Raw genomic sequence first — 144,179 nt, 5'->3', positions numbered from 1 at the left:
GTCAGCAGTTTGAATCCATCAGGCACTCCTTGGAAACCCTATGGGCAGTTGTACTCTGTCCTATAGGGTCACTATGAGTCAGAATCCACTTGATAATGGCAATGGATAAGGAAAGCACAGGTAAACTATTTAAATTGTTTCCATGACTATGATGGTAAGAAACAGTTACCCTTTGAGTCCAGGATAGACTATTTTCAGGTATGCCAAGTTCTGAAATTCCCGTTCAACAAAATAAACATTGCTTACATTCCATTCCCCTTTCCAATTTCCTGTAAGTAGATGTAGGTATAGCATGAACAGCCAGCTAGATAGCATGGGCCATCTTATTTATAAAGTGTTTTTTCTCAATAATTCTTGGGGATTTTGATTTAAAAAAATATGGTAGCAGTTTAGGGAGGGTTCAGGTAAAGAAAGTGATCCAGAATGCCTAAGTGATACAATTGACAGATAATCTGTATAATTATAAAAATGGCATGGCTTTTTCATCAGACCTCTGTAGTTTCACAACGGGGGGGAAAGAGAATCAAAATCAGCATCAGCCCAAAGATGATTCCTATGAGGTTGAGGTCAGACATACCTCCTAGCTCCAACCTTTTTTATAAACCAGTTCTGACACCAGCCGTCCATGCCACAGCACTCTCTACTTCTCTGCTGGGTTCGATAATTCCCTGCAATGGCCACACAGAACTCACAGACCATACTCACAGTTACAGGGTTTATTAAAGAAGTAACGAGTTACAGTTCAGGATCGAGAATGACCCGGAATATAGTTCTTCTATCAGGTCAGCTTCTTTTCTGCCATGCCCAAAGGCAGGCCTCTCCCTCAGCCCCCTGAAGGGTTCTGGGTTATCAGGTCAGCTTCTTTTCTGCCATGCCCAAAGGCAGGCCTCTCCCTCAGCCCCCTGAAGGGTTCTGGGTTATCAGGTCAGCTTCTTTTCTGCCATGCCCAAAGGCAGGCCTCTCCCTCAGCCCCCTGAAGACAGGGTCCTCTTGGCCTCTGCCTGGCTCGGACAAGTTTACAAAGCTCTTGAGTTCTGCTGACATGTACCTGGAGGAAACCCACCTTCCTGGAAGCGCTTGGCTGTCTTGCTCCTTGGGTCCGCATGCCCACTATAGCCACCTCACTCCGTGAGCCGGGAGGCCCACTGCCATTTCAAGCTGGTCTGGTTCTGCTGCTGCTGTTTCTCTGCCACGCTTGCTACTGCTTCTCACTGTCTCATGCCTTCTTCGGTGTTATAGCTCCTTTTGTCTCCCAGGTCTAGGAGGTTCTCACTGCAGGGACCCCAGGTTCAAAAGACGTGCTCAGCTCCCGGCTATTCTTCTTGGTGTTACTGAGATACCCACCCCCTGCCCTGTCCTGGGATTGGCTTTTTTTAAACCCAGTGGGATGGCAAACCTGACCAACCCCCTACAAGGGTATCATGCACCTCTTTTGAATAGGCAAAAACTGTCCAATCCCCTCGGTGGGCCAGAAGCACTTTCTTTCTTAGTCCCATCCAATCATATTGTGGGAGTCACAAGACCATGAATGGCTAGAAGGGCCATATTAAGTAATTCACTGTACCCCAACAATTAAAGAAATAACTCATTATTTTAAATTATTTAATTTACCTGGATATAGATAAAAATGTGGGAAAAAATTTATTAAAAATATACAATTATAGAACTTCTTTAAAACACTGAATTATGAGACAAATATAAATCATATTTTACTGTAAGAAAGCTGAGTCCTTTATCAAAGATTCTCGAAACATTTGTTGAGCCCCTTTTATATACCAGGTACTGTCACGCTTGTTTCCTATGGTTCAACCAAATCTATGCACTTTATTTTCCATACTTTTTTATTAGTAGAATATACAAATATATATCTGATTCTTCTACTTTTAGGGAGATGCCATCTTATATATACTAGGCAGAGCACAAATAACAGCAAATTAAAATGAACACATTCTCTTTTCACTTGATCTAATTTTATTTGGAAGTGTCATAACTCAGTTTCCTGAGAAAGAGACTCAGAGACTCAGAGCTTTCATGCAGGAAGTTAACTGGAGGGTTCTCTCAGGAACAACATTTGAGGGGTAAGGAGAGCAGGATTGGGCAAAGGCAGAAGTTTAACAAAGGTGCAATTGCAAAAGAGGCCTCACTGATCCTACAGAGCTTTGAAGCTTGAGTGACCCTTCAGAGTCGTCCCACGTTGAGGCAAAGTGTCTGGGCCTTTGTATCCGGCAAGAATCAGTAATTGGACGCTGGCTGTCCCCAGGGAGAGACGTAGCCTTGGGCAGGGTAGCTTCCTTCAGCTGAGAGCAATTCCTGGAGCCAATATCCAGCAGCTAGGGGAGTGAGTTCCTGGATCCAAGAAGTGAGTTCCTCGATCTGGTCAGGCATATAATATCCCCCAAATGCATATTGTGTGGGATTGTATTTTTTTGTCATAAAAGGAACAATGAAAGGATAGAAATAAACAAACAGGGGGAAATGAGAGTGAAAAAAGAAAAATAAGAAATTCATATTTTGTGGAAAGGGACAATACAGAAGAAATAGTGGGAAATAATTAAATAAAACTAGAAAATAAAATTTATGTGTGTCAGTCATTGACTATGGTTTCACAACATGGCACATTCTGGTTGCATGTAGGCATTAAAATGGCCAAGGTCACCTGGTACATCAGAGCTGAGGCTAGAAAAAATACCTGTGAATTAGGATTCAGAGGCGTGTGTCCTAACCTTCAAAGCACTTTAAAAAGATTGGAAATGCACTCTGTTAAGAAGGTACTGAACTATTTACTGGCAGAGGTCATTCGGTGGGGAGAATGTTCTCAGGGCATGAAGACATGAGTTTGATGAATATTGATCCTATGAGCCATGGAATTTCTGTTTAGCAAATTTGAGTCTTGGCTTATCTATGAATTGTCAACTTTTAAGCATCTGATGGATGATTTAAAAATTATTTATATTCAGCTTTGGAACCCATTGTAATATATATTATATTACATGGTACTAACACTGGGTTTTTAAAATATATATTGGAGCCCTGGTAGCACAGTAGTTAAGAGCTATGGCTGCTAACCAAAAGGTCAGCAGTCAGAATCCATCAGCCACTCCTTAGAAACCCTATGGGGCAGTTCTACTCTGTACTGTAGGGTCATTATGAGTTGAAATCGACTCGATGACAATGGGTTTGATTTTTTTTTTTTTTTTAATATATATATATGTTGGCAGCTCACTGACCACCCTGTTTTGGGTTCCCCCAGCAGCAGATCCTGAGGGCTAGCAGTTTATTGGGCAGTTGCAGGAAACATTGGTACGGTAGAAGGACACATGATACAGGAGTGGAAAGGCATCCAGTCAAAGGTATAATAAGAGCTTAACCCCACTGGGAAATGGCATAGAACATACACTTCAGAACTATGTCCACTGAGTGGTAACGGAGCTGGGGTATCAGTCACCAGAGTTTATTAGTTATTGGTAATGGCTGCTCTTGGGGCTGTTAATTCTCCCAAACTCAGGTCTGCCTTTTATACAGGTAGGGCAGCTTTCCTGGGCTTGTCTTGACTTAGGGACCCCCAGTTGCCATTGAGTCGATTCCAACTCATGGCAAGCGCATGTATGTCAGAGTAGAAGTGTGCTCCATAGGCTGATTTTTTGGAAATGTATTGTCGGGTCTTTCGTCCAAGGGAACTCTGAGTGCACACAAATGCCCATTCTTTCAGTGAGCAGCTAAGCACCCTAACTGTTTGCTCTCAGGGACAGAGAGGCAGATACTGACAGCTGGAAGCCAGCAGATAACCCCTGAGGGATATGAGCGGAGACCTGTTAGTGTGGCATCTGTTGTATTGGCGGTCCTAAATATATTTTGCTTGTTATGATGTTAAAATTAGTTTCCATCCCCAGAGAATACACCAAGTTGTGGCCAGCAGAAACGGCCCAGATATGTGCAGAGTTTCCTCCTGGAAACCATGCTGAGATTAAACATTTGTCTGTAGCTTAACCAGGCACTCAGTGCTAGGAAGGAGAGCCCACATGAGGTAGATTTCCCATTCATCTGTTTGGACCACAAGGCTCCTGAGCTAGAGGACAAGAGCAGAGTGGAAAGTTTTCAGGTGGCAGTTACCTTGGTACTGTGCCAGGTGCATTACTCACTGCTCACAAAGCTCTAGCTGGTATTTACCACCCAACCAAAGAGGAAAGAAAAGAGAAAAAGTTCTTGTACAAATTTTCCCTTCACATTGTACATAAGGCATGGAAGATGGGGCAATGTGATAGGGGAAAAAGAAAAATTTCCCATAGTCCTTGTTTATTTTTTATCATAAGACATCTCCTATTTCTACCACTTTAGGGAATGTAAAAATCTAAAGTGTTTTCATTCCTTAGCAAAATTTTGTTTATTAACCTCATATCTGAGGAAATAACATTTCATCGGCTCACTTCCTGCAGGACTAGTTTCATATCCTTGACTCAGATTACTGTTGGGGGGTCAAGGGATAGCTTTATGCTCTCTTCCCACAGACGGCTAAAGAGCAATTCTGTGGTTCCCAATACTTCTTGACAAAGACCAAACAAGACATATCCTGAGCCTGGACATCCTTTTATGCTTTTACTAGAAAAATCCCACTAAAACTTTAATCTGTAAAAAATCAACCAGGAACATATTTATCAAAGAGGAAGATGTTTAATTCTTTTATTTAGCGAATCTTTACGTACTTTATGTAGCGAGTGCTCAGAGGGACGCAAAGATAAATAGGCCACGGTCCTAATCCTTGTGGAATTTATCTGTATTCAGCACAGAGACGTGAAAACAATGAAACGAGTGCTCAGATATCGTGTGAGAACATTAATGGTGCTGATAGCCCTTGTCTCTGAAATCTTATAGCCCCTTATATTTCTTGCCATATTATTTAGCACTTTCTTGAGTTCTGCCCTCAATGGTTTCCTGTGGCTTTCCCAACTCAAACGATAATCTTCTTAAGGTCGGGAAGGATATCTTTAGAGTGGTGCTTCCTAAACTTTGTTGTTGTTGCTACTAGCTGCTGCAGAGTTGGTCCCATGCATGCTGAAAAAACGTTGTGCAGTCCAGCACCATCCCCATGATAAGTTCTGATTGGAGCTTTATAATCCATAGGGTTTTCATTGGCTGATTTTCGGAAGTAGATCTCCAAGCCTTTCTTCTTAATCCATCCTAGTCTGGAAGCTCCGTGGAAATCTGTTCGGCATCACAACAAAACAAGCCTCCGCTGACAGATGGATATTGGTCGTGCACAAGGACCATTGGCTGGGAATCAAACCGGGGAGGGAACTTTAAGTGCATATAAATGCCCATGACTCTGCATGTACAACAAGTTCTCAGGGGATGCCATAACTGCCGGTCTACTGACCAGCTCTTTTCCACCACCACTCGCCCCCCTCCGCCATACATGGCTTCTGCCACCCAAAACCCAACCCATTGCCATCCAATCAATTCCAACTCATAGTGATTCTATAGGACAGAGGAGAACTGGCCCCATAGGGCTTCCAAGGAGCAGCTGGTGGATTTCAACTGTTGACCTTTTGGTTAGCAGGCACTTAACCACCATACCACTAGGACTCTACTCTTGCCACAGTGGTCAGAAATACCTGAGGATTTATGATTGCAAAATTAATTTCAAAACCCTTGATAAGTTTTATTGTACCTGGACGACTAGAAAAGTTGTAGGGCAATTGAAATATGTTAAGATAATATCTCCCCAACATTTGCCAGTCCATGATGCTATTCTGTGTGCCCAGGCCTGAAGACTAAATGGAGGCACACACTCTGTGCCTTTTAAGGGGAATGAAACCTTGTCTTCATATTTTGCCTCTGGTCCATCCACAGAGTTGTTCAGATAACCTTTCCTCAGAGTTGTTATATTTGCATTGCAGATCAAGTTCTTTTGTAAGGGAGGGTGTGGAACTGATTTGAATGCCTGGGAGGGGCTTTAGAACAAGGCTCGGGCCTCAGTACTGTGTAAAAACTATAGAACAATGAGTGGTGAGAGTCTGCTGCTAATCTGGTTGGGGCCTCCCACGAATCATAGGCTCTAGCCTGTTCTGCTTGATAGTTGGCCCACTTCTACCAGCTGACTATTAAAATGAATTATTTTGGAAAGTATTTGTCACTTCAAACCACATGCCTCCATCTTTGGTATCCCAGGTCTTTCCTATTCAATGTGAGCTTCTCAAGTTCGCAAGTGCATCCCATAAGCCAAACCAAACCTGTTGCTGTCTAGTCAGTTTCGACTCAAAACGACCCTATAGGACAGAGTAGAACTGCCCTATAGGGTTTCCAAGGAGAGGCTGATAGATTCAAACTATTGACCTTTTGGTTAGCAGCCATAGCTCTTAACCGCTGGCCACTAGGGCTCCAAACCACTCTTTGCTTCGCCTTCTTTGACCAGGACTTCTCTTCCTACCAAACTTTCCTGTCCTGCCCTTTGAACCTTTTCTTCTTCTCATTGCAACTTGAGTGATATTACATAAACATAAGTCTGATCTAGTCACTCTGTCTTAAATCCTTCCAAATGACTCCCCATTGTCCTCAGAACACATTCCAACACCTTCACACAGTGGAGAAGTCCGCACATACTCATTTCTTCCTGCCCGTAGCCCTGAAATGTGTGTTCCCTTATTAATCTCCCTCCTTAGTTCCTAGAATGCTCCATGCTGTCTGCCCCTGGTTCTTTGAGTGCCATTTCCTCTGCCTGCACTCTCTCTGGTTTATTCCTCCTTGAACATTGGGTCTCACTTAGAGGTCTCTGTTTTGGGGATGCCTTCCTTGACCTGGGCCTGAAGTTACCAGGCTCTTCCTATGCTCACATCTGCACTTACATCAAAGTTCTTACACACTGTAGGGTAATTTCCTGTTTCCTGTTCCCCCTGTTAAACAGAAAGGTTCACCAACAGGCTCCATCTTGGTCTTATTCACATAATACCCTCCGGGCCTGGTGCACAGTAGACTCTCAATGGGCCTGGTTTCACAAGAACCCAGAAGGGAGCTGCATGATTGGGATTTGATGTTCTGCGGTCTCCATCTTGAAACTCCTATTATTTTTTCTTGGAATTTGTGTTTTGTAAGTGAAGTCCAATGGGACAATGGAACATACACTGGGGCTTGTAGCCTAGGCTCTCGCACAGCCCCACAGCTCCTGCGTGGGTCCTTGGCCACCAGCTCCACTGCTGCCATCAGTGACCATGGCCACCCTCAGCCCTAGTAGAGACCTGGGTGCAAGCACAGGGAGGAGTCAAGTTGTGGCACAGGGCCCTGGATGCCTGTGAGAGTCTGTATCTGCACTGTGAGTATCCCCATACCCAAGGGAGCACGACGTTGAAGAACAAATAAAAAACACCAAGACAGGTTGAGGGAGAGACCATAGAAGGAAGGAGAACACATTTTTCTTGCCTGTTAGAACAAGGACTCTGCATTTTCATTTTGCACTGGGCCTTGCAAATTAGGTAGCTAGCCCTGGCTGTCAATTAGTATTTGCTGAAGAGATGAGTCAGAGAAATTTGACTAACTAAATGCATGTTGTTGATTCAGTGAGTATTTTAGAAACATCTGCCAAGGCACCTTATGTATTCACAGATTTACTGTAGATCCACAGTAGGCCTAGCGTATAATCTATGCACCTACACAAATGCCCTATTTCAACCAGCTCATATTCAGTAGCCAGTTCTGTTTTAACCTTTTAAAAACTAGAGAAAAGCTTTTTTTTTTTTTTGGTTGCAGTCCCCAGATTTCTATAATATTCTTTGCCCTCATGGTTCTTGGTGAACCTAAATATTAGGAGAGGCTGGAAACCTATTCAGTTATACTGACCCGCAACCTGGTTGGCCATCACTTTCCCCAGGACTGGCCTCAAAGGAGCCAAGAAGTTAAGACTTGTGGGTTTTTTCCCCCATTATCAGATCAACATGGAATATGCTTACGTAAGTAATACATATTATCTATATAGACAGACATGGACAGGGTACTGGTCTTCACTATGAATGCATATCCTCTTTTACAGTGGAAACCCTGGTGGCTAAGCAGTTAAGCTCTATGGCTGCTAACCAAGAGGTCAGCAGTTCAAATGCACCAGGTGCTCCTTGGAAACCCTATGGGGCAGTTCTACTCTGTCCTATAGTGTCGCTATGAGTTGGAATCGACTGGATGGCAACGGCTTTGTTTTGGTTTTGGTTTTCTTTTACGACACTCTTTCAGTTTGGCATACCCACTTTTCTTAAAGTAACAAAAGTTCCCTACCTGAATACAACGTATTCTACATTCACGTTGTGCTTTCCAGGGGCAGGGCTTTTCCTACAATCCTGATGATGATCTAGACTTATACTCAGCTTTTTGTAGATACCAGAAAAGAAAATTCACTTGATTGGTTGATTCAAGAAATATTTACTCAGCTCCTAATCATATGTGCCAGATATGATACTGGTCCTTGGGGGCGTAGCAAAGAGTAGTCACCATCTCTGCTCTCATGGAACTTACTGTTTGGTGGGAAAGGCAGACATTAAACAAGTCATCAAACAGGCAAGGACAGTGTGTAATTATAACTAGCAAAAAGTGCTAGAAAGGAAAGTTTATAATAATGTTTCTCAAACTTGTGGGTTATAAGAATCACCTGTTGTCCTAGTTAAATTTTTGGATTCCCTATCCCCTTCCCAACCTTGCTGAATCATAATTTCCAGGGAAATCCATATATTTCCCAAGTACCCCCAAATGATACTTAAGCAAATTTGTCAAAGTCTGGTCTAAAAGAATTTAAAACAAAGAGAAAAATTCTAGCTTCCAGTCAGTAATCTTGGAGGTTTCACTCAAAAGGGTTATTTGGAAGGTCTTTGAAGATTTGTTATAGTATTAATTGGCAGAAAGCTTCCAATTCAAATTTGTGTTTGCTGATGCTGACGACCTATGGACTTAAATGCCAACTTTATGAAACCTTCACTAGGCTGCTAAGCAATGGGCTACTCTGCCAACTGTGCTTTGTTTCCTGGACAGAAGACTTGCTGAAACTCCTGTAGTTTTTCTTCTTTTTGTTAAAATATTAATATTTTTCCTTATCCGGCAAAGATGCCATTGAGAATATTTACTCTAACAACTGAACATGCTTCACCTTTTGGATCCCCACAACATGCTCAACACACCCCCTGGAGGGTTCTAGTTTAGCCCATCCCGTTTTTGACTTGGCCCCAATGAGAGAAGTAGTCCCTCTTAACAGGTTATGAATATCCTTACACTGTAGTTACACTGTTTGCTATTAATGTATTTGGCTTTCTAAAAGTGTTATTTAACTTTGCAATATTCCTATTGTAAAGCATTGTAAAAATTTCCATTAGTATTTTAGGCCATTTTCTCTTTAAAATAATGGTTATAGTTTTTTTTTTTCTCAATATAAAAGTAGTTTGTTCATTGTCTAAATTTGCAAAATGTAGAAACCTATAAAGAATAAAATTTAAAAATCATCTGTAATCCAACTCCTCAGCAATGACAATGGTTACCATTTTAATCTATTTCTTTCCAGTCAATTTATTGTTAACTGTTTTATATATTACCTCAGCCCATCATTCTTAGATAGGGATTTATGATTGGGATTATACTCTATATTCAGTTTGTATCCAGGGTATTTTTTTTTTTTTAACAAAACCTGATATCATGAGCATTTTCTATCAAAATTTAGAATGTCTTTTTAATTGTATCCTATCATTATTGAATATACTAACGTTTATTTAATCATGTTTTACTGCCCCGATTTTAGATTTCTCATTTTTCACGTTCATACATTAGTATAATTCCTTCATATATAAGTCTATGTCCCTATATGTGACATTCATCTTACAAGATAGTCCTTGTCATGAAATTGCTGGATTGAAGGACACGATCTTTTTCTGAGGCTGTTGATACATGTTGCCAAATTACATTTCAGGAAGTTTGCATCAATTTAGGCCCAAGGAATGTCTTTAGAGGAGAGGTTAGAAATTATCCCTAACTGGACGGATCCATTGGGCCAATAAGATGAAGGCAATGGATGCCATCTAAGGATGCAACAATTAGCCTTGTTAAGTTCTGTGACCCCAGACTTGTATTCCTATCTCTTATATAAATGAGTATCGCAGGTGGGATATGGAAAAAGCCACCGCCAACCGTTCCTACTGTTGCACCAAAGCCTTAAAGAACATTTATTACTGATAGAGAGCAGTTGTGCTACCTTTTATACAAAGGCCAGCATATGGCTGTCAGCTGGTCTGTATTTCTACTCATATTATAAGCACTATTGCTAATTGGGAGCCCTGGTGGCCCAGTGGTAAGAGCTATGGCTGCTAACTAAAGGGTTGGCAGTTTGAATTCACTAGCTGCTCCTTGGAAAACTCATAGGGCAGTTCTACTCTGTCCTATAGGGTCGCTATGAGTTGGAATCGACTCGATGGCAACAGGCGTTTTTTTTTTTTTTTCTGGTTTACTGCTAATTGGTGTTTAAAGGGGCGATACAGAAAGTGAGTCGTTTGTGAATGATAATAACACTATCCCCATTTTTCAGGGGATACATTCTCAGTCCTCAACGGGAACATTTCCAAATGCTAGTTTTTTTTTTTTTAGTTGTTTCAAAGAAAAAACATTAATTAATGGTATTTGTAGCTTCATACTTTTAAAGTATCTTTTTTATCATTCCCCCCTCCATCAACATTCAATGGCGCAGAATGTCTCTATGGACCTTAACTATGAAAAACAAAAGGAAAATTTAATCACATCTTAGTACTAGTTAGCCTGAAGCTACAAAGGCACACTTATTATATTCAAGTGGAGGCATCATGTGGGTCAGTGTGCCCACTGACATGTGATAAACTTGCTGTTCTTCCCACCAAATGAATCAGAGAGGAACCATACTTTATTTGAAGAGATTAGGGCTTATGTTGCTTGGGGGAAAAGAGAGACAGAAATCAAAGAGTGTACTGTTTCACACAGAGGCACAAAGCACAGGTTGTACCATACACTTGGATTCAAGCAGTGAAGATTACAGAAGCCTCCAGGAGGCCTAGAGAACATTTGAAAGTACCTCCAGGGCTGAAGTTCCAACTTGATCTGATTTCTGTCAACTCTGTTGGCAACTTATTGCAAACCTGAGTTTAGTAAAGCTGCGGAACAACAGAGGGCACTCAGACTGGCCCTGCATGGGAAGGAACCCCAAATCATAGGGAGCTGTCCCTAAGAGGGACCTGGTATAGCATGGGTGTGATACAGAAGACGTCGTAGGAGAGGTTGAAGCTGGAAGCTGTGGAGGGGATAAATCCACAGAACTGCTTCTGGAACAGGTGGAGAGAGCCTTCCCACTGAGGAGAAGTTCTAGAAACTGGGATCCCCAGGGTTCTCTATGGTTAAGTACGTACCAAAATCCAAGCCCAGACCCATTGCCGTCAAGTTGATGCTCACTCATAGCAACCCTATAGGACAGAGTAGAACTGTTCCACAGGGTTTCCAAGGCTGTAAATCTTTATGGAAGCAGACTGCCTCATCTTTCTCCCACAGAGCGGCTGATGTGTTTGAACCACTAACATAGCAGCCGAGTGCTTAACCGTTGTGCCACCGGGGCTCCTTAAAGTAGGTACAGCACACTTTATTTTGTCAAGTGTTTTCTTGTGTCTTATTTGGCCTTGGCAACATCTCTGAAATAAACAGAACAGTATTACAGGTCTGCAATCCTTTATCGAAAACCTTTGGAGTCAGATACTTTTAGATTTTAGAATACTTTAGATTTTAGATAGGTAAGAAAATGCCAATTATGTGTGCTATAGAACACCCCCAACAGGGTCTAGAACAACATCCTGTTATCAGACACATGAATGTTTCTGCAGTGAGACATATGAGTATTCACAATATGGAGATAAAGTCTATAAACAGCTTCATGTCAGTGAGGAAGTGCTCACCGGTCTACGCCAAGAAATTTGGAAGACAGCTACCTGCCAACAGACAGGAAGAGATCCGTATTTGTGCCCATTCCAAAGAAAGGTGATCCAACAGAGCGCAGAAATCATGGAACAACATCATTAATATCACATGCAAGTAAAATTTTGCTGAAGATCATTCAGCAGTACATTGACAGGGAACTGCCAGAAATTCAAGCCAGATTTAGAGGAGGATGTGGAACCAGGGACTGCCACTGCTGATATCAGCAGGACCTTGGCTGAAAGCAGAGAATACCAGAAACATGTCTACCTGTGTTTTATTGACTATGCAAAGGCATTGGACTGTGTGGGTCATAACAAATTATGAACAACATTGCGAAGAAGGGTAATTCCAGAACATTTAAGTGTGCTCGTGGAGAACCTTTACATAGACCAAGAGGCAGTCATTGGAACACAACAAGGGTATAATAATACCTGGTTTAAAATCAGGAAAGGTATGTGTCAGGGTTGTATCATTTCACCAAACTTATTTAACCCAAGAAGTGAGACTGTATAAAGAAGAATGAGGCATCAGGATTCGAGAAAGACTCATTAACAACCTGTGATATGCAGATCGTACAACCTTGCTTGCTGAAAGTGAAGAGAACGCAAAGCACTAACTGATGAAGATCGAAGACTACAGCCATCAGAATGGATTGTATCTTAACATAAAACAAAAATCCCCAGAACTAGACCAATCAGCAACATCATGAAAAATGAAGAAAATATTGAAGTTGTCAAGGATTTCATTTTACTTGGATTCACGCTCACCACCATGGAAGCGGCAGTCAAGAAATCAAATGACATTATTATTGCATTGGGCAAATCTGCTGCAAAAGGTCTCTTTAAACGGTTAAAAACAAAGATATCACTTTGAGGACTAAGGTGTGCCTAACACAAGCCATGATATTTTCAATAACCTCATATGCATGTGAAAGCTGGACAATGAGCAAGACCCAAAAGGAATTGATACCTTTGAATTATGGTGTTGGTAAAGAATATTGAATATACCCTGGACTACCAGAAGAGCAAAAATATTTGCCTCGGAAGAAGTACAGGCAGAATGCTCCTTAGAAGGGAGGATGTTGAGACTTCGTCTCACATACTTTGGACATGTTATCAGGAGGGACCAGTCCCTGGAGAAGGACATCATGTTTGGTAAAGTAGAGGATCAGCAAAAGAGAGGAAGACCTCACTGAGATGGACTGACACAGCAGCAGTGGACTCCAACATAGCAACAGTTGTGAGGATGGCACAGGACCAGGTAGTGTTTATTTTCTGTTGTACACAGGGTCGCTATGAGATGGAACTGACTTGACAGCACCTAACAACGTATCAGTTCAGACTAGGTTTTTTGCAGCCAACTGTGTTATAAAAAATCATCAGCTTTTCAGAGTGTTATGGGCTCTGCAATTGAGGGTAAGGGACTGTGGTCTGGATTATCTCCATTTTAGAGATGAGGAAACAGAAGTCCCTCTGGCATTAAGTGACTTGTACAATGTCATGGAAAAAGCTGAAGGCAGACCTAGTACCCAATTGTGCTTTTTCCTGCCAGTTTTAGATTATCTTAAAATGGGATGATTAAGCTTATTCCAAAATGATCTAAACTGTTTCAAATACTTATGTTAACATTAATGCACAGTAATAATTTGTTCTAAGAAGTTTGATACCATGGCAAGAAATGTTGACTTCCATCTTTGGATCTCTAAAAATTGATTATACTTCTCTGTGTATTTCAAAATGTGACCTCAGCATTTTAGATGTCTTCTTCGGTTCAGATGGGTTCTCCTTCAAAACTCATTGCAGGCCTAGTCACAGATCTGTTTGAAGAGACCACTTTCATAAAAGGCTTAGGTGTTCACTGAAATTTAGCTATATATAAAGAGTGGCCCTGAGAAGAAAAAAAAAAAGAAGCAAGGATCTGCTTACTGCTTCCCCAGCACAAGTATGGAGAGGAACACCTTTGGAAAGTAACTGAAACATAAGCCACACCTAGGCGTGACGGAACTGGACTCTGACTTTTAAAGAACACTGGCTAAACCAAAATATGAGACAATCCTAAAAGAAGTTTGCTGGCACAACTTGGAGCGCCAATGTACATACACCCATTCTGTCCACACTTGCCACCTGTTACTCAATGGTAGATTACAGCATTGAGGCCATGCCTGAGCAGACTACATGGTGATCAATGACATGTAAGTGCCTCGAAAAAAATCAGCATTGTGAAAGAAACAATGAGCTAAGTGCTAGCCAGTCGAGGGTTTAGTTCCAGGATCCTTCCTAACTCGCTGTGTTATTTGACCATGGTATGGCTTCTAGACTTCACTTTTGATAACTGTAGTTCCTTTGAAATATATATGTGCATAAAGGAATGCAGAAACAGACACACGAATAGTTTTGTATGCATTAGTGAGAAACCAAAATCATTGGAAAAGGCCAGTTGAAGCTCTAAAGTCATTATTTTATTAAGGATGCAGTGTTATACTCTTAAAACACAACATAGAATCACTATATAATCCTGAATATGTATTTTATCGAGGCTAAATGAGCACACCAGCCCAGGAGCAAGGACAAGAAGGCAGGAGGGGGCAGGAAAGCTGGTAATGGGGAACCCAAGGTCTAGAAGGGGGAGAGTGTTGACATGTCGTGGAGTTGGCAACAAATGTCACAAAACAATATGTGTACTGTTTAGTGAGAAACTAATTTGCTCTGCAAACTTTCATCTGAAGTATAAAAAAAAATTTAATAATAAAAAAACCCAAGAATATGCAAAAATTAAGTTGATAGAAAAAAAACCGACCAGTTCCAGATTGTAAAGTGGTTAATTGTATATATGTTTCTTTTTATTTTGTCTGGTTTATTGACGTATTATTTGCATGTAGTCGAGTTTACCTTTTTTAGTCTAGAGCACTATGAGTTTTGACAAATATACACATTCAGTTGTATGACTATGATCATGATCAGTAAATAGAATAGTCCGTCACCCCTAAAGTTCTCTCACGCCGCTTTGTAGTCAATACCCAATCCCCACCCCTAATGCCTGTATAGGGCTGCTATGAGTAGGAATCGACTCGACAGCAACGGGTAAGGCCTGGCAACTACCCGTTTGTTTTTTGCCTTACTTTGTTGAGAATGTCATATAAATGGCATCAGACAGAATGCAGCCTTTTGAGCGTGACTTCATTTTAGCATAATTCATTTGTACGCATCCATTTTGTTATGCGTGTTGGCAGTTTATTACTTTTTGTTGCAGAGTGGTATTCTGTTGTATGGACGTACCACAGTTTACCCATTCACTGTCATTTATCCGTGTTGTTGTTGTGGTTGTTGTTAGCTGCCTTCTAGTCTCCCTGTTGTGATATATGGGGTTTTCATTGGCTGATTTTAGGAAGCAGGCTGCCAGACCTTTCTTCCTAGTCCATTTAGCCTGGAAGCTCTGTTGAAACTTGTTTAGCATCATAGAAAAACAAAACCACCACTGGACAGGTGGGTGATAAGTGCCCATGGGGTCCCTTGACCAGGTTCCTGAGTCTTCCACATGGAAGGTGTCATGGATTGAATTGCGTCCCCCCAAAATGTGTGTCAACTTGGTTAGGCCCTGATTCTTAGTATTGTGTGATTGTCCACCATTTTGTCGTCATTTGATGTGATTTCCCTATGTGTTGTAAATCCTATCACTGTGATGTAATGAGATGGATTTGTGGCAGTTATATGGATGAGCTCTACAAAATTAGATAAGTTTCTTAAGTCCATGTCTTTTGAGATAGAAAAGAGAGAAGCAAGCAGAGACACGGGGACCTCATACCACCAAAAAAGCAGTGCTAGGAGCAGAGCGAGTCCTTTGGACCTACGGCTCCTATGCTGAGATGCTCCCAGACCAAGGGAAGGCTGATGTATCACAAGGACCTTCCTCCCGATCCAACAGAGACCTTCCCCAGGAGCTGGCTCCCTGAATTCAGACTTCTAGCCTACTGGACTGTGAGAGAATAAACTTCTCTTTGTTAAAGCCATCCAGTTGTGGTATTTCTGTTATAGCAACACTAGATGACTAAGAAGGTGAGAATTCTACCACTGAACCACCAATATGCTTAGTCATATATTCATAACTTTCACTGAAGGACACGAGTTATTTCCAGTTACGCCATTATACATAAAGTTGCTATAAACATTCATGTATAAGTTTTTGTATGAACATAGTTTTATTTCTGTTGGGTAAATACCCAGAAGTAGGATTATATTTCTTTCCTAAGCATCCCTTCATTTATTTACCAAATTTAATGAGGTTGTATCTATACATAAAGAAAAAGGGAAGAACTGATATAATTATCTGTGAAACCTAAGCCAAAGAAAATGCTTAGACTAAATTATATTGATATTTTCAGTTAAGGTGATGTTTTATATTATTGGGATAAGAAAAAATATTCAAGTGAGACCTTTGTTGATCAGATAGTGTACCGGGAAATACGATAAAAAGAGAATTTTTGATATACCAGCTCAGGGCTATACAGTGGATAAACCAAAATTTCATTGTATAACCCTCCTACAATAAATCTATATATACTTTACCTTTAAAATTAAAAATTTTAAATATAGGGAAGTATATAAAAAAAAAAACAACAAGTTTGCCCTTGGCTGCTAACCTAAAGGTTGGTGGTTTGAACCCAGCCTATGGTACTGGGAAGACAGGCCTGGCGATCTGCTTCTGTTATGACTACAGCCAAGAAAACCCTATGGAGCAGCTCCACTCCGTAACGTATGGGGTCGCCGTGAGTCAGAATCGACTTGATAGCAACAAACAACAACAAAATTTCCACTCTTATGGACATTAAAATATAATAATATGAAGAATAATACAATATAGAGAGGTACCCTTACCTTCTCCAATGATACTGTTAGTAGTTTCTTAATTTCCTTCCAGAAGGGAATAGATACAGATATATCTTTCTTTTCTAATTTGTAAAATGCATCATAGTATAACCACTGTTCCTCACCTTGTTTTTTTGTAACTTAATAATATATCTTGAAACCCTTTTCTTATCGGCACATAAACATCTACCTCATTCTTTTTGATGGTGAATCGCATTCTGTCATTTTAAGTACCAAAATACATTAAACCAATGCCCCTTATTAATGGACATATTGGTTTTTGCCACTTTTTTCTATCACAAATACTGTTTCAGTGAGTATACCTGAACATACACTCTAGCCACAGTTGTTTATTAGTGAGGACAGCTTAAATTACATTTAAATCTTTTTTTTAATTGAGGTAAGTATACATCTAGGAGTCCTTGTGTATACAGATGGTTAAGCACTGGACTACTAGCCAAAAGGTTGGTGGTTTGAACCCTCCCAGTGGCACCTCAGGAGACAGGACTGGTGATCTGCTTCTGAAAGGTCACGGCCTTGAAAACCCTATGGAACAGTTCTACTCTGTACACATGGGGTCACTCTGAATTGCAGTGGACTCTACGGGAACTAACAACGGCAAGTATATTCATATATAACAAAACATTGGCCACTTCAACATTTTTTACATGTACAATTCAGTGACACTGTGCAGACATCACCACTATTCATTTCCAGATTTTTCCATCATCCTTAACAGAACCTCAGTGTCCCTTAAGTGGTAACTCACCCTTGCCCCCTCCCACGTGCCCCTGGTGACCACCAATAAACTTTGGTCTCATTAAAAAAAAATTTTTTTTTTTTTTACACGTGCCTAATCTAGATATTTCATATAAGTAGGATCATACGGGATTTGTCCTTTTGTGTCTGATTTGGGGTCCTGGTGGTGGTGGAGTGGTTAAGCGCTCGGCTGCTAACCAAAAGGTTGGGAGCTCAAATCTACCAGCCACTGCTTGCAAACCTTACAGGGGCAGTTCTACTCTGACCTGTAGGGTCGCTCTGAGTCGGAATCGACTTGATGGCAACGGGTTTGGCCTTTGATTTATTTCAGTCGGCATAATGTTTTCAAGGTGCATCGGTGTGCTTTTTAAGTTTTGAAGGGGAAGGGTCACTACCAATGGAGATGTGCCCTAAGAAATGGCGGTGATGGTGGTGTTGCACTCTAGGTGGGTTGCTTATGTACATGTAGATTCCACAACGAGTTTAGCTTGATTTTAGCAATCCACATTCTTCTACCTCTAGATGGTTCTTTGAAAATAATAGCCTCCCAAACCTTCTGGTAGGATACTAGCCTAAGAATTTATTTATTTCATTGGAGACAAATAAGTTCCTGAGCTACATATCTTTAGCCTGGAGCTCTATTTTCAGCTCCTGGCTAGTATTCATCTCCAACTAAATGTTCCTGAAGAATATAAAATTCAACACGTCTGTGAACATGTGGTCATCTTTGTTCCTCCTGGAGGTTCTATACATAATGAGTCAGTGTGTTGGAAAGCAAAGATGTCACCTTGAGCACTGAGGTGCACCTGACCCAAGCCACGGTGTTTTCAATTTCTCATATGCATGCGATGCTGAACGACGAATAAGGAAGACTGAAGAAGAATTGATGCCTTTGAACTGTGGTGTTCGTGAAGAATATTGAACATACCATGGACTGCCAAAAGAACAAACAAATCCATGTTGGAAAAAGTACAGCTGGGATGCTCCTTAGAAACAAGGGTGGTGAGACTACATCTCACATACTTTGGACATGTTATCAGGAGGGATCAGTCCCTGGAGAAGGACATCATGCTTGGTAAAGTAGAGGGTCAGCGAAAAAGAGGAAGACCCTTGAGGAGGTGATTGATGCAGTGGCTACAGTGAGGGGCTCAAACAGAACAATAATTGTGATGATGGCACAGGACCGGACACTGTTTCTTTCTGTTGTACATAGGGACTCTATGAGTTGGAACCTACTCAATGGCACCTAAAACAACAGCATGTTCTATCGATTTTATTTCCAAATTACCCCTTGTATCTGACTTACGTTTTTCATTCCCTCTGTCATTTCCTTAGCCCATGCTTTCTAAGCCAGCTCTGTCCAATAGAAATATAATGTGAGCCACATATGCAATTAAAATTTTTCTAGAAGCAAGATGGCAAGACTTTGGCTTGCTTACTTTGGACATGTCATCAGAAAAGACCAATCACTACAAAAGGACATCATGTTCGGTAAAGTAGTGGCGTCAGTGAAAATGAGGAAAACCCTCAATGAGATGGATTGACACGACACGATAGCTACAAAAATGGACTCAAACACGCCAACAATCATGAGCATGGCTCAGGACAGGGCAATGTTTTGTTCTGTTCTGTTATACACAAGGTCATCATGAGTCACAGTTGACCCATGGCAACTCACAACAACAACAGTAGCCACATTTAAAAAAGGTCGAAAGAAACAGATGAAATTAATTTGGTAATATTTACCCCGACATCCCAAAAATATTATTCCGTTATGTAATCCATGTAACACAAAAATTAACAAGATATTTTACATTCTTTTTGTGTGTGTCTAGCCTTTTAAACTTAAGCACATCTCAGTTTGGACTAGCCATGTTTCAAGTGCTCAACAGTCACTATATTGGGTAATCTCCCTGTCTTGGCATTTCTCCATCTTTCACATGGTTATGTCTACAATATAAAACAAACAAACAAACAAAAAACCCTCCGCCTTCGAGTCAATTTTGATGCATAGTGACTCTACAGGACAGAGTAGAACTGCCCCACAGGGTTTCCAAGGAGCGCCTGGCAGATTCGAACTTCTGGCCTCTTGGTTAGTGGCTGTAGCACTTAACCGCTACACCACCAGGGTTTCCGTCTACAATATAGCCATGTAATTTTCTTCCTTAATACTCTGTGATGGTGGGTCTGAAATTGCACGTAGAAAGAAGTCCAATCTCCTTAGCACTCAGGCATCCATTCAATATTTTTTTGAATGCTCACTATGTGCCAGGCACTCAGAGATGTTCCCGGTGACAAGATCGATATGGTCCCTGCACTTGAGGAGTTTTCATTTTAACGGGACTGTAAACTGAGAATTCTGGTATATAAGGTCATTCACCTTATGCAGGCTTAAGTCTACTTTTCTCCTACCTCACCGTTTCCCAAACAGATAATAATAACAATAAGCAATATGCTCTGGCTCATAGAGAACTGCTCACCAAAACGATGTTGGCTCCTCAGGAGTTTGCCCAGGGGTTGTAACCAAGGACTTCCTAGCATTACCTGTTGTTGCTAGGTGATGTTCTGTTGGTTCTGACTCATGGCGACCCTGTGTACAACAGAATGAAACACTGTCTGGTTCTGCACCATCCTCACAATTGTTGCTATGTTTGAGCCCATAATTGCCGCCACTGTGTCAATCCATCTTCTTGTGGCTTTTCCTCTTTTTCACTGACCCTCTACTTTACCGAGCATAGTGTCCTTCTCCAGGGACTGGTCCATCCTGATAACATGTCCAAAGTATACAAGACGAAGTCTCGCCATCCTACCTTCCAAGGAGCACTCTACTATCGCTGTACTTTTTCCAAGATAGACTTGTTTGTTCTTTTGTCAGTTTATGGTATATTCAGTATTCTTCACCAACACCATAATTTAAAGGTATCAGTTCTCCTCCAGTCTTCCTTATTCATTGTCCAGCCTTTTGAGGTGATTAAAATGAGGTGGTTAAAAATAATACTGGCTTGGGTCAAATGCACCTTAGTCCACAAAGTGACATCTTTGCTTTTCAACACTTTAAAAAGGTCTTTTGCGGTACATTTGCCCAATGCAACAATATGTCGTTTGATTTCTTGACTGCTGCTTCCATGGACATTGATTGTGAACCCAAGTAAAATGAAATCCTTGACAACTTCAATATTTTCTCTGATTATCATGATATTACAAATTGGTCCAGTTGTGAGGATTTTTGTTTTCTTTTATGTTGAGGTACAATCCATACTGAAGGCTGTGGTCTTTGATCTTCATCAGTAAGTGCTTCAAGTCCTCTTCCCTTTCAGGAAGCAAGGTTGTGTCATCTGTATAATACAGGTTGTTAATGAGTCTTCCTCCAGTCCTGATGCCATGTTCTTCATACAGTCCAGCTTCTTAGATTATGTGCTCAGTATATGGATTGAATGGAAATCCTGGTGGCGTAGTGGTTAAGAGTTCGGCTGTTAACCAAAAGATTGGCAGTTCGAATCCACCCACCGCTCCTTGGAAACTCTATGGGGCAGTTCTACCCTATCCTATAGGGTTACTATGAGTCAGAATTGACTCGATGGCAATGGGTTTGGTTTGCTTTTTTTGGTATATGCATTGAATAAATATGGTGAAAGGATTTGACCCTGACACATACCTTTCCTGATGTTAAACCACACATTATCCCCTTGTTCTGTTCCAATGACTGCCTCTTGATCTGTGTACAGGTTCTGCGTGAGCACAGTTAAGTGTTCTGGAATTCCCATTCTTCGCAATGTTATCCATATTTTGTTATGACCCACACAGTCAAATGCCTTTGCATAATCAATAAAACACAGGTAAAGATCTTACTGATATTCTCTGCTTTCAGCCAAGCTCCGTCAGACCTCAGCAATGATATCCCTCATTCCACGTCCTCTTCTGAATCTGGCTTGAATTTCTGGCAATTCCCTGTTGACTTACTGCTGCGACTGTTTTTGAAAGATCTTCAGCAAAATTTCACTTGTGTGTGATATTAATGATATTGTTTGATAATTTCCTTATTCTGTTGGATCACCTTTCTTTGGAATGGCCACAAATATGGATCTCTTCTAGATGGTTGGCCAGGTAGCTGTGTTCTAAATTTCTTGGCATAGATGAGTGAGCACCTCTAGCGTTGCATCGGTTTATTGAAACATGTCAATTGGTATTTCATCAGTTCCTGGAGACTTGTTTTTCACCAATGACTTCAGTGCAGCTTGGACTTCTTTCTTCAGTACAATCATTTCTTTATCATACGCTTCCTCCTGAAATGGTTGAACATTGGCCAGTTCTTTTTGGTACAATGACTGTGTATTCCTTCCATCTTCTTTTGATGCTTCCCGCATCATTCAATATTTTGCCCATAGAATCTTTCAAAACTGCAACATGAGGCTTGAATTTTTTCCTCAGTTCTTTCAGCTTGAGACATGCTGACCATGCTCTTCCCTTTTGGTTTTCCAGCTTCAGGTCTTTGCACACTTCATTGTAATACTTTCCTTTGTCTTCTCAAGCTGCCTTTTGAAATCATCTGTTCAGCTGTTTTACGTCATCATTTCTCCCTTTCACTTTTAGCTACTCTATGTTCCAGAGCACGCTTCAGAGTCTCTTCTGACATTCATCTTGGTCTTTTCTTTCTTTCCTGTTTTTGTAATGGCCTTTTGCTTTCTTCATTTATGATGTCCTTGATGTCATCCCACAACTTGTCTGGTCTTTGGTCATCAGTGTTCAATGTGTCAAATCTGTTCTTGAGATGGTGTCCAAATTCAGGTGGGATATTCTCGAGGTCATGTTTTAGCTCTCACAGACTTATTTTCATTTTCTTCAGCTTCAACTTGAATGTGCATATGAGCAGGTCTGTTCCACAGTAGGCCCCTGGCCTTGTTCTGACTGGTGATATTCAGCTTTTCCATTATCTCTTTCCACAGATGTAGTTGATTTGATTCCTGTGTTTTCCATCAGGTGAGGTCCATGTGTATTGTTGTCATTTATGTTGTTGAAAAGGTATTTGCAATGAATAAGTCTTTTTTTTTTTAATTTTTATTGAGCTTCAAGTGAACGCTTACAAATCAAGTCAGTTTGTCACATATATGCAATGAATAAGTCTTTGGTCTTGCAGAATTCTATCATTCGATCTCCAGCATCATTTCTATCACAAAAGCCATATTTTCCAACTATGGATCCTTCTTCTTGGTTTCCAACTTTTGCATTCCAATTACCAGTAATTATCAGTGCAACTTGACTGCATGTTTGATCAATTTCAGACTGCAGAAGCTGGTAAAAATCTTCAGTTTCCTCATTTTGGTATTAGTGGTTGGTGTGTAAACTTGAATAAAAGTCATATTAACTGGTCTTCCTTGTAGGCATATGGATATTATCCTATCACTGACAGCATCGTGCCTGAGGAAAGATCTTGAAATGTTCTTTTTTGCTGTGAATGCGATGCCATTCCTTCTCAATTTGTCATTCCCAGCATAGTAGTTCATATGGTTGTTGATCAAAATAGCCAATATCAGTGTATTTCAGCTCATTATGCCTAAGATGTTGATGCTTATGCATTTCATTTTTGATGACTTCTAATTTTCCTGGATTCGTACTTTCTACAGTCCACGTTCCTATTATTAATGGATGTTTGCAGCTGTTTCTTCTTATTTTGAGTCGTGCTACATTGGCAAATGAAGGTTCTGAAAGCTCTACCCTATTCACATCATTAAGGTTGACTCTACTTTGAGGAGGCGGCTCTTCCTCAGTCATATTTTGAGTGTCTTCCGACCTAGGGGAAACCCTGGTGACGTAGTGGTTAAGTGCTACAGGTGCTAACCAAAGGGTCGGCAGTTTGAATCTGCCAGGCGCTCCTTGGAAACTCTATGGGGCAGTTCTACTCTGTCCTATAGGGTCGCTATGAGTTGGAATCGACTAGACGGCACTGGGTTTGGTTTTTTTTTTTGGTTTTCCGACCTAGGGGCTCATCTTCTGGCACTGTATCAATGTTTTGCTGCTATTCTTGGGTTTTCAATGGCCAGTTTTTTAAGAAGTAGACTGCCAGTTCCTTCTTCCTAGTCTGTTTAGTCTAGAAGCTCCACTGAAACCTGTTTACCTTGGGTGACCCTGCTGGTATCTGAAGTACCAGTGGCATAGCTTCCAGCATCATGCAAGCCACCATAGTAAGACAAACGGACAGAAGCATGGTGGGTCAATTAGCTGCTGTTCCAGGAGTGCAGGAAGAGTCCTGAATTTGGAATGCAGCCAAACTTGGTTAATTTCAGGTGATACTAGTTTATTGTTCATGATGACTTGGGTTACATTTAAGTTTACATTTACCTTTGTTTAGCAAATGTTTCCATTTTACCACAATTCAAGTGAATGTTTAAAACACTTAAGAGGACAATTTGCCTTTCGATGACACCTTGGAAAACTTTATAGCCATCTCCATTTGCACGAAAACAATTTTAATTACAAATTATCTTCTTTACTCAAGAGAACTGTCACCTCAGGATAAACTTTGGTGGGCCTTGGTGAGGTGGAAATTGAAAGTAATAACGTCTGTAATTCAGACTTTATTGTATTATATTTCTAGCAATCTGGATGAAGTAGGTAGTGGATAAAGTGCATGGCAACACAGAAGTCACTCAAAGAATATTTGTGGACTAAATAAACCACGTTTTTTTTTTTTTTTTTTTCTTTTCACATGATGATGAAGAGAAACTCATTGTTGGGTAAGATCTGGTGGGCTTGTATTTTTAAAGAGCTCTTGAAGTTAACTGCTTAGCGCTTTCAACTATGGCACCAAGGATTTGGCTACTACTTTGTTCTTGCTGGAGCCCTGATGGTGTAGTGGTTAAGAGCTTGGCTGCTAACCAAAAGGTCAGCAGTTCAAACCAACCAGCCACTCCTTGGAAACCCTATGGGGCAGTTGTATTCTGCCTTATAGAGTCTCTATGAGTCGGAATTAGTTCGACGGCAATGGGTTTGGTTGGTTTTTCTTCTTGCCACTACTTTGGCCACATCCCTCAGCTGTCACCCAGGATGGTCTTAGATCTCCTAAAGAGAGAATATTGCACCCCCCCCTTTCTTTGTACATCCATTCAATTAACACACATATTTTTTTGGTTTTCTAGGTTTTGGGGATATAACAGGAAAAAAAAAACACACACAGACAAAAATCACTGCCCACATGGAGCTTACACGGAGCATAGATTAATCTCTCTCTTTTTCTGGAGACAAAAAATAAACAGAACAGAGATTAAAATATATAAAATTATAAGGGAATAAGGTGTCCCTGGGAGGTGCAAATGGTTAAGTGCTCCATGAAAGGTTGGTGGTTCGAACCCACCCAGAAGTGCCTTGGAAGACAGGCCTGGTGGTTTGCTTCTGAAAGGTCACAGTCTTGAAAACCCTATGATGCAGTTCTGCTCTGCACACCTGAGGTTGCCATGAGTCAGAACTGTCTTGATGACAACTGACAACAACAGTATAAGGGAATAAATGCTACACAGAAAAATGAAGCAGGGAAAGGTGATAGGGGGTGTTCTGTATATACTAAGTATTGTTTTATTGTAGAGGAGCCTCACTGTAAGAGATCCCAGAAGAAATTCTTCAACATATAAATCATATTCACCTTAGAGAATGATGGTATGGGCACCAGTGCCCTGATGCCTTGAACAGCAGCTTTAGGAGACATTTTTTCCTCAGTTCCCCCCTTTCTCCATATTATATCCTTTTCATTCTTTATCTTCTCTTCTTCTCTCCCTATTGTTGTTCACCTTTCTTTAGTGAGGCAATAGAGTGGTGGAGTAGAAGGAAAGTTTCACTCACGAGGACCTAAAACCAATTATCTCTGTAAGCTTCAGTTTCCGCATCTATAAAATGGGGATAATAAAACGTATTTTATAGTATTCTGAGGATTAGAGATGAAGCATGTTTGCAAAATGTCACAGTCTAATTGTAGGCCTCTTTATTTTATTTATTTTTTATTTTTTAAATAATTTTTATTGTGCTCTAAGTGAATGTTTACAAATCAAGTCAGTCTGTCACATATAAGCTTATATACACCTTACTCCATACTCCCACTTACTCTCCCCCTAAAGAGTCAGCCCACTCCCTCCATCCAGTCTCTCCTTTGGTGATGATTTTGCCAGTTTCTAACCCTCTCTACCCTCCTATCTCCCCTCCAGACAGGAGATGCCAACACAGTCTCAAGTGTCCACCTGATGATACAAGTAGCTCACTCTTCCTCAGCATCTCTCTCCAACCCATTGTCCAGTCCCTTCCATGTCTGATGAGTTGTCTTTGGGAATGGTTCCTGTCCTGAGCCAACAGAAGGTTTGGGGACCATGACCACCGAGATTCCTCTAGTCTCAGTCAGATGTAGGCCTCTTTAAATGGTAGCTATTATTAATAGAATTACATCTGTTTTTATACAAGTACGAGAACAATGTGTGCCAGTGTAAAAGTAACTTTTTGGGAAATCAGAACAAAAGAGGACCGGGACCTAAACCAGGAATTAGTCATGCAGCAACCTTAGCCACCTATTGCTGACAAAGGGCTTCACTAATATCCTATTGGAGAAAGGATGTGAGTGCCAACACATATGAAAAAAAACCATTGCCCTCAATTGATTCCGTCTCATAGCGACTTCATATATGGTATATCATATATATTTTTATAGTTTCCTTCCATAACACAAATTCGGCTCTTCTCAACCTAAACCTTTTCTCTCTATTAAACACCCAAGAGAACCTTGTGACCAATAATGACTATCATCTTGCTATGTGCCAGACACGTTCACGACAGAAATCCATTTAATCCTTCAATGATGCAGCGAGGCAGGTACAACCATCACCCCCATAAAGGATGCTGAAATTTGAGAGGCGCCCCACAGGGTGGACACACGAGTGTGGGAGTCACTGTCGTGCCCAGTCGGCGGGGCTAGCATACAAGGGTGCCGGGTCAGGTGTACCCCTTCTTTAACAGGCCCTGAGTCTGGGTTCATGTCTACAGTGCTGAGAGAAAAGAAACTAGCAGCAATCCTAAAGAGCTGTTAGTTCCTTTTGAGGTTCCCTTGAGCGTCCTTGAAAGCGAAAGGAGGCTTCCTTCCCTCCCCTCTTCCCACCTTTCTCTAAAGAACGTGGTTAGGAGTCTGGGGCGATGAATGACCCCCACCCCACTCCCAGACACCAGGGGAACTTCCAACCGGAAAAACGGGTTGGAGGCTCAGCATCGGTCGGTTAAGCTTTTTACAAAGAGGGGCGGGGCCTCCTGCGGAGGAGGCGTGGAAACGCCGACCCCAGCGGGCCGCTGACTGGCTAGGACAGGCGCCCGTCCCGCCTCCTTCCCGCCCCACTCCGGGAGGCCAGGGGGCGGGGCCGGCGGGCGCACGGAGCGAGCTCGTGGTGCCAAACTGGCAGGGGGCGTGGCGGGAGGAGGCGGGGCGAGGGGCGTGCCCGGCCGGGCCCGGCGCCGCGCGCGTCACGACCTGCGGCCCCGCCCCCGGGCCCCTACCCGACCGTCTCCTCCTCCCCCGCGCGGTGCCCCGCTCGCTGAGTGCTCGCTCCACGCTCGCCGTGGCCGCGCTGCCGGGGAGAGCCAGCCCGTGGCCGCCGCGCACACACGCCTGCCCCGCGTGTCCCGCGCTCGGCGCCCCGCTCTCCCCACGCGCGCACGCCCTCGCGCCCGGACGCACGTTCGTGCCCCTCGCGCGCCCGGGTCTCGGCGGCGGCGGCGGGCGGAGCGCGCGGGGCAGCACCGTAGCGGCCGCCGCGGGCTGGCGGGCCGGCCATGGAGGCGGATGGGGCCGGCGAGCAGATGAGACCGCTACTCACCCGGGTAACCAGCAGGGTGAGGGCACGGCGGGGCCCCTCGGCGGGGGGCGCGGTAGACAAAGGCAGGGGCGCGGCGGGCGGGCGGGCGGGCGGGAGTCGCGGCTCGGCCACTCTGCGCGGGCCCGGCGCCCCCGGCGCCCCCAGCACCCCCAGGGCCCGGCGCCTCCAGCGCCCCCGGCGCCCCCAGCGCCCTCAGGGCTGGGCGTCCCCAGTGCCCCCAGCGCCCCGGGTCCACAGCGCCCCCAGCGCCCGGCGCCCCCAGCGCCCGGGGCCCCCAGCGCCCCCAGGGCCCGGGGCCCCCAGCGCCCCCAGGGCCCGGCGCCGCCATCGCCCCCAGCGCCCGGCGAGCCTCGCAGCCCCTTTGTGTGGCCTCCGGGGAGCGGGGGCGAGGGGCGGCGGCGGAGCCGGGGAGGCCGGAGTGGGGACGGCCCGCAGAGCGCCCGGGCACCCTCGCCACGCCTCGGGCGAGACCCCGGCCCCCCAGCCGGCGCCTGCCGCCTGCGAGCCCGACTATCCCTTCCTTTCTTTGCGCAGCGCTCGCGTCTCTCATCCCCGGCGCTCCCCCAGCCGGGTCCCGGTTCCGGTAGCCTTGGCGCTGGAGCTCCGATGAGCCCCCCCGGAAAACCCATCTTCTTCTCCCTCTGAGGAGGACCGCGGCTCCACCTGTCTTAGCCCCAGGCGGTGGTGAAGAGCTGGTGTGAGCCTTTCCCCTCTTTCCGCTTCTTCTCACCCAGTTCGCGGTGTGCTTTGTTCGGTGAGGTCTCCGGCCGCGTGGACGAGCCGCCCTCTTTCGCGGCCAAGGCCGCCTTTCATGCTGGCTCTGCCTGGTCCGCCGCCTCTTTTGGCGAGAGCCAGCGGAGTATCGTCCAGCCGCAGGCGGAGGAGAAAGAGAAGGGTGTCCCGAGCCCTCTGTGCAGCTCAGCTCCTTCTCTGCATCAGCCTAGCAGAAAACGCGTTCCTGGTGAGCCTGCCTCTGGCTTCACGGTTAGAGGGGAGTGGTGGTGGGCCATCAAAAGGCCAGTGTTCCCATTTGGGGTGATGAATCTGGACGGGTGGCTCATGACCAAGAAACGACTTCCTGCTCTCTTGCCTCTTGTAGAGTACATGTGCCCCTACAGTTATGGTCGTCTTCTCCCTAGTTCATGACTCACAGGGCACAGAGGTGTTAGAAAATTCTGTCCTTCTATTTCTTACTCCGTGACCAGCAGAGGAGGGAAGGTTTCCGTGAAAATTTTCCAGTCTCCACAACTAACAGGAAAATTGCTTCCCATATGTTTTTATTCAAGGCTTTCCCTTAACCACCACCCTCCCCATCTTTTTTTTTTCTTAAGATTATTTTAAGGCCCTGGCATGTAGTCATTCATTACTTCAGCATGTTCACCTGTAAGTTTTCAAAACAAATGAGGAAAACTAAGTCTCCAGACAGTGAAGTCATTTAGCAGTGGTTATTGAGAAGATGGTTCGCAGCGATGGTAATGGAATACTGCTCAGGAATCTTCTGTAATTCTTGGGGTGGCTTTTGAGTTTTTTTGACTGTGCTTTTAGCACTTTACCTGATAGCGTGTCAAATACAGTGTTGGCTGTGCTTAAATGTGCTATTTGCAGATTTTCAGTTCAAAGCTGTCAGGAGCGCCCTAGTTTTCATAAAATTGGGGAGAAACTATGATCACAAATATTAATTGCATGCTTAGCTAGCAGAAGCAGCATATATGATAAGGCCATTGCCCTGCAGAATCATTCATTCGTTCATTCATTGTACTAACACTTGTTTAGAACCCGTATTCTGTAGTGGCCAACAAGACAGAACCAGCTCTGCCTTAATAGACCTTAACATTCAAGTGGGGGAGACAAATGTCGAAGGAACTACGAAACAGTGTAAGGAGCCCTGGTGGTGCAGTGGTTAAGAGCTCAGCTGCTAACCAAAAGGTCCATCAGTCACTCCTTGGGAACCCTATGGGGTAGTCCTGCTCTGTCCTGTAGGGTCACTATGTGTTGGAATCAACTCGATGGCACCCGGTTTGGTTTTTTGGTTTGGTGGTGAATAGCAGGGGGGCCCTTCCTAAATCTTTGGGAAGATAAGACTGAAAACTTGGCCACAGTAAACATACGGAGATCAGTAATAGAAATCAAATAAAATACAATCACAGTCTAAAAACAGAATGGGAGAACAGTGAAACTGTGGGTTGAAGTAGTAGTGGTGGAGAGCATTAGGGCTTTAAAACGGGAAAGAGAGGAGCCATCGGCACTGACAAAGTTAGATCTTGCCTTACTCACTTTTCCCTGGTAAGTGAAAGTTGTAAAAAGATACCGGTCAGCCATAATTTTTCTCTAACTCGTAGCAGACTTCTTGGATGACCTAAGAAGTAGGATAAAATTAATATTCATAAAATACTTAAGTTTATAATTATGCAAAGAATTTTGAATAAATGGGTGGCAGCCTAGATGACTGCAACGGAAGCCCATCTGTTTCATCATTTAAGTTCTAAGATTTCTTTTGCTCCTGAAGTTCTTGCTGATTTTTCACATTTTTCTTGATAATTTCCACTGATCATAGTATGGGGATAGAGAGAGGAAAGTCATTCATCTTACAAACATGCTACTTTTGTTTTGCTTTGTTACAAAAGCTCATCACTGTAGGCCTCACTTCCAGTTGGTTCAGACCCTTATTTTCTGTTGTTGGTTAAATCCAAGTTTTAGTAAATGATCTACTTTTTTTAAGCACTAGGTGATTTAACACACTTCTGTTACCACTGAAGATTTGGGGCTGTTCCATAAATTTTGTTACATAATATCCATGCTAAGAGTATTTGTGACTGATCCAGGCACTGGGGATATAGGCAGACAAGGCAGAGCCTTGCCCGCATTGAGCTTTTATTGGCACATGGAACACAATGGTAGCATTTACAGTTCTACTGATTCCATCGTCAGTGCCAGTTACCTTATTTTTGCAAATAAGGCACGCATATAACGCGTATAGCGCACCTAGGAAAATAACACATGAAAGGGTTGCACGGTTGGCAAAAAAACATATAGCACGTGTATTATTTTTGTACAGTATAGTAAAACATTTTCAAGAGTCTGTAAGAAATGTTTTTTTTTGTAGTTATTAGAATAAGTGAAAGTTATTAACAACCTGGTGGCGTAGTGGTTAAGTGCTGCGCTGCTAACCAAAGGGTCAGCAGTTCGAATCTGCCAGGCGCTCCTCGGAAACTCTATGGGGCAGTTTTACTCTGTCCTATAGGGTCGCTGTGAGTCAGAATCAACTCGACAGCCCTGGGTTCTTGGTGCTAACAACCTGGTGTGAATTTAGCATTGATTGGTAACTGTAAGTAGTATTTGTGGGTCTGTGAATAAACAAAAAGACTGCTTTTGGGGAACTGTGATTAGCTATTGATAGGTCTAGAGATATAGCATCCCAGGCATATTATAGGGATTTCAGCTACCTTTCTGTTACCTTCTTGCAAACTTTGGGCCACAATCCATGGAGTTGTAATAAAGGGAGAGACAGCAGATCTGTCATGTGTCCAAGTGAAAGTTTAGTACAGTTGAGTTGGATTGAAGAATTGTTTTCTCTGTAATTGAGACTGGGAGCTACACAGGTTTTTTTTTCTAAGAGAGCTTAAGGTGTGAAAATTGGAGTATTTAGCTACACTAGACTCCTGTCATTTGAGTAGGTTAAAATCGAAAGCCAAAGTAACCGAGTGTTGGAGGAACCTAGTATGTTATTTTAGTGGTGTGTGTGGAGTTAACCAACATATTCTAACTTTGGTAGATAACTTGTCAACATCCTGTAATGGGTTGTTTTCTTCCTCTTTCCCTCCCCCTCTTTCTTACTGTGAGATTACCACAAGTAATGATCTTAAAGCGGATAGATGGGATCTGCAACTGACAAAAAATGGGTCATTTATATAAAGAAGCATACACATGTAGGGCTAATGTTACAAGTTAATCTTTGACCAGTGTGGCTTTTGATTTATATTTTAGTTTCCTTTACTGAGTATGGATTCTTTTTATAGGTGTCATTTTTATCCGTACAATATTTTCAGTTTTACAACAGCATGTGTCAGTAATAAAGATCAGCGGGTTGTTTTAGGGGAGCCCTGGTTGCGCAGTGGTTAAGTGCTCCGCTGCTAACCAAAAGGTTGGCGGTTCAAACCCACCAGCCTCTCCACAGGAGAAAGAGTATAGTATGTAATATAATCCATAAAGATTATAGCCTTGGGAACCCTATGGGGATAGTTGTTTGGGTTTTGTTTTGGGTTGTTTATAGATGTAAAAGTGTCACTTATGAGTAACAGAATTCTGGATCCTTGGGCAAAGCAGGTAGCTTCAGCATTCTAGTTTACAATGAAATTGGCCCCAGACAGTGTGGTGTTTTTTGTTGAGTGATGTTTGTTGAATTCTGCGATTTGGGGAGACTTTGAGGCTTACTGTGATTATGAGGATAATAAACCACTAAGGGGCCTATGGCTGGCATAGTGAGTGTTATGGTAGCTTTTCGCAGTGCAGAGGGCTAGCCACTAGAGTAGTACCCAGAAACAAAAACTAAAAAAAAAAAAAAAACCCAAACCTGTTGCCGAGGAGTCGATTCCAACTCCTAGCGACTCTATAGGACAGAGTAGAACTGCCCCAGTGGGTTTCCAAGCTGGTGGATTTGAACTGCTGACCTTTTTTGATTAGCAGCAGAGCTCTTAACCACTGCACCACCAGGGCTCATTTTTAAATGACTGCCTTACTTCGAGCATGACCTTTTTTTTTCCTTCAGTACTTGGTTTAGGACGTAGCGTGGTTTGTGATAGATGGACGTTTTATCTGGAGCCGATCTGCCAGCCCGTACAGGGTCTAGTGTGGCTGTTTTAAACAAAATTTCAGATTTCCGCCAAAGAGAATGTTTTAAACTTAAGCCATAGTTTGGATTTTATTAAGTTTATTTGAGCAGTTTTTTTTTTTTTAATTTTTGGGGGGGACAGTATCAAAAGGAAGGGTAAAGCAGAAACCTCCTTTCATAATAGAAAAGATACTGTAATGTTTTAAAGATTCTTTGTATATCTTTTTTTTGGCGGGGAATCTAATGTGGACAAGCCATTTGATTCTCCCTGTGACGTCACAACTCTCTTTGGGCTCTAGGATCGTATTGCTTCTTTCCCCAGATTGTCCAGTTTGGAGAAGCTGCTGTATGGTATATCATCTCTGATTGGGAACTTGAGACATGGATGTTATCTTTGAAAACTGATCCGTCCTTGGAAGATCCCTGTACTCTATTATAGAAGGGAGGGTGGAATGGTTTCTCAGAAGAGTATGAGAGAAAGGAAAATATGTTTTTCTTTTTCTCTCATAATTTGACCTAAGGCATGATTAACATTTTAATCTTTTGTGTTTGGTGTGTGTTCTTTTGTGTACAGAATGTTTTCAGCTTCATACTATTATTATTCTAGAAAAATACTGAAAATACTTAGACAAAAATCTTCTTACTTTATGAACTAATACTTTCAACAAAAATAGGAGGAAAGCGAATTTATGTATCGCAGACTCTTCCCGTTGAGTTCCATGGTGGGACTGGAGACATTTCTGCTAAAAATAGCCCCTTAAGAAACAGTCAAATTCCAACCAATGTCAGGGAACGATTTGTGTATAAACTATTGAATGGGAAACTAATTTGCTCTGTAGACCTTCACCTAAAGCGAATTAAAACAAAACAAAAAACAAAGTCTTTTTTTGTAAGGAAGAGTTTGAGAATTTTCCGTCATACTGTACTCTGACCACTGAAGTATTATCTTGACCTAGAAAACGTCTTTTCTGTTTCAAAATTTGTAGCATTTTTTGGTATTTGCCGTGTTTGTGTGTGCGCGCGCGTGCGTGTGCGCGCGCGTTGGAGGGTTGGGGGAGGAAGTTTTCTCAGGGAAGGGTGGGAAGTAGGGTGTTACCTGACTGCTTCTGTATGAATTACGAAGGACGCCCCCCTCAGGCAGATGCCAAGCTTAGCACTAGGCTTGATGGGTGGAGCCTGGGCTGGGCTTCAGTCCTCTGTGGCTTTCTCTGGATGCCTGTCTGCAGGGCTGCTATCTGCAGAACCAGGTGTGGTAGCCCTGGGATGCACGACCTTTGTAATTTAATACCTTTCTCCCCTAATTATTTCCTTTGCTCCACTGTCATTGTGCTGGGGGGGGGGGTGGGCTGTGGGGAGGGAGGGATCTTTTATCTACTTTTACAACTCAGGATTTTTTCTTCCTGCTCTTGGACATTCGCATTGCCCCGTTCAAATTTGCAGTGGAATTATACTGCTAGTAGATTTCGCTGTCATGTGTGAAGTATCCAAAAAACCAAACCAAACCCAGTGCCGTCCAGTCCATTCCGACTCATAGCGACCCTATAGGACAGAGTAGAACTTACCCCTAGAGTTTACAGGGAGCGCCTGGCGGATTTGAACTGCTCACGCTGTGGTTAGCAGCCGGAGCACTTAACTACTACGCCACCAGGGTTTCCAGGGTTTCCATAGCAGTCTGAAAGTCCTTGATTTGAAGATTGTTTAAAACGAATCAAAGACCCACTTTCTTAATACTGTAAGAATCAAATTTATTTAAAATGAGAGGCACCTCTGTGTAAAGTCAGGTTATGACCTCTTGTAACAGTTCCCACAGTTATTTAGTAGAATTTACTTTGCTTGATAGCACTGATTGTTAAAAATGATCCCTTGAGTATGCTGTGTTTGCCTTGCACCAGGATGCAGCACAGGGTGACCTCTCTGCTGTTTTTCCATTGGCTTTGCTGAAAAGTCTTGGGTTCTGTCCTCGCATTTGGAATATTAGTTGTGTCATACATAATGCCACACTGTCTAGTTAAAGTTGCTTTTAAAATAGAAATTTTTTAATATGGGCTCTGTAGGTGGCCTGGTGGCACAGTGGTTAAGCCCTGTTCTGGTAACCAAAAGGTCAGTGGTTTGAACCCACCAGCTGCTCCGCAGAAGATGTGGTTGTCCGCTTATCTAAAGACTACAGCCTTGGAAACCCTACGGGGCAGTTGTACTCTGTCCTGTAGGGTTGCTATGAGTTGGGATCGGCTCGATGGCAATGGGTGGGTTGAGTCTGTGGATGGTTATTGTGGGGTCTGTGGTGTCTTTTATGTACGGGGGGGACTAAGAATATACATTAGTAATTGATAGTACTTTTTTTTTTTTTTTAGCATAAATAAACTGGAAGGATAAGAAAATAATGAAAATGGTTGCCGTAAAGGGTGACTTGGAACAGGAGTGGGAGCAAGATGTCAATGTATACCTTTTATATAGATTTGATTTTTGAGTATTACCTGTTCAGTGAAGCAGGATGATTTATTGTGCCGTTTTCTGCCGTGGGTTGACATGTCCAGCTGGTGTTTCCTGAGGAAGAGATGGGTGACTGTCCATACAGGCAGATGCATGTGAACATAACTAACTTTTCTTGTTCTGAAGGTACCCACATAAAGACGAAAGTTGGTAATATGTTTTTATCAGTAAAGTCAGATATTGGATGTCTAACTGATATTGAATGCCTGGGTCCTTTGGAAATTTTGGGTTTGCATGTTATGGATGTCCTGATCCTCCTCTTTCTTTAAACCCCTTTCTGTCCAGTATTTAGATTGGTGCCTCCCCTCTACTTTCTGGATCCATTGAGGTTGCGTAAACCTTTGAAACGATTGCCCTGAGATAATTTTTAAACCTTAAACCAAAAATATCCCCTGAAATTGTCTTTAAGCCAAACAGCAGTTTAGCTTAATTAGTGAAGAATGTCTGCCTTGAGCATTGTGCTTTTCTAAGAACTGTCAAATTGACAATGGCAACTAGAAAGATTAGATAGGAAGATTAGGAGGCAGCGCGTTTATGTCAGTGGGGGAGTAAGAATACGGAAAAGGAGGTGAGAATGGCCGCACAACTTGAAGACAGTGATTAGTGTCACTGAATTGTACATGTAGGAATTGTGGAATTAGTGTATGGTTTGCTGTGTATATTTTCAGCAGCAGTAAAAAAAAAGATAACAGTTTTTAAACTTAAAAATTTCCCTTGTCATTTTTGTTCTTAACCTTAGATGGAGGACCATAAATATTAAAAAAAAAAAAAAATTATCCAGATTAATTACACATTTGTTGAAATTACTGTGACAGAATTATAGGGGGACCCCATTTCACATTGCTTTCCTGTTTTTGCAGCAGGGGACACCATTTACCCTGAGAGGGGGCATTGGTGGCTCAGTGATAGAATTCTCTCTCTTCCCTACCGGAGACCCAAGTTCAATTCCAGCCAGTGCACCTCTACACAGCCACCACCCATCTGTCAGTGGAGGCTTGCGTGTTATGATGCTGAACAGGTTTCAGTGGAGCTCCCAGATGAAGACAGACTAGGAAGAAAGGCTTGGTGATCTTTGGAAAATTGGCCAATGCAAACCCTATAGATCGCAATGGCTCAACCTGCAACTGATGGTGAGGGTGGCACGGGACTGAGGAGCATTCTGTCCCATCTTGTGTGGGGGGTCACTGTGCATTAGTGGCTGACTCTACAGTGACTCACAGCAACAGCAACACAGCGTGGCTTCTCCTGGAGTTGTACAATGAGACAGTACCGTGGGCAGATATCGTCGTAGCTGTAGATTCTCTCTGTCTTTATATATACTCCACACAAAGTATCTATCACTTCCTTTAAGATTAATTAAAAGTAAGACTAAAATTATTTCCATTTGGCCAGTTTTTAGAAGTCAGTAAAAACTAAGAAAGGTAAGCAACTAATGAAAAGTTAATGATTTTTTCCTTCTCTTGGCAGTATTTTTACATTTATATTTAAGTGTACACCTCAGTGGTACTTTGAGACTTTATAGCACCTTAAATGAAGTAATGAAACCCCACTGAAGGTTCTACCATACTCTTCTAATCTTATCCTTGGTTGGGTGGGATGTCATGTTTTTCACATTGATGCAAATTTGTAATCTAGAATTTAGGGTTTGGGGCCTTTGCTATGCAGCAGATTAGTGAAGAGCAAGTAACTAGCATTTTAGAGAAAGCCTGCTATGAGGCGTGTATTTTATTATGCATCTCATTTAATCACTTACTATCCCGGTGTTACAGACGTGAAGTCAGGGGTGGAGAGGTTTTCTAGACCAGGCCTAGCCATATAGCCAGTAAGAGGCTAAGCGGAGATTTGAACCTGTGTTTGATGCCCAACCACTGCTCCTCCCTTGTCATCCCTGTCTCAGTAGTCTGGAGTAAACAAAGACCTGTTTGTCAGTACCTTTTAAATTAATCATAAAAGATCATTTTAGTTGTATAATACTTGAAAACCCTATTTGCCCCAGAATTCCAAGTTAACTGAAGTTGTTTTCCTCTATATTTAAAAACTTTTATTACTGAAAGTTTTGTGAATTAAGTTGCTAACATTATGGAAATTAAGTAAGACAATGAAATTTGTCTTTCTTTCACCAGATTCCTTGAAGACTGGCATAGAAATTTTTTTTAGATCGTTGCTGTGTCCTTAACTAGGTCTACCCCAGGGCTTGACACCCCCAAAACATTCAGTATTGTTCAGTAAATGAATGTTAGGATATTATAGTGGGCTTATAAGATTCGAAGTTAAATGTGCTTCTAGTTAATTGTGTAGTCCTTGGTCTTTGTCATAAAATCGTTTTTATTTGTGGTATTACAGTTAAGAAAAGATTTCTACTTTTCTTGATGTGACTGCCAGGAGAAGAGGGTGTTCCTTGTCACCTTAGTTCTCTTGGGGAAGGGGGAAGTTTTGAGTAAATACAGTTTGAATTGATGGGAATTGATCCCAAAGTAAGAGTATTTAACTTTTTTTTTTAAAAAAAACAAAAACCCGGGATAAAATTTTAGGCAGGTGGGTATTGAACATTATAATGAACATCTTACGAAAGATATTTTCACCAGTTTTTGAGCCATTTAAATTGGTGGTTGGAAAATAGTATTTTCCTTATATACTAATTGTGTGCTTTTCCCTTTATGAAAATTGGTGACTTCTGATTCAAATGGATATAAAGGTACCAATGACAAGAAAAGGGATCTCACAGCCTAGATAGGATTTGGAGTTATGTGAGCCATTATAGATATTTGTTTGAAATCCTGCTGTTTGTATGAAATCTTTAGTTATGACTTGCGTAACAGGAATTTTTATGTCCATCTGCTTAGAATGACTGCTTACGTAATACAAATGTTTGTGCTCACCTGCTTTTCATTTTGTGATTTGGAGGATTGTGGGCCCTCATCACGCCTGGACTCTGCCCCCCAACACCTCAGCCCGTGCACAGTGTTTGTACAGGAGCTGTAACTAGCCAGCGCACTGACTCAGGAGTGTCCCGTCAGTAGTAGTCTGTACTTACTTTTTCTTTTGTGCCTAATTCTTCCCAGATGACCTCGTAACATGTCCAGGAGGAACTCCCTTATCCATTTCGCACAGGCTGTTAGCACTGTCCTCAGGATGAGGCTCCGTTACAAGCCTGTTTGTACTGGGGCTAGTTGCCCTCACTTTTGTTAGGAATAAGGAATTCATTCAGACTAAAATTGGCCTTCGTTTGGCCTTTTCTTTTATTGTGCTGTTGTTATTTGGTAATAGGAATCTCAGTAAATAACCCCAAACCCCAAACCTCATTTTCCGAACAAGGTAAAATTTGGAGGTGTCCTAGCGTAGACCTACTGCAACACATATATGCTTGGGTTTCTGACAAGCGTGGCTTCCTTATCCCTAATCTGCTACTGTTGTGGCCTTGGGCAGCTAACATCTTTGAATCTCAGTTTTGTTGTCTATAAAATTGGAATTGTTATACCTATATCATGAGGCTTCAGGAGCAGTGATGAGAATATGTTGTCATTGTTAACTTGTGGTCGAGTCAGTTCTGACTCCTGGGAACATTGTGTGTGCAGAGTAGAACTGCCCCATAGGGTTTTCAAGGCTGTAGCCTTTCAGAAGCAGGTCGCCAAGCCTGTCTTCCAAGGTGCATCTGGATGGGTTCAAACTGCCAACCTTTCAGGGAGAACCAGGCGCTTAACCTTCATGTATAAAATGCTAAATGTGCTTCTGGGAAATTTTTTTATTATTTAATCATCTTGTGTTCTTAGGGAATAGCCTACATAACATTCTAGAAGGGTTAACGGACCTACTCATTAAGGAAATGCATAGAAAACAGAAAATCTTGACTCTCTTTAAACCTTGGCAATGAGACAGTCTGGATAGCTTTGTAGGGGAGGCCTCAGTTAGTGATTGATTGCCTTAAACTTCAGATTTTAAAGAGTATAATTATACTTTGAAAAAATATTTAGATCAAAGCATAATGTAATCGTCTTCCTTTAATCACCCGCAAAGTATTTAAAATGTGGTATATGCCTGTCTTTTTAAAAATTAAGACTAGCTTTTTTTCTTTTAGACTGTTGTGGTTGTTTTTTTTTTTTTTTTTTTTTTTTACTATTACCTCATTTTAACTATTTTGTCACTGAATTTTTTGTCTGCTGTGGGGTCGCTATGAGTCAGAGTCAACTTGGCGGCAATGGGTCTGGTTTTCTTGGTTTTATAGATTTTTTTTTGTTGTTAATAAATGAGAACACATAGTTATTGAATTTGGGGTGAAGGTCTTTTGATATCTTTCCAACATACACTCGGTGACACCAATTTTACCTCCTAAGACCACCTTCTCATTTTTGGCTTTTTGGAGACACATGAGTTTGCTAGATGGCTTAATTTTATATATATATATTTTCAATGATATTTTATTGTGTATTCAGTGACAGTTTACATAGCAGATTAGGTTCCCATTTAACAATTTCTACACACTGTTCACTGACATTGGCTACATTTTGCACAATTTGTCAACATTCTCATTGCCATATTTTTACGCAGATAACATGCCTTCTACGTTTGTTCGCCAACTGCACCCCCGCAAATTATTTTCATAAGTGCCACTGTGCCAGTCTTATTTACATGTTGTTGTAAAAAAAAATTAGCGTAGCAAGTTTACAAAAATACCTCATGGGGGGAGGGTGTGGTTGGCAAACAAGTGTAGAAGGTGTGTGTTATTTGCATAAAAATAAGGCAATTCCATTCTGGTTGTCATTTCTAATAATCAAGTTTCCCTGTCCCCTTACTTTCTTATCTTTGCTGTAGAGTAATTGTTGACCATTTAGTCTTGTGTAGATGATGCAGCTTAATTGTGTTTTGATGAGATCTTACTGTATCTTCTTGATACTGTCAGGCTTTCCTAATATGCGGATATTGCAGTGTAGAAGAGCTTAGCAGGGTTCTTGGCATAGTGGGGATAAGATAGTTCCTAATTGTTATTCTGCTGAGTCATGATGATAGTAAGTTATATTTTATACAGGGTTCATGGTTGCGTCTTAAATTGAATTATCACGTATATATACTTTTGTAATCCTAAATAACATGAATTGCCATGTACAATGAAACCTGGGAAAGCTGGAACCTTTGTAAGGCAGAATCCTGTCAGAGAAGGAAAACTCAAATATTTTTCACTAAAGCAAGTGATAGAAAAATGGTAAGAATGCACACTGTCAAAGGTGGAAAACTGGAGACCTGCAAAAACAAGGCAGTCCCGTTGAGTTCTGGCTCGCAAGGGTTTCACTGTATTTTGTTGGATAAAGTGATAGTCTTCTGAATTTTGTTTTGCATGTCTGTACATACATATGTATGTACACACAGGCTCATTATACACACACACACACGTATGTTGTTGTCGGCATGCCGTTGAGTCTATTCCAACTTATAGGGCTCCTATATGACAGAGTAGAAGTGCCCCATAGGATTTCTTGGGCTGTAATCTTTATAGGAGCAGACGGCCAGGTCTTTTCTTCCACAGAACAGCTGGTAAGTTCGAACCGCAGACCTTTTGGTTGGCAGCTGAGCGCTTAAGCATTGTGCCACCGGAACTCATACGTGTGCGTGCGCGTATTAGTTGCTGTCACCCAACCATTTGTGCCACCCAGGTCCCTCTTCATATATGTATGTTATGATTTGAATCGTTCAGATCATTAAACAACCTAAAGATCATTAGGAGTTTTTAGATTAACCGTGTAGGAGCCCTGGTAGCATAGTGGTTAAGAGCTCAGCTGCTGACCTAAAGGTCAGCAGTTTGAATCCACCAGTCGCTCTTTGGAAACCCTGTGGGGCAGCTGTACCCTAGCACTGAGTTGGAATCGACTTGACAGCAGTGGGTTTGGTTTGGTTTTGATATGTGGCATTGAATTTTATTGGGTTAAAATAGTCAAACTATCTTTGTGTTACAAAAATCTGATTTCTCAAAAAGGTCACTATAAATAGGGATTTTAAGGTAATGGAACTTGTCGTAAGGAGCTTGTATACTAATTTCATTAAGTGAAATGCATTTTTTTTTTTTGAGATAGATGTTTTCTTACCTCCATTTTAGATTAGCTACATCAAATCTTATTTTTAAAACAAGCTTGATAGAGATAAGATGTAAATAAATAAATTTTATTGATTGGAAATCAAAACTAAGTATTTTAATATGATGATCCTATTGCAAAGTATGGGTCTGCCAGAATATGAATTCATATTGGGGGTGTGATGGGGAGAGGCAGAAGATAAGGTTGTAAAGGGTGTGGGAAAAAGGATTTTTTAAATTAAATTTCATGGTTTCAGGTTGAAGTTCTAGGAATGTCCCATATTCCTAGAGTGCTTAAAACATCATTTACTCGGTTTTTGTGTTAATTTAATTTGCTATCATCTATCAATTGCATTGATTTAGCAATAAATGGTTTTAAAAGGTGAAGTAGTGAATATTGTCCATTAGCCAGGAGCGATTGTTTTGTACTCACAGTACCAGCACGTCCTCTGGGATGGTTGTGAACTCAGATAGGGGCACTTTGAGAGTGTAATTTGGTGGCAGTGAATTTCAGATGACTGGGGAGCGTGGTTTCTCTCTGTCTCTGCAATAGGTAGAAGGATCTGGTTGGCGAGGAGTAAATCATGTTCACTGAGGAAATTTCTGCAGACAGCCAAAATTATGACAGTGTCAGCTTTATATTTCATGCTTCCTCAAGAGAATGGCATATAAATCATAATAAATGAACATAAGTAGATTCATGTTGGTCGGGCCTCTTGGGTAGGGACTGTTCACTGTTTAGTGCCTTGAATCACTCTAGTGTCCGCAGCTTTTGCCTTAGTTTGTCATCTCAAATAACTTTTCTTGACCCAAGGTTTATAGAATGCAAGTGTAGGACCTTTACTCGGAACTTTTAACTCACTTGGTCAGTTGTGAATTCGTTTTAACTTTGCCTGTTTTCACCTTGTCCTCTGTTGTTCAAGGTAGGAATGGGACTAAAATTTTGACAAACCCCTGCCTGTCCAGCTTTTAAAGTAATTGTTAAATAAAATTTAGGAAGGATTACCCCAAATATTCGTTCTCTGAATCACCTCGTTTTCCACTCTGTAGTGGCTTGCCGAAACAAATTAGTGGATTGACAAGCATTAAAAATGAAAAAGGAATAGAGAACAACAGAATACATTATAGATAGCAGCGGTAAATTTTGTGACATTTTTGTTTTATACATACATACATAAACATGTAAACAGATATGTGTGTTCTAGGGTGTGATGTAAAATGTGTTTCTTTCCAGGAGTGGATGCTTAAAAACAAATTTAAACATTTATATGTTAAAAACAGGAAACCCCGGTGGCATAGTGGTTGAGTGCTACAGCTGCTAAGCAAAAGGTCGGCTGTTCGAATCCACCAGGCACTCCCTGGAAACTCTATGGGCAGTTCTTCTCTGTCTTATAGGGTTGCTGTGAGTCGGAATTGACTCAACAGCAACGGGTTTGGTTTTTCGTTATATTAAAAACATGTAAAGCCATTTCTTTAGGTTAACATTTGATTACATTCATGTGGGAATAGTACATATGTGTACATTTTATTGAAAATTTTAACATAGCAAAGTAAATATCCAGATTAAACACTGTTATTTGACTTGTAAGTTGAGGCTACATCAAACAAGTTTTATATTAGAGAATTTAACTTCATATTCCACTAACAATAGCTTGCTTGTTCTAAGTATAATAAATTAGGTATAATGAGAAGGAGGAACTGCCAAACAGATTATCCTCTGTTCAGTTTCAAACTGTCGTGAACTGTTTAAAAGTCTTTAGGCTCATGGACCAAAAAAAAAAAAAAAAAAAAGTAATACATGCAATTAGGATTTTTGTCAGTTTGACCCAGAATTAATGTGAAATACTGCAGTACTTTTAATGTGATGATCATTTGGAAAGGACTTAGATGGGAAATTCTGTCGAGAAAATCATGCTTTTAAGTGAACAGCCATTGAACTAATTAATACTGTATTAGTATATCTTAGCTGCTTTGAGGTTTCGTAAGAAACAAGTTACAAAGCATGGGATGTTCATTAGGCTGAACTGAAGTGCTAAGGTTTTATGTGTCTGCAAATACATGGTTAGAGCAGGCTTGGAAGTAGACAAGTATCATTTTTTTTATGGGGTGATCCTTAGAGAATATTAGACAAAATGGCGTTAGATTTCCTTGGAGAGAGATCTGAAAGAGATAGTATTTGGTTCAATAGTTATTAATGGAGGTATGAGTGCACCTGATTCAGTTTGAAAAACTCATGTAAAACGTACTTTATTTTCAAATTGAGTGTCTGAAAGTGAAAAAAGCAGGGTATCTTTATGATCCCATGTATTCAGAAGAGTCAGGATTTGAATTCAGGTGATCTGGCTCGAGAACTTATACTCATTAATGTTTTCTTCAGCTGAAAAATTGTATTATATGCATAGGTACAGTTTTTCAGTAGCATATAGACCTAATTTTATGCTAATACAGTTTGTGGGGTAATTTCCTGGATTAGGGCATTAATTCAGAAGCTTTTTCTCAGATACATGTAGATTATCCTAATCACTTCATAAAATTTTATGTACTGTTGCATTATTTAAACATGATTTTGCTGTCTGAATTATGCTTTATTTCTTCTGTAGCCACCTATTTAAAGATTGTTGTGTATTTTCCAAGTGAGGTAGCCGTTCCTGCCTCCATTTTACAGCTTTGAAAAATTTTATGAAATCTCTCTCATTTGTTGAAGTTTTGTTGTAGTTTGCACTCCTATTCTCTTTTTCCTTGTAAGTTTATTATTTTCAACATTACTATTATGTTAGTGGATTTTGGAAGGGAGAAGAGATAAACCCAAACCTAAGTCTTTTGATCGTTCATGTTTAACTTGGTAACGTTCAAGTAGTTTTTTTATTCCCTTGCCTTATATGTATAAGATTGTGGTTGTGTGCCCTCAAGTTGACTCCTACTTGTAAGGACCCTATAGGACAGGGCAGAACTGTCTCATAGATTTCCGAGGCTGAAATCTTTACAGGAGCATATCGCCAGGTCTTTTCTCCCACAGAACAGCTGGCTGATCTTTTAGCTAGCAGCTGAGCACTTAACCATTGCTCCACCAAGGCTGCCTTCTGTAAGCATAAACCAAACCAAACCCATGGCCGCGGAGTCAGTTCCAACTCATAGCAACCCTGTATAGCAGAGTAAGTGCCCCACAGGGTTTCCAGGAAGCAGCTGTTGGATTCGAACTGCTGACCTTTTGGTTAGCAGCTGAGCAAGGAGACGTCTCTATTTTTATTCACATAAAGATATATCTCCTCTTAGAGAACGAATGTGGAAAATATTCAGAAACTTGGACAAATGCTAGAAATGTCTGATTCTCAAACTTGAGAGAATGCTAGAAATGTTTGAATTGAACTTATTTAATGAAAATAAAGTTTTTAGATTACATTCCACTGGGCATGAGGATAGTTGCCTTATGAAGTAATTTTCATTCAAATATGGGTAACTTGAAAGATAAATCATACCTTTAATCTTTAAGAAGAAATAGTAAATATCAAAGAGTAAAGGCAACAACGATTTGTTACAACTGATAAAGACCTCCCAGTTTACCTACATAATAATTAAATTTGGCAATATTTTACTCTTAAATTCTTAAAATGTTACTATGTCATAATTGACGGTTTTTACCTCAGTAAGTAAAGACACATAGAAGGAATTGTGTAAGTGCTCCAGGCAGGGTTTTTTGGGTTGCTTGAAGCCAGAGTTTTATTGAAACTTGGAGAAGTAACAGCTGCAAACATCCGTTAGTAATCAGAACATGAATATACGAAGTATGAATCAGTGGAAATTGGAAGTTATCAAAAATGAAATAGAACACTCAGAGGTTGATATCTAGGCATTAGTGAGCTTAAATGGACTATCATTGGCCGTTTTGAATCTGACAATCATATGGTCTACTATGCTGGGAACGACAACTTGAAAAGGAGCGGCATTGCATTTCAAGATCAGTCTTGAAGTACGATGGAGTCAATGATAGGTTAATATTCATACATCTACAAGGAGGACCCATTAATACGACTGTTGTTCAAATTTACACACTAACCACAAATACCAAAGATGACGAAATTAAAGATTTTTTTGACCTGCTACAGTCCAAAATTGATCAAATGTGTGTTTAAGATCTATTAGTAATTTCTGGTGATTGGAATGCGAAAGTTGGAAATAAAGAGGAAGGATTAGTAGTTGGAAAATGTGGCCTTGGTGACAGAAAAGATGCTGGAGCTTGCATGGTAGAATTCTGCAAGACCAACCACTTACTCATTGAAAAAACTCTTTTTTCCCCAACAACACAGTGAGTATACATGTGGACCTTATAGGATGGATAGCATAGGAATCAAATTGACTGTATCTGTGAAAGGAGACAAGGGAGAACCTCAATATCATCAGTCAGGATGAAGCCAGGGGCCGACTGTGGAACAGACCATCAAATGCTCATGTGCAAGTTCAAATTGAAGCTGGATAAAATCAAAGAAAGTCCACAAGAGCCCAAGTACAACCTTGAGTACATCTCACCTGAGTTTAGAGACCATCTCAAGAATGGATTGGATGCAGTGAGCACTAATGACCAAAGACCAGAAGAGTTGTGGGAAGACATCAAGAACATCATATATGAACAAAGTGAAAGATCATTAAAAAAAAAAAAAAAACAGGAAAGAAGGAAAAGACCAAAATGGATTCCAGAAGAGTCTCTGAAACTTGCTCTTAAGCATCCAAACCCAAAACCAAACCCACTGCCGTTGAGTCGATTCTAACTCATAGCGACCCTATAGGACAGAGTAGAACTGTCCTTTAGAGTTTCCAAGGAGTGCCTGGCGGATTTGAACTGCCGACCTCTTGGTTAGCACCCGTAGCACTTAACCACTATGCCACCAGGGTTTCCCTCATAAGCATAGAATAGATAGAATGGAAGAAATGATGAAATAAAAGACCTTTCAAAGATTTCAGAAAGATTTCCCTGAAGCCAACTCTTCAGACATGGATTGGACTGGTCAGTGGGTTGGAGAGGGATGCTGGTGAGGGGTGAGCTTCTTGGATCAGGTGGACACTTGAGACTATGTTGGCATCTCCTGCCTGGAGGGGAGATGAGAGGGTGGAGGGGGTTAGAAGCTGGCAAAGTGGACACAAAAAGAGAGAGTGGAGGGAGAGAGCGGGCTGTCTCATTAGGGGGAGAGTAATTGGGAGTATGTAGCAAGGTGTATATAAGTTTTTATGTAAGAGACCAACTTGATTTGTAAACTTTCACTCAAAGCACAATAAAAATCACAAAAAAAGATTTCAGAAGATTTCAAAGGGTGGCTCGAGAAGACAGTATTATGATGACGTGTGCAAAGACCTCAATGTACCAAGAAGAACTGGTCACCATTGAATAATTTCAGGAGGTAGCGTATGATCTAGAACCACTGAGACTGAAGGAAGAAGAAGTTCAGGGTTCACTAAAGGCGTTAGTGAAAAACAGGGCTCCAGGAATTGATGGAATACCAATTGAGATGTTTCAGCAAGAGGATGCAACCCTAAAAGTACTTACTCATTTATGTCAAGAAATTTGGAAGACAGTTCCTGACCAACCGACTGGAAGAGATCCATATTCATGCCCTTTCCAAAGAAAGGCAATCAAACGGAATGCAGAAATTATCAAACAGTATCATTACTATCACGTATTAGCAAAATTTTGCTGAAGATAATTAAAAAATGATCACAGCCATATGTTGACAGGGAACTGCCAGAAATTCAAGCCGAATTCAGAAGAGGACGTGGAGCAAGGGATGTAATTGCTGATGTCAGGTGGATCTTGACTGAAAGCAGAGAAAACTGGAGAGATGTTTACTTGTGTTTTATTGACTATGTAAAGGCTTTGACTGTGTGGAGCATAACAAATTATGGGATAACATTTCGAAGAATGGAAGTTCCAGAACACTTAATTTGCCATGCAGAACCTGTGCATGGATCAAGAGGCAGTTGTTTGAACAGAACAAGGGCATACTGTGTGGTTCCCAGTTTGGAAAGATGTGCATTAAGGTTGTATCCTTTTACCTGTATACTGAAGAAATAATTCGAGAAGCTGGGCTGTATGAAGAAGAACATGGCATCAGGATTGGAGGAAGACTCAAAAAACCTGTGTGGTATGCTGATGACTCAACCTTGTTTGACAAAAAGGAGGCAAGTAGAAGCACTTACTGTGTCAATACAGGTACTCCCCGGCTTACGATGGGGTTCTATTCTGATGACCACATCGTAAGTCGATTTTGACGTAAGTTGAATACCAAAAAATTTTTTTTTCATTATTACTACTTTTTATTATCAGTATCTTTCTAAATCTGATCGTTATTTTTCTTTTGGGGTTGGAAACGTTACATATAAGCTTCCAGCTATATTTTAAAATTGTATGTATACATAGTACTAATAAATGATAAGATGTACCAAAAAAAAAAAAAAAACCCCACATAAAACGGTCGTTAAGTGCAGTTCGTTGTAACTCAAATACGTCATAAATTGGGGACTACCTGTACTTTGTAAAGATTATACCTGACATGAAGAAAGTGAAAATTCTCACAACTGGACTGATAAACAACTTCACGATAAATGGAAAAAAATTGAAATTGTCAAAGATTTCATTCTCCATGGATCAACAATCAGTGTCCATGGAAGCAGCAGGTAAGAATTCAAACGATGTATTGCACTCGGCAGATCTGCTGCAAAAGACCTCTTAAAATAAAAAAGCAAAGGTGTCACTTCGGTGACTAAGGTGTGCCTGACCCAAGCCATGGTCTTTTCAGTCACCTCATACGCATGCGAGAGCTGGACAATGAAAAAGAAGACAAAAGAATTGATGCGTTTGAATTGTAGTGTTGGCGAATATTATTGAATATACTATGGACTGCCAGGAGAACCAACAATCAGTCTTGGAAAAAATACAACCAGAATGCTCCATAGAAGTGAGGATGGTGAGACTTTGACTTCTTACCTTGGACATGCTGTGAGCAAAAAAAAATTGTAGAAAAGGGGATTATGTTTGGTAAAGTAGAGGTTCATCGAAAACGAGGGGCACTGTAAAGGGGATGGGTTGACACACCACAACGGCGAACTCAAAACATACCAGTTATCATGACGATGAGACAGGACTGGGCACCTTTTGTTTTATTATACGTAAGGTCGCCAAGAGTCGCAGCCAACTCAGGGGCAACTAACAGCAACATAGCCAGAGAGTTACTTATTGTGAGTATGTAGGGTTCTCCCTGGGATCCAGAAAAAGCTGAACAAAAGCTTCGGAAAGAGGAAGAATAAAGATGGCTTCAGAGAACAGCCACCCCTGGTTTTCATCTTTCTCATCTGTCACGTGGCTTCTTTCTCAGCTATCACTTTAACTTATGTTCTATCTACAACTGCTTCAGGTTCCCCTTTTCTTCTTGCTGTCAGGCTGTCATAGAGTAGGAACTATGACTTTTAGACAGGCAGATTAAGTAGAAAACTGCATTGTGATAGAATGCATACAGGGGCAAGTTATAATGAATCTCCAGGGTGTTCAGTTGGTCTGAGTGAGTTAATGCAGAGACACGCTGCATTTTGACAACCACTTCGTTTGTAATGTTTTCAATGTGTGCACATATATAAAAATTTTCATCCTGCCTTTATTTTAGAGTGTTTTATTAAAACTGCTGTAAAACCAGAATATTTTATCGAGGAACACTATCCATCTGACCTTTTAAGATTGCACTGAGAGCAGGTGGCTTTCAGTAAAACTCTCAAATGCAAGTTTAAGATGCATTTCTGCCTGCAGAGTTCATAGCTTAACGCAAGTTTTATGAAAAGGATGAAGGCTTTAATTTATATTTGCACACACGCACGTTCATACAGACTTTCGAGGAAGAACCTGGTAGTTTTTTTTTTTTTTTCTTACAGGCTCTGTCACTGGGTATCAGTAGTGATGATGACGAATGCCATCGCATCGATTCCGACTCAGAGCAACCTTATAGGACAGGGTAGAACTGCCGCATAGGGTTTTCCAAGGAGCAGCTGGTGGATTTGAAGTGCCGCAAAGAATTACTAAAATGTCACTAGTGCCAAGGTTGTAAAACCCTGTTCTGAAGAATTAGGATCAGGGATTGTAGAGCAAAAAAGATCAAAAGGTTTAACACAGAAAAGAGTAAGAAGTTTTTGAAGGTACAGAAGTGATCCTTCACTGGCTTTGAATGCCTCAGAGGAAGTGAGAGAAAGCAGATGTCTGCTGAAAACCTGAGTTTACGTGTATCTGAATTCACTCTGTTAAACCATATTTTGACTTCTGTAATTGTACATTTAAGCCAGTTTCAATTTTATTTTAATCTGATAATATTTTAGTTTCCAATCAGATGATAGTTCAGTTTCTTAGATAAAATTTTCTAGCTACCTACAGCCTGAGATGAGACCTACAAGAATGAAAATATCTGTATAATTATCTTTCAGGAACACCATAACCATTTTCTCAATTCCCCATATGAATTAGGGCCCAAGCCAGTTATTGAACTACACCTTCTTTGTTTTGTTCCTAACGTTTAAATTCAGAGCATTGTTATTAAGAAAAATAGATACTTTGCCAGGGACGATTGTTACTTTTTTCAGGATGTGAACCTGGCAAATTATTGATAAAACAGTTTTTACCCTACTTGAACTATATATTTTACCTGTGAACTAGATTCTTCACTACTTACACGTCATTGGATTACAGAGGCCTCAGAGTAAGGTTAAAAGCAAAGTTCCTGGAATGCTATGGGCATCTGAAACAGCTTTTACAAAATGACTGTAAATATACGTCACTATAAAAAACCAAAAACCAAACCCAGTGCCTTGGTGTCGATTCCGACTCATAGCGACCCTACAGGACAGAGTAGAACTGCCCCATAGAGTTTCCAAGGAGCGCCTGGTGGATTCGAACTGCCGACCCTTTGGTTAGCAACCGTAGCACTTAACCACTGTGCCACCAGGCTTTCCACTTCACTATACGCATTTGTTTTTCAGGGATATGTATAAAATGTCCATATGAAAAATATAACTCTGCTATATCCTAAATTGGAAACCCTGGTGGTGTAGTGGTTAAGTGCTACAGCTGCTAAACAAAGGGTCGGAAGTTGAATCCGCCAGGCACTCCTTGGAAACTCTGTGGGGCAGCTCTACTCTGTCCTGTAGGGTTGCTAGGAGTTGGAATTGACTCTGTGGCACTGGGTTTGGTTTTTGGTTTATATCCTAAATTACATCCTAATATGTAAATGAAATACTTATTCAGTAGTACTTTGCTGTCTTAATGTTTAAGTTAAATGACATTAAATGTCCAAGTTTCTCAAGGCAGCTGCCAGAGTTTTCCCAAACCCAACAGGCTTTCAGATTTCTCTGTACCTTAAACACAGCATGAGAAAAATCCCACGAGTTTCTAGTCATCACCACTAGGTGGTGATCTTCTACATTGATGAAACCTGAATTTTAAAAAGTGTCCTGGGTGGGGAAACTGAAATGACTGCCCAAATTAAGCAATGTGAACTCAGCAGTGGTATTCAGCAGTGGGGAAAGGTGTGGGCTAGCTGTGTTACTCACCAAAGCATACTTTTGAAAATGAGACAGGTTTTTATTTGTTGTGTTTACAGGTTTTTCTTTTTATCCTTCTTGTTTCTTGGCTTTTTGCTTCTAACTTCTCTGTAGAAACCAAATTAAAATAAGATCTCCAAACCAAAAAAACCAGACCCGTTGCCATCGAGTCGACTCCGACTCATAGCGACCCTACAGGACAGAGTAGGACTGCCCCTTAGAGTTTCCAAGGAATACCTGGTGGATTCGAACTGCTGACCTTTTGGTTAGCAGCTATAGCACTTAACCACTACACCACCAGGGTTTCCAAAAATCTCCATGTCTTTATTATAATATCGATACTGATTTGTTGTGTTTAAGCTTTTCTTTCTTTAGGTAATAATTTCAATTTCATTAGCTGTTGTTACCACATTGCTGAGAAATTTCAAGTATTTACAAATAGTTAAGTGAACATTTTTGAAATTGTTTTGTTGTTAGGTGCCGTTGAATTGGTTCTGATTCATAGCGACCCTATAGGACAGAGTAGAACTGCCCCATAGGGTTTCCACGGAGCAACTGGTGGATTCGAACTGCTGACCTATCTTTCGATTAGCAGCCAAGCTCTTAACCACTGCAATACCAGGGCTCCTTTTGAAATTAGATAATTTACATTTTAATATAAATCTCCAAATAAGGTATGTGAGTAAATAAAATTATACATAGTTTAACTTAGGGGAGGGCACATGGCCTAGTGGAAGGAGCATAGGCTTTGAGGTCACACAGCCTTGGATGCGAGTAATGGTTGACTCTGTTACCTTACAGAGTTCTTGTGAGAATTAAAAATGTTTGTAAGGGGTCCAGTAAAAAAAAGTCCCTGGAGGCAGAAGGACATGATTTTAAATTCTAGCTTCTCCAAGAGCAAGCTGTGGAACTTGGGAAAATTATTTAATTTTTCTGAGCCTCAGTTTCTTCTCTTATAAATTTGGGATAGTAATACCTCCTGTGTATTATGGGAATGAAATGAGGAAAATTTTGAACCATCTTTAGGCTGCTTATCTTGTGAGATGAGCTCTCAAAAGTATCTTACTGCCTTGTTACTGAAGTCAGGCCTACTTGAAACAAGAATTGATCACATTTTTAAAGAATTGACTAAAATATTACTAATTTTTCATCTTTTATATAGACTTCATATGGATCATCTTTGCTATTAAGTATTATATTCTGGAAACCCTGGTGGCGTAGTGGTTAAGTACTGTGGCTGCTAACCAAAGAGGTCGGCAGTTCGAATTGACCAGGCGCTCCTTGGAAACTCTATGGGAGAGTTCTACTCTGTCCTATAGGGTCGCTATGAGTTGGAATCGACTCCATGGCAGTGGGGTGGTGGGGATACTAAATTAGTAGCTGTTTAATGTCGTTAGAGAGACATGACCTTTGTTGAAACATATACTGGTGTGTATGTTTTTCTGGACTTTGTTCATATAAACATACAAATATCTTATCCTTTTTAAAACATTAAAAGGTGATCATATTAAATATATAATTCTACAACCTGCTTTTTTCTTAACAGTGTATTACTGAAAATAAGTGTTAGCTGAACATCACCCGGACAATGGAGGAGGGAACCCTCTGTATAGTAAATTAATAGAATCTCTTTTGAGCAACAAGGGTTTAGTGACTTGAGATTGTATTTTCTGATTGTTCAGTTATAATTCTTGGTTCTGACCTGGATAATATTTAAGAAATGACAATCGTTTTGATTTTTTTGGTAATACCTTAAATGGTTTTTAACATGAGTCTTTCGTGAGATTATATATACCTTATATGCATAAAAAATGAGAAAAAATGGAAAATGGGTTGAAGAGACCAGGGGAGTGAGTGGGACTTTCCTGTATATCTTAGTATACAATTTTGGCTTTTGAATTATGTAAAGGTGTTACGCCTAAATACAGTTAAACTAAAAAAAACTCTAAAAAACTAGACAAATGAAAAGCCTATTGATTAAAATTTCCCGAGCTTATCTGCTGAGTCACTAACATTTTATCAAGAAAGTAGTAGCCTAAAATTTATTTTCGCCACTCTATTTAATCTGCAAAGCTTGATTTTTAAAATTGAATTTGGATATTGGTTTAATAGTGCCGGAGATAGTGTTACAGCAGGTACCATGTTGGGCAAATAAAATAAATCTTTTGTATTCTGATGAAGAAAAGCACATTTCGCTTTTCAGTTTGGGAAGTTAAAATTTTGTATGCACCTAATTGCTTCTTTTCCCCCTGCAGCCACTTAACCCTCTGTCGCTCCTTCCCTCCTTCTTCCCCTTCCTCCTTTTCTTATTCCTCTGTTCTCTTCTGCCTTCACTACTTCCTTCCCTTCACCCCTTCCCTCCTTCCTCCCCTTCCTACTCCTTTGTTCCCTCCTGCCTTTACTCCTTCCGTCCCTTCACCTCTTCCCTTCTTCTTTTCTTCTCTCCATTCTACAGAACTTCCTTGTTCATGGCTTTTATAATCCCGTGGAGGGAGGTACGTGCCTGACCAGGAGATTAAGCTCTTAAATACTAGTGGGAACTGCCAGGGTTTTCCACAGGAAGTAAATATCAAGAGGTTGTCGTAGAAGTTGATATTTAAACTGACCGTTCACGGATGCTTTTCATTCTGGGCTTGATATATTGAGAATCGTTAAAATCAGTATATGACATAGCTATTTGTTTCTTCAGGTTTATGTTTGTTTGTCAAGAACATACCATAGAAAGGTTGAAGATTTAGAAAATACAATTAATTATATAGTTATTATAAGTGTTAATAGCATGAGTTTCTAGTTCTTAAAGAAGCTTAATCAGCTTTAGAAGTGTTAGTTGTATTTGAAAGCTGTGGCGTGTCTGCCGCCTGGTATCTACAGTCTTATGTAGAAAGTGGAATGTTAAAACAAGGTTTTTTTCTTCAGTTTGCCCTGTTATTTCTGTTCTAAATTTCTCATTTTGTTATTTCTTCTGTGTATCACATTAGTGAATCCTACAGAATTGTCTGGTAGTAAGACTTTGTGTGATGGAGATATTAAATAGAAAATACCATTTATTTGCTTTGTTGGATCCCTGGGGATACAGTGGTTAAGTGCTCAGCTGCTAACCAAAAGGTTGGTAGTTCGAATCCACCAGCCGCTCCTTGGAAGCCCAACGGGGCCATTCTACTCTGTCCTGTAGGATCGCTATGAGTCAGAATTGATGGCAATAGGTTTCTTTTGTTTATTTGCTTTGTTAAAATATAGACTTTGATGGTACCTGGAAAAAAGTCTCTCCAAGTAGCATATTTTAAGTTTAATTTAGATTGCATTTTATATAAATTTGGTAAACATTAGATTTTATTCATTCCTTTTCATTTGAAATTTTGTTTCAATCAACTACTTGGAAGAAATTTTTTTTTCTTAGATTTCATCATACATAGCTAGAGGGCAGGAAAAGTGTGGAATGAGAAAGACTGGGTTTGAATCTTAAACCCACTGCTTACTAGCTCTGTGACTTTGAGTAAGGGGTTTAGTTACTCAGATTCAGTCAGAGAGGATTAAATGAATATTTGCAGGTTAAATGTGCTATATGTAAATGTATGGTGGTCTGTAGCATATTTCCTGGCATCATAATAGATGCTCAATACATATTACCTTCTAGAAACCCAGAATATCAAAATAATGTTTCTTAATCTTGATTCTTTTCCCCATACACGTTAACATACTCATTGAACAAACATTACAGAGAAAATAAAAGGAATATATAATTCACCAGTTATTGGTTGTTGTTTGGTGCTGTTGAGTTGATTCTGACTCATAGCGACCCCAAGTGACAGACTAGAACTGCACCATAGGGTTTTCTAGGTTGTAATCCTTACGGGAGCAGATCACAAGGTCTTCCACGGAGCTGCTGGATTGGTTCATACTGCCAGTCTTTTGGTTAGCAGCTTAATCACTGGGCCACCAGGGCTCCTGTAATTCACTTACAGCTCTTCAATTCTTAAACTTTATTCTTCACGGTACTTCTCAAAGTATAATCTGTGGATGCCTGGGAGTCCCTAGGATCGTTTCAGGAGGTCTCAACTATTCTCCTAATCATACTAAGGCATTATATGCCTTTTCACCGATGGTGCAGATGCAACGGGGTGGGTAAAGCTGCCGATGCCTCAGCACCAATCCTGGTAGGGGCACGAAACGGTATTTTCTTCTTCACCACCGTGTGCTCTCAGTTTAGAAAACAGAGCAGTTTTTCATTTAAGGCTGTCCTTGTTGAGTCTGTAGTAGCCGTTTTATTAAACCAGAGCCCTTGCATACATGCCACTCTGACGTCCTGAATGACAACATGGGATGTACGCACAAAAACACCTTTGCCACATACCGAAGAGCAGTGGTTGTCTGGAGAAAAAGCCCTCGTGTGATTGCTTGAGCTGTGAGCTCAACTAAGAGCTTCACGTGAAAGAATGACTGACAAATTATAGTTATTCAGACTTGGGTATTTGGCAGATATTGTCTCAAAAATAAATGAAGTAAGCTTGTCACTTTAAGAAAAACCACTGAAAGCGTTTGTTACAAATGGCAGTGACTGGCTTTCATCCCCAAATTAGAATTTTGAAAAACTTTTTTTGTACCTGGCAGCCTGCGCTTGACAGTTTCTTAATATTTGGTCTTATCTGATGAGATTCTTGGTAGTATTAACAAATGTGTGTTTGACATTGTGCAGTGAAATGTGATGTTTGGAAAATCTCTAATAATAAGTGAACGCCTGTCTTTCAAATGGCCGAGTGCATGGTAAACCAATGGGTTTCAATATAAAATGTACAGTGTCCATTTAAAATGGTTTCAGACTCTATGTTGCAACTGACCTTTAAGAAATGACCACTGTTTGGATTTGGTGAAGTATCAAATTACCCGAAAAGGGTATTAACACACTGCTCCCTTCCCCGATGTGAAGCTGGATTTCCTTCCTAACCTTCAACCAAATAGCAAATCTCATCAAATTGAATGCAGTGGATAGAAGACTCTAGTTGTCTCCTATTAAGTATTAAAGAGATTTGCAGAAATGTAAAACAGAGCCACTGTTCTCACTGAAATTTGTTTTGCTTTGAAAATAGTCACTCATTAAAATGTTGTTTGTGTTAACATTTAATGGCTTTATTAATTTTTAAAAGATTAATAAATATTTTGAAGTCCTCTCAATTTTAATTCCATACGGTAAATGTAAATAGATAAAACTCATATAAACAAAGGCCCTTTGAGATCTTCAGTAACTTTTGCATGTAAAGGGGCCCTGAGGCGAAAAGTTAAAGAGCCGATGCTTATTTCTTTCTTCCCTTTTAGCTCTCATCCATATGAATACTTAATTTTTGTTTGGTTTACGATGGTGGTTATAAGTCATGATTTATTAATTCTGTTGATTAATATAGCTACAAGTAAAAAAAATCATAAATACAATAATGTTAAAGAAACAAACAAAAAAACTAAACCTGTTGCTGTCGAGTGGATTCTGACTCACAGTGACCCGATAGGACAGAGCAGAACTGCCCCATAGGGTTTCCAAGGAGTGCCTAGTGGATTCGAACTGCCGACCTTTTGGGTAGCAGCCGTAGCACTTAATCACTACACCACCGGGGTTAAAGAGGCAAAGCTGTTTTCAGATGAAAGCATTTCTGAACCTTTCCTAATTGTAAGTAAAAGGACCAGATTTAACTGGCTGTATTGAAAATTTATTTTCTGAAGTATATACACCCTCACACATCCATCCCCATTTATCCTTAGAGTATGCTATCTTTTGAACTAATGTTGCAGAAAGATTTAAAATCGAAATCTGGTTACCAAATTCCTCTTTTGGTATTTTTAAGTTATAATTCAATACATACATTACTTTCCAAATCTGTTATGCCGTGTGACCCTGTATATGTGGTCGTTATTAGCTTGGAAGATTAGGTGACTTAGAACCCGGTGATTGGCCGTTCCGTAGGAGCAACTTAGAAGAGGTTATCTCTGCAAAGCACAGTGACCTAAATCAGCAATGTGCTCCCTGTCCCGGGAATCCTCAGGAGACTTAGCTGCGTTACGTTATCAGAAACAAGGCATTTGTGTGTTACCATGGAAAGATTTCGCCTGCCGAAGAAATCACCCGTACGTATGTAGTTAATGATCTTGTGTCTTATTTTAAAACAAGTTTGTATCTTTCCAAGGTTAGTAGTGAGGCTTGAGGAAATGCCAGGCTTATTAGAGCCGCCTTAGAATAGTATCATCCTCCGTGTCCTTGGTGGTGCAAGTCGTTTGCTGAAACGAGCAAGTCCTTGCGTAAAGTTACAAATGTTTGCAGCATCTTTATTGATCTGTGAAATTAGTTCTTCCAGTACTTGAACAAGAGTTTAAAAAATTGTTTTCAGCTAAGATAATTAGGAAAGAAACCACTTCATCTTAATGGCTAAGTATGTTTTGAAGCTGAAGTATTTGATACCTGTGAAATCACTCTACGTGGTTAATAATCATAATTAATGGGAGGTATTACTCTTGGACTGTAGACATATGTTTTATTTATGTCATGGGAAAATTAATTTGTGGTGGGGACCTTCTGATGCTGTTTTAATAGTGGATTTTGTAAACCTCAGGCTGTCAGAAAGATTATTAGACTAGATTTATGAATATATTGTTTAACATTGGATTCTTGTAACACTTTTTCTGATACTTTGTCATTGGCATGTAAGTCTTATTTTTGATCACCTGACCAAGAAAATGTAAATTGTGAGTTTTGCCTTTTTAGGCAGGATGAATGACAATGAGAGGCATTAGTAAAATGTGGTGTGTAGTTATAAAATCTGTTTCTGACAAAACTAGATTTATTTGATTTTGCTGGGAATTTCCATTGGCAGAATGAATTCTTATTTTATCATGTGTTGATGTCGAGCTTTTTTGTTTATGAACTAATTTACTAAATTTCAAAATACTGAGTACCTATTTGTGTTTGAGCTTTAATTGTATTTATAAGGAGTCTTTAAATGGATCCATTATAAATCGTTAGCAGTAGGGTGTCTTGGTCTTTGAGACATACTCCAGGGTCCACTAACATTTCATCAGAGAGCTTATTGAAGCACCGAGCTGGATGCTGGGGATGCAGTGGTGAGCAAAACAGACATGGCTCCTCCTGTTTGGGAGCTTACTGTTCAGCCTGCGGGACAGTTAAGCAAGTAGTTACATAAATATGTAATTACAGGTTTCGGTAAATGCTATAAGGAAGTAGTATTACATGTTCTCAGCATGTCTCATGGCAGCTTTGATCTGTAGTCTGGTGGGTAAAGAGTATAGAACTGGGACTCTAGTGACCTGGCTGTTAATTTTAGTTCTTTTGCCAACTAACAGCGTGATTTAAACAAGTCCTTTAGGCTGTGTGTTTATCTTTTTTTTTTTAATCTGTAAAATGGGAAAAGTGAACTGGAAAAGTGGCCCACTCCGTATCTATGAGTGAGCGAATTCTCGTTTATTCATTAGTAATGGAAAAGATAATTCATTTACCTTTGGATTTATTGTCTTAGCTGTAAATTAATTGATAAGCTGGGCACTTGGTAACTCTGCAGTTTCTCGTTCACTGACCTATCCCCAGGACCTGGTATAGTGCTCAGCCCATACTATACACTCAGTAAATATTTGTCGAATGAATGGACGAATTACTTAATTCCTATTCCGCAAAGGAAATGAGAGTTCTTTCATGGTCCAAGGATTCATGGCAAATGGGTATTTTCCAGGGGAAGAATAGGTGAACAGACTGTGTCGCTGAGGGATTTCCTGGCTCTCTTTTGTCGGTTTTTTAGTGGAAAAATGCAGTGGAACACACAAATACCCAACTAATGCTGATTGAAGACGGCAGATCTTGGCAGAACAACCCTCTGGAACTTCTTTTGTGGAAAAACACCTTCAGCATCTTAGTTTTTGGCCACCCTTCCCCAGGGTTTTTTTTATGTGTTTTAATTGTTAATACAGTTAAAGCCATAGTTATCAAAACAATCAGTTACAGAAATTGACTTTTTAAATTCTCAATTCGTTTAATAAATTTTTCATAGTTGATAACCTGAAAATGAGGGAGCCCTATGTATTTTTTCGTGTGTGTACTGAATTTGGACCTGGAACGGATGCATCTCCTCATAGAAATAGCGTAATAAATGTGTGTGATTTACGACTTCTGGTAGAGCCTTGAGGAGACTTTCCATTTCTCCATGACTTTTGTGCTTTGTAGTGAAGCATCAGACAATAAACCATGTCACTGAGCTGCATCCCCCGTGTTGCTGGGAGGCCAGGACTTGCCAGCTTTTATGCTTCACATGTCTTTGAGTTCTCTTGCTCTCAGTTTCTTGGATTTGTTCCCTTTTTCCTTTTTTTCCACTTCGGAGCTTTCTTCAAACTCAGATTATCTTTACCTTCAACCACGGTGTTTGGAGAAAAAAAAAAATGAAGCTTTTTGTTCCCATTTCTGAATCTATCCAGTTTCCACTCTCTGTCTGGTGACAAAGCATTATTCCCAAGGCTTTATAATCTTTTCCATAGAAATCACCGGATTTCCAGGGTTACAGGTTTGCAGTGTAACTTTTTCATATGCCTGTCCTGTATTTTCTTTAGGACCTGTTCTGTTCTGCTCATTTCATGATAGTGAATCAAGCAGAAAATGCCAAATGAGCCCTTCAGGAACTGCATACCATCTTTTGGCTTTTCATTTCATAAAACAGCAGTCTTTGATGGCTTTGTCCTTTAACTGGAGTAGAAGAGATTATTTAATTTAACTTAGTCCTAAGCTTTTTGCCCATGCTTTTAAAGTTTTCTAATATTTAAGTCCAACCCGTGGTAGTGGGTAGGGATAGGTTTTGGGTCATTTGGAGGAAACTTGTATTTTGGGGGACATTGTCATTTAAATGTACAGATAATTCCTAACTTAGGACGTATTGGAGTTACGAGGAACCGGATTTATGACCATCCTTTTTATTTTTGTACATCTTAGTAATATGTTGCAGCATAATTTGATGTTATCATCCTTTGATGTTTACTCGCAGACGTTGAATTTTAAGATTTACTGTTCAAAACTGCTGGATTTAAAAGACAGTGATAATAAAAGGCAAAAATAATGAAAACTAAAAAAAAAAAAGTATTTGGCTTATGTCAGAACCAACTTAACACAGAGTAGTTGGAATAGAAGAATCCTGTCATAAGTCCAGGACTACCTGTACTTTGATAGATTGCCCCAGGCACCGTGGGGAAAAAGTTCTCACATATAAATCGATTTTTGGAACATGAATTATAGGTTTAGGTTTGCTTGTGTTACAATGAAAGTATATATATTAACTTTTTTTTGTGTGTGTGAACTGGAGAAAACATTTCATTTTCTAAAGGATTAAAGCGATGTTATTGAAGTGAGAGCGTTCCCTGGGAGGACCACTAAAGCAATGAAGGGCATGAAGTAGTCTCTTTTGAAGAGCAATTTTAAAATGTAGCATTTATGTCTTCAACTTAATTTAATTCAAGGACATGGTCTCAACCTCTGGCGTGCACCAGAATCACAGAGAGGTTTAAAAGTACAGGTGCTGGGACTCCCCCACTGAATCAGCCTCTAGCACAGGACAAAGGAATCTGAATTTTACAGAGCTTTTTTTCTCCAGGAGAGTCTGGATTTGTAATATATCATAAAATCTCAAAATTCCGTTTTTAAATCAACACAAGAGTTAGTTGCAGCAATCTTGGCATTTCGTCCCTCGATGTTTATGCATGCGTCTCCTAAGAGTAATTCTCCTTTAAAGCCATAATACTATTTTGGGATACATTTTAGATCTTAATCTTTTTCTTAATTAGGGTTAACATTAATTACCGTGTTCCTGTCTACTGCCAGCGGTCATCATTGTTGCTATTTTCTTGTATATCTTTCCAGTGCTTCATTATACAAACTCATACATTCCTATTCTGGGGAGTTATTTAAATAAAAGGTAGTGTACTGTATATGTGTTTCTGTACCTTATATGTATTTCATTTTATAATAGATCTTAGATGTTTTCCATGCCAGTACATAGAGTGTCCTCAGTATCTTCAGCAGCTTGGTGTTCCATTGTGTGCATGGGCTATAGTTTATTTAGCCAGCCCCCTGTTGAAGGAACCTTGGGTCACGTCCAGGAGCCCTGGTGGAGCAGTGATTAAAGCGCTTGGTCGCTAAGCAAAAGTTCAGTGATTTTGACCCCACCAGGCACTCTGTAGGAGAAGAATATGGCAGCCTACTTTGGTAAAAATTTCAGCCTTAGAAACCCCATGGGGCTGCTCTACCCTGTCCTATAGGGTCTCAGTAAGTCGAAATCAGCTTGACAGCAGTGGGGTTGGTTTTTTAGTTTTGGGGTTGTTTCTAGTCTTAGTACACGTAGTGCAGCAGTACATAACCTTGTACATGTGCCGTTTCATATGCAGAGAATTTAAGCTTGATGGTCTTAAATGGGTGGTTCTTCAGTCTGTTGTCTAGAACAATTTAGTCTCAATAGTTACCTTTCTTTAAGGAAACATTTGAAGCCAAGGCTAAATAATTTTCTTAATGTTAGAGTGAGTCAGTCCTGCGTTGGTGTAGTTTGGATAGCTTTTTATTCTTTTGTGTATTTGAGTTTTCCCAGCATCATGCCTGTGTTTCATCTTAGCTGGACTTTAAAAGCAGTGGCCTTGTGTGACTTATTCATCTGAGGCGAACCACGAAAACATCTTGATGTCAGGGGTTGCTCTTTGCTATTGCTATTTTTAGTTTCTCACTATATTCTTGGAAGTAGAAAACGAGAGAGTTATTCGTAGATGCAAATTTAAAAATAACTGACATACTAACAGCTTGAAATTTGAATTCGTTCTTTTCTTTAATTACTAAAAATACACATTTGTTTTAACAAAAATTAAACGCTACCGGACTGCCCGTCTTTGTTATTCCCCAGTACTTCTCTAATCATCAGAATGAGACGGTGTTAGCGATTGGATGTTTAGCCTTCCAAACATTTAATATATACATTGTTGTTTATATGGTTTGAAAAAAGTTGAACACAAAATCATACCTTACATAGTGTATTCACTTACTCTATGTTAAGGAATATGGCTTCAAGTGTTACCCTAAAATGATAGGCTTTAAAATACAGTATATGTTTCAAAAAATGTATTGCCCCTTGAAACACCAAATGGTTTCATTCTAAGAGATTTTCAGTATGTAACCATACGTGCTCTGTATATTTGATAATCAAATTGAATTGCTTGTTATATGGCCAATTTGTGTGGCCCTCTTAATATTTGCATTTATCAAAGACTCTAACTTCCTGATTCATGTTCCAGAGTTGTGGAAAAGCTAAGTAATGATCTTAAGGCAAAGGAGAAAATACGCAAGCTTTCTTCTTGTTTTTACAGTACTCAGCACTCAAATCAGTCGCCATAGGCTCCGTTCTGACTTGTGACAAACCCATGTGTCAGAGTGTAACTGCGCTCCATACCGTCTCCAGTGGCTTGTGACCTTTCTAGGGCTGGAAATTTTGGGGGCTTTGAAAATTTTAAATTCAGTTTGTTATATAAGTTCCACATGGAAACATTCTCGTTGAAAACCCAAACAATGACTATAAAATAATATGTTAACTTGGCTTTTATTCCTCTTTTGAGAAATAAGCAGTGCATACAATTTGATACAGACCTTATCAGACCGTTTGCTTTGCTTTTACCTATAAATCGATACAAATGGAAATGGACTTTAAGAAATAAAATTTTTTTTTGTATGAGTATTTTTGACATAAGTGTGTTAATTTATGTTTTACTTCTCTAAAACTTGCTTTTTTCACTAAACAGCATATCTTGGAGATCTTTTCAGTACATTTAGATTTACTTTATTTTTTGGACTGTTTTTTTGAGAGCGTCTCACAGTTATTTCATAGTATCAGATCACCTTCTCACTATTGGCATGCATTTTTGTTTCACTTTTTCATTATTATGAACAATGCCTCAATGCAAATGAAGGTTCAGAGAAGTTAAATGACTCGCTGAAGGCATCACAAAGACTGTCCCGTGGGAGCAGGCTGGGTGGACTTAGGCTGTGTTGATGGTCATCCTTTCGTACATGCTGCTGTTGGCTGTGTTGGAGTATTTTTCTGTGACAGATGTTTAGGGCTTAAAGGGTATGTGTATTTTAAGTAAATATTGTGGTATTCCCCAACTGTAGTTATTTTTTGAGTATTCGCTGGTGGGTGTTACTTGTTAGTACATCCAAACATGTAAGAATGCATGCAAATGAAAGGTTTATTTTATCCTCGTCTTTGTTGTTCAGGGAGGAGAGCTAAGTACATTGTTCTGTTTGCTATCCTGGCAATGGTGCAGTCTAAATGAAGGTTTGAAATGGGAGCAGTTAATCCCTTTTAGAACAGACAGTATGCCACCTCTTGGGATGCAAATTCTGTCTTTCATTTAGGAAAGAACTTGTCCTTTGTACCTGTGCATGCCCAGGTAGTAATTCACATGAAATCACTGGAAGAAAGCTAAAGGTTTTAGAGTATGACATGGTTAACTGATGGTAATTACTCATTCTTACGCTTTTAAAATTTTGTTTCCTGCTTTGGTCTTCCCTCATCACTAAGGGAATGTGCATATTAAGAGCAATGTCATTACCCATACATACTGTTAGCTAGGTGACATTGTCTCATGATCTACACAACCTGCTCCCACTCTTTGAGGTAGAGGGCCTACCAAGTCATTTAACTTCTCTGAGTTTCCTGTGTGAAACTGAACACCAGTTAGCCAGTCAAGTATTTTTGCTATTCAAATCTGTTTAATTCTACAGTTTGAATATCTGTACTTCAGAAAGTAAGTTTAGATATCAAGAGATAAGCATTTTCTTAATATTTTGTGTCCAGTTCTGAGTTTTGGGTACTAAGACATTTTTTTGAAAATTGAATCCAGTTTATTCAGTCCCTGAGTTTAGGTAATGAGAATTTGGACACTGGAAGTTTAGATAGTAAGGGACAGTTGTATAGGAATTTAGTTTGTACACACTGAAAAAAGCTATACACAAAAGAAATGGGATGTTTTATATCAAAAGCTAGAGGAGACCTCAAAAGATCATTTTATCCAACCTCCTGTTTGACCCCTTCTGAGATGAGCTGGCCTCCCAGTTTGTTTGAACACTGAAAGTGGTAGGAGTGTCATCCTGGTTATTATTCCAAGTGCTAGAGGAGATGCTGGGCAGTAAGAAAATAGGAGCAGTAGAAAGTTTGTTTTCTTGGGGAATTTGAAAAACACTGCGTGATTGGATAGATAAAAAAGTCACCTCATTCAGCAAAATGGTGTCTAGTGGAGTATTGTAAGTGTGGTTGTAATCATTACTGATTTAATTATTATTTTAATATTTAATTCTCTCCAGCAGTCACTGTCGCCCACATCCTAGCTCTCAGGACTCTGACTTTGGTTTCCATGCCTCTCTTCTGGCTTTCACTCTACCTGTCTAATCATTCTTTTTTTCCTAGTTCACGTTTGCCTCAGCCCTGAACGTCACTAGTTGTTTTTTCCCCCAGTCTGTCTTCTCCTTGCTTTATTTGCTTCCTTGGTTATACCATCCAGTGTTACTGATTTAATGACCATTTGAAGTCTCACAATACTTAAATATGTGTTTACACAGGCTCTGGTTTATTCTTATTTAACCACATTATGCTCTCTATTTATGTAACTGGTCGTGGTGCCAAGTTGGATTGTTCCAAGAGCATTCATCGATAGCCTAGCTTGTTACTAGTTGAATTCATTGTTCAGGAACTTAAGTACATACGAATCCAGTTGATAGGTTCAGATGACATGGAAAGCTTTTCAGTATTATACATCTGTTTTTTCTTTCTTTCATTGTTGGCCACTCTGCAGTTTTTTTTATATGAATCTTTTCCCACAAATGATAGAACTACGGGTTGTTTTACCAACACAGATATCTGTATCATTCAAGCAGACTGCCCTCCTTTTATTCGTCTGCATGTGAGAATGTTTTTGAAAGTATCAGTTGTATCAGTCACTCACCTTGTGTTTAGACACGCTGTGAGGTGCGCCTTTAATTTTCCCATTTGAATAGAAAACGTTGCTTAAGCTGAGAACTAAAACTCAGCTGTGAATTAGTGTTCTACTACCTGAAGAGTTTTTCTCAAGAAATACAGTTAATGTTATCACTTTAAACTGTGACAGTTTTGCCTAATTTGCTTATCAAAATGATCAGTTGTTTTTTTTTAAAACAAGCAAGGTGTATAGACATGACTGTTCCGATGTTCCCCCTTTCCTGTGTTCTTTTCTGTTTCTGAATTTGTGAAAAATCTTTTAATAATGTTTATCCTAATTGCAAACATGCATAGATAAGGAAAATAAAAAAGTTGGGTAATTAGATTTAAATTAAAGCACAAAGAAAAGTTTCCTGCTTCTTAGTGCTTATTAGAATAAAAATATAATGCTTTATTGTACTTGATGTCTTTTTGAGAGAGCAGTCAGATGGGCAGATGACCTACTGATGTGTGAACTTGTTGCTTTTTAATGGCTGCCATGAAATAGGAAAGTTGGTTGATACATTGAGCGGAGTCCCTGGGTCGCATGGATGGCTTAGCAACTAGACTACTAGTTGAAAGGTTTGTGATTCAAACCCACCCAGAGGCACCTCGGAAGACAGACCTGGCTGGCGCTCTGCTTCCAAAAGGTCACACCTTGAAAACCCTATGGAGCAGTTCTGCTCTGCACCTACCACGTCACCATCACCGTGAGTCAGAATCAACTCCACGGGAACTAACAACAGTGTGTGAGGGGATGGAGGTTTTACTCTGTGGGGAAAAGTGATGTTACATAGTAGGAATAAAAGGCACTGATGCTAAGAGAGGAAACTCTGGTGGTGTAGTGGTTAAGTGCTACGGCTGCTAACCAAAAGGTCGGCAGTTTGAATCCACCAGGCCCTCCTTGGGAACTATGGGGCAGTTCCACTCTGTCCTGTAGGGTTGCAATATAGTCGGAGTCGACTCAACAGCAGTTTTTTTTTTTTTTTAATGCTAAAAGAATTTTAATGAAGTTGATTATTGTTTCTTTTTTTTTTTTTTGGCATTGTGATGAAAGATTGAGTACTGTGGGAAGATATAAAGAAAAGTATATAATTACCTTTTAAATATCTACCTAAATGTTTTCAATAGAATATGTTATTGAAAGTAGTCTTCAATTCAGTTTTTAAAACTTTAGGTTTCTCTGGAAAGGCGGTTTTATTTTTTTAGCAGAAAATTAGGGATTGATGTGTTTTTCTTAGAACTTCCTGTCGCTAGGTCAGATATGACTGTGATTACCATCACACTTAAGAGCTTTGCTGATGGGGGGTTTCTGGGCCACTTTGTCCTTAGGCCGCCGGTGCCCTTGTGATGGATTCCCACTTTGTCCTTAGGCCGCTGACCCGTGCCCTTGTGATGGATTCCCACTTTGTCCTTAGGCCGCTGACCCGTGCCCTTGTGATGGATTCCCACTTTGTCCTTAGACCGCTGACCCGTGCCCTTGTGATGGATTCCCACTTTGTCCTTAGGCCGCTGACCCGTGCCCTTGTGATGGATTCCCACTTTGTCCTTAGGCCGCTGACCCGTGCCCTTGTGATGGATTCCCACTGTGTCCTTAGGCTGCTGACCCGTGCCCTTGTGATGGATTCCCACTTCGTCCTTAGGCCGCTGACCCGTGCCCTTGTGATGGATTCCCACTTTGTCCTTAGGCCGCTGACCCGTGCCCTTGTGCCCTTGTGATGGATTCCGTAAGGGAGAAGGCCATTGCCTAGGGCTGAACTGGTAATTGTACAAATGCAGCTCCTAGCTAGTTAATTTTGAGAGTTGCTGAGGGGCCGATGGGTAATTACATGATTTTTCAGAATGTCTGGTAGTCACGAAATATTTACTCATATCTTTAATAGTTATTTTTGTTATTGTTTTCCATAGTCACCTGATTCCTCGGATTTTCATGTTTGGGGACATGTTTCGGCTTGAATAACATCAATTTATGATTAGTAATTCTTTATCTTTGGTGCTAAGGGCTCGCTTCTGACTTTTAATACTCCCTGATAGTATTATTTCTTTGGATTCTTACAAATACAACTTTAATGAAGTTACTAGACTTCAGTCAAAAGTGGCAGTTCTAATTTTAGATTATGCTTAAGGAAAAAAAAAAAAAACCTTTTCCTTATTTATAGTAACCAGTTGCCGTGAGTTGACTCCAACTCACGATGACCCCATGTGTGTCAGCGTAGGACTGTGCTTCATAGGATTTTCAGTGGCTGCTTTTTTTCAGAAGTAGATGGCCAGGCCCTTCTACCAAGGTGCCTCTGGGTGGACTCGAACCTCCGAACTTTTGGTTACTAGCCAAGCACATTAAACATTTGTACCACCCGGAACTCCTCACCCAGGGTCATATAGATTTGGTTAACTTAATATACTTATTATAAAAATAATTTGTGCCAGCTTTATAATCTACAAATGGATATTTCTCAAATCTGTCCTTTTGGATTAAGTAATTGTAATAGTTTCATTTTAACAAGTACAAAAAAATTTTAGCTCATAACAGATAATTTCTTTCAGATTAGAATGAGGCAACTCCAAATAAATTATTTGGTGTTTTTATATTTTACTTATTTTTGTTTCTTTTTGAATCAGGATTTTATAATATGGATCATCCTTGTGAACCTTATTACTCATTACATTATAAATGTAGAAATGTGAGTCTGTTGACAGATTTCCTGTTTTTTAACTTTATTTTACAGTTAAGAAAAGCTACAGAAATAGTACAGAGACTTCCCACACATGCATCGCTGAGCTCGCCCTGATGTTAGCATTGTGTATAACTATGGTAAAATGAACAAAACCAGAAAGGTAACATTGCTGCAGTATTATTAACTAAACCACGGACTTAATTTCCCATTTCTCCACTGGTGGTCATTTTTCAGTTCCGGGATCTCCCAGAGGACTTAGTGGTTATTTCTCCCTCGTCTCCTCCAGCCGTATGGCTCCTCAGTCTTTCCTCGTCTTGGCACTTTTCAGTAGTACTGATCAGTTATTTTATGCCAAGTCTGTCAGTTCGGCTTTGACGGATGTTTTCTGAGGTTTGGAACGAGGTTGTGCGTTCTGTATAAGACTACCACCCGGATGGTGACGGATCCTTCTCCGTGCATCTTGTCAGTCAAGAGGTTTGTGATGTCACACGACCTGATCAGGTGGTTGGAGTGGTGTCTCCCAGGTTTTCCTGCTGTGAAGTTACTGTCACCCTTTGTCGTCGATATCTTGGTTGAGATGGTCTGAAACCTGCATGTCCTGTTTCTCAAACTTTTGCCCACTGATTTTAGCATTCTTTTTTTCTTAAGAGACATGGCTGTGTTTTATTTTAGCTAGATATTACAAGGGTTGACCTCAAGTAATTTACTTACCTGAGATTAACAAGGAATGCTTCTTAATGTATACTAAACAGATTATTAGCTCTTTCACTTTTTTTTAAGGATTGATTTTTCTCCACCTAGTCTACTGTAGGAGCCCTGGTAGCACAGTGGTTAAGAGCTCAGCTGCTAACCAAAAAGTTCAGCGTTTTGAATCCACCAGCTACTCCTTGGAAACCCTCTGGGGCAGTTCTCCTCTGTCCTATAGGGTCACTATGAGTCGGAAATTGACTTGATGGCAACAGGTTTTTTTTTTTTAAGTCTAGTATCACATCACTCTGATTTTAGGATCCATTGCTGAGTTTCTGCCGTTTGGTCATGAGTTTATGTATTGTTTTTATATTTATGTCTAGTTGTGAAGCTGGTGCTTTGTCTATTTGAAATGTGATAGATATGCCAGCTTAACCCTTTCATACCTGAGGAGAATAATTTTTCCCACATGATGTCTGGGGATGGGAGAAAAAATTGTCATGGTCACCTGGAGCTTTGGGTAAGTTGAGTCCCGTTTCACTTATGTTGAACTTAAAAAGACTCAAAAGAGCTGAGTAAAATTCCCGTGAGTCTGATAATGTGAAGGGTTAGGCTTATTGTCAAGGAGTTTTAAACCTAGAAAGGACCTTAACCCAACCCACTACTTCATAGCTGGGGATTTAGACCAAGATATATAAAGAGATGTATCCAGTTAGTAAAATGATGACTGCGTGGGCTCGCACTCAGGGCTCTGTTCTTTCCGTATAACTTTTTAAGCCTGGTTAACATGCTCAACTGCCAACTGAAAGGTTGGAGGTTTGAGTGCACCCAGAGGTGCCTTGGAGGTAAGGCCTGGTGATCTACTTCCCAAAAATCAGCCATTGAAAACCCCACAGAGCACAGTTCTACTCTGACACACATGGGGTCGCCGTGAGTCAGAATTAACTCGATGGTAATTTTTTTTTTTTTTTTTTAGATCTGGCATGTTTTTCCCTCCTCTTAGTCGTCATTTACGCTCCGTTTTCGAGCGTACGCAAAGTTCCTGACATTCTCTGTGGTTGACTGGAGAGACGTCACCTTCTTTTATGTAAGGGTAGCATGGTAGACTTGGAAGTATCTTCTCTGATGCTAGAAGTAGAAGAGTGTGACTGATATCCTGGCCTACCTGTGTCTCTTTCCCACTCACCTGCTGTTCCACTGGCATAAAGCCCTGAACTGCCACCCTAGGACTTCTCCCATTTAGGGCAGAGGAGGATGTGTTTTCGATAATACAGAGTTGGAACTTGAAGCACTTGTTTCATTGTTTTTTTAACTGATTCAATGTGGTTAAATATCAATATAGTGTATTTTAGACTACCCTTTCCTTCTGTGCTCTATAATTTTTCGCATTGTTTTCCTTGTCTTGTTAATTTTTTTCTATTTTGTATCCTGTTTTTATTATTTTATTGAAGACTTTCGGAGGGATAACTTTTTTTTATTATATTAAGGCATTCTAATGCTGTCGTATGAAAAGACATGTTTCAAACAACCTGCATTAAATTGTATTTAATACAATTAAAGGGAATTTTTTAACCTGTTTTTAATCAGAAACCGAAACTGTGTCATTTTTTAAAGCTCAGTACCAAGGGAAGGGTTGTTCTATTCAGATGATACTGCATATATTAGTCTACAAATTGGATATTTTAAGTTGAATAGTTCCTAAAATTTTCATATATTATAGTGATTTTTTATACCAACTCGGAAACCCTGGTGGCGTAGTGGTTAAGTGCTACAGCTGCTAACCAAAAAGGTCAGCAGTTTGAATCCACCAGGCACTCCTTGGAAACTCTGTGGGGCAGTTCTACTCTGTCCTGTAGGGTTGCTGTGAGTCAGGATCAACTCAATGGCAGTGGGATTTTGGACATACCAACTCATCTAAGTATATTTTTTTCACATGTTATAATGAATACCACCCTAACTAAATACAAATGAAAGTCTGTACCATTCTCAGAGACTGTAAGAGCAAGACAGCTTGCCTTTCAAAGTTAGAGTTAAGGAGCTTATAAGAAGTCATTGAGCTCAGCTCTCACTTTTTTTTACATAAGGAAACAAGTTCAGACAAACTCAGCGACCTGCTCAAGGATGTTGCGAAGTAAGAGACAAGACTTCAACTCTTCGTGCCACTCAAACTGGAATGCCCACCATAACACTGACTGGGACTACTTCCCTCTACCCTGTCTAACCTAAACACATTCAGATTTTTTTGTATTTTAAATGATCACGTTATTACTTAAATATTTAAAGGGTCATATTATTATGATCGTAATATCGATCAAAAACAGTCATATTGCTAAGTGAAAAAAGGCAGTCTAAAACACCTGTGTACTATGATTCCAGCCATTGACATTGTGGACAAAGCACAAGTATAGAGACAGTGAAAAGATCAGTGGTTGCCAGGAGAGGGGAGAGGGAGGAATGGACGGAGCACATTTTTAGGGCAGTTGAAACTTTTCTTTTCTTTTTAACATAATACTGTGTTTTCGGTGAAGGTTTACGTAGCAGCTCAGGCTCGCATTCAACAATTTCTACGCACATTTTTCAGTGGCATTGGTTACATTCTTCATGATGCATGAACGTTGTCAGTATTTCTGTTCTGGTCATTCCTTCTCCGTTAATGTAGTTTCTCTGCCTCCTTATATTCTCATCTTTGTTTTAAAGTAATTGTTGACCGTTTGGTTTCATATAAATGATTTTTTTAAAGAAGCACAGTACATATGGGTGATAACCTTTGTTTTGTGAGTCAATCTGTTATTTACCTAAAAAGTGAATCCAGGGGCTGGTTTTGGTTCAGGGGCTGAAGATTCGATCAGGGCAACAGCCTCCGGGAGTCCTTCAGTCCCAACCAGTCCAGTAAGTCTTTCTTTTTTGGTAGGAATTTTGAGGTTTGTTACATTTTTCTCCCATTTTATCAGGGTCCAGCTGTCGTGCCCTTGATCAGAACAGTTGGTAGTTGTAACTGGGCACCATCTAGTTCTGGTCTCAGAGTAGTCAAGGCTGTGGTTTGTGTAGGACTATTAGTCTTGTAGAGTAATTTCTTCTTTGACCCTTTGGTTCCTGCTTTCTCTTTTTCTCCAGACAAGTAGTTGTATCTTAGATGGCTGCTCTCAGGCTTTTAGGACCCCAGACACTGCTCACCAGCTTAGGATTTAGCATATAAACTTTCTGACCTGTATTGTGCCAGTTGACTGCGATGTCCAACGAGAGGATGGTCCTAATTCAAGTGAAACTGTTTTGAATAATACCAAAATGTTGGACACATTTTGATGTCGTGCATTTGTCAAAAAACCGCAAGACTCCACAACACAAAGAATGAACCTTGTAAACTATGGACTTTAGTTAGGAATACCGTATCAGTATTGGTTCATCAGTTGTAACAAATATACCACAAGAATACAAGATGTTAACAGTGGGACAGACAGCGCGTAGAGGGGAAGAGGTTATACAGGACTCTCTCTGCTCCCTGCACAATTTTTCTGTAAACCTAAAACTGCTCTAAAAATAAAGTCTACTTAAAAGAAAAAAAAAAGCCCCCAGAACTTAACAGCCGTTTTTACTTGTTTATTTAGTCATACACAAGTCTTAAAAAAAATGCTTGAAGTAATTCGAACACCTGCTTTTCCTGTACTTCAAGCATAGAGTACCGAACCTAAAACAAACAGGCAAGTGGTCTACTCAAGATCTTTAACACTGAAAAAAAACTTGCAAGTATTCAGAAGACAGAGCTGCTCAGCAAGTGTTCTGAGGGTGTTTGTTAGGGAGAGTACCTGTTGTAGTGCACAGGTACATTGCTCTGCGAAATATTCTGCAGCTCACTTCCATGTCACAAAATGACAACTGTTAAAGGCATTACATAACAGACCCACCTTCCAGGTAGAGTACCATTTACTGAAGATCGACGGAAGCGAGGGCTGTCAGAAAGTCCACCGTTTTCCGCCTTACTGCCACATTTTACCGCCATATTCCTTTACTCGAGGACCTCATAGAATGTCAGATTCCTAGGAAGTACATGAGGCTAAGAGATTCTGCTTGGTTTACATATTTGATGGGAATAATTTAGGCAGGAAAGGCAGCTTCTCAAAGGTTGTATTTATTTTTGCCTTCAAATCTTGACTGCACTTTGCCTACAGAGGTACCAATTAAAGCATAAGGAAGGACCAGACCTTAGAAGAGAACAAATTCCATTATGTCTTTTATTTAGAGTTGTTGTGTCCCTTCTGTTTCAGGAGATCTGTAGTACTTTGCTTCCATCTGAGCCAGAAAATTGTCCCTTTCCTTTTTTTTTTTTTTCCATTGTTGACTAGCTTTATTCTTTTTAAAAGTTATAAAATTTTGTGGTTACTTCAAACATCCAGAAAAATTGCAGTAATAGTACAAAGAACCTGCATGTCCCTCACCCAAATTTACCAATTTTTAACACTTTTGCCACATTTGCTTTTATAAGTATAAAAACCCGTTGTCCTCAAGCCGATTCTGACTCATAGCCACCCTATAGGACAGAGTAGAACTGCCCCCATAGAGTTTCTAAGGAGCACCTGGTGGATTTGAACTGCTGACCTTTTGGTTAGCAGACATATCTCTTAACCACTACGCCACCAGGGTTATTTTTCTGAACTATTTGAGAGTTAGTTGTAGACATGATGCCTCTCTACCCAGAAACACTCCAGTGTGTATTTCGTAAGAACAAGAATATTCACTCATATAACAGTGGTACCATGATCCAAGTCAGGAAGGCGAACATTGATATCGTATCATCATCTAACTTAAAGGCCTTTCTCAGATTTCACCAGTGGTCCCATAAAGCCCATTTTAGTATTTTTTCCCCCGGTTCAGAACTTGATCTGGGATCTTGCGTTGCATTTAGGTTTTTTTCTTTAAAGTTTTATTGTGCTAAAATATATATAACAGACAGTTTGCCATTTTAACCATTGTTAAGTGTATAATTCACTGCCAGTAGTTACATTCACAGTGTTGTGCAACCATCACTATTTTCAAAACTTTTTCATCACCTCAGAAGCAGACTCTGTACCCATTGACTGATTGCTCTCAATCTGCACCCCGCTCCCCCAGCCCCTGGTGACCTCTTCCTACTTTCTGTCTCTCTCAGTTTGCCTGAAGTAGGTACTTATCTATTTCTTTTTGCCGATCTTTTTGCCTACCCTGACTGCTTTTGAGTGATTGACCCCTTCACCATGCTCCCCGCTCCTTCTCATTTCTGGTCCTCTCGCTGCTTCCCGGGTCCTCCTTTTCCTGGTATCGTCGTTTGTTCGATACCTGGACAAAGCATGGTAGTATACGATCTCGCCGAGGTGAATGGCTTGCTGCTGAATGATGTTTCTTACTCTGGGTTCCTCTCTGTACTGCACACACAGCACAGATGCCATGATCCAATTTTTAGCACCATTGAAGCTCTGGTAAACCGAAACCAAACCCGTAGCCATCACGGACTCATGGTGACCCTGTAGGACAGAGTAGAACAGCTCCATAGGGTTTTCAAGGCTGTAATCCTTACAGAAGCAGACTGCCGCATATTTCATCCTTGGAGCAGCTGGTGGGCTCAAACTGCTGGCCTTTTTGGTTAGCAGCCAAGCTTAACCACTGTGCCGCCAAGGCTCCTTGAAGTCCAGATAGGCTGTTTAATATCAGCCAGTTCTCATTCGGAACCCTTGTATGTCCTTTCAAAAGCTTGACTGCCCTCTAAAGATACCTTTTTAAAGAGTAACCTCCGATAATGTCTCCCAGTTGTGGTCTCTGTTGAGCACAGCAGGGTCCTTGTCCACTGTCCCTGCTGATTGTATGCTGCTCTGTAGTTTTCGTCATTTAAAACAGAATGGACTGTCCAGAGGAATCTGGAAGTGGCTAGTGACATTGTCCCGGTCCTCCTTGCCCACCTGGTCCAGGTGCAGCTGTAGGGACTCTGTGTCCGTTTCAGGTGAGGTCTGAGGCCTCGTGCCCTCTGCTGGACACCCAGTAAAGCCTGGAGTGGTGGCCCTATGCCAGGTGTGTGTGCACAGTGAGTGGCAACTGGTTCCAATGCCCTTAGCTAGAGCCCAGGACTAAACTGAAGACTTTTTTGAGGAAAGAGGACTTGTTCATCTTTCTCTGTCCTGTGGCACCGAATCTTGTGCATAGTAAGTTCGTAGTAGTTAACAGTGATTTTAATGCTCCGTTGAAAATTAAGTTAGAAGTTGAGAAGGAAGTTAAGATTTTTTTCCCCTTAAAAATAGCCTATGCGTTATTTTACTTTTAAGCATTTTTTGGTCTTTTTGTTGAAGTGAAATGAATGGAACAGAATTATAAATGTCTATTTTTACAGCTCAAAGCTAGAACCTCCTTAGCTGTTAAATTTTGGCATGTCTTTTCATTTGTAGAAAGGCAAAAAGTCCTTATAACTTTAAGTGGCTTTTGGTTAACTGAAGAGTGAAAGCGGTATTGCATGTTACATCTGTAGACTAAAATTTCTGTCATGATTTTCTATGTGTCCTTTACAGTGTTTAGTGGCGGATGAAGCTTTACACTGACATGCTTATTGCCAGACCATCCGCTTAACAAGGCTGAGCTTTACAGAACCATGGATTTCTTGTGGCACTTAAGTCTTCACCTTATTGACTACTATTCTAAGTGTAAACTTCATTGACTCATTTTTGAGTATTTATACATTTAATCATAATCTCATAGAGCTGAGTTACGTGTTTTCCTTTTAATTTGAGGACCTAAGAGTAGAAAACAAGAAAGCAGGTATTCCATATTGACATCTGAGGGTCCCTCCCACTCCAGGCTGTCTTTAATCTCTGATCTGAAGGGTCTTTCTATTGAGAAGGAAGTGAATACATGTGTCAGTTAGTTAGTAATCCTTTAGTATGTTTGAGTGTTTAGAAATACAAACTTCTAAAAATCCTAAGAAATGTAATTAAACTGTTTAGCTTTTTTATGTTCATTGAATTGAATGTGGACATCCAAAGAAAACTTTATTTCCACAAAAACAGCAAAAGGTTGTTTTCTAGGCAAGTACGTTTTCTATTTGGGTTTAGGCCTTCTGCGATTGTTGAGTCATAGTTTTATGGTTTCTGTTTTACCTGAGGAAACCCTGAGGTCATTTTGGTAAGAATCGACGTGGTGGAAGGAGGGACAACGTGAAATTTTAAATGGTCTCTTGTGGATTAAAAAAAAAAAAGAGGAAGCCTTCTGTATGTCTGTTAAAAAGGACACAATTAGCTGAAGTAAGAACTCAGTTCTGTGAGAGGCAGGGAGTCTGGTATGTTTTCTGGCTATCCCGAGTAAGACACGTAGTAGGGCCTTAGTAAAATTTTATTTGGTGTATGAATGAGAATGATTTTTTTTTAGGGTCCTGATGAAGAAGCTGTTGTGGATCTTGGCAAAACCAGCTCAACTGTGAATACCAAGTTTGAAAAAGAAGAACTAGAAAGTAAGTTTCTTTAGAATAACTTACTACATTTAGCAGGGTAAGTTACTAATGAAAGTTTGTTACTGACCTTTGAGTTTTACATACTATTTGTTGAAATTTGTTGTGAGGTAGAGTGCTCTGTACTTCCCTGAGAACAGTTTGAAGAAGAATACTGCATACACCCACATGGCCACATTGTATCTAGAGATAGCACATCGCCAGCACCCCCAGGAATAATCCCCACCACACGTGCCCTTCTGGCTTATTTACTGTTTATTGAGATTATTGGCATAACAGATGTCACAGTCCTTTTTAAACTGGTGGCACCATTACTTAACTTGGAAAATTTTATTTCCTTATTTCTAGCAGGCTGGGTAATTTGTATTATAAGCAAACTAGAGTACCAGACCAATAAGCCACAGTAATTATTAGTCATCATCTAAATGTTTATTTCACAGGTCTGTTCAATCAGCCTTTTAAAATGCTACCATGACCTCACCATAGAATTGTAGAGCAAATGAGTTACCGTGTACCCTCCACCCAGCTTCTTCCAGTGTTAACATCTTACGTAACCATCGTATGCTTCACTGTCATGAATCCGCCAGGTGCTCCTGGGAAACTCTAGGGGCAGTTCTACTCCGTCCTTCAGGGTTGCTATGAGTCAGAATCGACTTGACAGCAAAGGGTTTGGTTTTTATAGTCTGTTGAGTGGTCGTGTTTCCTCAGCACTTCTAACCTCTGGCAGTTTCTGAGTCTTTCTTTGCCTCTCATGACCTTGACACTTTTGAAGAGTGGTGGTTAGCTCTTTTGTAGAATGTCTTTCAACTTGGGTTTGTCTCATGTTGTTGCATGAGTATACTGAGGTTATGGCTATTTGGGAAGAATTCCACAGAGGTAATGTACCCCTCGTTGCATCAAATCAGCGGACACATGATACTAACATGACTTATTAGTGATGTTAGCCATGAAGACTTGGTTAAGGTGGTGTTCAGGGCAAATGTTTTTATAGACTTTTGGTCTTTTTTGCAAACTGTGTCCTTAAAAGTCTTCTGCGAGAGCTATTACCATAAGGGACCGTACATCTGTTGCTTTTAGAAAGGAGATGGAAAGAGACACAGTTAAGATTCTCATTTACATTCTGAGATTAACAAAACTATTATCTTTTGAAACTGATTTTGAAATTCTAGGCCTTTTAGAGCTTGTATAAATAAACTAAGTTACCGGAAAGCTCCTATCAGATCTTGAGTTACAGGAACTAATAAAGTTACATTTTTTAGCAATAATTTTATTAAGTCAGATGTACAGCCATATATTTCATTCTTTGCTTACTGTTTAATGTCAGCCCTCAAATATACGTGACCTAGAACGTGAAGAGAGAGGCGTGTGGCTGTGTTTTCTTACCATCCTTAATTACCCCAGGACCCCAACCTTGCCTACTTTGCACACATCTGTATTTCATTATCAAGTTCGAGGGAGAGATCAAGTTTCTCTCAGAGAGTTTGAGTAACTAGGTGTTTGATGGAGTAAAGTAAGGGGAGGTGAAAAAGGAAAGAAAAAATGGTAATGGAGGGCAGTAAGGGTTATAATAAAAGCAGCAAAATCATTATGGTCCAGGCACTCAATATTTTGGATTCTGGTATGCCTTTACATTTTATCTTGTCATTCTAAACTGCAAACTCATAGAATTTATTTTCATATGGTCCTAATTGGAGTAAAACTTTATAATTCTCAGTGCACAGTGATGAGAAATGGACTTTCGTTTCTGCTTTTCTTGGTGTTCTCAAGGAAATAATTTCACTAAAAGAAAGAGTAAAATTATTGAGTTTTGTTATGTTGTCTTTGTGAGGTGCCGTTGAGGTGGCTCTGACTCATAGTGACAACAGAACAAAACACTGTCTGGTCCTGTGCCACCCTCACAATTGTTCCTCAGTCCATCTCGTTGAAGGTTGTCTTCTTTTTTGCTGACACTCTACCAAGCATGATGTTCTTCTTGAGAGACTGGTCACTCCTGATAACATGTCCAAAGTACTTGAGACAAAGTCTTGCCATTTTCGCGTCTAAGGAGCATTCTGACTGTACTTCTTCAAAGACAGATTTGTTCGTTCTTCTGGCAGCCCATGGTACGTTCGGTATTCTCTGCCAGTGCCTAATCCGAAGGCATCAGTTCTTATTCATTGTTCAGTTTTTGCATGCACATGAGGTGATCGAAAATACCATGGCTCACATCACTGCACTTTAGTTCTCAAGGCAACATCCTTGCTTTTTAACATTTTGAAGAGATCTTTTGCAGCACGTTTGCCCAATACAATAGGTTGTTTGATTTCTTGACTGCTGCTTCCATGGGCATTGATTTTGGATCCAAGTAAAATGAAAGCCTTGACAACTTCAATCTTTTTTCAGTTTTTCATGATGTTGTAAGGATTTTTGTTTTCTTTATGTTGAGATGTAATCCATACTGAAGGCTGTAGTCTTTGATCTTCATCATTAAGTGCTTTAAGTCCTCTTTGCTTTCAGCAAGCAAGGTTGTGTTATCTGTATAATGCACGTTGTTAATGAATTTTCCTCCAGTCTTGATGCTGCATTCTTCTTTATATAGTCCAGTTTCTCTGATTATTTGCCCAATATACAGATTGAATAAACTTGGTGAAAGAATGCAACCCTGATGCACACCTTTTCTGATTTTAAACCATGCACTATCTCTCTGTTCTGTTTGAACAATTGCCTGTTGGGCTGTGTGCAGGTTCTGCATGAGCACAATGAAGTGTTCCGGAACTCCAGTTCTTCCCAGTGTTTTTCATAATTTGTTACGATCCACACAGTTGAATGCCTTTGCATAGTCAATAAAACACAGGTAAACATCTTTCTGGTTTTCTCTGCTTTCAACCAAGATCCGTCTGACAGCAGCAGTGGCATCCCTGGTTCCACGTACTCCTCTGAACCTTGCTTGAATTTCTGGCAGTTCCCTGTCAATGTACTGCTGCAACCGTTTTTTAATTCTTTTCAGCAAAATTTTACTTGCATGTGATGTTAATGATATTGTTCCATAATTTCTGCGTTCTGTTGGATCACCTCTCTTTGGAATGGGGACAGATACGAATCTTTTCTAGTCGATTGGCTCGGTAGCCGTCTTCCAAATTTCTTGGCATAGGCGAGTGAGTGCTTCCAGTGTTTTATCTGTTTGTTGCAACATCTCAATGGATATTTCATCAATTCCTGGAGCCTTGTTCTTTGCCATTGCCTTCAGTGCAGCGTGGACTTCTTCCTTCAGTACCATCGGTTCTTGATTATATGCTACCTCCTGACATGGTTGAATGTTGGCCAGTTCTTTTTGGTGCAGTGGCTCTGTGTATTCCTTCCATCTTCTTTTGATGCTTCTTGCATCGTTCAATATTTTGTCCATAGAATCCTTCAATATTGGAACACGAGGCTTGAATGTTTTCTTCAGTTCTTTCAGCTTGAGAAATGTTGAGCATGTTCTTCCCATTTGGTTTTCCAACTCCAGGTCTTTGCACATATCATCATAATACTTTACTTTGTCTTCTCAAGCTACCCTTTGAAATCTTCTCATTAGCTCTTTTACTTTATTATTTCTTCCATTCACTTTAGCTACTCTATGTTCAAGAGCAAGTTTCAGAATCTCTCCTGACATCCACTCTGGTCATTTCTTTCTTTCCTGTTTTTTTAATGACCTTTTGCCTTCTTCATATGTGATGTCCTTGATGTCATCCCACAACTTGTCTGGTCTTCAGTCATTACTGTTCATGTGTCAAATCTATTCTCGAGGTGGTCCCTAAATACTGGTTTTGTTATGATTGTTTTTTTACTTATTTTCTGAGGCATAATTCACATAACATAAAATTCACCATTGTAAAGTATATAATTCAGTGGTGGCACGGTAATAGTTAAGAGCTTAGCTGCTAACCAGAAGGGGAGCAGTTCGAATCCGCCACCCACTCCCTGAAAACCCTATGGAGCCGTTCTGCCCTGATCTATAGGATCGCTATGAGTCGGAATTGACAGCAGTGGGTTTTGGGGTTTTAAATTATACATCGTCACCACTCTCCAATTCTAGAATATTTCCATCATCACGAAATGAAACCATGTGTCATTGGTTTTTAAAATCTGGGATTCACTGGTAAAATTTCTTCAAGTAACTGAGGTTTGTTAGTTTCTACAGCCCTTCAGTGAGTGCTTGCCCTGTGTCTGGCAGAGTGCCGGGTATGGAGATGTTTAAACAGTAAGTTAGTTGGTTGTGTTTCCATAGGTCTAGCCCTCTTTTGGCTTAAAGGTCATTATTTGCTTTTTTAACTTCAGTATATTGGCAGCTGATTAGTCTTATTAACATGTCAAAAAAGACCAAGAAAGGCCAGTAACTTTTCTAGATTGCAGGAGTCTAAAGAGTTAAATCAGTTAAATCCAGTGCACGAATCTGGATTGTATTCTTGGCTGGGAAGGAAAATTAGCCCTAAATTAGGACATCATTGGGACAGTTGCCAACATTTGTGTATGGAATGTAGATTAGATAATTGTGTCAGTGTTAAATTTACTTACTTCCATTATTGTACTGAATTCGTTAATTACATATACATGGCGAACTATTTAGAGAGAAAGGGGCACGATGTCTACAACTTATTTTCAAATAATTTAAAAAATTTAAAGAGGGAATATAAGACAAATGGGACCAAATATAAACAATGAATATCAGTAAAACATGTAATGACAGTTCTATACTATTTGTGCAACTTGCAAGTTTAATATTGTATTATCATAAAAATTTATGTAAAAAGAGAAAATGAAGTTAGCCAAATTTTGTTTTGCCAAGTGTCAATGTTTTGTGTTTCACTATATTTGGTCACATTGGTAGGAAATGGAAGAGAGCCGGGGCTGACAGCAGAGAGGTGCTAGCTCTCAAACAGCTTGCTGTGTAATTAGTACATTATATCATATCTGGTATCCTTGGTATGCCGATAAGGAAATCATCATCCAATACTGTTCCATGTGAGCTATTGATTCCTTAAACATCTAGTGTGTGATATAGACTATATATGATTTGTTATTTAGCAAGGGTTTACTTAGAGCTTACTCTCTGCTGTGAATAAATTAGGCCCTAGTAAATGAAGCACTTCAGTTCTAAAAGCTGGCAGCCTAAATCCTGGCATAGTACTGCTAGCTATCTAGTTCCTTGATTCAGTTTCATTTAGTGGGCAAGAGGAAGACTACCTTTCATAACTGTTTTAAAAGAGAGAGTCAGGCTAATGCAACATCACAAGTAGCTTTCTGTGTTCTAAAAGCATGCCTTAGCATTACTATATTGCTTTTTTATCCAGTCTGATAATTTCTATCCTTTAACTGGAGTATTTGAACCATTTACATTTAATGTAGCCCTCAATAATTTGGACCTTGCTGATTGGAGATTTTCAAAACCCTAAAAATATTATTTGTAAATAAATATTTACAAATGTACATTTATGAATATTGATTATCAAGTATTTAGTCACCTTGAAAAATATCTCTTAAGGACCTTTACTGATCAGGGTTGGCCATAAATGCAGATGGAAAATCTTTGTCTGCATAGCGTGGTTTCAAGAGGGTCAAGCAGTTTTTTCTGAAAATATCTTTTTAGAGTTGCAAACTAATGCTTGTATAAGTAACCTTTATATGGAGTATAATTGCCAGCTGGTTGTATTAGCTCTTGGCAAGACATTCTATGTAGTACCTTGTAGAATAAGACAAGTAAAAGGAACTAGCTATTGTTAATTGCATGAATTTATAGTAATTCTTTCTTATCAAAGTGAATTTTGTTGCTTTTTTGTACATATCACTTTTTTCCCCTTTTGGGAAGTCAGTAATAGTATCTGAACCTTTTAATAGGTCATCGAGCTGTATATATTGGCGTTCACGTTCCTTTTAGTAGAGAGAGTCGTCGGCGTCACAGGCATCGTGGACACAAGCATCACCACCGTAGAAGAAAAGATAAGGAATCAGATAAAGAGGATGGGCGGGAATCCCCATCTTACGGTAAGAGAAAGAAAGCAGGACCTCTCCATTGATGGCGTAAGATTTTCTGGATAGGATTTTATTTCTTATCAAAAGTTTCCGTTTTAAATGGTATGTCTGCAGTAATTTGGCCACATTGTATACATTGGAGTAAGAATACTGATTGCAGTAAGAATGTTTTGATTTTAAGAAAGAAAAATTAAGACCTACTTGGGATAAGTGAAAAAAATAAAGAGCTTTGCTTTCTGCATTCCATTCCAGCCTTGGAACTGGCAAAGCTGGATCTTCGTACTTTATCTCCAGCTTAAGAAGGTTGCCTTTCTCTATCAAATCTTATTACTTGTATTTGCAGTGAGCAGACATCTGGAATCCTCAGGCTTCTGGAATGGATTGAGGTTGTTTTCCTTTTGAAGCCATACTTTTTGACCAGAAAGATTTATCTGCTGTGCTGGTTCAGTTGATTATCATTGCTTCCTGGATTATAATATTTTCATCATAATTAAAAGCAAAGAGGCTTCATGGAACATACTTATTTATAATGAAAATGTTTGACTTTCAAAACTGTGAATTTACCTTTGAATGGACTGAGAAAAAATTTTGAGTGTGTGTTTAAATTCTAATTTTGTCCAGACACACCCTCCCAGAGAGTCCAGTTTATCCTTGGTACTGAAGACGACGATGAAGAACACATTCCCCACGATCTCTTCACGGAAATGGATGAGCTGTGTTACAGAGATGGAGAAGACTATGAGTGGAAAGAAACTGCCCGGTAGTGTTTCCAACCCCCGTTTTCCAGTTGGCTTGACTCGATTTCTGGTTGTAATGAGAATAATTAAATTGGTACTGTGAGGTAGCCAGTGCTTTAAGATAACGAGCAGGGAATGTCTTTGTCAACTTCTGGAAATCTTCTCTTAAATTTTTCTCTCTATCCTCAAAAGTTATTTCCTTAGATAACCCCTCAATGAAACAAAAAAGGAATTATGTTGTTATAGATTTTAATAATAAGTGTTTAAAGAAACAAATTTGAAAAATCCTAAATCTTGCGTATTACAAGTTTAAAAGAGGATTAGAAGTGGAAACTATTAAATACCGTAGTTTGCTTTTGGAGTCTTATAATTGTGATAGCTAGAATAGAAAGAGGAACTACAAGGAAACTGATGACTATAAATATTGAGGCCATTACCCTAATTTGTAAAAATGTGTAACCAAAATTTTGTTTTGGTGGTAGTTATCTTTGTTTCTTTTTAAAACAACAAGTTTATGTTTATCATATTAAAATAAAAAAATTGAACATTATTTATAAAATATTTTTATATATTATACATTTTTCAGGTGGCTGAAATTTGAAGAGGATGTTGAAGATGGAGGTGACCGGTGGAGTAAGCCTTATGTGGCAACTCTATCTTTGCACAGTCTTTTTGAACTAAGGAGTTGCATCCTCAATGGAACAGTCATGCTGGATATGAGAGCAAGCACTCTAGATGAAATAGCAGGTTTTCACAAATTATTATTTTTTTTATATTTGTTTACTGAAATAAGTATTTAAGTAAGGAAAACAGAATTTTAGATCATTCATTTAATAACTACATGTTGAAATTCTATTTTGTGCAGAGCCGTTTGAGGAATAGACCTAAGTAAGGTAGACTTTGGTGTTGATATGCTTGGAGTCCGGTAAGTTCAGTTAGACATAGCTGTAATATCAAGGAGAAAGTGATTAGTGCCATAAGCAAGATAAGGAGTTTTCAGTACTCTGGAAAGAGTTTTTGGTTTCTTCATGTTTTGAACCAAGGTATCTGGGGAAGATTCATGGAGGAACTAAATTGTACAACTTCTTCATAGAATTTGGACACAAGAGCACTGAGTGGTGTAAGAGAAAAAGTATTCTAAGGAAGGGGAAGAGCAGGAAGAAAAGTGCCGGAGTGTATCGGGTACTTGACCAGGAGTAGGAAGAAATATATCAGAAACATAGGTTAGAGATAGATTGTGAGTAGCCTTGAATTACTGGGTTAAGATGTGAGACTTTATTTGGTAGGTGTTTCAGTTCTCTTGATGGTTTTTAAGTTGGGGAATAGTGTGTGATCTGTGGTGTACTTTTGGGAAAGCAATCTGGCTGCAATATATAAGGTGGCTTTGGATTAAAAACAGGTTAGAAGCAAGTAAGCCAGTTATTTTCATGAAATAGTCTAAGCAAGAGATGATGACCTCCTGAACGGTGGTAGGCGGTGGAATTGATGGAGAGACAGATTTGGAGGATACTGTGTAGAAGGAGCCCTGGTGGCACAGGGGCAAATGACTCGGCTGCTAACTGAAAGGTTGCAGGTTTGAACTCACCAGCCTCTCCTCAGGAGAAAGATGGGGCATTCTATTTCCATAAATATTTACAGCCTTGGAAACTGTATGGGGCAATTCTACTCTGTCCTGTAGGGTTGCTGTGAGCCAGAATTAACTTGACAGCAATGGGTTTGATTTGGTTTCGTGGAGGTAGAAAGTCCCTGGGTGGTGCAAATGTTAAAGACTTGGCTACTAATTGAAAGGCTGACAGTTCGAATCCACCATGAGGTGCCTTGGAAGAAAGGACTGGTGATCTTCTGAAAAATTAGCTATTGAAAACCCTGTGAAGCACAGTTCTACACTGAAATACACAGGGTTGCCAGGAGTCAGAATTGACTTGATGGCAACTGGTCGTGGAGGTAAAAAGTGGAAATAAACAGGATATTAATTTCAATGGTAATGAATTGGATAATGTGACTGCCATTACAGATTGCACCCAGGGAAAAAGAAAAAAGCCTATAGTGTTTGATCATCAGAAAAACTGTAAATGTATTAGAATTTCTCAGGCTGGAAATACTTCAGTATTATCAGATTGAGTTGACCACTTGCTGCGAATCTTCATTGCCAGAGACCTTACTTCTTGTCTTATATGAATCACTGAAAAATTGAGTGAGGGTTAGGAGTACTGAATGTGGACCTCTGGGTCTTCAGCTCTGCAGTTACCATATAACGTGGTACTTGTAGTGAACGCCCTGTAATCCAGCGCGCTCTCGGTGGCTCCTGTAGTCATTCTGCAAACGCTAGCTCCCCTGCTAGGTTCGTCTCTCCGGTTTTCTTTCAGAGTAATCTTGTCATGCTTTGAAAGCTTGGCTTTTTATCTCAAGTTAATGCCAGTGTTTAAAAATACTTCTGCATGTTTTATAAATTAAAAATCGTCCACTCGTCACAGTAATGTATGAAATGTCATTGTCATCAGTCTCCCCGCCTCCCACACCCTCCTCTCGCCTGATGGATTCATCTTCCTAGAACTTATTACCACATGCTGTTTTATCTGTTTGTTGCTTGATTTTTCTGCGTCTGGGAGAATGGGAGAAGAAACTTGATCCGCTTTGTTAACTGCTGTATTCTCAACAGGTAGAGAATGCTCGGTGAAGAGTTAGTGATTGAATGAATGAACGAGTCTCGATGGTCGTCTACTAAGACAGTTTTGGGGGAAATTTAATTTAATCCTTTCTTTCCAGAGCTATTTAGGGGTCTAACTTTTGTTGTGAAGTTTGATTTGCGTTTGTCTTATAGTCATATGAGTGCGGGTGTCTATAATAACAGTAACTGTTACTTTCTTTCTTTGAGTAGATATGGTATTGGACAACATGATAGCCTCTGGCCAATTAGATGAGTCCATAAGAGAGAATGTCAGAGAAGCCCTTCTGAAGAGGCATCATCATCAGAACGAGAAAAGATTCACCAGTCGGATTCCCCTCGTTCGGTCTTTTGCAGATATAGGCAAGAAACATTCTGACCCTCACTTACTTGAAAAGAATGGTGAGATAAGTTGTGGCATCCAATTTTTGCTAACACTTCTTACTCTAACAGCTTTTCTAGTCGGTTTCAGTTCACATTTGGGAAAGGAAAAATATTACTTCCAGATAATTACATACGTATTTTTACGCAGATAACACACATTTTCGTCTTCTACATTTGCTTGCCAACTGTGCCCTCCCCTGTGAGGTATTTTCATAAGCGTGCTATGCTAATTTTTTTTTTTTTTTTTAACAGCAACCTGTAAAAAAGATTGGCATAGCAGCACTGATGGAAATACTTCATGGGGGGAGGGGGCAGTTGGCAAACAAATGTAGAAGGTGCATGTTATTTGTGTAAAAACACGGTAGGTCACTTTATAACCTTATTTTGTTTTTTGTAATATTGTTATTTGTGCCTTTAAAATTATTTCTCAAATGTCTTTGTAACATAACATTTATGGAAATTATTTAGATAAAACTAAACATTCACTCTGCTAAAATGACACAAATTAATTTTTATTTAAATATTGGTAATACTGAAGTTCTGTCACTATATACCTAACCCTGAATTACATCTCATTCCTTCTTTTTTGTTTCTGTTCAGGATTTCTTGAGTAAGGTTAATTCAATAGGCATAAATTAAAAATCTATAATTTCAGTGTTGGGTTTGAAACTTTATACCTAAATTAGATTTTTCTCTGTTGATTTGTCTCCTGAATATATTTTATTTCTTGTTTGTAAGCTAGTTTTTTGGTTGATTTGTTGCCCTCTATTTTTTTTATTATTATGTTCATACATAGGAAACCCTGGTGGTGTAGTGGTTAAGTGCTACAGCTGCGAACCAAAGGGTTGACAGTTCAAATCTGCCAGGCGCTCTTTGGAAACTCTATGGGGCAGTTCTACTCTGTCCTATAGGGTCACTATGAGTCGGAATCGACTCGACGGCACTGGGTTTGTTTTTTTTTTTGTTATTCACACATAACGCACTACCGTGGAGTATAGAGAATTTTTTTGTTGTTGTTGTTATTCATACATAGAGAATTTAGGCAGGGTTTTAGGAATAGTTTTTGTTATTTCTGTTCTTATACTAGAGGTGACCTAGTGATCCTAGCAATCTAGGCGATCTTCTAGTTGCTGACTGAGAAAGGCTAAGACCCAGGTCCACATACTCTAGCTTTCCACTCTCATTCAGAGGTTAGTGGTGGGGCAGGAGGGGCAGAAGGAGACAGAGTTTTTGTAGCCACTCAGCCTCTTTCACTGCCTTAAGATTGGCACACCTGGAGGTTTTGCCTTTATTTTCCTCTTTCTCAAGCAGAGAGAGACATCACTGAGGGTTTGATTTTGGCTGTCAGGGAGCTGTGATGACAGGGAACCTGGAAAACCCAGGTGCAATGGCTTAGAGTAGCTTATGAGCCATTATTGCCCTGCCATTACCTGATCCTTAGTGAAGGGGACTAGAGTATGGGGCACAAAGCCTTTATGCTTACCTTTTCTGCTCCTGAAAGACTGGTTTAGCTTTTAAGTGTTCTGCAGGTAAACAAGCCATAGGTGATAAGTTGGCCCAGACATATCAGTTACTGTATACAGTTCACAGCCATCTTTTACCACTCAGCATAAGATGCTTTTATGTCCATTTGCCTCGGAGCATTTGACCATTAGAAGACTCTTTTTAATCTGTCTGAAATGATGCCTTCGTATATTTAACTTCTCTTAAGGACCTAAGTTCAATTTATGTGCCACGTTTTACTTCTCTTTTTCATTTGTCATTTATTTTATATTCTTCAGTGAAATGAATTCATTAACCCAGAGGACCCTGTTAAATCTCCATCCCACGTGTATGGTGATTATTCCCCAATTGTAATTTAGTTCCTTTTAGTCTCAGGGCAATGGCTTTTTTCTTTAAATGCTATCTTAACATAGGCATTCTGTTATTTTGTTGTTAAGAATATTATAATTTAAGGAGTGGTGGCACAATGGTTAAGCATTCCTGCTGCTAACCGAAATGGTGGCAGTTCGAACCCACCAGCTGTTCTGTGGGAGAAAGGACCTGGCGATCTGTTCCCATAAAGATTACAGCCTAGGAAACTCGACGAGGCAGTTCTATTCGGTCTTATCTGGTTCAATTAAATATTGTATGTATATGGTTAAATTTATTTGTTGTGTTAGAAATGAGAACCATGCTTTGAGTCCCTTATTAATAAATAGCAATCTCAAGAATTTACGTCCTTTAAAATTGACATTGTTTCCTTCTGGAAAAAATAGTAAATTTGATAACTTGTCCTTTTTTTTTTTTTTTTTTTAACTTGGGAGCATTACCGATAGATGGTGCCCTATTGACTTAATGTTATAAACATTTGAGTAGTTTTTAAGTTAGAAACTACTAGGTAATGTTAACGTGGACTTTTCTTGTGAGATAATTATAGCTGTTGGGTACAATGTAGGAAAAATATGCTGAATATAAGCTGTCAGTGCTGGTAAGTGTTGGTTTGGGTTGTATTTATTAAATTATTTTGTTATATTCTCATTTGCTACTTATCATTTATTTAAGCAGCAACTTTGCGTTGATATTATCCTTTTCAAAAAGCGACAGTTTTACTCATCCTAATTTCTAACAGAATATTGATTCCCCCCCCCATCATTAACGTTTTTCTTTTTTTGGATACACCTTCAGGGAACTAATAACAGTTTAATCAACTTTTGTGACTTTCTAACTTTTGAATACTTGATTGTCATGCTAACCTTCACAGCATGAATTTGGAATTTTTTTGGCCCTTAAAGCATGCAGTTTACAGTGTGAATTGATCTTTTGTGTCTCTGTTTGCCTTCTGCAGTGAACTTCATTGTTTTTTTCATTTATTTGTTTTATCTCAGGGGAAGGCCTTTCAGCCTCCCGCCACTCTTTGCGAACAGGTCTGTCTGCCTCAAACCTTTCATTGAGAGGAGAATCGCCTTTATCTCTTCTTCTCAGTCATCTTCTCCCTGCTTCAAGAGCTGGAACCCCAGTACCCACCCCTCAAAACAGTCCTCCTTCCAGCCCTAGCATCGGTCGCCTGACCTCCAGAAGCTCCCGGCAGAGTCAGCTTCAGGCCCCAGAACTGCTGGTTTCACCTGCCAGTGTTGCTATTCCCACTGTAGTAATTCATCCGCCCGAGGAAGACTTAGAAGCGCCGGAAGGCCAGGAGCAGAAGAATGAGGAAAATGTTGACCTAACTCCAGGCAACTATCCCAAACCCTCCATGTGTGGTGCTTTCTGCTCGGAATCACTTGCACTCGGAATGCCTCTCAGCACATAGCTTGAGCAGCCTATGTGGATCATGCTTACAATTTATTTTGACTTCTGCATGCTTCTTTCTTTATAGTGTGTTAGAGAGAAGAATAGAATTATTGAAACAATTTAGATTATAAAAAAGACGACACATAACTTAAGCCCTGTCAACGGTTTTTACTGAGATTTTGGATGTCAAGGCATTTGAATGGTACAGAAGAATGTAGAAACTTTTATTATTACTGTTTAATTTGCTAGGATTTTTAAAATGGTGGCTTTTATTCTTGTGTAGTTGATTGATCAGGTGACTAAACACATATTGTACATAAATTTATAATGAGATGATACACCCTTTATCTGTTCGGTGCTTTTCTGCAAAGAATGAAGTACAGTTTAGTCTTCCTAGTGAAGATAAGGTTGAATATGCTTTTTCTCATTTTTGCGTCCTAGAAGGTTAAGATTCTCCGATGATTGCCTGGAATCGTTATTTCAAGACTAGTATTAGATTTTGGGATAGACTTCAGTTATCTTTTATTTAGTGCTGTACCTATCTTTAATCCAAATTTTGCCTTCAAATTTTCAGGAACAGTTCCTGTAGTGGCTAGGATATATTTTTGATTTTTTGTGTGAATTAGAAAAATTATTTCCTAGTGGATAAAAGACTTATAACTCATTTTATTTAAGGGCTATAAATTATGATACTTTTAAAAAATATTAATTGTATGTGCATTTACACTTACACCTTCCCACTGACTTCACCTAGGGAAAAAATGCTGTTTTAAGGACTGTTTCTTACTCATATTTTAGTTAAGCATCAATGTGTGAAATACACTAATGCTAACTAGTGGTTTTATCCTACTTTTCCATAATAATGATAAATATCTAACACTTCACTGGTAGCTTACAGTTATTAAAGTAGCCTATTTATATTTATAAAAATTTGTGTAAGTTAGGGGAATACACCCATTTTCAGAAATGCAGACTTAGAAAAGATAACTAACTTTCCATGGATCATATAATTAGTAATTGACAGCTGGAATCCTCTGACTACAACTCCTTGCATTCCTACAACCACATGGCAGACCATTCTGTCTCTGTCTTTCTCTATTGGCTTTAGCCCAGCACGTCAAATACATTTATTTAATCAAAGCACGTTGAAGTTGCCAAAAGAGGACATGCTTTTAGAAGTGTAAATGAAAGCCTTGTGGCTAAAACATTGCAACATTAATTATGATCAGAGTTATAGTTACCATTGTTTTATACTTTGTTCCGGACTCAGTGGTGTGTGCTTTGCGTATATCCTATCTCTGATTCTTATGACAATGCAGTGAAGTTGGTTGTCCCTGTTTTACGCATGAAGCAGACTAAGGCTTAGTGGAGGTGATAAATCACCGTGTAAATGACCAGCAGGGATTTGAACTCAGGCCGACCTACAACAAAATCTATAACATTTCATTGTGAATCTTATTGGTTCACACACACAAAAATTACATAATAATGAGGGTAACTGAATAAAAGGAGAAAAAAATACTTAGAAATAATCAGCACTCTTAATTAAAAAGACAACAAAATTCACCATTTTTCACAGAACAAAAATAATTTTAGAGTTACTTCCTTGTATCTGCTTTTACCTAAATCATGTTGATGAGCAACACTGAATTTTTTTTGTTGTATCTACTGTGAGTCAGAATCGACTCAACGGCAGTGGGTTTGGTTTTTTTTTTTTTTTTGATGCTGTTAGTAAGAAGAGACAGTAAATTTTATATAGGAAGGATTGGGCTTATTAGCTCACATTGGCTTGCAGGCCATGTTGTTAAGAGATAAAAGGAGCAATGAGCTGAGAATTGAGGAATGCAAGGTTGTTTTTTTCCTCTGTGGAAGTATGCCAGGAGATATATCAGCCCTTTTGAAGAAAAGAAAATGGAGGGAAGAGGGAATTTCTAAAGATAAGAAAAAGCCCGTAATTATTGTTTGAGAAGCCATCTATAGCAGATGTTTAATTACTAAAGAAAAATAAGTAGGGGCACCTATGTATTTTCTTTTTAGTTATCTTTGGTGGTTTTGGCACCTAGAAACTTTAGTTGAGTTGCCTTGACATCTAATGTTACGTTATGAGAGGAAGATGGCCCCAGCATCGTTTTGGAGAGAATAATGTCATAGATTTTTGTGTCATGGGGTCGTGATCTGTGCACACCCATTTAAAAAAAAAAAAAAAAGCATTTCCCATTAGTTATTCTTTGGAGGATAATTATATGTAAAGAGGTGAAGTCATTTTTAGTATTCATAACTCTTTTTTTTCTTCTGACTCAATGTCTTTCAATCTCAGCACTATTGATATCTGGGGCCAGATAATTTTTTTGTACATCGTAGGATGTTTATAGCAGCATCCCTGGTCTCTACCTACTCGGCTAGTGACACCACCAGTCGTGGTAACCAAAAAGTTTTGCAGACATTGCCAAATGTCCCCTGGGGGCAAGATTACCCCCCTTGAGAACCACTGCTCTGACTACTCCTAATGTCACTTTTAATGACAGAAGACTCGATGTCTTTGATTTATCTTTAGTTAAAAAAAAAAAAAAAAACCAAACTCATTGCTGTCAAGTCGATTCCGACTCATTGCGACTCAGTATAGATTTGCTATTTGACTTGAGAAAAAAAATGTAAATGCAAAGTAGAAGTTTTACCAGAGTATGATTTTTCAGCCCTATTATTGATTTTATACATATACATGTACTCATGTAGGTTTTTTAAATATTTTATTGAGTTTTTGATGAAAGTTTATATAGCCAATTAGGTTTCTGTTTAACAGTTTCTATACATGTTGTTCAGTGACAATTGATTACATTTTCCACATTATGTCAGCATTCTCATTATTTCCCTTCTGGCCGTTCCATTTCCATTATTCTTGTTTCCCTGCCTCCCCACCCCCTGACCTTCTTATCTTTGCTTTAGGGTAAATGCTGACCGTTTGGCCTCAGATAGATGATTTTTTTCCCCCACGTATATTTTTCTTAAAGTACAGAAATGTAATCCTTTTCTGTCATCTATGGTAATGATAGCATTGTTATTATTATTTTTGGTAGTTCGCTCATTTAATTCCTGAGTCTCAGGAGTTTATTCTAGGAGCAGAGAGACTTGCTTTATTGATGGAGAAAAAGCTTTCACTCAGCAGAGGGTGGGGAGGGTTATACGGAAAGGGTAGTGGTAGAAACTCTAGCATGTACCCGGTGTGCCAACTTTGAAAAAGGGACGGATTCCGGATGATCAAGTTAGCTGAGTGACGTTAGGTGATAGCTCCTAGGTTTGTCGGTTTTGAGTTCCTCATAAGTTCTTCTTCCCATTCCTTTTGAATCCTCGCTTTCCCCCACAGCCTTCTCCTCATTCTGTCCTTCCTCCTAAAATGAGGTAGTTGTGGCTTTTCTGGAAAACTATACATTATATATTCTTTTGATGATACCTCTACAGGTTGACTGTCACTAGGCCCTTGGCAGCGCTCTCCATTGTCCTTGTTGTATTTGGGTAGGAGGAGGGGCAAGCCACCAAAAAATACTGGTTCATTCTTTTTCTCCTTCCTGGGGTTTTTTTTTTTGGAGGGGCAGGTGTTTTAATGAAGGAAGAGGCTCAATTCTGGAAGTTTAGGGACCAGGATCAAAGAAGAAAGATCTTAGTAACTTTTCGGTGCTAGGCTAAAATTGTTTAAAATTGTACAGTTGTTACATATAAGTTTTAGGAAATAGCTTTTATTTCAGAATTGTTTCACTTTTCCAGAGAAGGAGTACCTAGCTAAGTAGATTTCAGATGCTCTTTATACTGGGAGTTTTGGGTCACAGTGACAACCTGATTGAAGTGAATATCAAAGTCAGAAGCCTGCCTTCTGTTACTGAGTTTTACTATAAACCCTGTTGACTTTTTTCAATTTTCATTAGTTGCAGTGTGTTCTTTTCTACAAAAAAACAAAAAACTGTCTCTTAGATGGATCCATGTGTATCTGATATACTTAAAATTTTGGAACTTGACCACATCATGTAGGATCCAATCACAGAGTTGAAGTGATTTATGTGGGTCACTAGCTTGTAGTGATGAGTCTTCTAAGGCTTTAACATATATAGCTATCATTTCTAATCCAAGCAAGTTTATTTTATAGCTTTATCTGAATCTCAGAGGTTGAGTGAGTTACTTAAGGTCACATAGCTGCACAGTGGCAGAGAGTGGGTATTTCAATGCAGATCTGATTATAAAACCCGTATTCTGCACTTATATTGTGAAAACGTTTACTATTGTGTTCTAAAGTTGCATTTCTTCAGAATGATGGCAGTAGAGAGCATAGTGAATACCCAAGGAAAATGAAAATTCTTGAGGAAACTATTATGAATACAGAAGATTATGATAGATTCATAGACAGCCTATGTATAGGTGGTGTCACTGTTAAATTTTCTGAGTTACCTGTAGGTTTGGTCAGAGAATTCGTATCAGTTTTTGTGTGAGCACGCTAAGTGTGGTTAGGCGTCATTATGCTCTATGCAATTCACTGGTATGTCAGAGCGACTGAAAGTCTGTATTCCCATGGGATTAGCAGTGGTATTCAGACTTAAGTCTTCTATCTTCTGTGGTTTCTCACCTACTCACTTTCTTTTTGCAAGTGGCCACCATTTTTGTAAATTCCGGTTATATTATTTCAAATATTAAAATGTATGGCTTTATTATTACTTAAAATGTGACTCTGGTTTTGCTGGTACGATACTAACACCTGGCACTCGTTTTATCTTGCACATTTGCCTTTACACCATCCCCTTCAGGATATGGGCAGAATCAAGTGACAAAGTGCATTTTCTTCTTTCTAACTGGGGATTTATTTGTTCTTAAATATAGGTGTTTTGGCCTCTCCACAGTCTGCACCTGGAAACTTGGACAATAGTAAAAGTGGAGAAATTAAAGGTAATGGAACTGGAGGAAGCAGAGAAAATAGTACTGTTGACTTCAGCAAGGTAATTCTGTCATTAACTATACATTTTCATAGTCACTCAGAAAAGAACATCACAATGTGGCTTTATTAACCTTGGTTATTTTTAATACTTTTTTTTTAATAGACTGGTGCTTTCAAACCTTACCAATGCATGTGATAATTTAAGGTCAGAAAATGTGAGAACAGTTATAGTTGACCTCAGAGCACTTGAATAACTTTACATGCTTCCAAGTTTTAGGAATTCTGGCAGATAATCTGTGAGTGATACGGTATTTCCGTCTATACCTACCCATAGATGTCGGGAAACCTCAGCACTTCTTGAACTGCAGTGATGTGTTCTGGAGCTACCACCACTAGAAAGATTAATTCTGGGGGTGATGCTACGGCCCAAGCCATGTGCCTTTCCTGGGCTGTAACGCCATCCCAGAATTACTGTCTCGTGGTGTCAGTACTTTCTGGAATGTCACTGGGAAGCATATCGGCGCTTCCCCATGGGTAGGTAAAGGCATGGACTTAAAAAACTCAGCTATCTCAGCTTGGAGTTTCTATTTTGATAGATGAGTATTTAGGTGAAATAGGAAAAAAAGAAAAAAAAAATCTTAAAATTACAATTGACTTTTAAGGTGTGTTTTATAATACTACCTAGGAATAATTGATTCTCTGTGACCATTTTAATGTTTTGATAGTATTAATTTGCCACAGCATACTTCAATATTTTTTGCATCCAGTGTAAAACTTTAAAAAATGTGATTCTTTCAATCAAGATTCAGTTCTCTTAAATCTTTTGTTCTGTGATGCAAAGCCCATAAGTCACATTTTATAGAAAGGGAGTTTAAGTGATGACTTGAACTTCATATTCCAAAATGCTAGGAAGCCTTGCTATAAGGGGCATTGGCTGTGCAGAATGGCTGTTGTACTTTGAATTCTATTGTTTTAACTTGATGCCCCTGTTATTTCAGATGAGTGAAGTGTTCAGTAACTAAGTTGCAATTTAGTTTTGTTAAACGTTAATATGATTTACATGCTGGTGCTCCTCTAGGCATGGCAGTTGCCGTTTACTTTTGTTCCTCTGTCACAGTTTTACTTTTTTTCACTTGGCCTATCCTTGTGTACACCTCCTTGTCTCCTGTTGGGCAGGAGCCTGCCTCCTGGCACTGTAGTTGTGGCACACTGGGTGTGGGACTCAAGAGGCCCGCCGTAAGTGCTGGTTTTATTTTTAATAGCTAGCCCTGTAAGTGGTTGTTCAGTGACGTGCTTGAAACTGCATATAAATGAAGAAGTTCCCATATTTCGGCATCATGTTTGTAATCTTCTCTTTGTAATTATACACAGATAACTCCATTTTATTATCTAGTCTTACGAGTAAGGGCGATTGATTTTTAGTTTGAAATAAAAATGTTTTTGACTTAACAGAAGTACTGGGCATTTCCTAGACATCTCTTAAAAAGGGGACTTATAGAAATACGTAAAACATAAAGGGACTGATTCAGCTCTAAGGTTGAACAATAGATAATTGCGAAATGGATCATTTTTAGCACTGTGTATAATTTCATGAACCGTTGTTAGTTTGTGACTATATTTTTGTCCTTAATAGTTTTTAATGAATAGTGCTGTATTCATTGATAATTTTCTCTAGCGTGTATGTTTGATGATGTTGATGTCTGAAGTAGTAAATAGTATCACAGTTAAAAGAGTTGAAGTGTTGTTTGATAGCTGTGTTTTGCTTGTGTTTTTGTATTTGTCTACCCTATTTTTTATATTTGTGAAAATTGTAGTATCTATAGATCCATTAAGTCACAAGTTTTGCTTAGCAAGTACTTCTAAAAACATTTTTCTTTCCCATATGCCTCAAAATAATCATATGAATACTATGAAAAATGTATTTTTAGTTTTATTTATTTGTCAATAGGTTGACATGAATTTCATGAGAAAAATCCCCACGGGAGCAGAGGCATCCAATGTTCTGGTGGGAGAAGTCGACTTTTTGGAAAGACCTATAATTGCGTTTGTGAGACTGGCTCCTGCTGTCCTTCTCTCGGGGCTGACTGAGGTCCCTGTCCCTACGAGGTGAAGAGTCATTTCCAATGAACATTCTATCAGCATGTCCAAAGCCTAAAATTTTTGTCAGTTGAACCAGCCTGTTGTTTGATATGATGAAAGCTCATTTTAGTAGTTGATATTCAGCCATTGCACCAAATGCTTTGAGTATTAGAACATAAAACACTTGTGTGTTTTTCCTGGAAATGAAAAAATACTTTGCATTTATACTTTTATAAGAAGTTTGGTGTCTTAGGAGCTTTGGTTTAAAAAACAATTCATCATTTAAAATATATATATGATGTTCCGTGGAGACACTGGAGTCAGAGAGAATGGATTTGAACCCTGGCTGTGCCTCCCCCTAACTTTTTTTTGGCAGTGGGTTGGTGGGGGGGCGTTAAGCCTTACTTAAATTTTCTAAGATTCGTTTGGAAAGTGAGGATAATAATACCTTGTAGTGTTGTTTAAATGGAATGATGCCTCTGACTTGGGCAAACTGCTTTTTCAGGCATGACCTAAATCTTCTGTGCAGTATACAATAGAAGCAAAAATTAAAAATAAGCCGTAAGAATCATTAACAGGTTGTGTTATAAAAGATAATGGGTTTTGTTAGCTATTGACTGTATAAATGTAATTTTAAGTGAGAGTAATTTTTAGATTATTTTCTTATTTTTTCATAGTATAAGAAAATATGAAGAAGTAACAGGAGCTTGGTGGAAATGTATTTGCTTATTTTTAAGATGCTTTATTTATTTATTTATTTTACTCAGTTGAATTAATGGTGTAATATTAAATGAGGAAAGTAATTCCATAGATTCATATACTATAAAGTAGGAAGATGTAAATATAATATAAAAAAATACTCCTAGTTTGGATGTGTGAATATTAATATTTTACTGTACTATTAACAAGGCTATAAGTAGGAACTTATATACATTTTGTTTAGCCATTAGAATACTGTGAAGTGTGATGTTATATTTGGTATTGTAAATAAAATTCCTCTTCCTTCCAAAGGAATTAGTTGCCAAAAATCCTATATTTACCACATTAGAGGTGTTACCCAGAACTATAAGGAATCATGGTTTTTTGTGTACAGTCTTGGCTATTTTATTTAGCAAACCTGGCTTTCAAGTACTTTAATGAGATTGTTACTCAGTTTTTTTTACTAATTGACTTGTCAGTACAGACTGGATTTATTTGTTTACTTTAATCCCAAAGAATATAGAAAATGGGAACTTTTAATGTAAAATATTCAATTCCTTAATTGCTGCTTTACCCTTAGGAAGATGGGAAGTGATAACTTGGTAGAAAGTTAATTATGAATACTTAGTTTTGTGATCTGCTTCAGTCTGAGTAGAGTTGCCATCTTTTTTCAGTCATTTGTGTGGGTGAATAGAAAAGAAGTTTCTTTGTTTACATCTGAATGACTTTTATAACTGGCCACATTTGTGAGTGTATATTGCTTATATTTAAAATTGAATTGTACTTCTATGTATTTTAATGTTTCTTTAGGTTTTTGTTTCTGTTATTGGGTCCAGCAGGCAAGGCACCCCAGTACCATGAAATTGGAAGATCAATAGCCACTCTCATGACAGATGAGGTAATTCAGAGACACTAAAATTCATTGAAATAGAAACTGATTGTGAAGTGTATAAACCCAAACCAAACCCACTGCCGTTGATTCTGACTCATAGCAACCCTATAGGACAGAGTATAACTGCCCCCCCTGGGTTTCCAAGGCTGTAATCTTTATGGAAGCAAACCGCCACATCTTTCTCCTGTGGAGTGGCTGATGGGTTCAAACCACCAACCTTTTGGTTAGTAGCTGAGCACTTTAATGACTGCAGCACCAGGGCTTCTCGTGAAGCATATAACGTATATTAAATGATAGTTCTTCTTTCTTTCACAGTAAAGCTTTAAAGATTGTTCTTGTTGTCTGTACTGTTTTATTTTAAATTCTTTAACTATGTGCCTTCGATAAGATCTTCAAGACCACTCTGACAGAACTAGTGGGTACTTTTTCTTTTTTTAAGCAAGTGAAAGTATTGACCACCTTGTTAAAATTTACTCCATCATGGGTTGCAGGGATATCATTTCTTTTTGTTTTCCTCAGGGTTTTATCTGTTTCCCTCATTTTTCTGTAAATTTCTCTATACTTGTTTGAGAACCTCATTTTTGACCATGACCTACATATTGATCACCCCCTGACTTTGGCCTTTCTTTGGGAGAGAGTTTTTAAATCAGGTCTTGCTAGAAGTCTCCGTCATGCTTCCCTAGGGTATCTCAAGCCTCCCACACCTGAACCTGACCCCATTTCTCCATCCTGCCTCTTCCAGTTAGTCACCAGATTCTGCTGACTTTTCCTCTTCAGTGTGTTTTGCAATCTAATCCGTCACCTCCTTTCTGTCTCCACTGTCACTTCCCTGTCTTAAACTATTTACCATCTTTTTTTTTTTGGTCTATTAAAGTGACCTTTATGGGTCTTTCTCTTACAGTTTTATCCCTTGCACTGCCAGTAACAAATTTGAATACACCATTTCCTTGATCCAAGTGTACCAGTGACTTTCTGTTGATATATTTAGGTTTAAATTTAAACACCTTACAACTGCTTTAGTAGGTTCTACCTGATCTAACCTCTGCATACACGTGGAAGCTTACATCCTGACTCCACCCCCCCCATCCCCCCCATGTTGCTCCAGCTAAGCTACAGTAGGTTCTTTGTTCCTTGGTTGAATGAAGCTCATTTCTGCCTTTGGACATTTGTGACAACCTAGCCCTTCTGCCTGAGTACTGTTCTTCCTCAGGTCCTCATCCTCATCCTTGGCATGGATTTGTCCCCTCATTTCATTCACATTTCTCCTATACTGTTACCTCCTCTGAGATAACCTTCTCTGGACTTCTTCAACTTCCATTCCTGTAAGCTGCTTTATTTTCATCAGCATTTATTATTATCTGCAGTTACATATTTATTAAATTACTTGTTTTACTGCTTTTCCCCTTAAAAAAAAAAAGGTCCTTGAGTGCAGGGACCCTGCCTTACTTGGGTCCTTGTGAAGCATATAACATATATTAAATGATATCCACAGTGCTTAGAATTCTGTTTCTAGCAAATAATAGGTACCCAGTAAATGTTGATGATCAAATTATTTAAATAAAGCGATTTGTATGTCCATGATTATCCCCTGGGATAAATGACATTAATATGGCATAGAAGTAGAATGACATGCCAGAGAATTATTTCATTCTGTAAAGAATTTCTCATACAAAATTACCTTTTTTTTAAAAAAATTGTTCTAACATCACTATTTTCTTCTGTTGTTTGATTGTTATGATTAATTCATTTGATAATACTAATGATAAAGAAAGGACTACCTTGTATAGTTGTTACCTGGGGTAGGTTGGAGACCTGCCTGGAGTATGAGTTTAGACAATTACATGTATCGTGAACTTATTTGTGATTTCTAAAGTGGATTTACCATGTGTAGATTATTCTCCCAACATTAAAATTGTCTTGATACGCATTTTTTTCTTTTTAGATTTTTCATGATGTAGCTTATAAAGCAAAAGACAGAAATGACCTCTTATCTGGAATTGATGAGTTTTTAGACCAAGTCACTGTCCTACCTCCAGGAGAGTGGGATCCTTCTATACGCATAGAGCCACCCAAAAGTGTTCCTTCTCAGGTAAGAAGCCACCTGATTCTTCTGGGTTACCTTTTCTTCTTTTAATTAAAAATTTTTTAAAATAGGTTGTACGTTTTTGTGATTCAAATACCAAAATTATATAGAGGCATATTCAAAGAAGTTACACCCCCTCCCTGTATCGTTTCCCTTCTCACCCCCTTACCCGTCTCCTGTAGGTGACCATTTTGTGTTAATCGTTTTTTTTGTTTGTCCCTCTAGTGTTTATGCAGTACAAGGAAATATGAATGTATCATTTTATCTTTCTTACCCAAAGTTGCTTTTTCCATTATTTATAACATGTATCCCAAAATCTGATTATAAGAAATCATAGAAATATTCCTTAACCTTTTTCTTAACCAAACCAAAAACCAAACCCACCGCCGTCAAGTTGATTCAGACTCATAGCGACCCTATAGGACAGAGTAGAGCTACCCCATAGAGTTTCCAAGGAGCTCCTGGTGGATTTGAACTGCCAACCCTTTGGTTAGCGGCCGTAGCAGTTAACCACTACGCCAGGGTTTCCCTTTTTTCTTACAGCTGTGCTGTATTCCATTTATGGATACATCATAGTTTATCCTATTCCTGGCCTCAGGTTGTTGTCTTTGGCTATGACAAACCGTGCCCAATATTCATGTTCCGTTTTAGTCTTGTGCAGATGTATCTGCAGGGTCGATATCCAGAATTCCTAGGATTATGGTGTCAAAGGATAAATTTATAATTTTAATAGCTATTACCAAATTTGCCTCTGTAGAGTTGAACTCTGTTGGACTCCCACAGCGATGGTAGGAGAGTGCCTATTGCCCTACAGCCTCACTAACACAGCATATTGTCCAGCTTTTTGATTTATGTTAGTCTGATGGGAATCTTATATCTTGCTGTAGCAAGTATTTTCATGTAGTTTTAATTTGCATTTTGGTAATTAGTGAGGTTAAGTATTCCTGAACCTTTCGTGAGTTACCCCCTCCTTTTTTTTTTTTTTAAAACATTTAAATCGTGCATTGATACCCTGAAGTTTCTCCTGGGCTATTGTGTGGACTATGCATCCAGTGGTATCTTTTTTCTAAGTTTAGCCTGGTTGTCTCAGTTAAAAAGTTGAACTTTACTCCCTTGAACGGCTGTGTTGCCTTTCTCATTTACCAAATTCTCATATGCATTCCGTTTCTGGAATTTCTTTTCTATCTGTTCATGGACCGATTCTACCCTCTTGCCTCTCTCTTACTTTTTTTCCCTGAGTTTCGTTGGCTGTATCGCGTATTTATTTTTCTATATAAGCTTTAAAATTAACTTTCCATTTCCTGAAATAAAACCTGCTGATTTTTGTTTTTGGGATGGCAGTTAAATTTCTAAATGAACTGAGGCAGAATTGACATCTTTATGACCTTGAATCTTTCTGTTTAAGAACGTGGTATGTCTTTCTATTTCAAGTCAATTTTTGTGTCCTTAAGGAATGTTATAAAGTTTTCCTTTCCTACGCTTTACAACACTTCTTGGTGAGTGTATGTATTCATAAGCGCTTTATCTTTATTGTTTCTATTGTAAATGAGGTCTTTGTTGCATATGTCATCTAACTGTTGCTTTTATATATATATATATATAAAGCTATTTGTTATTGTATATTAATTTTTTATCTTGCAGCCTTCTTAATTCTTCAGTGTATGCAGTAGTTGCTCAATCATATCATCTGAAATAATAGTTTTATCACTCTTTTCTAATTTTTATATCTCTAATATTTTTTGTTTTCTAATTGTATTGGCTAAAATCTCTAATAAAAAGTTAATACCAAAAAAAAAAAAAAAAAACCTGTTGCTGTTGAGTCGATTCTGACTCATAGTAATCCTGTAGGACAGAGTAGAACTGCCCTGTAGGGTTTCCAAGGAGTGGCTGGTGGATTCAGATTGCAGGCTTTTTGGTTAGCAGCCAAGCTCTTAACCATCTGCCACCAGGGCTCCAAAATGTTAATAAACAAAAACCAAACCCACTGCTGTCGAGTCGATTTGACTCATACCGACCCTATGGGACAGAGTAGAACTGCCCCGTAGAGTTTCCAAGGAGTGTCTGGCGGATTCAAACTGCCGATCTTTTGGTTAGCAGCCGTAGCTCTTAGCCACTACACCACTATGGTTTCCAAAACGTTAATAACAAAAACACAAACCCAGTGCCCTCGAGTAGATTCCAACTCATAGCGACCCTATAGGACAGAGTAGAACTGCCCCACAGAGTTTCCAAGGAGCACCTGGCGAATTCGAACTGCCGACCCTGTGGTTAGCAGCCGTAGCACTTAACCACTACGCCTCCAGGGTTTCCAGAATGTTAATAGTGGGTTTTAAATGGACATTTCTTATCATGTTCCTGACTGTAGTCAGTGTCTCTAGTATTTCTCCCATTAAGATTCTTGCATTGAGCCAAAATATACATTTTATCATGTTAAGAAAAGTATCATAAATTTCTGTGTTATTGAAATTTTTAATAGAAATGGATTTGAATTTTATCAAATACCTTTTCAGCATCTCTGGAGATGATCATATGAATTTTTTATCAATTATTATGGTAAATCACATTAATAGACTTTCAATAGGGAAACAAGGGTGTTCTTGGAGTCAACCCAACTTGAACTTTTAAAGTGCCAGTGTTCTGTGTCTAATATTTTATTGGTTTTTTGCATCACTGTTTGCAAGATTGGCGTATGATTTTCTGTGCAGGCTTCTTCATGGTTTGGTATCACCGTTACACTTGTTTTAGAAAAGAATTATACGTTTCCTTTTTCTGTGTTCTTAAATAGCTTGGAATGCTTTGGTTTTAAAAGTTTGGAAGAATTCCTTTGTAAAATTGTCTGAGCTTGACTCCTCCAGACTTCAACAGCTTGCTCATTTTTTCTGTGGAAGATTGGCTTGTGTAAGCTTTCTATCTCTTCTGGGGTCAGTTTTGGTAAATTATGTTTTTCTAGAATATTACTCATTTCATTCTGATTTTCAAATGTATTTGCATAGAGTCATACAAAGTGTAGTCTCATTCAAAAGTGCGCATGCACACACGCACACACCCCAAACCCACTGTAGGGGGGTTCAATTCCAACACGTAGTGACCCTATAGGACAGTAGAACTACTGCATAGGGTTTCCAAGGCTGCAGATCTTTACGGAAGCAGAATGCCACATCTTTCTCCTGTGGAGAGGCTGGTGGGTTTTAACTGCCAACCTTTTGGTTAGCAGCTAAGTGCTTAACCACTGTGCTGCCACCAGGGCTCCTTTCATACGTACACACCACACGTATACGTATTTCTAAAGTTCTCTCATTTTTGAAGTCATTGCCTTCTTTTCATATCTTATTTTGTATAAGAGTTAATAATTTTTCAAACAGAGCAGCTTTAAATTTATTTTAGTTCTTTTTAGCATTTTCTGTTTTCTAACTCTATTTCTGCTTTTAGCTGTTCTCTTCCATTCCTTTCACATTCCTTCAGGAATTTTGTTTTCACGTTTTCCTGAGTTAGATGCTTAATTCACTTATTTTCATTCTTTCATTTTTCTTGATTTAAGTGCTTTAGCTCTATCCCACTTGTGATATATAGTGTTTTCCCATTTTTGATGTTTTGTAGGAGTTTTATAATTTTGTTTTCTCTTTGCTCTTGGCTGTGAGATTTGTTAGTTTTAACTCTGACGTTTTCAAATGCTGATCTTTCTAATAATTACAGATGAGTCTTGCCCCTCTGTAAATATTCTCTATATAGATAGTGCAAGTCAGTAGTTCAGCCAGAGCCTTTGACCCAGGGGACCTCCTAGAATGGCACCTTGTGGTCACATGTATACAGGCACACGCAGACACACACACACATTCTTTTAGGCCCAGAAATTTCTGGAGCTAACAAATTGAAAGCTAATTCCTTTCTCTTTAACTGATGAAGAGATCTTCTATCGTGCAAATATCGCTCTTGAATTTGTAATAAAATTTAATGAGAAGTTGGGTTTTATGAAAATATGTTTAATATACAATGCTTGTGATACTTCTTTTTAAAGGCAAGTGTTTTAGTTAAAAAAAGCGTTTACTTTTTTCTTAATGTGATGTATTTTTTCAATAGTTACTGTGAGCAGTATTTTAAAAATTTTCAGGGGAAGAGATGCTTTATTGGGGGATGTTTCTCTTGCCAGGCAGTAATTTGAAATGGTGTGTACGCATCTGTTGCATAGCATATTTAATGTTAAAAAAAAAAAAAATTTTTTTTTAACATTAGAAAGTTGCAAATATATATATATAAATTTTAAGTATTGTTACAGACAAATTTTAGGCCTTTTTTCTAAAGTGCAGTTTATTTAAAGTAGAGATTTATATTTGGAAGATTTTTTTCCTAGGAGCACTGATATAATCAATATGAAAACTCATATTCCCACTATTTGGAGATGTCATCTCAGCTTTCTTAAAGAATTCTCAAAATGTCTTTTTGTGAAATGCAGGAAAAGAGAAAGATTCCTGTGTTTCCCAATGGATCTGCCCCCACCTTGAGTGACCCTCCTAAAGAGGCCGCTCATCACGCCGGGCCTGAGCTGCAGAGGACTGGACGGTGGGTACAATCCTCATACTGTGCGGACAGCTTTTTAGGGGCCAGGGGTTGATCTGATGTAGTAGACATAAATGTTCTTTTTTCTTTGCAAGTATTTAGAACATAATCTTTTATAATTTTTAAGTATATATTTTTTAAATGTGCACTATCACATAGGTATATCATGTTAAGGAAAATTGTACGCTTTTAAAAACCATTTTAATAGCATGTACTTGGGTTCAAGCTTTAATTGAAAATGAAAATACTAGATCAGATGATAAGAGTACTGCACAGTTATATAGGTTAATTGCCAATGCCTGTACAAAAGATTCTTGAAAAAGGTGTAGGATCCTAATATAGTGTCAACATAGAAAATTATGGGAACAGAGAGGAATTATAACTAGTGATTTTTCTGTGTGTGTACATAGACACAAATCCCTTAGTTGAGCATTCTGTCATGACATCATGTCAGATTAGATGGAGGAACGTGATTAAGTGATGGTAATGGTCTCTGGAAATTTGGTCAGAAAAATCGTTTAAGAAGTTAACTTTTCAATAAAGAATAGAAATATTGCCGGCTGCAAATGCTGTCATAAAACATTTTGTGGAAGTAGGTAAATGTTCCGGCATTTCCAGAATGTAGAAAATCCTGTGGCTACTGATGCACTATTGTCCACTGGTGGTTACTATGGAGCTAGAAGATCTTGAATCTCCAATCTTTGTTTACAAAACCGGCCTATCTTATGCAGACACGTTATTTGGAGTTTTGATAAAGTGCCTAAGGGTACTATATACAAGAGAAGTCAGTAACAGCTGGCATACTGCATAGAGACTACAGAGAAACTTAAACTCACAATTAATTCGTTGACTAATGTGTTAGTCTCTGAATACAGTCGAGAATAAGATGCTGTCTGTGTGCCAACAGTGTCTCTTCACACTTGGCCACATCCCGTAGAGAGGACCCACTAGACTGAGTAGTGTTAGTCACTGAGGGACACCAAGGCAGGCTGACATTGAGCTCAGAGTCGACCAAGGGCCTCACAGAGGCATCTGTTAAATAATCAGTTCTTCATTGGATGACGTAGATTCACTGCCAAGATTATCAGGGGCACCTTTTTTATTGCAAGCTGCTTCCCCTTTATGTTAGATTATTTATCGGATAACTTCTGCAACCAGTCAGTGTGTGTCTAGGATTTATTTCAATATTAGCTTCAGAAGAGTAAAAGAGTACGGAAAAGCTTGAAAAATCCCAAGCGTTTGAGAGCTTAAGATGAGATTTGTTTCCGTCAGGTTTCTTGCAGTAGAGACTTGAATGATTATATATTTCATGAACCACAAAACTTTTTGGAATTTCTGCTTCAGTCCCTGGTATTTGTTGAGTTGCCTACTAATCCCTAGGCATGTTCTAGACGCTAGAAATATGCCAGTGAACAAAGTCTGCTCCTCGGAGAGCTTTTGTTTTAGGGAAATGTTGCCAAGTTAAATGTTTTCAGAAGTCTGATTAAAAAAAATTGTAATGGTGTGCAAATAATACATTTTAATCTACTAATTAAAACTTCTTGGTGTTACTCCTACACACAGTAGTTTGACTACATGGACAGTAAATTAAATATACTGAAAGAGTTTTCAGGTTTTTTTTTTTTTTTCTTAGATGGAGGTATTTGAGTAATTGAAGTACTAATTTTAAGAGTTATTGAAGATGATTATGAATTGACTGCTAAGTGCATTGAAGCACAGCATACTGTGTTCATATTAAAGAGTATTTGGGGACCTAAGATTTGTTATAATTGTTGCCTGATACTTCTCATGCTTGCCGTTAAAGTTTATAATGTGGATGAGAGTTAATACAATTGCTTATGCACATTTTTATGACTGGGATGTTAGATTTTTATTTTTATTGTACATTTCCTTGCACATTTTTGTCCAAAATTACATTTACTCATATAAAATCATTTGCCTATAGTCTTTTCAGTAAATAGTCCGTAAATACAGTTATTTATGTCTCTTTTGACTTAATGAGACCTACTTTCCCCCTGGCATCAGTGGAGGAGGTTAAATTAGTGTATCTTCCTCAGTTTATACTATGACTTAAATTGGATTTTAATTTTTGTTGACAAAGCACTAGGTCTCAGCAGTCTTATGTAGCCCATAGTTTTAGTCTGAACTAGCTAGAATCCTCTCGTGTACAGTTTGACGAGTTTCATCTCACCTATTTAGGCTTTTTGGTGGTTTGATACTTGACATCAAAAGGAAAGCACCTTTTTTCTTGAGTGACTTCAAGGATGCATTAAGCCTGCAGTGCCTGGCCTCGATTCTTTTCCTATACTGTGCCTGTATGTCTCCTGTAATCACTTTTGGAGGGCTGCTTGGAGAAGCTACAGAAGGCAGAATAGTGAGTACAAAGATTGGTAGTAGCCAGGCTCTTAGCTCTTCAGAGGCAAGTGTCTGTATGCATTTGTCTCACGATTCATACTGTTATTTGAAGAGTCTCCCCACAGCACGATTAACCTGTCCCAAAGCAGACTTCCCCCAAAGGTAATTGCTATGGAAAACGTGGGGAAGCCAATTGAACAGGAGAAGAAGCACAGTTGAGGTAAAAAGAAAAAAAAAAAAATGTTTATCCTGGCTTGCTGGATGAATGGTTTTATAAATTGAGTAAAAGGCTTGCATTGTCTTTGTTGGGGGGATGGTTGGGGGGAGAGCAATTGAACTGATTCTGGGTGGGTCACGGGTGGGGACATTTATCCGATTTACCAACTTCATTCTGTAAGGCGTCGTAGGCTTATAGTTAGAGCCGTATGGTTAATAGTAACTCGTCAGCCCTGGCCGATAGGCCTGGACTAGCTTCTTTGGAAGAAGAGAACATAATGGAGGGAATGACGGATTTTTTGCAGTAGTGTTTAATTTTGCTGTTACTAAATCTGTGTGAATGTAGCCAAAGCTTTTTTTTTGAAAATATAATTGAAAGCTTTATCCTTTGATATGACTAAAAGTTTTTTATGTTTTTCTGTCCTTGGTAATCACGTAGTAGGGGCCACGGGAGGCATGATAACTGAGCAGAATGTCTGGTGTTGTGTAAATCTTAAATGGCATTGTTTTGAGTATATATATTTTAAAGGCATTTAAATGAGGTGATCTGTGATTGTTGTGTTCCTAAGTGTTTTTTATTTAACTGTATTTACTCGGGAGAAAATTCTTTCTTCTAATGGATAAAAAGGTTAAAAGCTAAGGAATGATTACTCAATTAAAGTATTTCATGTTTATGACCTTAATATGAAATCTGACAACTGAAATTTTCTTTCAACTCTTAATTTATTTACTTAGATTCTGATAACATTTTCAGACGTTTAGTACATCTTGACCTTATTCTTTAATCATTGTGTGAAAAGTACATATTTTTAGTAAGTTACTTTATGTGCTGTCAGAAATGGTAAACGTAACTCTGCTGGTCCCTGTAGAGATGTCTTATCTGTTCCCGTCATGGAAACACTGCTTCTTTGCTCTTTTTCTGTTGGTCACCACCTGCCGACCTCATGATGCTGGTTAACACCGAGTGCGGGTGATAGTTAGATCGGGGAGGGCTGCGGGCACGTGCGGGTGAGCAGTGCCTCTTGTTCTCAGTGACGCTAACTTCAGTGTAAAGATGAGGTGGTTGCATACATAGTTACCATGTCTTGGTGAGCTGTGCCCCACGTGAGTGAGATAGAACAAGAGCTGGAGGAGTTGAAATAATAGAGAAATCAGGAGCATTCTGGAGGAGAGTGATAAGGAGATGATGTTTGTTTTCAGATGCTTTTTAGGAACTCCAGGTAGAAATGGAGACATCAGGAGGTGCTGTCCCAGGGTTTGTAGAGTGGTAAAGACAAGATACGAAGATGGGGAGTCAGTCATGTGCACATGACAATTGAAACTGGGCTGGGCGTAGACGAGGCTAATGGGGTGGTGGCGGGTTGGGGGGGCAATCTGTAGGGAGAGGCAGAGGATGAAGTAGGGAACCCAGTGAATTAGTCGCAGGCACAGTCAACGCTTGGGAGGGGGAGCAGTAGGATATGATTCTGCAAACAATGAAATAGAGGTTTTGAGCAGGAGGAAGGCTTAGCCGCAGCCAGTGCTCAGCGCTGTGCAGTCGAGAGGTGCGAGGACGTGCGGAGGGAGAGAGGCAAGGCTGGGATGGGTAAAATTGAAGACCTCAAGATGCGGGCAGGTGGGGAGGACAGGGTAAAGGGACTGTGATCTCTTTAAATAGAGAGTTCACTTTTGGAAAAAACAAACAGTTTAAAAATTATTAAAAAAAAAAAAACCAGGTCTGGGCCAAAGAAATTTCTGCTTTTTTTTTTAGTAAATGTGGCCATAGGGGAACCCTACTTTGGTGCCCATCTACCCCCTGTTAGCATTTCTTTATTTTGCCATCTGCTTGCTTCTCTTTGCAGTTCTTTTCTTTGTTTCTGGGTAAATTCATTCCTAATCGAACGAAGGATTTTATGTTTATTCATGGGCAAGGAAACCAAGTTTTCCGTACAGTTAACAAATGGATCATTGCTGCGGACGCTTCTCCAATCTTGCCAGAAGACAAGTTTATGTGTGTGTTTGATCCAATTTTTATTCTAATAGTTGAATTATACTTTTATTGCACACTATTATTTTGTGATTTCGATTTTGAAAGATGCTGCTCTAGGTGATGCGAATAGCTGCCTTTTATTGTGTGCACTCTGCGTTAGACCCTCGGATAGGTGTCTTCACAAACACCACTCACTCCATTAAGTTTCCCTGGTAATCATCACCCCATTAAAAATGAAAAAGCTTGGGCTCGAAAAGCTTAAGGTACGGCCATGGCTTACCAGCTGGTAGTGCCCAAGGCAGCCTTTCACTTCAAAACCTAATTCTGAAGCCCTGCACGCCTGCTCTCTGCGCTCTGCCATGCTGCCCCCAATCACAGGGTCCTTGTCAGCTCACAACCTGCGTTTCCCGAGTACGGGCTTCTTCCTTTCTTGATAGTGCGTTCCACTTGACTTGTGTTTGTGAGTGGTTAACTGTCCTTTTCTTTGTGTTCCTCCCCTCAGTCTAGGGGCGTAGCAGATCACCACCCCTTACCATCTAATACACTAACAGAATGTAATGCGGTGGGATAGAATTCCTCTGAGGCTTCCTTTTTGTCACTTTGCCAAACTTCAATGCCAATAAGATACTTCCTCATTGACAGTTGTGAATTTTTTAAAGAGATTTTTCATCTCTTTAATTTATGTTAAGCATTTCAATTTTGTTGTCAACTGGTTAAAAATCTGTCATATTAGATATTTTCTTTAACATGTGTAGAAAATGGCTAGGATTGCATGTTAATTTTTTTATTAATCTTTTTGATGAATTCTTTTTTATAGCACACCATATTGAGTATTTAATGTTTTTTGTTTTGTAAAATGAATTATTTTACACTTACTAAATTATTTAAAGTAATACATGCACCTTTGTACCAGTCTTAAGAAACAAAATATTTGTAGATAAAAGTTGAAGCCCCTTTGTTTCTCTTCCATTTACTTTTACTTCCCTCCTGTAGAGTTTTGAAATTAACGTTGATTGCAAAATTTTCACTTTTAATATGCGAAATGAAAGCAGTTTTTCCTGTGTATTTAAAATGTATTTGTGATTTTGCATATTTAAAATTTAAGACTCAAAGTTGTGTTTGCTTTATAACTACTTTTGATTAGCATTTTTATTTTTGTTTGGTTTCCAGATGTCTTACGTGTAGGCTAGAGGTAGCGTTTATGATGTATTGCTTTCATTGGTGTCTTTTTTCCTTAAACAGAGTGCAATAGAGTCTCTTTTTGGAGCATCGTTAACTGGGATTGCCTATTCGTTGTTTGCTGGGCAACCTCTTACAATATTGGGGAGCACAGGTCCGGTTCTAGTGTTTGAAAAAATTTTATTTAAATTCTGCAGGTGAGTAGTAGTTATGTACTAGTTGCACGTGTTTGCATATGTGTACAATTATATATTGCATTATTAACTTTAGTTAAAAGCACGTTGCATATTTAATAGCTGGAAAAGAATCTGATCAATACGTATAATTTGAGCACTTTCTGGACCACTGCATGGTCAACCCTACCCTGAACCCTCTACCAACATCCTTACCCCAGTACCTTAGAAATGAGGAAAATAAGATTACCCTGGAGTATAAAATCAATAGGTTTGAGCATAGATGAGCAAATCAGTAAAGGAGGGGCAATAAAAATCCTTTGTGGTAGCAAATTGCAACCGGCAAGAAGGTGTTAATCCGAATTATTTATCAGGTGGTATGTCGGTCTAATAAAGGAAGCTTAGAAAAAGGTGGGTCATGAAGGCCCATGCTGCCTTTATCACTCAGACCCTGTTTAGCAGAAAGGAAAATGGCAGCAGTCAGAGCGAGGTGTGAGTTTCCTCTGGCAAGGTTGTTTGCATCGTGGAGAGGAATATAACTTACTGTAGTTAATAAACGTTGAATTCGGCGTGGCCAGTGCTGTTCCCTTTGTGAGATAAATGCAGCTGAATATTTTATTTAGCCCGAAACAGCTTGATGCTATTAAACATTTGGTTTATCTAACTGCTCTTGGTCAGCTCACTAAACCAGCTGATTCTGATTCTAATCTGGCATGCGGCATAGACTTACAGAGAGAACATGCAGTAACCTGAAGTGTTTAAAACTCCTTGACAGTAATTTCTTATACGAAATTAAAAAAAAAAATCACTTTCTTTGGTTGTAATGGTGACGGTGGAAGTCGTGGTGTTGGTGGTAGTGAGTGTAGACATGGACGTGTTTGCCATACTGACAGAGTTTCTAGATCTTCAGAGGGAGGCAGGTCCATGGTCCTTTCCTGTAGACTGACACCTGTCCTTCAGTCGTCATGACTGATTTCTGAAGTTGAGTCCTAATGTTTTTGAAATATTTACTGCCTAGTAGATTTTTGCTATAAATCTTTTATGTCAGTTTACTGTACTATAATATAACCAACCAGTCTGTTAATAACAAGCCAGTCCTCAGTTGAAGCCAGAAAAACACACAGAGCTTTCTTTAGTCATTTTTGTGTCGCTCTCTTCAATTCACGGTCTTCTTTAGGAATCGTATGTTTTTATGGTGTTCTTGTTGTTTGTTGTGAGCTTTTAAAGCACAGTTGCCATTCTGCATGTATATATTGATCACATCCACATTTTTCTTTCTAAACAGAGATTACCACCTTTCCTATCTGTCCTTGCGAACCAGTATTGGTCTGTGGACTTCTTTCTTGTGCATTGTTTTGGTTGCAACAGATGCAAGCAGCCTTGTGTGTTACATTACTCGGTTTACAGAGGAGGCTTTTGCAGCTCTCATTTGCATCATATTCATCTATGAGGCTTTGGAGAAGATCTTTCACCTAGGAGAAATATACGCTTTTAACATGCACAACAACCTAGATGAACTGACCACCTACTCGTAAGTATTTCTGTTTCCCTCTAATGCTTAGTGTTGAAATGTACGTTTGCAGATATGTTTGAGCCTAAGAAAATAGATTTTTGCAGTGTGATGCTCCCTCTGTTTAGCTAAAACTACCCAACTAGCCATTTGGGTGATGACTTGTCGGTTTCACATGAGAGTTTGTCAAAGCGCTGAATGGACATAAACCCAGTTGATGAAATTCAGTCATTTTTATTCACTGAAGTGACTTAGGAAACCCTGGTGGCGTAGTGGTTAAGAGCTACGGCCGCTAACCAAAAGGTCGGCAGTTCAAATCTACCAGTGCTCCTTGGAAACTCTATGGGACAGTTCTACTCTGTCCTGTAGAGTCGCTATGAGTTGAAATCGACTCGATGGCAACAGATTTGGGTAGTTTTTTTTTTGAAGTAACTTATCCGAGAGTATGTATTTTAGTCTTCGGTTTGAATTGGATTGGCCAGTTTAAACTCGATTGTTTGGCAACTGACTCACCATATATTTAAATAAGGCAATTAAATTAAATTAAATTAAATTGGATCTTGTATTCTTTGACCAGTTGGATGTAGTATATATATTTATATTTTTTTATAATGACATGTAGCCGCCGCTAGGTATCCGTGAGGGATTGGTCCCAGGACCCCCCACAGATACCAAAATCCATGGATGCTCAAATCCCTTCTATAAAATGGCGGAGTACTTGCATATAGCCTGTGTACATCCTCCTGTATACTTTAAATCGTATCTAGATGATTATACTATTTATTTTTTTTTGATACAATGTAAATGGTATGTAGGTAGTTGTTACACTGTATTATTGTTCAGGGAATAATGACAAGAGAAAAAAGTCTGTTTTTTCTCCCTCCCGAATATTTTTGATATGTGGTTGGTTGAATCTGTGGATGTGAAACCTGTGGATATGGAGGGCCGACTGTATTCTCCTCATATTTTATATGTTCATTAATGTTTCTGACGTCTGATAATTTTTATGTGAAGTTGTTTTAAGGTAGAATTTCAGTACACTCTCATGTAGTATTTTGTGGAGTGTTTTCTTTGTAAGAAAAGTATGAAAGGAAAATCTTTTTAAACTCTAAGAATAAAATAGAATTTGAAAAGTAATGTGTGCATAGTTACAAAATGTTGGCAAATAATATTCATTAGAAAATAAAATCAGCTGTTAAAATTGGGCATACCTAGATTAAAAAAACCAAACCAAACCCATTGCCGTCCAGTCGATTCCAACTCATAGACACTATAGGACAGAGTAAAACTGCCCCATAGAGTTTCCTAGGAGTGTCTGGTGGACTCAAACTGCCAAGCTTTTTGGTTAGCAGTCGTAGCACTTAACCACTACACCACCAGGGTTTCCCATATCTGCTGTCTATAAGCAATCACGTATGGTGCAAGTTTGTATTTATTGTCTTTTTTGCGTGCTTTCGAATCAATTCTGATGCATAGTCACCCTGTAGGAGAGTAGAACTGCCTGTTAGGGTTTCCTAAGCTGTAATCTTTATGCTTTTCTCCCACGGAGTGACTGGTGGGCTCTAACCACCAGCCTTTCAGTTAACAGCCAGGTGCTTAACCATTGAGCCACCAGGGCTCCTTTGATTTGCTCACATGGAAAAATGTGGTGATTACCAAAAGAGAAAAAGGATACAGCTTCCCTCTTCTACCCACATAAACCCTGAATCTATGCCTTTACCCCCTTTCCTCTGAATCTCTCCTTTCTCTCTGCTGGCTCTTCCTTGCCTTCCTTCTATATCCTAAACCTTGATGGGCAGTGTAGGAAGGGATGTGGAAATTCCTTTATCACATGGACCTATTTGAAAATATTAGTGACACTTTGATGACAAAATGTGTTGTCTTTTTGCTCTTAAAAGTAGTTAATTTTTAAAAATCTTTTTTGTTTTCTCTCTTGCCCTTTTCTCTTTTGACCTTTATAAAGCACGGCTTTTATAGCTAGCGCCACACAAAGCGCCGTTTCCTTCTGGATAATTAACTGAGTAATTACATGGGAACACCGTTTAGCTGGCATTCGCTGAGTATGCATAAGCGCTGTGCTAGCAGTGTTACATAAATCGTATCTTAGTGTTCCTTAATTCACATATCCTCTTTTGTATGTGAAGAAATTGAGGCTCTTGGAGGCCTTGGGCCAAACAACTGGTAAATGACAAAGCCTAGATTGACTCCAAAGTTGATCCTCTTGCCTTTTTCTCAAACAATTTATAATCTAATTGGGAATGTTCACATGTTTATTTCTTTTCATTTTTTAAATCCGCATCTGGAGGTTTCTTTGCTTACATGTGTGCTTCTAGGTTTTCTAGGCAGTTGAGGTAGTGCTGTATATGAACTGAACTTTTCGAGCCCTGGTGGTGCGGGGGTTAAGAGCTCGGCTGCTAACCAAAAAGGTCAACAGTTAAATCCACCAGCTGCTCTGTGGGAGAAAAATGTGGTAGTCTGCTTATGTAAAGATTACAGTCTAGGAAACTTACAGGGCAGCTCTACTCTGTCCTACAGGGTTGCTATGAGTCAGAATCAACTCAGTGGCAACGGCTTTGCTGTTAACTCAAACATTATTCTGTACCGTTGTCTCTGTTTATAGTTTCCATACACTGAAACAGAGGAAAAAATGGAAGCAGTTAAAAACCAGCATATTGTACAATTGATTTAATAAAATGTAAACATCCAATGCATGAGCCTTAAAAATATACCCTATTCTGATTTCTCAGATGTGTATGTATTGAACCTCCTAACCCTAGCAATGAAACGCTAGAGCTCTGGAAGGAAAAGCACGTGACGGCACGTGATATTTCCTGGGGGAATCTCACTGTTTCTGTGAGTATATTACAAGACAAAGGATTTGCGACCTGGTTCTTTTCTTTAGCTTTTTCTGGTTAGACCTACATTTTCTTCTTAGTCCATGGATATTAATATGTTTTCAGCATACAATATTGTTCTTTCCAAATAGGAGTTAGCCACTTTTTTTGTCTAACATGCACTAAAAAGATAGGCGGAAAAGAAGGAAGCTGGTAAGGGAGATAAAAATGGACTATATTTGACTTCCAAGATAGAATTATTAAGAAGATGCGAATATACCTCAGGTTTCTAATTTCACTTATGAGATCGATAAGTCCACAAGAATTGTTTATAGGACTGTGGTTACATACACTGGGTTTTACAGTTGTATCATCCCGTATCCAGTTGTCTGTTTAGCTCATCTGCTCCAAGGACAGCTTGTTTAGAAGATCACGAGTGCAGCCCTCATGCCCTGAAGGACTCAGTGAACTTTGTCTGCTTAACTCATAGAAGCTGCTCTGACTCAGGCACTAAAGAAGGAGAAAGGGAGAAGGATAAAAACATGCAGTGAGCACCTACTGCACTGAGTACTGTATCTTTACATAAATAATGCACACCTTCTTTGTTTGTTTGCAACCACGCCCTCCCCCTTCCCAGTTTTTTTACATGTTGCTGTTAAAAAAAAAAATAGCATAGCTCACTTATGAAAATACGGGGGGCGGGGCATGATTGACAAACAGATGGTGCACGTCATTTGTATATGCGTAAAAATACAGTAGTATAACAGGTGCTTTGTATGTTTTTGGGAAATGTTGTCCTAACCCTAGAATATCCTTGTTTTAGACATTTCCTAGATTGGGAGTCATGAATAAAGATGTAAAGTGATTAGCACTCAGATCCCCTGAGTGTCTCTGGTGCTTTTTATATCATACAAACAACTGTAGGTTATTCCTTACTCACTAACGATGGTAGTTAGCCCCTAAATATATAATTTGAGGGATATCATCTGAAATTTTGTCCCACTGATAATTTAAGGCTGCACTGTCCAGTACACTAGCCATTAACATGTCTGTTTAAACATATTTATTAACATTAATATAATTAATTATTAATAAAGATTAATGAGAAGTTTCTCAGTTACACCAGCCACACGGAAAGTGCTCGGTCACTTCATGTGACCACTGGCTGCAGTGCAGATATGTGACATTTCCGTCACTGCGGAAAGTTTTGTGGGACAGTGCTGATTTAAAGCATTATGTATCAGTAATCCGTTTAGATTCATGCTTTACTATTAATTTTGTATTTTATAAAGTCATTTTTGCTATGGAAAAGATGTACTAACAGAGTTGTTCAAATGAAAGTGATACTTTTAAAAAAATTTGTATCGTGATGGATGGGTAAGTTGTCTTGATATTAAAGATATAAGTCTTTGCAATGTGTGTCCTTTATAGCCAAAAGGGCCATGATCATTTGTTTTTTGTTTTTGTAGCTTTCTTTTCTATGACCTGTGTTCCAAATTTGTAGGTTTACCAGTCTCAGCACATGGAAGTTGAAGTTTCCCTTTTCTCATTTTATAAACTTGAGTTGTCATGTTGTTAAAATAAGGCTTGTTGGAATATATAAGTAAGAAAGAAATGGATTTTAGTCCTGTGTACTTTTGTTAATTTCTGGTTGTCTTTCAGTTATTTGTCTCTCAAAAGTAAAATCAAGTCAATATACTTCTGTAATCGAATTACACTATGCCATATTATCGATTACATTATTTTACTGATTTCGTTAATGGGAGTATTTTATTAGTCAATTGCTGTTTATGATCCCATGCTTTAATCCCAAGGCCTTGGATCAAGTCAGAATACAGGCATCTGTAGTACTCAGTACATACACAGTGGATGCTCAGTACTTGTTTTTGTCCTTTTCCATTGGTGCTTGAGTCCGTTTTTTATTACTGATTCAAATTCTTATTCAGCATTGTAAAAAGACAGTAGAATTTCTCGTCTCCTTTTTGTATTAAACCACTTGTTCAGAAAGAAAGAGAGTGGAATTGTGGAGCGGCAAGAGGAAATGTTTGAGAATTAATACACTCATCATGATGCTTTCACTAAAGGGAATACGGGATTCAAAGAAAGGAGTATGTGAAATAACTTGGCAAAATGTTGTATTTGAGTGATTTAAGATGCACCTTTTTTTGAAATGATAATATCTGTGAACTCCTATGCCCTACAATCGATGGTGTGTTGTAGCTGACTGGGCTGTGTTTTTTCTTTCTGAGTGAAACATAACATAATGGTGTGACTTACAATCAGCATCTGAGCATCTTAGAGTCAGTGAAGTTCATGAGTGATTTCTTAGATATTTGAGAACTCCCTCCATCCTGTTTTTTTTTTTTTTTTTCCCCTTTCTTTTTTCCAGGAATGTCAAGCCTTTCATGGTACGTTTGTAGGATCAGCTTGTGGTCTTCATGGACCTTATGTCCCAGATGTGCTCTTTTGGTGTGTCATCTTATTTTTTACAACATTTTTTCTGTCTTCATTCCTCAAGCAATTTAAGACCAAGCGTTATTTTCCTACCAAGGTAATTGGGAGTTCCAGTTAATATTTGTGTTTTTAGCTTTGCTTTCCTTAGTATGTTTTAAAACGTTAATATATTTTTTAAGGATAATACTTGTCTTAGCTATCTAGTGCTACTATAACAGAAATACAAGTGGGTGGTATTTCATTAACGTAACAAATACAACCCATTCCCAAATAGGATTACTGTATTTTTACTCAAATAGCATGAGCCTTCTGCATTTGTTTGCTGGCCAGCCCTCCCCTCTCGAGGTATTTTCATAAGTACACTATGGTAATTTTTTATAGCAACTTTTGGAGGAGGATTGGCATGGGTTCCTGGGGAGGGGGTTGCGGTTGGTGAACAAACACAGAAGGCATGCATTATTTGCATAAAAATATGGCATCCCAGGAATAAAGGTTAGGATTTATAACACATATTTTTGGGGGATATGATTCAATCCATAACATTCTACCCTTTGGCCCCAAAACTTCATGTCCTTCCTGCATGCATTCACCCGATCACATCATCCCAAAGTCTTAAATCAACTCCAAGTCCAAAATCTCATCTTCTGTCTCATGTAAATCAAATACGGGTGAGATGTTAGGCATAGTCCATCCTGGTGCAAAATTCCTCTTCACCTGAGAACCTGTGAAATCTAGAATACAGATTATCTACCCTATACTTCCAAAATAAAATGATGGAACAGGCACAAGATAGACACTTCCATTACAAATGGAAGAAATTGGAAGGAAAGAGGGGCTAAGAGGCACCAAGTACGTCTAAAACCCAACAGAATAAGTTACATTAGCTCTCAAGGCTTGAAAATAATCTTGGGCAATGGTTCTGCCCTTTAGACTCTGGGTGTTGGCCACACACTCTGGATTCTGAGTGGAGACCCATTGGCCCTGGGCTTTAACTTTGCCTTTTAGGCCCACTGGGGTACCAACTCGGCTCCTTTGGTTTTGGGTGGCCCCATTCTCCTAGTCCATCTGAATGGTGATCCTAGCCCCTTAGCCCTCTTGGCGGACCCTGTTTGTTCTTCTGCCCCTTGGCAGTGGAAGCCCCCACCCCCTCAGCTTTGGGTAGCAGCTCCATCCCTCTCGCACTGGTGAGCAGCAGTCCCACACTCTGGAACCGAGGTGGTACAGATCTGTCTCTTTGAAACCCAGGAGGCTGTAGCTCTACCATTCGACACCCAGTGACCACGGCCCTACCCCATTGAGACCCCAGAGGCCTTGGCTCCCCTTTGATACTGAAACAACTGTACTTCCCATGCAACAGTTCTGCTGATCTCCAAGCTCCAGAGATGGTCCTTTTCTTTTGTTGGAGGAAAACAGATACGGCTCCTTTGGCTTGCTTCCTGCCTATGGGATTCCAAGAGGCTCTCCTTTCATTCTTTCCCTGTCCCTTTCAGTCTAAGATGATAGGTTTTCTGCTGTGGGAGTTGTTAGATCCATTGGTCTCAGGATTAATGTCTTTCATAAAAGATTGTATAGCCATGTCCTTGGTGAAGATTCTAGGACATGCGTCCTTAGTTTGTACAATAGAATTTTCTAAATCTTTAAGTTTTGTTTTTATTTTGCATACTTCATTTTTAAGTCTATCTCTTTCCTCTCACATTTTACTATAAGTGGCAAGGAGAAACTACATGGCCCCTTTAAGATCTTACTTAGAGATCTCCCCAGCCAGATAACTCAAGTTCATCACTTACAAGTTCTGCCTCCCACCAGACACTTGAACCTAATTCAGACAAGTTCTTCACCACTACATAAAAAGCATCACCCTCCTCTATTGTCCAATCACGTTCATCATTTTCTTTTAAAGCCTCACCAGAAGTGCATTTAATAGCCACATTTCTAGCAGCGTTCTGTCGTTGGTGCCATGTGTACTCTCGAAGATGATAGGAACTTGTGTCTGTCTTCACTTCCTTCTGACCCTTCACTGGAATTGGCTTCGACATCCACAGTTCTACCAACAGTCTCTTCAAGGCAATCTAGGCTTTTACCGTTAGGTACCTTAAACATCTTCCAGCCTCTACCCGTTATCCAATTCCGAAACCACTTCCACGTTTTAGGTATTTGTTAGAGCAGCACCCCCACTTCTCAGCACCAAATTCTTAGTTATCTAGTGGTGCTATGGTAGAAATACCACAAGTGGGTGGCTTTAACAAACAGAAATTTATTTTCTCACAGTTTGTGGGGCTGGAAATCCAAATTCAGAATGGCGGCTGTAGTGGAAGGGTTTCTCTCTGTCGGCCCTGGGGGAAGGCCCTTGTCTCTGCTGAGCTTCTGCCGCAGGGCAGTCTTCATATGGCTTGGCACCTCTCTTCCCTCATTTCTGTTTCACTTGCTTGCCTGTTTAATGTCCTTTATATCTGAAAAGAGATTGATTCAAAATAAACCCTACACTAACCCTGTCTCATTGACATAACAAAGATAACCCATTTCCAAATGGAATCATAATCACAGGCATAGAGGCCAGGATTTACAACACATATGTTTGAGGGGGGGAGTGGTACACAATTCAGTCCGTAACAATACTTTATGCCAAATAGTTACAAAAAATTATTCATAGTGAAGGATGTGTAATAGGCATCTGAGCTCAGCAGAAAAATGATGGTGCTGTGAGAGGTGGTAGGTTGGTTGTGAAATTTGTTATCTATTGAGAAAGAATTAGATATCAATGTATTTCCCTGATATATTTGCATTCATTGAAATCCCTATTCGTGCTTTCTAGTGGTGTATTTTAATTGTGAAAGATGTGGAAAGATAGTATTTCTGTGTTTGTATTAACACGATCTCTTTCACATAGGTGCGATCAACAATCAGTGACTTTGCTGTATTTCTCACAATAGTGATAATGGTTGTAATTGACTACCTTGTAGGAGTTCCATCTCCTAAACTGCACGTTCCTGAAAAATTTGAGGTAAGGATTAAAACACACGGCTCTTTGTTACTTGAGAATACCAAACCAGTTTAACGTGAGACACTGGCCCCTGAGTAGTTACTTTAAAAATATGTGTAGTCTCTTTGAAGAACTGATGCTTTGAAAGGAAATACTATACACACACACACACACACACACACACACACACACACGCACACACATATATATATATTTCTCACATATATTAAAAAATAAGACATGTTGAAAAGGGACAAGTAAACCTATTTAGGAAATAAGCAAGAAGGGCCTGAAAGCTAGTTTATCATGGAAAGTGAATGAAAATAACCAAGGTGAAGAGATGGGTACCATGTCCAAAATGTGACCATTCCCACAGCACTGGAATTCTTGTACCTTCCAGCGAAAAGCAAACACCTTTGATTCCTTTATAGAGAAGTAACTCAAACTGGACTTTGTCAGAGACCCTATTAGAGTTTCTAGAAGGGTAGTGTGCCTGACAGTAATTGAAAAACTCCATGTAACATTTCCTAGCAGAATCAGGAGAGAATCAAATGTGTTCTTTTACAAGAAGAATAATGCTTAATCCAAGCATCTAGTTGAGCTCTTTGCTTTCAGTCACAAACTACAGTTCTCTTGAACACAGTCATCATATGCATAATATAGCATTCAATGACTATTTTCTAAATGGAAGATCTAGGTTTTGAATAGTTCCCATCTTGAAATTTTCTTATACCAAAGTAATTATATATATGTATATATATATATATAGATATATGTACGTATATATATCTGTCTCTGTATGTATTTCTCCCCCCTCCTTTGTAACTCATCTCTCTGTTTTCATCCTTTCCCCTGTTTATAATCATGTAGTGAAAGGGAAAACTCATTTTGAGTGGTGTCACTGCTTACAAGCAAATTACCTGACTTTCTTTAGGATCAGAGAGTTTAAAGGAAATCAGAAATAAGGAATATAATGAAGATAATTTTTGTCTGTTTTGTCTTTCACAAAATAACAAAACATCAAAAAAATATGTTTAAAAACAATGGTCTCCAAAATAGGGTACATGGATGGAAAATGAAACAAAACATTTTTACTATGTGAACTTTTGCTGTATCCATAGCCAGTAGTAATATAAAACGTGAATAACTGTAGAGTCATTGGGTGGGTTGCTAGTCTGCAGGATCTCAAAAGCAGCTTAGTTTAGGAATTGATCTAGTAGGTAGGTTGATTTTACCGTTTATAAAGTATGCAGGAGCCTGCTGACATGGCACCCTACTTCACATACCTATTCCTGCATAACGCACATCCCCAGAACGTAGTGCCTTTAAACAGTGACCCTTTATTTGTTCATAATTCTGGGCAGTTAGGACCGGCCTCAGCTGGGTAGTGGTCTGGTCTGAGGTCTCATGTGTCTGCAGTAATCTGGGGGCTCCATGGCGGCAGCATGACATCATTCACATGGGAAGAACAGAAGTAGAAGTTAGAGCAGAAGCGGCAAGTTTTCTTGAGATTGCAGCTCAGAAATCAGTGTCATTTTGGACTCATTCTCAAGGTTAGTCATAGGAACATCCCAGATTCAAGGAAGGGCGTACATAGACTCCACCTCTGTGTGGAAAGCGTGGCCAGGTCACATTGCAAAGGGTCACGCTTCTAAGGATGGGTAATACACTGTGGTCATCTTTGCAGATAATTCATCGTGCAACCCAAAATGTAATCTAGTTCTTTGCAATACCCTGGCATTTTGTGGAATAGACCCAGTCTCTGCTGTGGAAATTTTGTGCAATAGAAGAAGGAAACTTTTCCTTAATATCTTTAATGTTTTTAACAGCCTACTTACCCAAATAGAGGCTGGTTCATAAGCCCATTGGGAGAAAATCCTTGGTGGACCTTATTAATAGCAGCTATTCCAGCTCTGCTTTGTACCATTCTCATCTTTATGGATCAGCAAATCACAGCTGTAATCATAAACAGAAAGGAGCACAAATTGAAGGTAATTTTTTTTTTTTTAACTTTACATCTGTTGTTGCGACTTCTTCAAGGGTTTTGGGGTATGGTCATAATGACTAGAACAAAGATATAAGAAGAAAATTAACTTTTCTTCCCTCTTTGTTAACTGTAGGGTTTTAACGTGAAAGAACAATTTAGACTTACAAACACTCATGTTCTTTTCACCTTTCAGAAAGGCGCTGGCTATCACCTTGATTTGCTCATGGTTGGTGTTATGTTGGGAATTTGCTCTGTCATGGGACTTCCATGGTTTGTGGCTGCAACAGTGTTGTCAATAAGTCATGTCAACAGCCTAAAAGTTGAATCCGAGTGTTCTGCTCCAGGGGAACAACCCAAGTTTTTGGGAATTCGTGAACAACGAGTTACAGGGCTAATCATTTTTGTTCTAATGGGCCTCTCTGTGTTCATGACTTCAATTCTAAAGGTAAAATTTCTTTACTTCACTGTTTTAAAATCTTCCTTATCATAAAAGTTCGTACTTCATTATATGAAGGTGAAACGTTAAAATAAACTTAAAATATCTAAAATTGGTTTCGTTTCTTAGGATTTATGTGGGAAATAATACTTCGATGTGAGTTTTAGTATAGTGGGTGTATCTATTTTAAACATAATGTAAAAGGGTGGTGTTAAAGATGGTAGTCTTAAAAAAAAAGTCTTAGGAGGAGTTAAATCATGGTTAGTTATGATCTGAAAGGAGAATCTACCCAGAGGATTTTGTGGGCATATTAGAGAAAGTAATATTGAATGGTGGGAGAAACTCAGTTATATGATGAAAATGTAAAAATAATACTGCTGTTAATTAAATTAATGCATTCTTCCTGATATGCTAAGTGAAATAAAAGTAGTAAATACTCATTAGAAAAACAAACAGAACCATCTAATGTTATCAGTGAAGCATATAAAAAATTATGTTTTGTTAATCATCTTTTAGTCACATCTAATTTTTCACTAAACACTTCTCCTGAAACTAGCGATTTTTAAAAAACATAACTGTAACCATAGCAGATGTAGCTAAGTATCTAATTAATCTGAAATTTGTAAACACTTTTAATTTTATAAACACTTAGGCCTGGACTTCTTATGAGCTGCTTGATTCTCAGAGTACTTTTTGGGTACTCACTGTGTTGTTAAGCGCTGGGGCAGCAGTCGTAAATAGGATCCGTTGTTGTCTCCCCGCAAGGACTTGCAGTCTAGTTGGTGAACGGGCAATTTCAGTGTAGGTTAGTGAGAGCAGGATTAGGAACCCTTGGGGGCAAGAGGAGAAATATTTAGTGCCTTTAGTGGGGATATAGTTCCCTCCTGATGGAAAAAAAAAAAAAAATTTTTTTTTTTAAGGTTGTCCTTTAATTTTGTAGTTTACATTTATTTTAGTATTAACTGCATGTAGTAGAAAAATTCAAATAGACTGAAGAAAGTTCTGAAATGAAAAGTTACCCCCAATTTCCCTCACTTCCAAAGCAAGCTGTCCGGAGGGCAACTCTTTTTCTTCTTTGCTTGTTTGTTTTTAGTTGTTCTGGTGAGGGGTGGCGGGGGGGAGAAAAAAAACCATAGAGTTTCCCAGGAGCGGCTGGTGGATTTGAACTGCTAACCCTTTGGTTAACACCCGAGCCCGTAACCACTGAGCACCAGAGCTCTGTTGTTCTGGTAGTTAAATCATCATTTTAGCGTAAAATACACTTAAAATTTTATTTTTTTAATTGATTATCTTTAGGACGAATCTTTTGGACTAAGGCAGTTGTTCTCAAAGTGTAGTCCAAGGACCCCTGGGGATTCCTGATACCCAGTCAGGGGTTTACCAGATCCATTCTTTTCCAAACACACAACTGTGTGACGCTGAGTTTTCTTCAGCTGCATCAACCAAAACAACGTATTACAGCAGACTCAGAAGGCGATACCAAAAAAAAAAACCAAACCCAGTGCCATCGAGTTGATTCTGACTCATAGCGACCCTATAGGACAGAGTAGAACTGCCCCATAGAGTTTCCAAGGAGCACCTGGTGGATTTGAACTGCCAACTGTTTGGTTAGCAGCCGTAGCTCTTAATCACTATGCCACCAAGGTTTCCCAGAAGGTGACAGGAGAATCCAACTGTCTTCTTTTAAACTAGTCACTAAAGACATTTTTAAAAATGTAAAATGGCTACTTTTCTTACTAAATTTTGTTTTGGTTTTGGAAATTGTAGTTTTTCATAACAAATAGTTTACTTATGTTAACTTTAAAGCATCGATTATTGTTTTTTCAAAATGAGTGAATAAAGTGGATATTTTAAAATGTTTGCTTAGTTTATATTTTATATATATATTTGCATATTTTTTTAAACCTGTTATTACCAGGATTTCTGTGAGTTGGAATCGCTTGGCAATGAGTTTGGCTTTTTCTATTATGTATATATATAGTGAGCCCTGGTCCCTCAGTGGTTAAGCACTTGGCTGCTAACTGAAAGACTGGCAGCTTGAAACCACCAGCTGCTGTGCATGAGAAAGATGTGACAGCCTTCTTCTGTAAAGATGATAGCCTTGGAGACCCTATGAGGCAGTTCTGCCCTATCCTCTGGGTTGCTATGAGTCAGAATTGAGTTGACGGCCATGGGATAGATAGATGATGGATAGACAGATAGATCAATCCACCACTTGTCTGTCTATTTGTTGTACTGTGGTGGCTTGCTATATATATACACGGAAACCCTGGTGGTGTAATGGTTAAGAGCTCAGCTGCTAACCAAAAGGTCAGCAGTTCAAATCTACCAGGAGCTCCTTGGAAACCCTATGGGGCAGTGCTACTCTGTCCTATAGGGTCAGTACGAGTCGGAATACATATACAATATTATATAAAATGCACTATATATATATATAAACTACATAAAAAAGTTTTGTGAGGGGGTTCTCATAACTTTTTAAGAGTGTAAAAGAATCCTGAGACTAAAACATTTGGGAGTCTCTGACTTTCATGTTACGTCTTTCGTGAGGAGTTTATTACACTTAAGTACCTTCCATCTCCCTCCTCCCTTACAACCCCTGCTTTTTGTTAGCCTTTAAAAAAGTTTTATTATTGCGAAGGTTACTGAAATTTATATTCTGTGCTACAATTATAATTAAGTCTTCCATGCTTTTTCTCTAAGTTAAATTATAAAAATATAAACCCTGTCGGGACACATAAGCAATATTCTGATAATGTAAATGTTCTCTGAGGACTAAGTAGTGTGATTGGCCTGCGTGGAGGCAGAAATATACGTTATTTTACTGTGTTCCTACTGCTCGAAGAATTATAATCCAAGACTCAATAAATTTTCTTAATATCTATGAACTTCGCTTTTTACAGATTGTAGATGCAGGCTCCACATTTTCTTGGGTTCCTTGTTTGTGTTGCTGAAAGAACTCCTTGAATAATTTTTTTAATATGGTACCATGGGTCATAAACTTTCAGAGTTTTTTGCAGGTTTCAGAATGTCTTTATTTAGCCTTCTATTTGGTCAGTAGTTGGATGTAGATTTCAAGGTTTGAAATAATTTTCTTTTGGGCCTTAAAGTCATTGTTTCATTGTTTTCTAGAGACCAGTGTTCCTAGTAAGAATTCTGATACTTCAGTGGTTTTTGTGCTTTTGGAAGTTTTTTTTTTTTCTAAAGCCACTTAAATTTTCTTTGTACTCCTTCCTGGTGTTCTGAAATCTCAGTGGGATATTTAGATAGGTAGGTTAGGTAAGCAGGTAGACGGATAGATAGGGACTTTTCACTTGACCCGGCTTGTGTACCTGTGAGTCATTTTAGTCTGGAGACTTGGGCCTTTGGCTATGCCGGTTTCCCGTTGTTTATTTCCTTTCCTCTCCTCCTTCTGGATCTGTTCCTCTCCCCTACTCTCTCTTCACTATTAAAGGAAATTCCTTCCATTTTCCGTATCATTATATTGGTCTTTAGACTAATCAATGCCACCATTCTAAAATTCTGATTTATTATTTTGATAATTGTATCTTTAATATCCCAGGAGATTTTTTTGGTTCTGATGGTTCTCTTTTCCCAGTATCCTGAAGCTGCGTTATAGATAAAATATTCTCTTGGAGTTCCCTGAGACTATTGACTAGATACTTTGTAAGATATTTTCTTTTCTTCTGAATTCTTTTTCTGGCAGAGTCCTTAGGAAGGACATGCTAGGCTGATTAGCACAGAAGTAGTGGATGTGGGTGTCCGCTACCATTGTTAGGTCTGTTTTCCTCAGGGGTCTCTCTCTTGAGTCAGAATGCTGATCGTGGTTTTGAGTAAATGGATGGGGCCTGTTGATAGCCAGGTGTTTCAGTAGGATGCCCGGGCATGGACTCTCTGGGATCCCCCAAACTGCCAAAGTAATAAGGACTTTATTCTGGGGGTGGACCTCAGTCATTGCATTCATTAAATGGTACTGTATATAATATTCATTGGTGGGAGTAGTGATAGTAATAATAGCAGCTAACATATTTTGAGTGGTTGACATGTAGTAATATACTATGTGCTTTTCTGACTGTTTTGTATATTTGAAGTCATTTAATCTTTATGAGAATCTGATGTGGAAGCTGAAACACAGAGAGGTTAAGTATGCCTAAGGTCTAAGTTTTGAAAGCGGGTAGTTTGCAGGGCTGATACTCTTAACCTCTGAACATTTCCCTTCTTAGGATGAGCACTTAGGAGATGAACTGTTTTTCAAGGAGGTTATTTTTTTTAATTAGCCTTTTTCTTGTTATAGAAAAATTAGGTCGGCCTAGTCCTTGTCACTAACAAATCTAATTCTCTCACCATAGATACTTACTATGTTTTTGTGTATTTATTACTGTGAAATTATTTTAGTAACATGCGTTCTCATTGTGTCTTTTTACTTAACAGTTTATTCCAATGCCTGTTCTGTATGGTGTTTTCCTTTATATGGGCGTTTCCTCATTAAAAGGAATCCAGGCAAGTCCGAAGTACTTAATGATTTTGTAGAAAAATGCATAAATATTTTAAATTTGCAAAGATTGTTTTTAGGACAGTAGCGATTTGTTTTCGACCCTTTGATGCTTTGGGAGCAGGTTCGTTTTCTAACTGGTGACTTCATATCCACATTTGCCAATTGATTGTTGCTTCCTGCACTTTTTTTTCCTAGAGAGTGAGATCACGAACTGCCTCTGGCCCTTACCAACTCTCAGTAAAGGCTGGTTGAGCAAGAGGAAGGAAGGATCGAAAATATTGGGATGGGGAAAAAAGTACTGTTTTTAACATGAAGGACAGCAATTTCAGTGCTTTAAAAAGAAAAAGATATTCATTTCTAATAAAAAATAGTAACACTAGCCATTTTTATGGCACAGTGCAGTTTATGAAACCTAGCACAAAAATTATTTTTTGGTTTCTTCCAAACAACATGGGAAAACAGCCAGGGAAGATATCCTAATTTTGTAAATTAGGAAACAGGACTAGACCTACTGAAGGTTATTGGCTAAGCAAGCAGCAGAGTCAGAGCTAGAACCCAGTGCTGTCACTCCTCCATGTTGTCTTACCTATGATACTTCCTGGAAACCACCAGGTATAGCCAGATAAGGTTTGTACCCCTCCAATTTTAACGTAGAACATTTAGATCACGTAGCACAGTTAGTACCACATTTTTGTAAGCGACCACCTCCGGTTATGAAAAGCATGTTGTCTGAGGCTGTCAGATAGTGGCCTGTGGCTTACAGGACTTCTCAGAGGCAGTGTCTTCACGGGTCATGCACAGTCTCAGTTATTCTCAGTTTATAAGTGAGGAAATTAAAGCTCGAAAAGACCAAGGAATTTGCTCATAGTTTTATTTTCAGTGAGCAAAGAATTCATAATTGATACCTTGTGCTGTTTTCATAGAACTGGGAAGTGTGACTTGGAAAAACCTTTAGAAATGGTTGAAATCAGGATTCGATGGTTGTGTGTATTAGCGAACAAGGTCAAAGAGATTAAATGATGGCATGCGTTTGATTATAACAGATAAATTTATCTAAAAATAGTAATCTCTGAAATTAATACATTTTAGCTTGGGTTTTCTTTTAAATTAATTGCATTCATTTCTGATTAATTAGGATTTTCTTCCTTGGAGCCATAAAATATTTCTACGCTGAAATATTCTCCCGAACTCTCAGAACATATCAAGGAAGTTACAGTTTGAATTTAATAACACAAAAATCCTAAAGTAGCATATAATGTCCTTTCCCAAAAAGCAGAAATAATATTTTCATTGAAAATTTGTTCTTGTTTTCCTACTCTATATATAGTTTTTTGACCGTATAAAATTATTTGGAATGCCCGCTAAGCATCAGCCTGATTTGATATATCTCCGCTACGTGCCGCTCTGGAAGGTCCATATTTTCACAGTCATTCAGCTCACTTGTCTGGTTCTTCTGTGGGTGATAAAAGCTTCATCTGCTGCGGTTGTTTTTCCCATGATGGTAAGATCTCCTTCCCTCCCCCCTCTACTATCCCCCACAGTTTGTCATTAATTGATAATATTTTTGTGTTGTGATAATAATTTTTTGTTAATATTTACAGTTGTCTTTGAAAAAAGGAATAACCTATTTTAAGCACCTTAGGTGTTTGGAACTTGAAATTTAGTTGTTTCCAGCTATAAACCAGTGGTTTTCCAAAAAATTTTCTTATCCCGGTAACCCACCCAGTGCTGTCAAGTCGATTCCGACTCACAGCGACCCTATAGAACAAAGTAGAGCTGTCCCATAGAGTTTCCAAGGAGCCCTTGGCGGATTCGAACTGCTGACCATTTGGTTAGCAGCCGTAGCACTTAACCACTATGCCACCAGGGTTTTCTTAATTTTCTTATCATTTTCTATTTTTTTTTTAAGTTTTTGGGATGTGGAACTTGGTTGTATATTTTTAAATGACCTCAAGAGTTTAGGAAGCTTATGGAACAAACATGATAGCCAAACATAAATAGCAAAACAACCAGAACAACATGGTTCTTTTCTTGGATATTTTAATACATCTTCTTCAGAATTTGACAGATCTATGTGTCAAAAAGTTATTAAGACTATACATGATTTTAGTAAGACCATCAATATAATTCATTAAGTAATCGCAGAATATTGCATTTCACAAATAGAGAATATTCATTCTTTTGTAAATTCCATGTAAAAATTGGTTGTGTACATGCCACAAAGAGTTTTAAAGTAAAAACTTGCAGAAATTATACAGGTCATGCCCCCAACTCACAATTAAATTGTAAATAAATTATCACTGAAATAATTTTAAGTATTTAGAAATTAAACACTGATACAGTAATCCCTGGATGGAAAATTGAGTTTAGAAAACTGTTTGAAAGATATTGACAGAGAAAACTTTGCAGCAAAGTCGAGGGGATACAGCTAAAGTTATCCTCACAGGAAAAGGTACAGTAACATTTATGTCTTTATTATTCAAGGCTGAAAATAAATGCAACCAAAAGTTTTTTTATAAGGACTGATAAGGGGTTAACCCCTCCCAAGCCTGAGTAAAGAAGAAAATAAGAGAAATATACGAGATTAAGAGGGAGAAAAAAGATATGGCCACAAATATGAACGATATCAAGAGATTTTAAGAAAACATTGTATATACCTATAGCAGTAAATTTGAACAACTAGAGCAGGCGTCAACAATTTTTATTCTGTAAAGGGCCAGATAGTACATATTTTAGGCTTTGTGGGGTATGAAGCAAAATCGTAGACATTCTGTATAATGAGAGACAAAACAGATTTGTGTCATTTTTTATTCATGAGATTAAAAAAAAAAAGTAATTGTACAATTTCTTAAAATGCAAGTCTGTTAATGAGAAGAGTGGAATTCTTTTTTATTTGGGATAGCGTTTTAATTAATTGAAGTTCAGAGTTTAGGTTCCCGGTCATCAAATCATTTTCAGGTGTTCATCTGTTAAAACCATTCTTACTTCATGGGCTGCACAAAACAGTTGGTGGACTGGATTTCGACCGGTGGCTGCGGTGTGCCAACCATAATCTAGAGGAAAGGGATTATTTCGTACTATATATAATTTCTAAAATTATCCCTAGGAGAAGTATAAAACTTAGGTATAATTCTGAACTGGAAAAAAGATAAAATCTACCCTTCAAAAGAGCACCAGGCTCAGGTGGATTAACAGCTGAAAATTTTAAAGACCAGGTAACTGCAGTTACTTCTTGAAGTTCAAGAAGATAAGTAGGTGACTCAGTTCTTTTGAATTAAGATGGTATATGAAATCATTTGTCAGCAAATTGTATGGACCACTTTTACGTGATCTGTAGGATTTAATAAATATTTTTGTTTTCTTTTTAAGTGCTATCTCATTAGGTGTCGCTAATACCCCCATTCTCACTTTTTCAAGGTTCTTGCGCTAGTCTTTGTACGTAAACTCATGGACTTGTGTTTCACAAAGAGGGAGCTTAGTTGGCTTGATGATCTCATGCCAGAGAGTAAGAAGAAGAAAGAAGATGACAAAAAGAAAAAGGAGAAAGAGGTAAAAAGCTAAGAATTTTAAATTTACGCCCTTCACTTGATTAATATTTTGCACCATCCAGCAGGTCCTATTCTAATCATTTCACACGGACTTGCTCCTTTAACCCTCAAAAGTGGTGCTGTTATTATGCCCGTTTTACAAATAAAGAAGCTGAGGGAGAGAGAGGTTAAGTCATCGGTCCCCCAACTAGGCTCTTACTTAGTCATTTCATCTTGCTTCTCTATTGTCTTGGTACAAGAATACTTTTTTAAAATTGTGTATCACACTGTACTTTTCAACAATCTGAAGTATTTGAGCTTTTTTTTTTAATTTTACATTCTAGCCTATCATCTAATTTTACCTAAAAATACATAAATACATTTATAGTGTACATGTTAATTTTCACAGAAGTTTAATAATCAGGCCTAAAAAAAACCAAACCAAACCCATTGCTGTTGAGTCGATTCCAACTCATAGTGACCCTATAGGACAGAATACAACTGCTCCATAGGGTTTCCAAGGAGCAGCTGGTGGATTCGAACTGCAGACCCTCTGGTTAGCAGCTGAGCTGATAAACCACCAGGCCTAGATAATGATAAAAAGAACTTTAAGTAAATATCTTTTTACAAAAAGTATTATACAACTTTAATCTTTATATGCAATACTGTGTGTCAGTTGATTTGTCTACTGAGGTTAAATATTATTTATTTTGAATTTGAGATTTTGTTTTGTTTTCTGATAACCACCTTGATGCTGTCATTTAATAAGAAGAAGCGGGCCCTGAGTATGCAGCATAGATGATTGTGTTGATTGTAATGCCCAGCTCTGTTCTCCCAGCCAGAGTATCGTTTGAAAACCAATGATAAGAAGAAAGATAGACACTTTTAAATGTCATGGTTTTAAGTATAGATATTAAAATTACTGGTTTTATGTTTACTTTTCAAAAAAAATTATGACTCTCCTAGTTAGAATATCAATTAGAATACTAACTTGAATTGAGATGCCGCTGCTTTAAAGGTGAGAATTTTATTTTCAAGCCTAATTATATATGTAAACGTTTATGATCTTATGTGATTTTTCAAATTGGATTGGATATAATGTATTTACAAAATATTTGGGTATAATTGCCCGTTGATTACTTCATGTGTCAGTTAGAATGAGGCTTAGTGTCATATAACAGGAAGAAAAAAAAAAAAGGTGGCTTAGACACAGGGGCTTATTGTCTCCTGTTAACAGAGTCCTGGAGGTAAGTAAGGTGATGTACTGTGAAGGTGCCACAGTCATCAGGAGTGGAGTTGGCAGTTTCTTGAACCATCCTCACCATAGCATTGCCATTCTCAAGTTTACCATGTGGGCCAAGATGGCTGCTGAACTCCAGCTGTCTGTTATCATTAGAGACAATAGGAAGGAGGAAAGGGGAGCAGGAAAAAAGGGCTTGAGCTTGTTGTCCCTTTTTAAGGAATCTTCCAGAAATGTCATCCAGTAAGTTCTGCTTGCACCACCAGGCCACACGAAGTTGCAAGGAATGCTGGGAAATTTAAGGGGTCCTTGCCCATTTGTTCCAAGCTGGGCACATTGCACCCCCAAGCTATGAGAGTTCTGTTAGTAGGGAAGAAGCATGGGAACACCCATTTGGAAGCTCTCATTCTCTCCTGTACAGCCCCCCTGCCCTCCGTCCTCCATGGTTAGGTCATGATTTTGGCCTCTGTCCCCTATCCTAGTTGTTCACAGCTAAACTGACCCACGCCCTCCTCCCCTGGAACGTTTTGTGATGTCTGAGACGTACGTGGCCATCATAACTGGGGGCAGGCTTCTGTCTTCTGGTGTGTAGAGGACAGGAATGTTGCTAAACATTCTGCATGAACCCTACCAAAAAAGCCAAACCAAACCCAGTGCCGTCAAGTCGATTCCGACTCATAGTGACCCTATAGGACAGAGTGGAACTGCCCCATAGAGTTTCCAAGGAGCGCCTGGTGGATTCGAACTGCTGGCCCTTTGGTTGGCAGCCATAGCACTTAACTACTACGCCACCAGGGTTTCCATGAACGTACAACAAAGAATTATCTGGTCTTAAGCGTCAGCATTGCTGAGGTTGAGAAACTTGGCCTTGTCCATGTGAGATGTTCCTCATATTGTGACGAAAGACATGAGATTTCACAAAATTGTATCTCTCGTGATATACCTGTATTATAATGGATAATCAGATTTGTTTATATATCTAAACTGCTTTTTAACTAGCATCTGTGATTTACTCATAGACATGGAAGGGGTAAAAATTTAAAAATTATTCTTTACAAGTGGTTGTTTTCATTAATTGCTACAAGTATGTGTTCATAATAAAATGAATTATGCAGTCATGGGCAGGCATGTTTTATTTAAATAATATTGTTAGTTTGGGTTTTTAATTCTTTAAGATGTTGTATATTCATTTATCTTCCTGAAAATATTCTGAGAAGAGTAATGGTTTTCCGTATGTGGTCTGAAGGAAGCTGAGCGAATGCTTCAAGCTGAGGACAGTGGTACTGTGCACCTTCCATTTGAAGGGGGAAGTCTCTTGCAAATTCCAGTTAAGGCCCTAAAATACAGGTGAGAGATAATTTTACTTTTTAAAATGTGTTTTGTGTGTATGTTAACTGCATGAAGAAGCCATATGTAATGTTTCTTTAGTGACTTTTGTTTTTAACAAGATGATAAAATCTGCATGTGGCATATCAGCTAGAGTAGGGCTTCATGCAATTTGAAAAGGAATCCCATACTCCTTCCCTTCCCCACCTGGGTTACATTAGAGGCAGGAGTGAAGAAGAATCTGGACTTGGACCAGACCCTTTAACTTCCATGTCAAGCCGGCGAGATTTACTTTTATTCCATCACCCCATCTGTCTTAGAGAAGCCTAAAATCAGTACACAAGTCTCAGAGTACTCGCATTGTCTCAGTAAAACACGGTTGTGTGGAGTCGATTCCGACCCATAACAACCCAATAGGACAAAGTAGACGTGCCCCATCGGGTTTCCAGGGAGTGGCTGGTGGATTTGAACTGCCACAACCTGCTGAACTCTTAACCACTGCGTCAGCAGGGCTCCGTACCAAGTGTACCAAGTATAGTGATCTTAATATGTCCAGTACTACAGTGCTCTGTTTGCAAGGCTCTGTATATGTCGAGTTAATACATTAACTTCATTAGCTGAGGACAGGAGCTGCCATGATGCCGTGTGATCACACATGGGCTGTGACACATTTGAGTGGAGTCTGTCCTGTCTGATACTTAACAAGAAGTGAATAGGTTATCTGTATTTATACTCTGGTCTTTTTAAGTGGACAAGAGCTGCAATTAATGCTGCTTTGCTTAAAATTTCAACATCAAGAATGCCAGGCAGTTACTGACCTGTGATAGGCCAGAATTTTCAGTCTTAAGTAGCTTTGATTTACTTGCTGTGAAGATCAAATGAAATAATATATGGAAGCCTTTGGAAACTACAAAGCCCTATAAAATATGAAGATAGCTTATTTAATGCAGGCAAAGCTTTTCCCTTCTAGTTTTATTTTGGGAAAAAGACGGAATGCATGCTTTCTTAAAGAAAAGTCTTGATTTCTAGTAATAGGGAAGTTCTTGTTGAGAAGAGGCTGTCTTGAAGCTAAAACACCCCATGAATTATCCCACTCTTCAGATCTTTGAAGTTGGCAGCCAAGCAAGTAAACATTTATTCATGGTGGGCATAGTTTCAGGTTGCATGGCCCTGCCATTTGTGAACTTGGACATTCAAGTTTTGTGTACTTTCTAAAAACTGGTATGGTGAAGTTATAGCAGCCATTTCTTTAGACTTTTTGATGGCTATATTACACTTCTCTACAATCTTCAATTTTAAACAGCATTCTGATTTAAAGCTAGCACTTTCTAGATGACTGCTGTTTAGTCGTTTATAACCTAGCTGCCATCACAGTGTGAATTTACCATTATCTGATTGGACGCTTGTATTTTGTAGCTTGTTTGCACGAAATATTTTTCTTTTGGCCTGCAAATGTCTTTACATTAACTTCATGGTACTTTAATATTACCTGTGACCCACAGGCAACCTTGAGTGCAAAATTAACAGTTTGTGTATAGCATGATTATTGGGTTTGGAGCCTTAATCTTTGCAGTATTTCTTAGAGAGAAATGGTGACGTTTGTCCCTTGCGGTAATAAAAGGATGGTATTCTGTTCTTTTGATTTTGATAAATTAACACCTGAACAGTAAAAATGTGAATGACAGCTAAAAGTCGTATTTTGTGTTATCTGTTGAAGTATTTGCAGAGCTTCATTTCCAGTTTTAAAGTCATGTTCCCCACTATTCTTTCTGAAGATTTGTAAAAGCTATGAAAAACAGTTTTTTTCCTCACCATAATCTTAATTTTTCCTTACATACTTCAGATATTTATTTGATGAGATTGGAATTCATGCCCGTTATAAAAGTTTTCTCATTGATGTGAGGCTGTATTTATTTTGTATTTATATTTATAAGGACATTAATGTATGCTTTTATGTTATTTCAGCAATACTCATTAATAGCCAAGGTGATCATCTTTGGTCATCATTGCCTGAGTAATTGAATTCTGAAGAGAAGGTCCACAAATCAGTCTTGCCCATTTAAATAATCTTACTCCTACTCTAGATTATAAAGAATGTTCCCTGTGTAGCCTTTGTAACGCAGTGCCACAATTCTGATATCTTGCTAAACCTTAGTTTTAAGTGCACAGCAAGGGTTTTTTTCCATTTTAAGTTGATGAAAACAATGTTATATAATATGTTAATATTATATAATTAATGTGAATGACAGTATTAATGCTTTTGCAAGTAGTGAATACTAACCAGAAAGTGTGTTTGTTCTTCAGTGTTGATCCCTCAGTTGTTAACATATCAGATGAAATGGCCAAAACTGCACAGTGGAAGGCCCTTTCCATGAGCACTGAGAATGCCAGAGTAACCAGATCTAACACGAGGTAGCTGTAACCCTTTATGCCTTTTGTAACTCTAGCCAGTTTTCAAATTACTTATAGATAGCTATGCAGGAAAAACTTAATTACCTAATTTATATTTCTTTTTTTGCTTAACTAAACCAGCCTTTTCTTCTCCACCTTTCTTTCCTCTCTCCCTGCCAGCCTCCCATCCGTCCACCCTCCCATCCGTCCACCCTCCCATCCGTCCACCCACCCACCCGTCCACCCACCCACTGTATACTGGAATCAGACATAGGTTAAGTTTTGTTTTTTGTTTATACTCTGCCTATTTCAAAAAAATTTGGGATATTTTATAATAGAAATGAATATACATATATTAGCATGAAATAAATAATATAAAAGATCAGAAACCATATAAAGAAAGATAATTACTAGGGATTAAATACCTAGTTTTGTTGGACACCAGACTCAATCGTGCATTCTCTCTTGGTCCAAGGAAAAATAAAAATGATTGTTTTCCTTCTTAAATTTCTGTTTGTTTTTTAGCATACCATTTCTTCTTCATTAAATACAGTTTCCTGAAGGTATTTCTGGAAGAAGTTTAATTCATGAGTATAAAGGCCGTTTAGTTTTATAATGGACCATGCGCATGCGTTGAAACTATTACATAACCTCTTCCTTATACTCCTTGTTATGTAGCCCTTTTTTTTCTTTCTTTATTCCCCACTTTAATGCCTGAGCCCTCAATTTATACCTTTATAATCATCACTACTTTAATCCCTTAGGTCTCTGGAGAATCGAGATATTGTTCTCCAGGATAGTCAAACAAACAAACAAAAAAAACCCAAATCTGTTGCCATTGAGTCCCTGTAGGACAGAGTCCCTATAGGGCAGAGTAGAACTGCCACATTAGAGTTTCCAAGGAGCGCCTAGTGGATTCGAACTGCGGACCTTTTGGTTAGCAGCTGTAGCTCTTAACAACTTCACCACCAGGGTTTCCCCCTGGGTATTCAATAGTTCATATTTAACAAATGCTTATTTTGTGTACACTTTGTGCCAGACCGTGTGCCGGCTGCTGGTGTATTCGCTTGTGTGTCAGATCAAAACTTCTCCAGGCAGAGAGTCATGTAGCTATTTATGGTTGGTGGCTGTCTTACGGAGCGCTGTCTTTTGATAAGCATTGATTAGCTCTTTCTTCTTTCCCTACCCCCTTTTAGAACTTTTTTCCTACTTACGCTGTATCATCCTATCTTTTTATTTTCCATCATTATTACTTGAGTTCTAATTCTGTAAGCTGGGCTGTTTCTTTCTTCACTCTTCCATCTTAAAAATGTTTTGTTAAGCTTTGTCATTTTGGATCAGTTCTTCATTCCACGAAGCCTGAATTTCACTAAATATTCTTTTTACTGTTAGTAATTTTTCATACCCTTTCAGCACCCGGGGTCCAGGTTGTTAGTATAGTTACGATAAAAATAAAGACCTTACAATGATCTCAGTATATCTGAAGTGAAGGATTGTCTGGGCCATGTCATATAACACAAAAATGATAAGAGAACCGTCCTTCAGTTTTGCCTGGAGAAGGCAGCAAACTGTATATATATTTATACTTTTTGAAAAATTTTTCCTCAAAATCCAAGTATTTATGTGTGGCATTAAATCAGACCATACACATGGAGTCATTTATACTTGATATTAACTTGAAAATACAGAATATGTGTGTTGATCATGTTTATTTGTGAGCCAAATTTGGTGAGAGGAGTTTTGTAAATTTGTTACCTGTTGCAGGATATTATTTGATACTTACCTATATTGGCAAAAATTCATTTGCTAATGGATCTGCCAGTGGATTAGAAGTCAAATGCTACAATTCTCTTCATATATTTGGTAAAATTAATAAATCGAGCATAGTCATGTATTGATCAGTTTTAAGGAGCTCCTCTTCAGTTGTAAGAAAAACAGGAATTTCAGTCACAAGCATATTCATTTAAAAAAACTTAGGAACATATTTGTGTTTGCCTTTCTAGTTAAGTTTACTGGCATTAAAAGAATAATAATAAAATAATAATAGCAAGTCATAATAGTAAAATAATAGCAAGTCATAAGTTTATATTGTTTATAGTTACCTCAGAAGACTTATTAGAGATATTAGCCATGTTTGGAATTTAATATTTGTCCATTTTGAAACCATTTATTCTCATTGTTTTATTTTAAATAGCCCTGAAAAACCTGGGAGTGTGAAAATAAACTTTGAAGATGAACCAACAAGGAGATACATGGATGCCGAAACTTCGTTATAGAATTGAACCAAGAGAAATTATATATATGTATATGTATACTGTGTGTGTGTCATGTCACTGTACATAACTATATTGTATGTCACACTGTTTATGCGTGACTACTGGGTTTTTTGAAGTAGCGTCTGAAGTTTATGAGCACCGTGGAGACTCTGTGTATAGCTGAATGGTCTCTCAAAAGTGGAGGTACATGATTCTCACCCTTCAAATATTTATTCTGTTAGAATTTTCTCTTTTTTTTCCTGTTCTTCAGTAGGAAGATATGGGGAAATGCATTCAGCATACTTTTCCTTAAATCTGTTTGTTCACCAGTGGCAATTCGTATCAACCTTTAGTGATGCATACTTTATCCATATATTTAAATTTTTTTTACTTGAGTTTTAGCTTGTTTCTGAAAATGGTCATGTATTCTGTCACTTCAGTTTACGCTTTCTGGGAAGAACGGGGAGCCTTTACGCCAGTTCTGTGGGACAAATGGTAACATGCCATGGCTGTTGTGTGTGTGTTTCGTTTACGAAGCTGTCCATCCTGTTTCACAAGCAGTGGGCTTTTTTTGGCCATATGGGCGAATGTAGGACAATGTTTGAACTTTCTAGATAAGAGCTATAGATTTGACCATTATGTTTTAAAACTATTTTTTAAAGCCCCCCCCCACCCCCCAAAAGCTCCGTATCTAGGTTTCCAATTTAAGAGATAAATAAAATGGCAAGTGATTTTACAGTTTAACCCCATACCAGCCATAACTTTATGAGTTTTTGAAGCTACAAGACCCATTGGCCAGAGTTGTGTTGCCTGTGTAGAAGTTTTTCTGAGTTCTTTATTAGACCCTAGAATGCCCACTTTGCTCTCTGCCTTTCCTGTCTTTTACTTAAAATGGTTTAGTTCGTATCAGGTTCAAGTTCTTGATGATTTTTCTGTTATAAGTAGTATGATTAAATAATCAGGAATCAGAATTCTCTCAAATGGGTTTATGATCAGTATTACTGTATGCTACTAAGAAATACCCTTCATTTTCTGTTTACCTTATTCTTTCTAATGTATAGAATATATTTAATAGCCACTTACCCTTGATTTCATTTTAAAATATTTTATTTATTTTAATTAATGTGATGCTTAAATACTATATACACATTTGATAAGGTAACAAATAGAGAGTAAATTGTTAATGTAAATAGTTGGTGCTCACTGCATTTACGATTATTTGAAAGCAGTTGATTGATTTTACATCTCTGATACAAAGGACTGCCATATTTGTATTTTAAAAGGAAATTTGACATTTTACGGATAGCTCAGATTGATGGTGTTCTTCCTGCTTGGCTCCAGCGTTTGTTTCCTTCCTTTGATTTTGCTTTTCTGAGCTCTTTTTAACTTTTCAGCTAGTCTTTTTAGTCAACTTTTATATACTCTTAGCTACACATGAAATAAATAAATGTTGTTAAGCCTGTAGGACTGGATGAATGGAGTTGTGAAACTGATTTGGCAAGAGAATAACTTAAAAAAACCAAATGAGTATTGGGAAGCCACAGAAATGTAAAAAACGGTGACAGGAATATTAGGGTGAAGGTTGTAGTGAAATTCAGACGGCTCCCTTTAACATTTGTAGTTAAAGTGCAAAAGTAGGACAAACCGATCTTACAGTGGACCCCGAGGAATGCCAAAAGCTGATACTTTCACGGTTCTGAAGTGTTTAATTCATTCTAAACTACTTATTAACTAATTTAATTTCCCTGTCTGAGACCTGATTGTCAGATTCCAGTGAAAATAACTGATTTACCTTCTGCCTCAGATGAGAGATGGGAGATGTAGTTGCTTTTCTTTAGAAAACATCCTTTGGTACTGCCTTAGAACGAGACTCTGTTGGCCATTGATGTGGAGTATTGCCCTCGGTGCTTGTTATTGTGTATGAGCTTCCAGTGAAGTGACTCCTGTTTGTTCATAGCAGCATAGTCGTTTCCAGACACCCCAGTATTTGCTGCTGTTTTTTAAACTCCCCTGGTGTACCTGAGCAGATGTCCTCACATCCATCGTGTCCTTGTGTCTGGACATCAAAAGGGTTAACAAATGTACTTATTTTACAGGAAGTGATTTTAAACTTTAAACTGAAAACTACCTGGGATCATAGTGTTTCTGTGATTTTATTTAATTATGTATAGTAATTATCCAGTGCCAGAAAAACCGTGACTTGCAAAATAACCTTGCACTCACAATGTTTTTACAAGGTTTCTGATTGTTAATGGCTTCTAGTTTCTTTTGACTACTTGACTTACTGTATGATCTGATATGACTACTTCATTGAAGAGCAAAGGTAATTCATGTTTAAGTAATTAATTGCTTGTTTTTATGTGGTTATGGTATTTCTTCCACTATTTTTGGAAAATAACAATCATGGAGAACATTCACTGCAAGACAGCAAAGGATACAATTTTGCTACATGTATTGATTTTTAAATATTGCCTTAAATAGGTGTGAATGTGCAGTAGTAATTGCTATGTACTGATTTACCTCAAGGTGCAAAATAATTAAACCTGTACATATTCCATTTACAAAATAAAGTCAAACCAACAGCCCTGCACTTTCTTAGATGCCTTGGTTTCCAGGGATGGAGCTTAGTGCTACTGAATACCCTGGCCACAGAGCCACCTCAGGATCGTCGTCTCTCCACCCTTTTTTATTTATTTATAGACATCTGTTTACATAGACTGTAATGAATCCTGATGTTGACCATCTGAATTTTACTTTCTTCTGAAATGCTGTTTCATTCTAAAATAGCAGCTTTTAAAAAAACAATGAGCTAACTTCCTTATGATAAAAGGGCGATTCTGTATATTCTTTAGATAATACAGAAGTGAAGCACATAGTCTTTCTGATACGTGTACGTGTGAGTGTGAGCAATGTTATCGATCAGTTGTTTAAAAAAGTCGTGGCGTACCAATGTTGGCCAAGTCTGCTGTAAGACGCATAGGACAGAATTTTGTACGTACTAATGCATGTGTTTATAAAGCAGAGTTCTTTACCACTCAAAATCATTAACTTTATTTTTCTCCACCCGTAAAAAAAGGTTTTTTTTTCTTCCGTGTACTCAGAGTTTATGTGTGTAGATAATAGCTTTCCGATCTTTTCCCTTGCACAAGACAGGCTCAGAATTCTTTAAAAACCTAAAAAATGATTTCCGAAACAGATTGAGCACTACAGCTAGCTGTTTTGGAAGGAATGATGTCCTGTGCATGGCTCTGTAGAAGTGCCCAGCGGTGGAAGAGGTGAACCCTGTTTGAACGTGCACGGATTTCGGATGTGTAAGCCATTGACAGAACGTCGTAACTCACAGATGTTTATATTAAATAACAATGTTTTAAATTTATTTATGTAGCTCACATCATTGTTATCTTATGCAGTACCAGTATGTGAAATGTCTTTTAGTCTAGTCCAGCAATTATTTATTTCTTAGAAAGTAAATTTAAAAATTTAACAGGACATTCAAAGTTTGCAATAGTGTTCATAATGCAAAACTTGGCAGTTTTAATGTAAACTAGTCTTTTCTAATCTTTCAAAAAGTAAAATAAATGACAGTAATAGGAAAACATAGTTGGAATCATCTAAAGATTATTTTTAAATTAAATTAGCATATATTGACTTCTACAACTGGCTGAAAGCAATTGTTTAAGCCCCGATTTGATGATTTTTAATCAGGTTTACTGAGATTTGATTGGTTTTTGTGTTGTGGCTTTTGTTGCTTCCTTATTCAAGGTTATTTGTCTTTTTTTTCCCGCGGGGCTGGGGAAGATGTGATCCGTTTCCAGTGTTTACTGCGTTTAAATAAACAGATTGAATTTTATTGTTCCTTTATATAATATTTGATAACTTGAGGTGTAATTTCACAGTACAGTTCCAATTTTTATGACTTTTATATTTACAATGGTAATATTTTTTTTGTAATAAAATCCAAAGTACATTAAACATTTTAAATGGAGAACTGATATTTTTCGTTTATATGAAGTACAAGTCTCTAACAAGTCTATAATGTGAATGATCCTGCCTTTCAAATTTGTTTCATAATTGTTAGAAGAAAACTATTTTTGGGAAATGTTATTGAAGTTAAAAGAGCAATAAAAGCCTACTGAATTAGTTGTTGGTTATTGTGTTTGTGTTTGGACTGTTGGGAGACCTGTATATCTTTCTTAGCTTGAGGAGGTGTAGGGGATAAAGGAAAAAGAGTCATTCCCATTTCCTGCCTCTTATGAGTCGGAATTGACGGCAATGGGTTAGTACTCACATGGAGCCCTGGTGGCACTGTGGTTAAGAGCTCAGCTGTTAACCGAAAGGTCGGCAGTTCAAATCCACCAGCTGCTCCTTGGAAACCCTATGGGGCAGTTCTGCTCTGTCCTGTGAGGCCGGAACTGACTCAATGGATGTGTTAGTTGAAGGAAGACAGAAAAGAGGGAACAGTGTGGAAAGAAGATGAAACAAAACTGTGTGTTTCACAATAACTTCTTTTTTTGGATAGTTGAGAAATACTGAGATTAAAGCCATCTAAAAATGGTCTGGTCCATTCTTCCCCCTATTTTAGGATGCATCTATTCAGTAGCTTTGCTGTCACGTTTAATGGATTGCATGCTGATAGTGATCTCTGACAGACTCAAGCCTTGTTTTGCTCTGGTTTTTAATGGCTGATTTTATTACGAATGTTTTCCTTGATGGCAGAGGACAGATCGTGGTTTGTTTTCCGTTTGGCGTGGTGTGTAACGCCTTCCCCCTGTGTGTTCTGCTCTGAAAAGGGTCTGGTATCTCACCATGAATTCGGTAACCTTCAGGGGTGAGATGAAGAAAAGAACTTAGGTTTCTGGAATTCCATTAGAAAGTTTTTATTTATAGTTGTTTTGGGGGAAAAATCTTTTTTTAAGTCAATTTATAAGCTCCACCTTCAGAACTTTGAGGCCCCCCCCCCCCCCCCCCCGCAGAGAGGGCAAAAGGAAAAGAAATACTCAGCTCCTCACTGGTTTCTGTTCTTACCCACCAAGTAATTGTTTAAACCCCAATTTGTTTAATGTTTTAAAATCAGATTCATTGAGATTTGATTGGCTTTTGTGGCTTCCTTATTGAAAGTTTGTGTTTTTTTTTTTTTGGAGACGGGTTGAGGGGGGGAAGTTGTAATTTGTTTTCAATGCTTACTACATTTAAATAAACAAATTGAATTTTATTGTTCCTTTCTATCATTTTGATAGCTTGAGGTGTAATTTCACAGTACAGTTCCAATTTTTTATAGCTGATCTTTTGAATGTCTAGTCCTTGTCATGGTTGGCCTTTACAAAATCCCTCCCTCTATGCTTTTAATGAATACATTCCTCTTGTTTGGAAAATCTTCCTCTCTGCTTCTCTGCTGTTCTTTCAAAGCTTAATTTAAGTTCTGCTTTTACTTCAAATTGTCCTCGGCCTTCTGTTTCCTGTCTACTAGAACATTCCCACTCCTCCACTGTGTGTGTGCCTGCATTTAAATACCCTTTTTTTTAAGTCCTAGACCAGTTGTTAACTGGGACCTTTTAGAAATCTTCGATCCTGTGAAGTTGATCCTGCCCACTTCAATCCACATTTAAGTTACCGTTGTTTGTCCTTTATGTTATACTTAAGACATTGTACTCTTTTGTTTTGAGCTATGTAATTTACAGTATCTGAATTTCATTTCAGGATAGGAAGAGGAGTATTAGGGAACATAAAAAGGAGGTGTTAGGTCCTAGCACAGAGGCTACAAGCTTGGTGCAAGCATGACCTCTTTGGGGTCTTCTATATCTTTATATCCACATTACAAAGCACAATTGGAGACAGTAGTGCACCTGCTCCTTGGAGGTTACTGTTTTTCATGCCTCTTACAACTTCTACACAACGTTTACTTAAATTCAGGGAAGGCCAAAACAGGCTGTTTTTAACTGAGAGAAAGATGGGAAGCACATTCTGTATTCAATGTGAAGTTCAATGGAATCATTTGTCCCACTGTCCAATACTTTAAATTATGTGTACAGAGTAGCTTCTCTGCTCTGGGTCATCTTCCTGGCCCTGCCACCTTTTTTTTTTTTTTCCTGATTAGTAATATTAATTCTGCTGAATTCGTGTTCTCTGAAATTTAATTAGTTCTGCTGTGTGCACTTGAGTTGAGCTTTCAGGTCACCTTTCTACATTATTTTCAATATAGGACCTTAGTATTTTAATTAAAAAAATGTTTTGTATTACCCAAACATAAGTATTGGTAACCCATTGGACCTATTTTTTTTTTTTTTATTCAAAGCAGGGAAATACTAAGTAAGGGCTCACCCTAGTCATTTTGAATCAAGTTTTGGAAGTTGACACAATAATGGGCATTTGCAGTGATATTAAAATGGGATTGAGTAGGAGCCTATACTTGAAAACGTCAGGGGAGCATCAGCGTGATTACGACTGAGCTCTGGAGTCGTTGTCTAAGTTCTGCCTATCCTGCCTCAGCCATTTACTAGCTCTGCCACCTTGGGTGACAGAAAACTTCTTGTGCCTCCATTTTACAAATCTAAACCGCCCCCCCCCAAGAAAAAAAAACAAACCCATTCCTAGCGACCCTATAGGACAGAGGAGAACTGCCCCGTAGGATTTCCTAGGAGCAGCTGGTGGATTCAAACTGCCAACATTTTGGTTAGCAGCTGAGCTCTTAACTGCTGCACCACCAGGGCTCCTACAAATCTAAACGAGGATAAAAATAATGACTACAAATGAAATTTTTGTGAAGAGTAAAGGGAATAATGCAAAGAAAGCTTGGGATAGTGCCTAGCACAAAATGAGCCTTCAATAAATATTAGATGATCTTCATTTTTTAAAGAAATGTGAAGTTAAATACCTTTAGGTGATACAAAGTTAACTACCTTTTTTTCTTTTTTTTTAGCTTCATTTAATGCAATCCTTTTTTCCTAAAAGAAGCTTCCAGACTTTCACAAAAGGTGGGGCGACTGGCCCAAGGCCACAAAAGGAACTAGCTGATAGGTGTATCAGAGATCTCTTGAACCCCAGGTCGCTCTTATTTTCACTGCCTGGCATTCTCATATGCAGTGTGTTTCAGTAACTGAACTTGTTTTTCATGATAGGTGAAAAGTATGTAACACTAATGGATCCCTTTTGAAATTCATTTTTGCTTTGGAAGAGGATCGGTTTATTTTTCAGTCCTTAATAGAAATTTTTCAACGACCTTAAGATGAAGTTGCTCTTTCCCACATATTTCAAATGTCAAAGGTCGGGCACTCTGAATCTAGACAAATCCAGCGTTTAGGCGACCTGCCCACAACCATGCCGCTCTGTTTAGGGCCAGGTGAGGTGGCTGCAGCGCAGCCCCAAGCATCACCTCCCTTCTTTCCTCCTGGCGGCCTTGGGGCCAGA

General features: G+C 38.9%; 1 protein-coding gene across 7 annotated transcripts; it reads left to right on the top strand.

The window, feature by feature from the left end:
- The first annotated feature begins 27,300 nt into the window (after positions 1-27,300).
- Positions 27,301-140,915, top strand: SLC4A7 (solute carrier family 4 member 7). Of its 7 annotated transcripts, XM_064277410.1 has the most exons (26): positions 27,307-27,416; positions 75,104-75,185; positions 81,036-81,182; positions 81,792-81,930; positions 82,494-82,654; positions 84,786-84,974; positions 87,824-88,168; positions 93,087-93,202; positions 95,090-95,247; positions 96,730-96,817; positions 98,754-98,900; positions 103,345-103,451; positions 105,648-105,822; positions 109,231-109,364; positions 110,626-110,871; positions 113,598-113,703; positions 116,074-116,235; positions 119,026-119,139; positions 120,948-121,109; positions 121,299-121,550; positions 125,973-126,041; positions 127,364-127,537; positions 129,454-129,585; positions 132,050-132,150; positions 134,434-134,541; positions 136,715-140,915. In XM_064277410.1, exons 1-26 carry the CDS (start codon positions 27,357-27,359, stop codon positions 136,794-136,796), a joined length of 3,756 nt encoding a protein of 1,251 aa, XP_064133480.1. In that variant the 5' UTR covers positions 27,307-27,356; the 3' UTR covers positions 136,797-140,915. The 7 variants fall into 7 exon arrangements, with proteins under 7 accessions (XP_064133477.1, XP_064133480.1, XP_064133481.1 ...); XM_064277407.1 differs by lacking the exon at positions 87,824-88,168 and having other exon boundaries at positions 27,301-27,404; XM_064277411.1 differs by lacking the exon at positions 134,434-134,541 and having other exon boundaries at positions 84,786-84,935.
- Positions 140,916-144,179: the final 3,264 nt, after the last annotated feature.

This window comes from Loxodonta africana, chromosome 27, assembly GCF_030014295.1.
Source record: "Loxodonta africana isolate mLoxAfr1 chromosome 27, mLoxAfr1.hap2, whole genome shotgun sequence".
Taxonomy (NCBI): domain Eukaryota; kingdom Metazoa; phylum Chordata; class Mammalia; order Proboscidea; family Elephantidae; genus Loxodonta; species Loxodonta africana.
The sequence above is the reverse complement of the archived record's forward strand: the minus strand, read 5'-3'. Positions and strand labels throughout refer to the sequence as shown.

Coding starts and splice junctions, on each gene's coding strand:
- SLC4A7 (XM_064277410.1), top strand. CDS start 27,357: ATGGAGGCGGATGGGGCCGGCGAGCAGATGAGACCGCTACTCACCCGG. Junction 82,655..84,785: donor CACTCTAGATGAAATAGCAG/GTTTTCACAAAT, acceptor TTCTTTGAGTAG/ATATGGTATTGGACAACATG. Junction 84,975..87,823: donor TCACTTACTTGAAAAGAATG/GTGAGATAAGTT, acceptor GTTTTATCTCAG/GGGAAGGCCTTTCAGCCTCC.